General features: G+C 43.7%; 1 protein-coding gene across 1 annotated transcript; it reads left to right on the forward strand.

Annotated features, from left to right (window-relative positions):
- The first annotated feature begins 2,843 nt into the window (after positions 1-2,843).
- On the forward strand, positions 2,844-107,126 carry nsmfb (NMDA receptor synaptonuclear signaling and neuronal migration factor b). Its single transcript, XM_060841013.1, has 16 exons — positions 2,844-2,914; positions 4,246-4,313; positions 27,612-28,073; positions 44,507-44,582; positions 54,394-54,399; positions 54,519-54,587; positions 57,562-57,614; positions 69,916-70,005; positions 75,087-75,211; positions 76,437-76,520; positions 79,220-79,253; positions 81,428-81,498; positions 82,224-82,303; positions 86,096-86,198; positions 104,023-104,098; positions 106,665-107,126. Exons 1-16 carry the CDS (start codon positions 2,844-2,846, stop codon positions 106,760-106,762), a joined length of 1,566 nt encoding a protein of 521 aa, XP_060696996.1. The 3' UTR covers positions 106,763-107,126.
- The last annotated feature ends 37,053 nt before the right edge of the window (positions 107,127-144,179 follow it).

Below are 144,179 nucleotides of genomic sequence, written 5' to 3' on the forward strand. Positions count from 1 at the left end.
CCCTAATTTGTATTATTTTTCACTGTTCGTCGGCCCAAAGTGCATCATCTCACAGTTCTCTGCATTGAAACTTGTCTGCCATTGGTCCACTATTCCACCAACTTGTCATTGTTCTTTGGACAGCCACACTATTCTTTTACAGTTTATAATTCTTTTAAGCTTAGTGTCATCTTAAAACTTTGAAATTGTCCTCTGTGTACTAAGGTATAGATCATTAATATATGTCAGGAAAAACTGGGATCCCAATACCAATCTCTGGGAAACTCCGCTATAAACATTCTCCCCCACCCAAAAGACAACCATTGAGCATTTCTGCCTGTTTCTTGTCACTCAGTTTTGTATTGATGCCCCTTTTAAAGCATGATCTACACTTTCTTAACAAGTTTGTTGCATCAAGTGCCTTCTGAAAATCCAGTATTTCATATCAAAAGTGTTACTCTCATCAACCTATCCATTTACCTGAGAGATGTTCCCTTTTCCCGTGTATTTCTAACTGCCCTACCTCTGCATATGCCACCCTTCAGTCTACAACTCTCCATCTGCCTTTTCTTAATCTCCTTTGCTCTGTATTCTTTTATTTCACGATCTAACCCTTTTTAAACGCTCTGTGTCCCTATCTGCCCATCTTACATTCTATCTGCCTTTTTCCTCCCCACTCCTCCAATTGTCTTGTTCTCTCTTCAGCAACAAGGACCAGGAGTAGGCCATTCAGCCTCTTGAGTTGAGAGCGTGGTGCTGGAAACGCTCAGCAGATCAGGGAGCATCCGAGGAGCAGAAGAATCAACATTTCAGTCAAGAGCCTTTCATCAGGATTCCTGATGGACGGCTTTTGCCCGAAACATTGATTCTCCTGCTCCTCGGATGCTGCCTGACCTGCTGCGCTTTTCCAGCACCACGCTCTCGACTCTGAGTTCCAGTATCTGCAGCCCTCAATTTCACCAATCAGCCTCTTGAGCCCACAATAGAATTCAATAAGATCATGGTAATCTGAAATCTGCATTCTTGCCTACCCTGAGGTGGGGGAAGTCCAGAACTAGAGAGCATAGGTTTAGAGTGAGAAGGGAAAGATATAAAAGAGACCTAAGGGGTGGTGCGTGTGTGAAATGAGCTGCCAGAGGAAATGGTGGAGGCTGGTACAATTGCAACATTTAAAAGGCATCTTGATGGGTATGTGAATAGGAAGGGTTTGGAGGGATATGGGCCAGATGCTGGCAGGTGGGACTATCTGGTTGGCATGGACAAGTTGGACCGAGGGTCTGTTTCCATGCTGTACACCTCTATGACTCACAGCCATCTGTGAGAAGAGATTTTCATTTCATCTCTGTCTTTAATGGGTGATGTCTGATTTTCAAACATTGGCCCCTGGTTCTAAACTCTCTCATCTGAGGAAATATCATCTTGAGATCATCCCTCTCAAGACTCATCAACATTTCATATGTTTCAATCAAGTCACCTCTTGCTCACCTAAACTCCAGCTGATATAAGCCTAGCCTCATAAGGAAACCCACCTGTTCCAGGTATTCTTTTTGTAAATCTTCTCTGAACAATTTCCAGCATATTTACATCCTTCTTTCAATAAGGTGAACAATACTGTACAAAGTATTCCAGGTGTAATCTCACAAACACCTTGTATAACTGTAGCATAATCTCCTGACTCTGACATTTGATTGCCTATCTGATAAATTATTCTATTAGTTTCCCTAATTACTTGCTGTACCTGTAGACTACGTTTTTGTGATTCATGCATGAGGACACCCAGATCCCTCTGCATCACAGTCTCCAGTCTCTCACCATTTTGATAATGTCATTTATTTCTACTCTTCCTGCCAAAATGTGCTATTACACACTTTCCCACATTGTATTCCATTTGCCAAAACTTTGCTCACTTAGCCTATCATTATCTTGTTGATAACTTCCACATGTCTCTTCACAACTTGATTTCGTGCCGTTGTGTCATCAGCTAGTTTGGCAGCTGTACCTTCCATCCCTCAATATATTTATATAAATTATACACACGTATGGTCTCAGCACAAATATCTGAGGCACACTAGTTGCTTCATCTTGCCAACCTGAAAACCATTTGCCCTGCCTCTTTGTTTCCTGTTAGCCAACCAGCCCCCGATGTGTTTCAATGTGCTACCCAAACACCATGAGCGTTTTTCTGCAATAACTTTTGAGGTAGCCCCTTGTCAAAGGGGTTGTCCACTATCTAGAAAGACAGAGGCAGCAGATGCATGTGGAGATCACAACCTGAAAGTTGCCCTTCAAGCTACACACCATCCTGACTTGGAAATAGATCTGTTCCCTTGGTTCTAAGGGTCAAAATACCGAAATTCTCTTCCCAGCAACACTGTGGGTGGCTGTACACACTAAAGAATGCTGCATTCAAAAGGCAGTTCGCCACCACCCTCTCCAGGGCAGTAAATGCTGCCCTACCAGTGATGCCCACATCCTGTGAATGAATTTTAAAGCTATGTCTCTGACCCATTTTTCTCTTTCTCATTGCCCTCTATCTCCCCTCACACCGGCTGATCTATCTGCCCCTGTTCTGTAACCCTCTGTCCTTTCTCTGCTTGCCCTCCCTGTGGGGCTATCTGCACCCCGCGGGATGTGGCGGTGCCACTCACTCCCCTCGCTCTCGGGATTGGGTTTCGCCTGTCCCTGCCCACTGCGCCCGGGCTCCGCCTGCAGACCCAGCCCCCTCCGAGCCGAGCATGGGAGGCGGCTGCGAGCTGCAGGCGGCACACAGCTCCCGGAGACCGGCACTGCCTGGCATGGGCGAGGGGTTACCCCCGGCCGCTCTGTGATTGCCATGTCTCCCATTCCCCGGCTCTCCATCCAGGATGGGCAGCGCTGTTTCCAAACGGAAGAACCCGCGGAGCAATGCCATTTGCTCGGCTGAATCCAAGGTCAGGTAAGTGCCACCTGGGTCGGGAGCTGGGCATCACATTCCCGGACCAGGAGCACCCACCCAGTCCGCAACCCCGTCCCCCTCTCCCTTTAGAAACGCTGGCTGCTGCAGCCCATTCTGCTGCACTGCATTTGAGTTGCACCGAAGTTCCCTTTCAAGGGGCTGCCGGATTTACTGCCTGGCTCTGTTACATCTGTCCGTTGGTTCTCCCCCTGCACACGCGAAAGTTGATGCTCCCAAAGTTTTGCTCACTCCTGGTCAGCAGGGAGAAATTCCCGGTGCCATTGCCCAGGGTGACTGCCCAATCGCCCAGCCTCTTGCGCGCTTCATTGGAAAGCTGTAAACCCGGTTAGCACTCAGGAACTCTACCAGCTCCCGAGTGCTTCCAGTGGGATATTTCCAGCACCTTGTGCCTCTGTCTCTCCCCTGCCTGTTTGCATCTTTTTTTATTTGGCTTTGATCGTTTCCTCACTATCTGTTCAGTGGGATTTCTCTCATTCTGTTTTGTCTTATGTCTATTGTTTATTTATTTGCCTTCTGTTGTGTTTGCGCAGTCTCTCTGTTTTGTCTTCCCATGTCTCTTTTCCACCCTCAATCTCCTTTCACCCTGCTCACTGTCTCTCCCTGCCACGTTGCCATAGCTCCTCTCTACACTCTGCACAATTTGCACTTTTAACCTGCAACTTTAGAACGAGCTTGTGTGAACACTCCTGCGTGCATGGTTTTGCTGTACTGGAGTTGTTGGATCTGTTTTAAAACAAACTGGCTCAAAATTGCACATGCGTGCTTCACGAAGTGCTAGACCTTTGTCCCTAAATGTTGCAGTTATTTTAAGCTTGCTGCTTTCCATTACCTCCACAGCACTACTCATATTTTATTGTCTCCCTGTATTGATTCTCCTTGTGTCTCTCCTGTATCTCTCTTCCTCTGTCACATTTCACACACACTGAGGCTAACTCTACCCAGCTATTGAGAAGGCGATCTGTCACTTATTGGATTGCTACTGTCTATTTCCTTTTATGAAACATTTAAAAGGTGCAGCAGTTGGAAATGTAGAAATATTGAATATGCTTCATGTCCTTTACAGTAATGGGCTGTCAAATTTAATTGAATTACATTTATTATGCTGATTGTACGGGAACTGATTGATTTTTTTTATCCCCCAGTATGTTCATTCACTTTATCCCCTTGTCGCTGTAAAGTGGGATGAACCCGCTTGTATTTTTGTGTCAGTTTTTCATTTGTGCAGTTTTGGGAGGTGTCTGTCTCTCTGACATTTTTATTTTCTCCTTTTTTTCCCGCTGTGTTGCTACGTTGTGGCTTCAAATGTGAAGAGCAGCACAAGCTTTCAGAGAGTATCTGTCGCACACTGAGCCCAGCACCAGTAGCACCAAGGCATCAGGTAAGAAACTATACCTCTCATTCACTATGTGGTCAGAGTTCCATGCACCCATTTTCCACCCCCTCACAAACACTCTCCTGCCCCTCTGACCTCACAGTATTCCTGAGTTCCTGTCAGAGTAAGAGGGGTTTAGATAGCCTCTCCTTTATTTATTTTTTGCCTGCTGCTGTGCTCACATTCTGCACCTCTTGAGGCAGCCTCTTTGTGTTTTATGATCAGGTTGTTCTTAATCACAGCAGCTCCCTAACACTTTCTGAGGTGGAAGGTTCTGTATATGTATCTGAGAGGCAGGGCAAGGTTGGACTGGCATTGTCAATTCAGCCTCTCCAATCTGTTCTGCCAATCCATTCAGTGGGTATTCTGTGTCGCAGTTCTAATAATCTGCCTTAATTCCATCCACCTAAACACCCAGATCTAGCAGTGAATTGTGGATAAATTTGTTCTAAAATTTTAAATTATTTCCAGCTTGAGGGAGTGAGTTCAGATTTCTTCCAGCTCTTGTATAAAGTGCTTTTGGATATCTGTTCAAAACATAAAGATCGAATATAAACACTGTTCTGTTTTGTTCTTCAAATCTTGAAGAGGGAAAATAGCTTCTCTGTGATTTCCTTGTAATCGTTAATTTTTCTACCTGCACCTCTCTCAATCTGCTGCTGTTTCTCCTCTCTCTATCTGACCTCTCTGCCTCAGTCTCACACCCCAGTTATATTGCCAGTTAATCTTCTATATTCAAGGAAATACAAGTCTATTCTATACAACTTTACTTGGAACTTCACCATTTTAACATTGGCCTAATTCTGGTGAATCTGCAACACACCCCCTTTCAAGGTCAAAATATCTCCCCTGAACTGTGATACCCAGAACACAGTGCTCCAGATGGGTTGGAGCGGGCGCTTTACTGACTGTCACACAACTTCTACCCTTTTACATTCCAGACTAACATTCCATTGGCCTTTGGAATGTTTTTTTACTTGCCCACCAGCTTTCATTGCTGTCTGTATGTGGACTCCCAAATCTCACTGCTCCTAAAGACCGAACAGGTTTATTAACCTGAGGGGATTGTGAGAGAGACAGAGTGTGCGTGTGAGATGTTTTGTGTGTGTCTGTACGAGAGTATCTGTGAGAGAAGGAGATTATAAAAATCAAAGGAATTTGAGACATAGAAAGTGGCCATTTGGCTAATTGTTCCCCTGCTCCTTCCATGAACAAGCTCTCACTTCTTGTGTACAAGTTTTAATTCATCTCCAAACATCTGTCCAACTCACTTTAAAATTATTTCTGGAATGAGCATTTCCCCCAGGTTTTCAAATAGCATGTTCTTGATCCTAAAAAAATTCCCCAAGCCTTCCTTCATGCTAAATGTGATTGTATAGGCTCTGTCAGACTGTGTCCATTTGCGGCAGTGAGTGAAATTTATAAATCTCTGCGATTGTTTGTTTGTGTGCAAGAGGAAGAAATATGTGGATTTGTCTGTTTGTGAAAGATTGTGTGTAAGAGAGAGATCAAGCAGGAATTGTTTGCCTCAGAGATTGTGTGTGTGTCTGAGAGATGCTGAGTGGACATGTGTGCCTGGTAAATTTTCGGAGGATATGGCAAGAATGATTGTTTGAAGTCATCTGAATTCTGGTGTGCAAGGGTGAATTTCTTCAGGTACTTTATATGAATTGTATATCCATGGTTAAATTGTGCCTCTTCCCAAGTCAACTGCACTCCACAGACTACACACACCCGAAAGATCCCAATATTAGCAAAGCAGCTGGACACGCAGCTCCACTAATGTATTTGTCGTTTCCAGTTTACTGTGTCCATAGACACAAAGCCAGCCTGGACATGTCCACTGTGCCCAACAACTGGGCCACTTCAATATTCTACTGAGTGTCTGGCTGATATGTGGAAGGAGAGAATAATATGCAAAGATGTTAGTTCAAAGTTTGGGAGAAGATTTGTAGCTCAGGTGCTCGTTGTTGTGGTTCTGTTCGCCGAGCTGGGAGTTTTTGTTGCAAACGTTTCGTCCCCTGTTTAGGTGACATCCTCAGTGCTTGGGAGCCTCCTGTGAAGCGCTTCTGTCATGTATAAATGCTGAAGGAAACATGACGGAAGCGCTTCACAGGAGGCTTCCAAGCACTGAGGATGTCACCTAGACAGGGGACAAAACATTTGCAACAAAAACTCCCAGCTCGGCGAACAGAACCACAACAAAGATGTTAGTTAACAAAACCAGAGGAAGACAGACTGGCAGACCGAACTTTCATTTCTCACAGCACCAAATCATAGAATCCCTGTGGTGCAGATATAGGCGACTCAGCCCATCGAGTCTGCACTGATCCTCCAAAAAGCATCCCACCTTATCCTTGTAAACCCACATTTGCTAGTTAACCCACCTGTCTTGCACACTACAAGGCAATTTAGCATGGCTAGTCCACCTAGCCTGCTCATCTTTAGACTGTGAGAGGAAACTCATGCAGACACGGGCAGAATGTGCAAACTCCACAGTCACCTGAGGCTAGAAACAAACCAGGTCCCTGGCAATGTGAGGGAGCAGTGCTAACCACTGTGCAACTCCTTGTGTGAATGTACACAGTCATTTAAGAATGTAAGAATTAGGAGCAGGAGTAGGCCATTCAGCCCTTTGAGCTTGCTTTGCCATTTAACACGATCATGGCAGATCTAATCTCGGCCTCCACTCCATTTTCCTGCTCTTTCTCCAAAACCTTAATATTTTAAATTAAAAATCAGTCAATCTCCTCCTTAAATTGGTTCTGTATTTACCACAATCTAGGTAGTGAATTCTACAGATTCATGACTCTTTTAGAGAAGTAATTCCTCTTTCTCTCTGTTTTAAATCTTCCAACACTTAACCTAAAACTATAACCTCTTGTTCTAGATCGCTCCACGAGGGGAAACATCTGCTTTATGTCTACCTTATCAGTTCCTTTAGCGTCTCATATACACACTTAGATCTCCTCTCAACCTTCTAAACTATAACTGGCATACGCCTAAACTGTTCAAATACAAGGCTTTCATCTCTGAAATTAATTTAATGAACCTTCTCTAAACTGCCTCCAATGCAATTACATCCTGCCTCAAGTAAGGGGACCAAAACTATATGTAGTACTCCAGATGTGGCTTTGTACAACTGCAATGACGTTTCATTATTTTTATACTCCATTCCTTTCACAGTAAAGGCCAAAATTCAATATACTTTCCTTATTACCTATAGTCCCTGCGTACGAGCTTTCTGTAACTCATGCATGAGGACACCCAGATCCCTCTGCTTTGAAGCATTTGACATTTCTCTCCATTTAGATAACAAGTTGCCTTGTTAGTCTTTTGACTCACACTTAGAATCCTATAATGTGGAAGCAGGCCATTCAGCCCATTGAATCCACAGTATGAGATAAGGATTCACATTTTTGGATCATTGAAATCTCTCTTGGGGTAGAAGTGACCGGTACAAGAAGGACAGATTGCACCTAAATTGGAAGGGAACTAATATACTGACAGGGAAATTTGCTAGAATTGCTTGGGAGGATTTAAACTAGTAAGGGGGGGGGGCGTGGAAGGGAGAGGGGGAAAGGGAGAGGGAGAAAGGGGGGTGAGAGGGGGAAAGGGCGGGGGGGGGTGGGGGGAACCCAGGGACATAATGAGGAAAGAGATCAATCTGAGACTGGTACAGTTGAGAACAGAAGCAAGTCAAACAGTCAGGGCAGGCAGGGACAAGGTAGGGCTAATAAATTAAACTGCACTCATTTCAATGCAAAGGGCCTAACAGGGAAGGCAGATGAACTCAGGGCATGGTTAGGAACATTGGACTGGGATATCATAGCAGTTTCAGAAACATGGCTCACGATTGGGCAGGACTGGCAGCTTCATGTTCCAGGATACAAATGCTACAGGAAGGATAGAAAGGGAGGCAAGAGAGGAGGGGCATTTTTGATAAGGGATAGCATTACAGCTGTGCTGAGGGAGGATATTCCTGGAAATACATGCAGGGAAGTTGTTTGGGTGGAACTGAGAAAAAGGAAAGGGATGATCACCTTATTGGGATTGTAATATAGACCTCCCAATAGTCAGAGGAAAATTGAGAAACAAACTTGTAAGGAGATCTCAGTTGTCTATAAGAATAATAGGCTGGTTATGGTAGGGGATTTAACTTTCCAAACATACACTGGGACTGCCATAGTTTAGATGGCGAGGAATTTGTTAAGTGTGCACAAGACAATTTTCTGATTCAGTATGTGGATGTATCTACTGGAGAAGGTGCAAAACTTGACCTACTCTTGGGAAATAAGGCAGGGCAGGGAGTTGGGGAGCACTTTGGGGCCAGCGACCATAATTCTATTAGTTTTAAAATAGTGATGGAAAAGGATAGACCAGATCTAAAAGTTGGAAGTTCTAAATTGGAGAAAGGTCAATTTTGACGGTATTAGGCAAGAACTTCCAAAACCTGATTGGGGGCAGATGTTTGCAGATAAAGGAACAGCTGGAAAATGGGAAGCCTTCAGAAATGAGATAACAAGAATCCAGAGAAAGTATATTCCTGTTCGGGTGAAAGGAAAGACTGGTAGGTATAGGGAATGCTGGATGACTAAAGAAATTGAGGGTTTGGTTAAGAAAAAGAAGGAACCATATGTAAGGTATAGACAGGATAGATAGAGTGAATCCTTAGAAGAGTATAAAGGAAGTAGGAGTATATTTAAGAGGGAAATCAGGAGGGCAAAAAGGGGACATGAGGTAGCTTTGGCAAATAGAATTAAAGAGAATCCAAAGGGTTTTTACAAACACATTAAGGACAAAAGGGTAACTAGGGAGAGAATAGGGCCCCTCAAAGATCAGCAAGGCAGCCTTTGTGTGGAGCCACAGAAAATGGGGGAGATAGTAAATGAGTATTTTGCATCAGTATTTACTGTGGTAAAGGATATGGAAGATATAGACGATAGGGAAATAGATGGTGACATCTCACAAAATGTCCATATTACAGAGGAGGAAGTGCTGGATGTCTTGAAACGCATAAAGGTGGATAAGTCCCCAGAACCTGATCAGTTATACCCTTGAACTTTGTGGGAAGCTAGAGAAGTGATTGCTGGGCTTCATGCTGAGATATTTGTATCATCGATAGTCACAGGTGAGGTGCCTGAAGACTGAAGGTTGGCTAATGTGGTGCCACTGTTTAAGAAGGATGGTAAGGACAAGCCAGGGAACTATAGACTAGTGAGTCTGACCTCAGTGGTGGGCAAGTTGTTGGAGGGAATCCTGAGGGACAGGATGTACATATATTTGGAAAGGCAAGGACTTATTAGGGATAGTCAACATGGCTTTGTGCGTGGGAAATCATGTCTCACAAACTTGATTGAGTTTTTTGAAGAAGTAACAAAGAGGATTGATGAGGGCAGAGCAGTAGATGTGATCTATATGCACTAGCAGGAGAATCGATGTTTCGGGCATGAGCCCTTCATATCTAAGTAAGGCATTCACCAAGGTTCCCCATGGGAGACTGGTTAGCAAGGTTAGATCTCATGGAATACAGGGAGAACTAGCCATTTGGATACAGAACTGGCTGAAAGGTAGAAGACAGAGGGTGGTGGTGGAGGGTTGTTTTTCAGACTGGAGGCCTGTGACCAGTGGAGTGCCACAAGATTCGGTGCTGGGTCCTCTACTTTTTGTCATTTACATAAATGATTTGGATGTGAGCATAGGAGGTACAGTTAGTAGGTTTGCTGATGAAACCAAAAATGGAGGTGTAGTCGAGAGCAAAGAAGGTTACCTCAAATTACAACAGGATCTTGACCAGATGGGCCAATGGGCTGAGAAATGGCAGATGGAGTTTAATTCATATAAATGTGAGGTGCTGCACTTTGGGAAAGCAAATCTTAACAGGACGTATACACTTAATGGTAAGGTCCGAGGGAGTGTTGCTGAACAAAGAGACCTTAGAGTGCAGATTCATAATTCCTTGAAAGTGGAGTCACAGCTAGGTAGGATAGTGAAAATGATGTTTGGTATGTTTTCCTTTATTGGTCAGAGTATTGAGTACAGGAGTTGGGAGGTTATGTTGCAGCTGTACAGGACATTGGTTAGGTCACTGTTGGAATATTGCATGCATTTCTGATTTCCTTCCTATTGGAAAGATGTTGTGAAACTTGAAAGGGTTCAGAAAAGATTTGCAAGGATGTTGCCAGGGTTGGAGGATTTGAGCTATAGGGAGAGGCTGAACAGGCTGGGGCTGGTTTCCCTGGAATGTCGGAGGCTGAGGGGTGACCTTATAGAGGTTTACAAAGTTATGAGGGGCATGGATAGGATAAATAGGCAAAGTCTTTTCCCTGGGGTGGGTGAGTCCAGAACGGAGGGTATAGGTTTAGAGTGAGAGGGGAAAGATATAAAAGAAACCTAAGGGGCAACTTTTTCACACAGAGGGTTGTATGTGTATGGAATAAGCTGCCAAAATACAGGACAAAATACATGTCTGAAAGCCGTAGTATCATCACACTTTCTTAATAATTGATTTCAACAATTTTTGAATGATAGATATTAAACTGCTCAATAGTTTCCTATTTTCTGCCACCTTTCCTTTTTGAATAAAAACTTTGCATTAGCATGTTTCCGATCTGTGCTTTTGCTTTCCATTTCTTTTATTTTGCACTAGTTTTCTTTTCATAATTATTTTTTGCCCTTTTTATTACTTGTTTTGGTGTGCTTTGGTGGTCTTTAAAAGTTTCCCTATCCTCCAGTCTGACACTGACCTTTGCGATGTGGTATGCCCGAGATTGGGCCTTTCTGTTATCTTTCACTGACTTGCTTAGCCATGAATGCTTTATGTCCCTCTTACAATTGTCCTTAGTCTCTGGAATATATTTTATTCGGGAATATGTCCTTAAAAGTGTCTGCCATCTTATACTTTTGTAGTATTGACAATAGAAAGAAATAAGTACTTGCACTTAAATAGTGCGTCAGGATTTCCCGAAGTGTTTGTAGGGAACAAAATGCTTTTGAAAAGTGGTCACTCTTACCACGTAAACATTGTTGTAATGTGGACTGATTGCTGTAATGTCACAACTAATTTGTACACAGCTACTTCCCTCATACTGCATCATTACAATGACTGGATAATGTGCTTTTATTCAGGTTCACTGAAGGATAAATATTGGTTATTTGGAGAATTCACCAAGCTTCTTTGAAAAATTGTCATATATCCTATTACATTCGTCTTAGTTGGCCTCAGTTTGGATTTTCCAAAGAACAGTATCTCTGACAGTGCAGCAGTCTCTCAGTACCACTTTGAACTTCTGTTGAAAGGGGAAGGGAGGTGAGGGGATAGAGGCACTGTCAACCAACCGACAGCCATCTGGCTTAATGTTGAGAGTGCTACCTCTGAATACTTTCCATATTCAGGTGCTTTTGGGAATATCGAAACAGCTGGTCATACAATATTGAGGAAAATTACAGAACCTTTAGAGAAAAGGTTCCCAAATGTTTTGACTCAAGGTACACTAGAACAATGAGGACAAAACAGTCTGTATTATCTTCTCAACATTTGCCATTTTTAACGTTCATTTATTTATTTGATCCGAGAAAATGCTGACTCTTCTCTGTAAGCTTGTTTTGAGAAAAGCTCATGATTGTTCAGTCAAATTTAGTCTTTTTACCAGAAATGCAGCAAGGACAAGGACTTGGCTGGATGGAAACAGCTGCACAGTGAGGTTGGCTATCACAAACAATCTAAGCCTGTGTCCTCATGTTTAATCTGTTACCCTCCTGTCCAGCATCTAGCTCGATGAAGAGTAGTCTCAAAATCTGCTTTCGAGAAATCAAACAATCTGGAATTACTGTTAGATAAGGAGGGAGAGAAAGGCAGGCGAGAGGGCGAAAACAGAATGAGACAAAGAAAACCAGTGAGATTAAGATACAATAGCTTTGTGCAGGGCAGGTCATGTCTTACTAATTTGATTGAATTTTTCGAGGAGGTGAAAAAGGTAATTGTTATGGGTAGACTAGTGGATTTTGTCTACATGGATTTTAGTAAGGCTTTCAACAAGTTCCCTCATGTTAGCCTGTGCCAGAGGATTAAGCTGCATGGAATCGAGAGTGACATGACCACTTGGATTCAGAATTGGCTTGTCCATGAAGGCAGAGGGCAGTGGCTTCCAGGCTGGAGGTCCATGACCGGTGATGTTCCACAGGGATCCATACTGGAACCTCTGCTGTTTGTGATATATATAAATGACTTGAATGAAAATGTAGATGGTTGGGTTAGTAAGTTTGCGGATGATACGAAGATTGGTGGAAGTGTAGATAGGGTAGAAGGTTGTCAAAGGATACAGCCGAATATAGAGCAGTTGCAGATCTGGGCAGAGAAATGGCAGATGGAGTTTAATCTGAGTAAGTGTGAGGTGCTGAACTTTGGGAGATCAAATGTTTAGGAAGACTTAACAGTTAAAAGCAGGACCTTGAACAGCATTGTACAGAGGGATCTTGGGGTTCAAGTCTGTAACCTGCTGAAAGTGGCCACACAAGCAGCTTGTCGTGAAGAAGGCATTTGGCGCACTTGCCTTTATTGGTCGGGAAACTGAGTACAAGAGTCAGGATGTCATGTTGCAGCTTTATAAGATTTTAGCTCAGCCACACTTCAAGTAGTGCATTCAATTCCAGTTGCCACATTACAGGAAGGATGTGGATGCTTTGGAGAGGGTATAGAAGAGGTTTACCAGGAAGTTGCCTGGATTAGAGAGTATGAGCTATAAGAAGAGGCTAGAAAAGCTCAGGTTGTTTCTCTGGAGCAGTGGGGGCTGAGGGGAGACTTGATAGAAGTCTATAAAGTTAAGAGATGCATAGATAGGATTGACAGTCAGAATCTTTTTCCCAGAATTGAAATGTCTAATACTAGATGGCAAGCATTTCAGGTGAGAGGGGCAAAGTTCAAAGAAATGTGAGGGATAAGCTTTTTACTCAGAGAGTGGTGGGAGTCTGGAACATGCTGCCGGTCTGGTAGTAAAGGCAGACACGATAGGGGTGCTTAAGGGGCTTTTGAGTAACCCATGAGTATGCAAGGAATGGAGGGATACAGACTAAGAGCAGGCAGAAGGGATTAGTTTAATTTGTCGTCATGTTCAGCACAACATCATGGGCCAAAGGGTCAGTACCTGTGCAGTCCAGTTCTATATTTCTGAATTAGAGGTATAGAGTGTGTAAAAGTCAGAAAAACCAAGCAAAAAAAAGAATAAAAGAAAGATTGGAAGACAGAGAGATAAACAAATTAAACAAGGGTGTTTTATTGTTCACTGCATCGTGGCTGCCACCTGTTCCCTTGAGGAAAGTGCATGATTTCAAACAATGGGAGCAAAAAGGATCATGGCTTTCACCACATTATTTTCTTAGAATGTAAAACCAGAAGTGAACAGGATTTATCTTGCAAGCAGAGCCAGCAATGGGTATGTGCACACTCGTCCATCGTCCTACTTTTAATCAGCAACGTCCCCAACATTAACCGGCATCATTGGGGAAGAAAATACAATGTTTCCAAACTGACGGATCTGCTGATTTATGGGTTTTGCAGAACATTGCATCTCTCAAACACTACACAACCCTTGTCCAGCACAACTCAATCCCAGTGATACAGTACATTGTAGATTGAAAGGTGTTGGGATTGTGTGAGAAGTTTTTTTTTAGATCATTAATGGGATCCGAGTATTGCTGGCTAAACTAAAATTTGTTGCCCGTTGCTGACTGAAGTTCAACATGTGGTGGTTGAGTGTATTCTTGAACTGCTGCAGTGTATTTGGAGTAGGTAGGTCAACAGTGTGGTAGGGAGGGAGTTCTAGGATTTTGACCCAGTGACATTGATGGAAAGGCAATAGAGGAACCTAGATTATCTGACATTTGATTATCCGAATTTCAGATTATCCGGCAAGATCGCAAGTTCTCAATGGTTGGCTAAGCTATGCTATTCAGCATTTGATTATCTGACAAAGTACTCCCTGTCCATGTCATTCAGATCATTGAGGTCCCTCTGTGTACACTCAAGGGATCTTGCAGGTGGCAGAGTTCTCATGTATCTGCTGCCCATGTTCTTATTGGGAGTAATGTTTTCTAAGCTGCTGTCTAAGGAGCCTTTATGGGTGGTGCAGCGTATCTTTTATGTACTATACCCTGCTGCCCCAAGGGCTTTTGGTGGATAGAGTGAATATTTAACGTGACAACTGGTGAGAAAATTAGACAGGCTGTTTTGTCTTTGTTGTCGCCATGCACTTTGAATTGACTTGGAGTTTGTAATCATTTGGCAAATGGAGCATATTTAATCAATCTCTGAATTGGGCCTTGTAGATTGGGAATGAGTCTCTTGGGAGGCAGGAAGTGGGTTATCTGCTCCAGAATTCCCAGCAACTGACCTACTCCATATATGGCTGGTGTAATTCAATTTCTGATCAGTGGTAATTGGGAGGATGTTATGGTTAATGTTAGCATTTCAGGATAACGATGCTAATGGATGTCAAGGGGAGCTGGTTAGATTCTCTCGTGAAGTTAAATCCTGTACACATGATGGAAGAGTCAGTATGATCACTCGGTTATGCTTATTGTCATTTCGAGACTTGTCAGTTGGTGCTGTCTGATGTCACTGTTGATGAATCATTTCCTCACTTTGCTGATGATTAAGAGGAGACAAGTGATAATTGGCTGGGTTGGATTTATCCTGTTTTTTTTGTGGACAGGACATATCTGTACAATTGTTGGTTTGATGCTAGTATTGTAGTTATACTGCAACAGCGTCAAAAAATGTGCTGGAAAAGCAGAGCCAGTCAGGCAGCATCCAAGAAGGAGGAGAGTTGACGTTTTGAGCATAAGCTCTTCGTCAGGAATGGGGTCCTTTGCAGATCTGGGAGAGTGTGGCCCTGAGCTGGGGCAAGGCTGACTGCAGGGAGAGTAGGTAGTAGCACATGGCTGTGAGCGTGGAGCAGAGGATCTGGAGGGAGACCTGTTTCTGGAGGCTTTGGATTTGCTGTACATCATGGTTGTCCTGGTTAGGTCCAAATTGTGAATGTAGTTTTGAGTCCATGCGGGATCAGGCGGTTGCATAGGCAGGCGCTGAGATATGAGATGTGGTTGTCATAGCAGGAAGAGCTTATGCTCAAAATGTTGACTCTCCTCCTCGGATGTTGCCTGACCAGCTGTGCTTTTCCAGCACCACACGTTTTGACTCTGATCTCCAGCATCTGCAGTCCTCACTTTCTGCTTTTTATACTGGACCAACTTGGCTAGGGCTGCAGAAAAGGACAAATCTTCAGTACTATTGTCAGAATATCGCCAGCATCCATAGTCTTTGCATATCCAGTGCCTTCAGCAGTTTCTTGATATCACATTGAATGAATTGAATTGATTAAAGACTGTGATGCTGGGGACCTCCAGATGAAAATGAGATGGATCATCTACTCAGTAGTTCTGGCTGAAGCCATATCTTTTGCAAAAATACTGGGCACTTTTGTCATTGAGGATGGGGATGTTTGTAGATCCTTTTTTGGTTTGTGGTTAGTTTGCTTCCACTATTTATAATTAGCAATGGAAGGTCTGTCGAAACTTGATCTGATCTATTGGCTTTATAATAGTTTACCTTAATCGCTTGTTTGGCGCAAAAATTATCCTAGGAGAAAGTGAGAACTGCAGCTGCCGGAGATCAGGAATGATGAAGGACTTATGCTCGAAACCTCAATTCTCCTGCTCCTCGGATGCTGCCTGACCAGGTGTGTTTTTGTAGCACCACACTCTTCAACACAAGTTATCCTGTTTTTCAGCTTTAGAAATACATCATTTTTAGGTAATGCCTGGTTCTGCACCTGGCAGGTCCTCTCGCACTCTTCACTGAATTAGTGCTGATCCCTGGCTCAATGATAATAGTAGATTGGGGGCTATGCCAGGTCATCAAGTTGCAGATTACAGCTTTGCTGCTGATGGCCCATAGCGGTTCATATGTGCCCCATTCTGAGCTAATAGGTCTGTTCAAAATCAATGACATTTAGCACACTGGTTGAACCACCCATCATGACATAGGGTGACTTCAATGTGAACAAGTGATTTGACCTCCAGAAGGGACACGTGGGATTGATTCAACATATAGGAGTACTGATTCATCACCTGAAGAAGCAGGATAGGTTATAATCAGAAGCAGGTTTCCTTGCTCATGTTTGACCTGGTGCTGTAAGCCTTCTTGGAGTCTGGAGTTAATGTTGAGGTTATTTCCCTCCAGACTGCATACCACAGTGTGGCCATTTCTGGTGATGGAGGGAATATGTATGTGTGATTATATCAGATTGTTGTTTGTCTGGTTTATGGGATAGCTCTCCAAATTTTAGTACAAATCCCCAAATGTTGTTGAGGATAACTTTGAAGGATCAGCTAGGCCAGGTGTGCCTTTGCCCTGTTAATACCAAGGCGACAGCCAGTTTTATTTTTCTTATATCTTTTCATAACAATTTGATGCAACAGAATTATTTTCAGAGACATTTCAGAAGGCAGTTATGAAATGCATTGTGGGTCTGGAGTCACATGCAGGCCACACCAGGTAAGAACGGTAGCTTCCTTCCCAACAGTGTATTAGTGAACCAGTAATTCTATGGTCACCATTACTTCTATGCAGATTTATATCTTTAATCAGATTTAAATTCCCCAACTGCTGTGGTAGGGTTTGAATTCATGTTTCAGGTACATTAGTCTGGGCCTCTGGATTTCCAGTCTAGGGACACACCATCTTTTCTACTGTTCCCTGATAACTGGAAGATTGTGAGACAGTATGTACAGGTTTGTGTTTAAAACAGGCAAGTTGTTATCACATTAAATTTCAGAGTGCAAATGCTGGAAACTCTGAGGAGATTGAGTTTTTGAGGGAGAAAGTACTCCTCCCTCTCCTCCCTGACCTATCACCTTCATCTCCTCCCCCACTCACCCATTGTACTCCATGCTACTCTCTCCCCCCACCCCACCCTCCTCTAGCTTATCTCTCCACGCTTCAGGCTCACTGCCTTTATTCCTGATGAAGGGCTTTTGCCCGAAACGTCGATTTCGCTACACTTTGGATGTTGCCTGAACTGCTGTGCTCTTCCAGCACCACTGATCCAAATATTTTTCAGTCTAACCCTAGGAGCCAAACAAAATTAAGCCAATCTCTCTCAATTGGACATTCCTTATTATCCCCTGATTTCCAGCATTGGCAATTTTCTTACTCTTTTTTACCGATCAATCTATGTCTTCTTCCTGAATAGCTTCTTCCTTTTTTTTAATTCATTCATAATACGTGGGCACCACTAACGAGGAGATGATCTGTTGTCCATCCCAAATTGGCCAGGAGAATGTGAGATTGAGCCACTTTCCTGGAGTCCTTCAGGTCACCCTGTGATTAGGGAAGTGAGTTCTGGGAATTTGACCCAGCAATGGTGAAGATACAACAATGTAGTTCCCAATTCCTGACTGGTGCATTATGGACGGTGGACAGGCTTTGGGAAAACAGGACATGAGATACATGCTGCAGAATGTAGCCAACAATGTTATACAAAATGAATAAGTCTGATTTAGTTAAGTCTCTATTTACAGGATTTTCTCCAGTCCATAACCAGTTAAATGTGAAAAGAAATGGGAAAATTCTCTCTTTTTTGGAGATTGTCATTGCTTAGCACTTTTTTTTTAGATTACTTACAGTGTGGAAACCGGCCCTTTGGCCCAACAAGTCCACACCGACCCACCGAAGCACAACCCACCCATACCCCTACATTTACCCCTTACCTAACACTACGGGCAATTTAGCATGGCCAATTCACCTGGCCCGCACATCTTTGGACTGTAGGAGGAAACCAGAGCACCCGGAGGAAACCCACACAGACACAAGGAGAACGTGCAAACTCCACACAGTCAGTCACCTGAGGCGGGAATCGAACCCGGGTCTCTGGCGTTGTGAGGCAGCAGTGCTAACCACTGTGTCACTGTGCCGCCCACTGGTGTGACTTAAATGTTGCAGTCCCTTGATAGCTCAAGTCCAGATATTGTCCAGGTCTTCCTGAATGTGGGCATTAACTACTTTAGTATTAAGGAGTCAAGAGTAGTGCTCAACTTCTGACATTTTGATGGAAGGAAGCTCAGTGATGGAACAGTTGAAGATTGTTGGATCTAGGACATAATCTTGGGGGAATCCTGCAAAGATACCTGTGGGAAGGTGATTGGCTTTTTACAAGCCCAACCATTTTCCTTTGTGCTGTACGTGATGACAGTGAAGAGACTCCAACCCCAATCAATGAAGACAACTCAGTGTGTTTAACCTATCCTTTGGAAGGTTTGTGTGTTTTCCTCATCCTTGGGAACTCTGCATGCTACCCTCAGAAACCTGTGTTGGCCTGACACACGTCGACATCTGTGTTGGCCTGACACACGTCGACATATTTTATGTGTTCGAAGGGCGGCACGGTGGCACAGTGGTTAGCACTGCTGCCTCACAGCGCCTGTAGACCCGGGTTCAATTCCCGACTCAGGCGACTGACTGTGTGGAGTTTGCACGTTCTCCCCGTGTCTGCGTGGGTTTCCTCCGGGTGCTCCGGTTTCCTCCCACAGTCACAAAGATGAGCGGGTCAGGTGAATTGGCCATGCTAAATTGCCCATAGTGTTAGGTAAGGGGTAATGTAGGGGTATGGGTGGGTTACGCTTCGGCGGGTCGGTGTGGACTTGTTGGGCCGAAGGGCCTGTTTCCACACTGTAAATCTAATCTAATCTAATCTAATCTAATCCCTGGACTAACTTGAAGTGTTGTGGCCACTCATTCTTATCCATGCTGTATTGTTTCTCTGCTGCATGGAATGTGAATTAGAAAGGAAATGTTACAATGGATGGTGATGAATGTATGCTTGTGAATTATCCTGTGTCTCAGCCACTTGCTCAGTTTCAATATATCTGGGATGTATTGTGTAAGGATTGGAGAGAAGGGTTGGGGGTGCAGACAAATACACAATTTTATTGGTGGGGGAGGCCAAGTAGGATCTCAAGTATCCATTTCTGAATGCAACATAATCCCAACAGATATTTCTAGAGCCAGCGATTAGAAGTAATTACATCGAAGAGTCTAATTGGGGCTGTTCACCTGGAGTGAGTTGGCCCAGAGCCTGTTGGCTGCAGACACTCTGTATGATTCAATCAAGGTCAAAAACAAGCTTCAGCCACTTGACAGCTGTGGGGGTTTGTCTGTGTTTGTGTGGATTCCATCTGTAATTCTCACCATGTTTGCATCTGTGAGAGTGTGTACGTGCCCGCATCTGTCAGGAGTGGCTCTGTATTTGCATATGAATTTATGTCTGTGGACTTGTATACGTGCTTGGTTTGATATACATTTGCACAAGCTCTGATATACCGTCACCTATAAATGGAGAGTGTTTGCCTGTATTTTTGTACACAGGCAGGAATGTGACACAGGAAAGAATGTGTTTTGTTTTATTCACTCATGAGATGAGGGCTTCATTCACTGGACCAACATTTATTGCTCAACACAAACTGTCCTTGCAAAAGTGGTGGTGAGCTGCTTTCTTAAACTGCTCCAGTCCTATTGGTTTAGGGACACTCACATAACTGTTTGGAAAGGATTAGATTAGATTAGATTACTTACAGTGTGGAAACAGGCCCTTCGGCCCAAGCAGTCCACACTGACCCGCCGAAGCGCAACCCACCCATTCCCCTACACTTATCCCTTATCTAACACTACGGGCAATTTAGCATGGCCAATTCACCTGACCCGCACATCTTTGGACTGTGGGAGGAAATCAGAGCACCCGGAGGAAACCCACGCAGTACACAGGGAGAATGTGCACACTCCACACAGCCAGTCACCTGAGTCGGGAATTGAACCCGGGTCTCTTCCCGGAATTCCAAGATTTTGACCCAGCGACACAGAGAAGAGTGATATAGTACAAGGAGGTTGGTGAGTCGCTTGGAAGGAAACTTGCAGGTAGTGATGATCCCATTTTTCTGCTACCCTTGTCCTTCTAAGTGGTAGAGTTTGCGGGTTTGGTAGGTGCTGTTGAAGGAGCCTTTGTGAGTTTCCACAGTGCATTTTTCAGGTGATGCACACTGCTGCCACTGAGCGTCGGTGGTGGGGGGAGTAGATGTTTATTGATGTGGTACCAATCAAGTAGATTACTCTGTCCTGGATGGCATCAAGTTTCTTGAATGTTGTTGGAACTGCAGTCATCTAGGCAAGTGGAGAGTATCCCATCACACTCCTGATTTGTGCCTTGAGTGTGGTAGACAGATTTTGGGCATCAGAAGGTGAGATCCTGGCTGCAGAATTCCCAATCTCTAACCTGCTCGTGATTTATATGGCTACTCCAGCTCAGTTTATGCTCAGTGGTAACCTTCAGGATGTTTGTGGAAGATTCAACAATGGTAATGACATTAAACATCAAAGATTAATGATCAGATTCTCTCTTGCTGAAGTTGCTAATTGCCTGTCACTAATGTGGTGTGCGACTGTTACTTGCAGCTTGTTAATCTAAACCGGGTTACTGTCCAAGTCTTGCTGTATTGGACGTATTGATCAGTAGCTGAGGAGTCATGAATGGTGCTGAACATTGTGCAATCTTCAGCAAACATCCCAATTTCCGATCTTTTGATGGAGGACAGCACATTGATGAAGTATCTGAAGAGAGTTTGGCCTGGGACACAACTGAGGAAATCCTGTAGGGATGTCCTAGATCTGACTTGACTGATCTTCAACAACCACAACCACCTTCCTATGTGTTAGGAATGATTCTAATCAGCAGAGAGATTTCCTTGATTCTCATTGACTCCAGTTTTGCAAGGGGCCTTGATGCAAAAATCTTTGAACGATGCTGCATTGATGTCAAGGGCAGTCACTCTGACCTCACTTTTGGACTAAGGTTGCGAAAGGCCAAGAGCCAAGAGCTCCTCAGAACCCAAACACAGCGTCAATGAGTAGGTTATTCCTTGTAAGTGTCACCTGATAGCACTGTTCATGACACCATCCATCATTTAGGAGAAAGTGAGGACTGCAGATGCTGGAGATCAGAGCTGAAAATGTGTTGCTGGAAAAGTGCAGCAGGTCAGGCAGCATCCAAGGAGCAGGAGAGTCAACGTTTCGGGCATGAGCCCTTCTTCAGGAATGAGGAGAGTGTGTCCAGCAGGCTAAGATAAGAGGTAGGCTTGGCACACCCTCCTCACTCCTGAAGAAGGGCTCATGCCCGAAACATCGATCTCCTGCTCCTTGGATGCTGCCTGACCTGCTGCGCTTTTCCAGCAACGCATTTTCAGCACCATCCATCATTTGTTTACTAGTGCTTCTTTAGTGTATGTGTTTGAATGTTTGTGCACATATTTATGTGCACTCTTACATGTGCTTCTACATGAGCCTATGCCTAATCTCTACATGTGAAGATTTCTGTTCATTATTCCTGAAAGAATGCTGTCAGTTTCTTGACCTATTAATCAAACTTCACTGAAGATTACTCTCCCCAAAATTTACACAACTTACTCAGCTTCTATTTCAATCGCACTTCACTCTCACAAAGGTGAAATAATTTTTTGTTAATTAATGGACAAAATCAGCATCCAGTGAAAATCAGAACTGTGGACCACCAAGAGGGAGGAGGGCTTAGTAGAGGAAGGCGTGATGATGGGTTCTCACTGTGAAACATATGTTTTTATTTCCAGCCGCAGCACAACCTCAATTCAGTCCTTACCCTAAAAGGCTCCATACCATCACCGACTCACCAGAGTGTGTGAGCAATGAACAATGACAGCAAAATGTTTCTAGGGTTTAATGGTATTCACAATTACACAGATGATAGCACATGCTGGAAGCATTGAAGTGCATAGAGGTGCCATTCGAAAGCATAGATCTCTATGTTTTGAGCCATGACCAGTTTGGATACATATAACATTTTGAGATCATTTGTTTCTTCAATTGTTTCCCCTGTTTATTTCCTCATCCTGACATTGCTAATTCCTCCTGTGATTCAAATCCATAGTCACTTTGCACTAAACCTTGTTGAGAAGACTCAGATAGGGGCACTTGAACCTCTGAGTCACAACATCATGTGTTGAAGATACACTTCATAGATTTGAGCACAAAGTCTCAGTCAAAACATTAACGTGATACTTAGAGAGTGCTACATTGTTGGTGGGTCAATATAGAGGGAGTACTGCATTGTCAGAGGGTCGATACTGAGGGAGTGCTGCACTGTCAGAGGGTCGGTACTGAGGGAGTGCTGCACTGTCAGAGGGTCGGTACTGAGGGAGTGCTGCACTGTCAGAGGGTCGGTACTGAGGGAGTGCTGCGCTGCCAGAGGGTCGGTACTGAGGGAGTGCTGCGCTGTCAGAGGGTCGGTACTGAGGGAGTGCTGCAATGTCAGAGGGTCGGTACTGAGGGAGTGCTGTGCTGTCAGAGGGTCGGTACTGAGGGAGTGCTGCGCTGTCAGAGGGTCGGTACTGAGGGAGTGCTGCGCTGTCAGAAGGTGGATACTGAGGGAGTGCTGCGCTGTCAGAGGGTCGGTACTGAGGGAGTGCTGTGCTGTCAGAGGGTGGATACTGAGGGAATTCTGTGCTGTCAGAGGGTCGATACTGAGGGAGTGCTGCGCTGTCAGAGGGCCAGTACCGAGGGAATGCTGCACTGTCAGAGGGTCGGTACTGAGGGAGTGCTGTATTGTCAGAGGGTCGGTACTGAGGGAGTGCTGCACTGTCAGAGGGTGGATACTGAGGGAGTGCTGCGCTGTCAGAGGGTCGGTACTGAGGGAGTGCTGCATTGTCAGAGGGTCGGTACTGAGGGAGTGCTGCGCTGTCAGAGGGTCGGTACTGAGGGAGTGCTGTTCTGTCAGAGGGTCGATACTGAGGGAGTGCTGCACTCTCAAAGGGTCGGTACTGAGGGAGTGCTGTGCTGTCAGAGGGTCGGTACTGAGGGAGTGCTGCGCTGCCAGAGGATTGGTACTGAGGGAGTGCTGCGCTGTCAGAGGGTCGGTACTGAGGGAGTGCTGCGCTGCCAGAGGATCGGTACTGAGGGAGTGCTGCGCTGTCAGAGGGTCGGTACTGAGGGAGTGCTGCGCTGTCAGAGGGTCGGTACTGAGGGAGTGCTGCGCTGTCAGAGGGTCGGTACTGAGTGAGTGCTGCGCTGTCAGAGAGTTGGTACTGAGGGAGTGCTGCGCTGTCAGAGGGTCGGTACTGAGGGAGTGCTGCGCTGTCAGAGGGTCGGTACTGAGTGAGTGCTGCGCTGTCAGAGAGTCGGTACTGAGGGAGTGCTGCGCTGTCAGAGGGTCGGTACTGAGGGAGTGCTGTGCTCTCAAGAGTCATTATTGAGGGAGTGCTACACCATCACAGTTTCAGTACTGACAGAGGGTCAGTAGAGACAGAGAGCTGCACTGTCAAAGGGTCAATATTGAGGGAATGTTGCACCAGCACATGGTTAGTACAAAGGGAGTGCTGCGCTGTCAGACAGTCAGTAGAGAAGGGGTATTACACTGTCAAAGGGTCAACACAGAAGGAGTGTCACTTTGTCAGATGGTCAGAACCAAGAGCCTGCTGCACTGTTGGGGAGGTGAACATTGAGGAAGTCTCGCTCAGTCAGAATGGTTGCTGAGAGAGTCCTGCATCTTTGAGGTGTTGGATTGAGGATCAGTGTTGATGCAGCACTGTACCATCAGAGGTTCTGTCCTACAGATGAGCTGTTAACCCAAACCTCATAACTATAAGATGTTATGACACTATTTTGAAGAAGAATTCTCACTGGTATTCTAATCACCAGAGATTCACGGAGGTCAGACAGATTGTTAGCTGATACACTGCTTGCTCTGCTGTATTGAAGATGTGTATCTGTGCAAATCAGCAGGAACATTTGATGTGAGCAAATTGTTAAGAATGTCCAATGAACAGATTTGAATTTATTACAAATATACAATGAACAGAAAAAAAAAAATCTAATCAGTCAGAAGTGATTTACTTTATACTTTGAGGTGGTTAGTTGTTTCTGAGAGTCCAGGAAAGGAAAGTTATTTTCTAGCTGTGTGTTATGTAACGTGAAAATAACTAAAGATCTAATGCTGTTATTTGATAGGAGACATTGCTGGCCCTGGGTGAGTGAGTGTAACAGGATCATACATTGTGTTAGTGCTGCTGTTATATTATATTCTATGACGTAGGTTAACCACCTGTTGCTCTCTCACCAGCTGAGCAAGGAGAATGTACGAAATCTCGCAGCTTCATTATGTCCTCCTCGAATCAGAATTTGATATTGTGGTGAAAAAGGTTCCTGCAGGAAATTTAGATCAAACTGGAACAGTAATTATCAAGATTCATATCTAACTGTGAATCTATTTTATACTTCCATCCATTAAAATTGTTGATAAGCTGACCTGGTTGAATCAGCAGTTTTGTATAAATTCTGAACAGTAGCAGCAGTTTCTAAACAGAACCTAGATTACAAATCCCTGGACTCATTTGGAAATGTAGATGCCTCAAGCCATGTCCTGGACTGAAAAAGCGACTGCATTTCCAAACTCTGTTCAGCTGCACACTGCAAACAGTGACCAGTAGATGTTGCCAATACTGAGGGAATGCTGCACTGTTGCAGGGTCAGTACAGAGGGAGTACTGCATTGTCAGATGGTCAGTATAGAGTGAGTGTTGCAGAGGGTCGGTACAGGGGAAGTGCTGCACTCTCAGAGGATCAGTACTGAGTATATGCTGCACTATCACATGGTCAGTACAGAGGGAGTGCTGCAGTGTTGCAGGGTCACACAGGGGGAGTGCTGCACTGTTAGAGGGCCAGAAACAGTAGCCTGGTTCAATGTCTCCTCCTGCCATGTCAACATACCAGGCACCAGCTGGGAACCATGTGGTATAAGCTGAGTCTGTTCCTGGCCTCTGCCAAGAGCCCCACAGATGAGATCCACTGGGGAACCAGTTAATATTGATGGCTAGGGTGTCCCAAAGTACACAGCACCCAGGGTGAACTGTTTTAAATTCACTGCAGTAATGTAGATGGCGTAGTTAGTCATCTGTTTACAGCAAGTTCCCATAAACAGCAATGAGACAAGGGCGGCACGGTGGTTAGCACTGCTGCCTCATAGCGCCAGAGACTGGGGTTCAATTCCCGCCTCAGGCAACTGTCTGTGTAGAGTTTGCACATTCTCCCCGTGTCTGCGTGGGTTTCCTCCGTGTGCTCTGGTTTCCTCCCACAGTCCAAAGATGTGCAAGTTAGGTGAATTGGCCGTAGATTAGGTGAAGGGGTAAATGGAGCGGAATGGGTCTGGCTGGGTTGCTGTTTGGAGGGTCGGTGTGGACTTGTTGGACCGAAGGGCCTGTTTCCACACTGTAAGTAATCTAATCTAATCAAATGCCCACACCATTTACAAACATAGAAAATAGAAGGCGAAGGCTATTCAAGCCTATCCCACCATTCATTTTGATCATAGCTGATGATCCAACTCAGTCCTCTGTTCCCACTTTCTCCCCATATCTTTCAATTCCTTTAGCCCTAAGGACTATATGTAACTCCTTGAAAACGTTCAATGCAAAATTCCACAGACTCAGCACTGGGAGAGGAAATGTCTCTTAGTTTCAGTCCTAAACAGCCTACCCTATACCTTTAAACTGTGATCCTTAGTTCTGGACTCCCAGTCATTAGGAATACAGTTCCAGTATTTACCCTGTTCAGTCCTGTTAGAATTGTTTCCATGAGACCCTTCCTAATTTTTCTAAACTGAAGAGAATATAGTCCTAGCAGAGCCTCTCTTCACACATCAGTCCTGTCATCGCAGGAATCAGGCTGGTAAACTTCTGTTACGCTCCCTCCATCATCAGAACATTTTTCCTCAGATAAAGAGAACAAAACTGTACACAGTACTCAGGTGTGGTATCAGCTGTGCACTGCACAACTGCAGCAAGACAGCCCTGATCCTGAACTCAAGCTGTCATGTTGTTTGCCTACCACGCTGTCTGCTGCACCTGCCTGCTTACTATCAGCAACTGATTAGATTAGATTACTTACAGTGTGGAAACAGGCCCTTCGGCCAAACAAGTCCACACCGACCCGCCAAAGCGCAACCCACCCATACCCCTACATTTACCCCTTACCTAACACTACAGGCAATTTAGCATGGCCAATTCACCTGACCTGCACATCTTTGAATTGTGGGAGGAAACCGGAGCACCCGGAGGAAACCCACGCAGACACTGGGAGAACGTGCAATCTCCACACAGTCAGTCACCTGAGTCGGGAATTGAACTCGGGACTCTGGCGCTGTGAGGCAGCAGTGCTAACCACTGTGCCACCATGCCGCCCAATGGTGTTCAAGAAGCTAGCCTTTCATTGCATCTTCCCCTTTCCCAATTTGTTTGCCTGTTTTTGTGACCAAAGTGGATAATGTCACATTTATTCACATCATTCTGCATGTGTCATTCATTTGGACACTCACTCAACTTGTCGAAATCACACTGAAGCATCTCTGCACCCTCCTCACAGCTCACCCTTCCCCCCAGCTTTTGTGTCACCTACTTTTCTGGAGACATTACATTTAATTCTCATATCCAAATATTAATATATATTGTTATTAGCTGGCGTCCAAGCACTGGCCCCTGCAGTATCCCACTAGTCACTGCCTGCCACTTAAAAAAAGACCCATTTATTCCCACTCCTTTTCTGTGCTAACCAGTGCTCTATGCATGTCAGCACTTTACTCCCAGTCCCACGTGTTTAAATTTACAGGCTAATCTCTTAAGTGGGACTTTATCAAAAATCTTCTGAAATTCCAAGTAAACCACACTCATTAGCTCCCCTTATCTGCTCCACGAGTTACATCCTTGAGCTCAGTACATATGTCAAACACGATTTCCCTTTCGTAAAACCATACTGACTCTTTGTCCGATCCCATCCATGTGTTTTACTGATTGATGGATTAACTATTGATCAAGAGGAAAGAGCGTTCTTCTTTGTGCACAGTAATGGCCGGGGCCAGACCCCAGATAGACATCTCATCTGCAGCATTGGTGCTTCTGCTAGTGCAGCACACCCTCAGTCCTGCACCCGCAGGGTCGGCTTCTCTGAGGCTGGTGTACCCCAGGTCTTGAAATAAGGGTTGGCCCCACAACCTTCCCTCTCAGAGGTGGGTGCGCTATCAACTGAGCTGAGGTGCAGTTCTCCAGGGAGATTTGAGGTGAGAGGAGAACTTCGACAAAGCTCCTGCAGGGAAGAAGTGTGTGTCTACATACACACATTTTATATATATATATCTATCTATATATATATATGTACTTGTGTATGTCTTCCCTTACCTTTCAGATCACCTGGTGGCTGAGACCTTGATGGACCCAGAGGATTCCTCGGAGATCCAACAGCCCGCACAGAACAAGCGCCGCCTCTCCATGATCTCTCAGGGAAGGTTCGACCGCAGTTTTTCGGAGGAAGGGTCGGAGAAGCCGGCCGACGGCCAGAAGCCGCGGGTCTACACCATCTCGGGAGAGAGCCAGTTGCTGTCGGAGACCGAGGGGACGGCGGCAGCGGCGGCGAGCACCCCCGGCAAGGAGGCGCGGCCCCCGAAGGCGTCCGGAGGTGGAGGTGGAGGTGGAGTGCGCTGCAGGAGCTGGGCGGGCAGCAGGCAGAGCTCCAGGGAGTGCCCGGGCTGTGCGAAGGGCGCGGGCTCCTCGCAGCTGCTGACCGTTGAGGGCGAGCACGTGCAGGGGCGCGAGGCCGCCCGCCACCGCAAGAAGCTCGAGCGCATGTACAGTATGGACAGAGTGTCCGGTGAGTACTGGGGAAGTACAGAGACAGAGCTACGGTCAGCAAGCTAAGCATTGACAGCTGCTCTAGGATCTTCGCAGGAGGCAGGGAGCAGGCCAATCAAGCCTGAAGGTAGACCCAGAGTTGGAAATAGACCCCGAGTCGGAAATAGACCCACAACATGAAGGTAGATCCCAAGTCTAAGGTAGACCCACAGCATGAAGGTAGACCCAGAGTCGGAAATAGACCCACAACATGAAGGTAGACCCAGAGTCGGAAATAGACCCACAACATGAAGGTAGATCCCGAGTCTAAGGTAGACCCACAGCATGAAGGTAGACCCAGAGTCGGAAATAGACCCACAACATGAAGGTAGACCCAGAGTCTCAAATAGACCCACAACATGAAGGTAGACCCAGAGTCTCAAATAGACCCACAACATGAAGGAAGACCCCTGGCTTGAAGGTAGACCCAGAGTCTAAAGTAGACCTATAACCTGTAGGTGTACTCCAGACCCAAAGGTAGACCCAGGACATGAAGGTAGACTTATGACCTGAAGATGGATCCATATCTTTAAGAGGTAGATCCAGGACCTGATGAAGATCCACCACCTGAATAAAGCAAAGACTTGCAGATGATGGAGACCTGAAGAAAAAAACGGAACTTTTTGGCGAAACTCAGCCAGACTGACAGCATTCAATGGGAAGAAAGCAGAGTTAACACTTCAAATCCGGTAACTCTTCATCAGAATTGGTTCAGAACCTGCAGGTAAACCTACGAGATGGGGAACGGGGAAAAATTATGGCTGTAAGAGCTGCTCTTTTGTTTGAGACATTAACAGTGTCGGAGCTAGTTTCCTCACATTCTAGGATTGGTATTTACTGTTTTATAAGCGGTTACATTGGTTTGGAACTTTGGGAAATAAAATTAAAACAACAGCACTTCAAAAAGGAGGAAGACAGACAATGGTAGTGACCACATGGGCAGTGATTCAAAGGTAGAAAGAAGTCGACACTGCTGTCTGACCCAGCAGTAACCTGCACAGCTGCTGCCTTTGCTGCCTGGTTTCAAGTATCTCTGGACATTGTTCTAAGAAAATAAACAGTTGACCTTGGAGAAACCTGTGTGCGGGAGTGCACGACAGCGGAGTAGCTAAGTGACTTTTAAAGTGTAACCTTGCTGGTTTTCTTCTGTAAATCTACAATAGTGAATAGAGTGGGTTTTAAAATTATATGTTATTGAGATCTGTCTTTTAACCTCTAAAACTATAAAAACATAGGTACTCAGCCTGCCTGGAATAGTATTTTTAGAGCAGTAAGACTGTGCTATTTTGTGGGTCTGTAGCTTATTAAAATGCAAAGATTAGGGAGTGGGAGATTAGGGAGTGCTTCCTGGTTACTGATGATCATGTCAGCAGGAAGTGTGTTTGGTTGCGAATCCTATCTAATTGCATGGATCTGTTGGAGTGACAGAGGCAATGAGGAATCAGGTCCGGAGGGAGTGTGATGGATGGCGGTTGCAGGGAGGGAGATAAACTGAAGGTACAGTCAGATAGATGGGTTAACTCCAAGAAAGATAGGAGAGAGAGAGGCAGGTAGTGCAGGAGTCTCTTGTGGCTCTCCCCATCTCAAACAAGAATGCTGTTTTGGAAAATGTAGGGAGTGATGCACTCTCTGGGGAATGTAGCACTGACAGCCAGGTTTCTGGTACTAAGACTGGCTCTAATGTAACAAGGGATACACCAAGTTTGAAACAATCAAACAGTCGATAGGGGACTCGCTAGTCAAAGGCATAGTCAGGCGATTCAGCAGCCAACAGCGAGCTATCCGAATGATGTGTTGCCTCCCTGGCGCCAAGATCAAAGATATCTCAGGGAGAGTGCAGAATATTCTCAAAGGAGAAAAGGACCAGCAGGAGGTCGTTGTACACATTGGAACTAATGACATAGGAAGATAAAAATATGAGAGTCTGTGGAGATAATATAGGACGTTAGGCAGGAATTTAAAAAGTAGGTCCTCGAGGGTGGCAATTTCTGGATTAGTCAGTGTGCGACGGGCTAGTGAGGGTAGGATTAGGAGGATAGAGCAGATGAATGCGTGGCTGAGGTGCTGGTGCAAAGGAGAGCGATTCACATTTTTGAATGTCTTCCGGATTGAGGTGGCCTGTATAAGAAGGATGGATTGCATTTGAATTGGAAGGGGATTAATATCCTGGCTGGGAGATTTGTTAGATAAACAAGGTTTGGGGGGAGATAGTAAGGAAAGAGATAAGTCTGAGACCTGGTACAGTTGGGAAAAGAAGTAAGTTAAACAGAGCAGGCAGGAACAAAGTAGAGACTGAAAAATTAAACTGCATCTATTTCAAAGTCTAGCAAATAAGACAGATGAACTCTGAGCATGGTCAGGAACATGGGATTGAGATATCGTTACAAAAACAGAGATGTGGCTCACGGATGGACAGGACTGGCAGCTTAATGTTCCACTGTATAGATGCATTAGGAAGAACTGAAAGTGGAGCGAAAAGAGGGGGAGTGGCTTTTTTGATTAAGGATCACATTACGGCTGTGATTAGGGATAACATTACTGTTGTATTTAGGGAGGATATTCTTGGGAATATGTCCAGGAAAGTTACTTAGCTGGAACTAAGAAACAAAGGGATGATCACCTTATTGGGATTGTACTATAGACCTTGAGAAAGTGAGGCCTGCAGATACTGGAGATCAGTGTTGACACGTGTGGCACTGAAAAGCACAGCAGGTCAGGCAGCAGGAGAGCTGACATTTTGAGCATAAGTTCTTCAGGAATGTTAGGGGGGGTGGCTGAGAGATAAATAGAAGGTCGGGCTGGGAGAAAGATAGCTGGAAAGGTAGGTGCAGGTGGAGGTGTTGATGGTGATAGGTCGGAGCGAATAGGTAGGGAAGGAAATTGGACAGCTGGGGCAATTCAAGAAGGCAGTGCCGAGTTGGAGGGTCGGATCTGGGATGAAGTGGGGGGAGTGGAGATGAGGAAACTGGTGACATTGACGTCGATGCCGTATGGTTGGAGGGACTCAAGGCAGAAGATAAGATGCTATTCCTTCAGGCGTCGGGTGGCTAGGGTTCAGTGGTGGAGGAGGCCTAGGACTTGCACGTCCGTGGTGGAGTGGGAAGAGGAGTTGAAGTGGTCAGCCATAAAGCAGTGGGCTGCTTGGTCCCAGACATGTTCCCAGAAACGTTCTGCGAGTTGGTGTCCTGTTTCCCCAATGTAGAGGAGACCGCACCGAGAGCAATAGACACAGAAGATGAGGTGTTTAAATGTTCAGGAAAATATTTGCTTTCTGTGAAAGGATGCTTTGGGGCCTTGGACGGAGGTAAGGGGAGAGGTGCGGGTGCAGATTTCACATGTCTTGCGGTGGCAAGGGAAGGTGGAGGATGGGTTGGTGGGGGATGTGGACCTAACGAGGGAGTCGTGGAGGAACTGGTCTCTGTGGAATGCTGATAGGGATGGGGAGGGTTGGGAAGGGAAATGTATCTCTGGTGGTGGGATCTGACTGTAGGTGGCAAAATGGCAGAGGATGATGCGCTGTATTCGGAGGTTGGTGGGGTGGAAGGTGAGGGCCAGTGGCCTCTTTACTTATAGAAACCCTCTGGTCCTCACCTTCCACCCCACCAACCTCCGGATACAGTACATCATCCTCAGCCATTTCCATCACCTACAGTCAGACCCACTACAATTCCCTCCCCACCCCTATCAGCATTCCGCAGAGACCATTCCCTCTGCGACTCCCTCATTAGGTCCATATCCCCCACCAACCCATCCTTCACACCTGGCATCTTCCCTTGCCGCCGCAGGACGTATAAAATCTGCGCCTGCATCTCTCCCCACACCTCAGAGCAAGGCCCCAAAGGATCTCTACACATTTGGCAGAGATTTTCCTGCACATCCAAAGACCCTCATTAGAGTCAGAGACAGAGTGTTGTTTTTAGGATGAAGAGCAAGGCTGGTAGGTATAGGGAATTCTGGATAACTAGAGAAGTTGTGGTTCTAGAACATAGAACAATACAGCACAGACCCGGCCCTTCGGCCCTCGATGTTGCGCCCCTGTGAATTAATCTCCCCGACACTATCCCATCTTCATCCATGTGCTTATCCGAAGGTTGTTTAAATGCCCCTAATGTGGCTGGGTTAACTACATTGGCAGGCAGGGCTTTCCATGCCCTTACCACTCTCTGAGTAAAGAACCTGTCTCTGACATCTGTCTTAAATTTATCACCCCTCAATTTGTAGCTATACAAGCTGACATCGTCATCCTCAAGAAAAAGACTTTCACTGTTTACCCTATCTAATCCTCTGATCATCTTGTATGTCTCTATCACATCCCCTCTTAGCCTTCTACTCTCCAATGAGAACAGACCCAAGTCTCTCAGCCTTTCCTCGTAAGACCTTCCCTCCAGACCAGGCAACATCCTGGTAAATCTCCTCTGCACCTTTTCCAATGCTTCCACATCCTTCTTGTAATGGGGCAACCCAAGCTGTACACAATATTCCAAGTGCGGCCACACTAGTGTTTTGTATAGTTGCAGCATGACGTTGTGGCTCCAGAACTCAATCCCTCTCCCAATGAAACCTAACACACCGTATGCCTTCTTAACAGCACTGTCATCCTGGGTGGCAACTCTCAGGAATGTATGTTCATGGACTGCAAGGTCTCTCTGCACATCCACACTACCAAGAATCTTTCCATTTATCCAGTATTCTGCCTTCCTGTTATTCTTCCCAAAGTGAATCACCTCACATTTATCTCACTTTCCACCTTTCAGCCCAATTTTGCAGTTTATCCAAGTCCCACTGCAACCCGCAACATTCTTCCACACTGTCCACTACTCCACCGACTTTAGTCTCATCTGCAAACTCACTAACCCATCCACCTATACCTACATCCAAGTCATTTTTATAAAATGACAAACAGCAATGGTCCCAAAACAGATCCTTGTGGCACACCATAGTAACTGGACTCCAGGCTGAATATTTTCCATCAACCACCTCTCACTGCCACCTTACAGAAAGCCAGTTTCTAATGCAAACTGCTAAGTCACCTTCAATCCCATGCCTCTGCATTTTATCCAATAGCCTGCCCTGGGTCCCTCCAACCATACGGCATCGACGTCAATGTCACCAGTTTCCTCATCTCCCCTCCCCCCACTTCATCCCAGATCCGACCCTCCAACTCGGCACTGCCTCCTTGAACTGCCCTGCCTCATCCACATGCTTGGTCACCTTCTCATAAAACCCAGTGAGATGTGTGAGACATGACCAGCCCTTGATGAATTCATGTTGACTATTTCTAATTTGTTGCTTGCTAGATGATTATAAATCCTATCTCTGATAACCCTTTCCAAAACTTTTCCTGCAACAGATGTAAGGCTCACAGGTCTATAATTACCTAGGTCATCTCTACTCCCCTTCTTGAACAAGGGCATAACATTTGCACAAGCCTGTAGACAATGACAGCTCAAAGATCAAGGCCAAAAACTCCAACATCTCCTCCCTAGCTTCCCTGAGAATCCTTGGATAAATCCTATCCAGGGATTTATCTTTTTTCACGCCTTCTGGAATTGATAACACCTCCTCCCTACTAACCATGATCCTTTCTGGTCTAATATCCATATCTCATTCTTCTCCTCTGCAATATTCTCTTTTTCCTGAGTAAAAACAGATGAGAAATATTCATTTAGCACCTCTCCGATCTCTTCAGGGTACACATACAACTGCTCAAGTCCTCTCCTTGCTCTTTTTAATTCTCTCATTAAATCCTTCCTAGCTAATCTGTAACTCCATCGCCTCATCTGAACCATCTTGTCTCAACGTCACATAAGCCTTCTTCTTCCGCTTAACAAGAGGCACAATTTCTTTAGTAAACCATGGTTCCCTTACCTTATCACTGTCTACCTTATAGACAGCAGAAATGGAGGGATTCCCTAGAAGAGCATGAAGACAGTTGGAGTATACATAAGAGGGAAATCAGGAGGACAAAAAGGGGACATGAGATAGCTTTGGCAAATAGTGTTAAGAAGAATCTCAAGGGATTTTCTAAATACATTAAGGACAAAAGGGTAACTAGGGAGAGAATTGGACCCCTTAAAGATCAACAAGGCCACCTATCTGTGGAACCACAGGAAATTGGGAAGACAATAAGTGAGTATTTTCCATCACTATTTTCTGTGGAGAACGAGATGGAAGATAGAGAACATGGGAAAATAAATAACGACATCTTGAAAAATGTCCAAATTACAGAGGAGGAGATGCTGGAAGTCTTAAAATATGTAAAGGTGGATAAATTCCTGGGACTAATCAGGTATGCCCTAGAACTCCGTGGGAAGCGAAGGAAGTAATTGCTGGGTCCCTTGCTGAGATATTTGTATCATTACTAGCCACAGGTGAGGAGCTGGAAGACTGAAGATTGGTTAACGTGCCATTATTTAAGAAAGGTGATAAGGAAAAGCCAGCGAACTATAGACTGGTGAGCTTGACGTCGGTGGTGGGCCAGTTGTTGGAAGAAATATTGAGGGACAGGATTTACATGTATTTGGAAAGGCAGTGATTGATTAGGGATTGTCAGCATGACTTTGTACATGGGACAGCGTGTCTCACGAACTTGATTAAGTTTTTTGAAGAAGTAACAAAGAGGATTGATGAGGGCAGAGCGGTGGATGTGATCCATATAGACTTCAGTAAGGTTCCTCAAAGTAGACTGGTGATGAGGTTAGGTCACATGGAATACAGGGAGAGCTAGCCATTTGGATACAGAACTGGTTCGAAAGTAGAAGATAGAGGGTGGTGGTGTAGGTCTGCTTTTCAGACTGGAGGCCTGTGACCAGCAGTGTGCTACAGGGTTGGTGCTGGGCCCACTGCTTTTCATCATTTATATAAAATGATTTGGATAGGAACGGAGGACATATGCTTAGTAAGTTTGCAGGTGACACCAAAATTGGTGGTGAAGAAGGCATTTGGTATGCTTGCCTTTATTGGTCAGAGCATTGGGTACAGGAGTTGTGGCGGTACTATGAACCTGCACTCCAAGATCTCTTTGTTCAGCAACAATCCTCAGGACCTTACTATTGATTAAGCCACTATTAGAATACTGCGAGTAAGTCTGGTCTTCTGACTATAGGAAGGATGCTGTGAAACATGAAAGGGTTCAAAAAAGATGTTGCCACGGTCGCAGGGTTTGAGCTATAGGGAGAGGCTGAATAGGCTTTGGCTATTTTCTGTGGAGCTATGGAGGCTGAGGGGTGACCTTACAGAGGTTTATAAAATCATGAGGGACATCGATAAGATAAATAGACAAGGTCTTTTCCCTGGGGTGGGAGAGTCCAGAACTAGAGGGCATCGTTTTAGGGTGAGAGGGGAAAGATTTAAAAGGGACCTAAGGGGCACCTTTGCGTGTATGGAATGAGCTGCCAGAGGAAGTGGTGGAGGCTAGTACAATTACAACATTTAAAAGACATAAGGGTGGGTATTTGAATAAGAAGGGTTTAGAGGGATATGGCCAAATGCTGGCAAATGGGACTAGATTTATTTAGGATATCTAGTCGGCATGGACAAGTTGAACCGAAGCATCTGTTTCTGTATATCTCTATGGCCCTACGAGTCTAATTGAAGGTAGACTCACAGTGGCATGAGGGCTGGAGTTCCACACTTTTGACTCAATGGCATTGAAGGAACTGCAATATGTTGCCAAGTTAGGATGGTGAGTGACTTGGAGAGAAACTCGCAATCGCTGGAATCCCCGTGTATCTGCTACCGTGGTCCTTCCATAAGGAGGTGGTTGTCGGCTTGGAAGGCGCTGTTTGGAGGGGTTTTGTGACTTTCTGTAGTTTATAAATGGCACACATTGCTTCTGATGAGGGTTGTGGTCTCAGCTACCTGTTGCCCTCCTAAACCTGGGCTTCCTTGTCAATCAAAAATCTGTCGAGCTCTGCTGTCAATGCATTCAATGATTCAGTCCCCACTGGGAAAGAGAATCCAACAGAGCAGCAACCATCTCTGTTCCCTGGAGAATAGGGACAGTTGTTACTTCTTGACTACCCCTCCCCCCATATCAAGTTCCAAAACAATTGCATTACCGTTCTGACACTATGGCTGCAATCTTATTGAGAAATAATTTGCTGTTGGTTGCTAGGAAACTGCAGTCAGCATGTTCTGTGTAGTAACATATTCCAGGTAACTGGGTTACAATATGCTGTAGAACCACAACAAAACAGATGTACTTGCAATCCTAAGTGCTCTGGGCTGGAAGAGTGAAATGCAGATATGAACTGGGGTCTTCCAACTGGGGTAGTTATGATCAGAACCTGCTGTTTACCACAATAAACTCAATCGCCAACTTTTACAATTGCCTCCTCCTGAAACCTTCCCTCCATCGAAAGCTCAGAGTAGGGGATGTTCATTGATGATTTGCACAATGGTCAGCACCATTCAGAATTCCCGAGGCTGTCCATGTCCCTTGGCAGTATCAAGGCTTGGGCTGACAAGTGAAGAGTAAAATTCACATCACCCAAATACTAGGTAATGACCATCTCCTGCAAGACAGAATCTGACCATTGCCCCAAGGCATTCAGTGGCACCACTATCACTGAATTCCCAATTATCAACATTCTGGGGATTACCATTGATCAGAAACTCAATTGCACTCAAGAATAGGTGGCTTCAAGAGTAGGTCAGAGCCTAGGAATATTGCAGCAGGTAACTCGACTCTCCAAAGTCCAGGGCACAAATCAGGAATGTGATGGAATACTCCACAGTTGGCTGAGTGTGTGCAGCTCCAACAACACTCAAACATCCGCTCCCTGTACCACTGATGCTCAGTAGCAGCAGTGTGTACCATGTACAAAATGTACTGCAGAAACGGAGAAGGCTCCTCAGACAACACTTTCCAAACCTATGATTGCGACAAAGGCAGCAGATATATAGGAGAAAGTGAGGACTGCAGATGCTGGAGAGCAGAGTTGAAAAATGTGTTGCTGGAAAAACACAGCAGGTCAGGCAGCATCCGAGGAGCAGGAGAATTGACGTTTCGGGCGTAAACTCTTCTTCAGGAATGTTCAGATATGTAGGAACACTACCACCTGCAAGTTCCCCTCCAAGCCACTCCCCATCCTGACTTGGAAATATATTACTGTTCCTTCACTGTTGCTGAGTCAAAGTTCTGAAACTCCCTCCCTAAAAGCATTGGAGGGTCTACCTACAGCACATGGACTGCATTGGTTCAAAAGGCAGCTCATTATCACCTTCTCAAGGGCATTTGTTGATAGCGTACAAATGTTAATGACACCGCATCCCATGGGGGAATCCAATCAAAACACTAGGAAAATAGACTGTGGGACTCCTCTGAGGATGAAGGTGGCACTGCAGCAATATTTATTGCTCAATTGTAATTATCCTTGAACAGTTCAAAGATGTGTAGGTCAGGTGAATTGGCCACGCTAAATTGACTGTAGTGTTAGGTGAAGAGGTTAATGTAGAGGAATGGGTCTGGGTGGGTTGCTCTTTGGAGGGTCAGTGTGGACTTGTTAGGCCGAAGGGCCTGTTTCCACACTAAGTAATCTAATCTAAAAGTAGCTTGCAGCCATTTTCAGAGGGTAGGTAAGAGTCAGGAACATTGTTGCTGTTTTGTAGGACACCAGTAAATCAGATGGGTTTTACAACAGTTGATGAGTTGTTGTGGCCATCACTGAGGCCATCTTTCAATTCCAGATTTTATGAATTAAATTCAAATTCCATCAGCTGCGGTGGAGAGACTTGAACCTGTGTTCCAAAAACGTGATCTTAGGCGTCAAGATTTCTAGTTCAATCACATTACCAGCAAAACACATTTTCCCCCACCATTGCTATTCAATCTGTTGGTTAGTGATGATTAGTGGAATTTGCTCCTGAGCAGTAAACAGTCAAAATAATCTGCTGATAAAGTGTGATTGTCTGTATCCAGGTGAATTACAATCCAGAGAGGAGACATGGGAGATTCTGGAGACGAGACTGCTGAAATCTAAAGGCTGATCTCTTTGGAGTCAAAGCATATCAAATTTTAGGAATAGATCCTTAGGATCTGACCACAGGTTTCCAAGGGTCACAGTGTCTCAATTTTATTCATTTATGGGACATGGGCATCGCAGGCTACTCAGCATTTATTGTCCATCTCTAGCTGCCCTTGAGAAAGTGGTGCTGAGCTGATTTCTTGAACTGCTGCAGTCCATGTGCTGTGGGTTGACCCAAAAGCCATTAGGGAGGGAATTCCAGGATTTTGACCCAGCGACAGTGAAGGAATGGCGATACATTTCCGAGTCAGAATGGTGCATGGCTGGGAGGGGAACTTGCCGAGAGTGGTATTCCTTTGTATCTGCTGCCCTTGTCCTTCTAAATGGAAGTGGTCAAGAGTTTGAAAGGAGCTGTGTTCCTAGCGTCAGGCCTATTTTTGTCGCCATTGTGTTTATGTGGGGAGTCCATTGAGTTCCTAGTCAATGGTAACCCTCAGGATGTTGATAGTGAGAGATTCACTGATGGTAACACCATTGAATGTCAAGGGATGGTGGTTAGATTGTCGCTCATTAGAGATGGTCAGTGTCTGGCATCCGTGTGACGCAAATGTTACTTACCACTTGTGATCTTTTGAAGAAGGGAAGGTCTTTGATGAAACAGACAGAAGATGGTTGGGCTGAGAACATTACCCTGAGAAACTCCTGCAGAGATGTCCTTGAGCTGAGATCACTGACCTCCAACGACCATAACCATCTTCCTATATGCAATATATGACTCCAACCAGCAGAGATAGCTATTGATTCCAGTTTTGCAAGGGCTCCTTGATGCCACACTCTGAATATGGCTTTGACGTCAAGGGCTGTCACTCACACTTCACCTCTGGAATTTAGCTCATTTCTCCATGTTTGAATCAAGGTTGTAATGAGATCCAGAGCTGAGTGGCCCTGAACTCAGAACCAGAACTTGGCACCACTGAGCAGGTTACTATTGATAGTAACTGATATGCTGCTTGATAGCACTGTTAATGACGCCTTCCATCGTTGTACCAATACTCGAGAGTAGACTGACAGGGTGGTAAATGGCCGGATTGGATTTTTGCTGCTTTTTGTGTACAGGACTCATGCCAAGATAATTTTCCGCATTGGGTAGATGCCAGCGTTGTAACTGTACTGGTGGAGGTGACGCAAGTGGCAAGTTCTGTAATGCAAGTCTTCAGTACTGTTGCCTGGATGTTGTCAGAGCCTATAGCCTTTGTAGTATCCAGTGCTTCCGACCATTTATTGATATCATGTGAATAAATGGGATTGGCTGAAGTCTGGTCGCTATAATGCTGGGGACCACTGGTAGAGGCCAAGATGGATCATTCATTTGGTACTTTTGGCTGAAGAATGTTGCATGCTTCAGCCTTATCTTTTGCACTGATATGCTGGGTTCTTCTGTTGTTGAGGATGGGCAAGGAAATCTTCTGATGATCGTCATGTACCATCCTCCCTCAGATGATGAATCAGTATTCCCCCATGTGGACCCTCCTCCAGTGAGTTGTTTAACTGTCCACAACCATTCGCGCCTGGATGTGGCCGGGTGCTCCATTTGTTGTTGGATCGTTTAGCTTTGTCTGGCATATGCTGTCTGGCACACAAGTCGCCCTGTTTGGTAGTTTCGCCAAGTTGACACCACATTTTTAGGTATACTGCTAAATATAGTGGTGCTGCTCTTGGCATGTCCTCCTGCACTTTCCACTGAACTCGAGCTGATTCCCTGGCTTGATGGTAATGGTTGAGTGGGGCATCTGTCGGGCCATGAGCTTACAGATTGTGTTGGAGTACAGTTCTGCTACTACTGATGGCCCTCGATGCATCATTAATGTGCAGCGTTGAGTTGCTAGATCTGTTAGAAGTCTGTCCCATTTAGCACATTGATAGTGCCACACAACACACTGGAGCGTATTGTCAATGTGAAGGCCGGACTTCATCTCCACAAGTGCTATGTGGTGGTCGCCCTTACCAATGCAGTCATGGATAGATGCATCTGCAGCTGACAGATTGGTAAGGATGAGGTCAGGTATGTTTTTCCCTCTTGTTGGTCCCCTCACCACCTGCTGCAGACCCAGTCTAGCAGTTATGTCCTTTACGATCCAACCAGCTCGAACAGTAGTGTTGCGTTGAGGCACTCCTGGGGATAGTCGTTAAATTGCCCCACTCAGAGTCGATTTTGTGACTTTGCCATCCTTAGTGCTTCCTCTAAATGTTCAACACGGGCGAATACTGATTGATCATCTGAGGGAGGATTGTACATGATGATCATCAGAAGGTTTCCTGGCCCATGTTTAACCTGAAGTCACAAGACGTCATGGGGTCTGGAGTCAATGCTAATGACTTTGGGGCAACTCTCTCCTACCACTGTGATGGTCCCTCTGCTGTGTCTGTCCTAATGCTGCATTTGCCAATGATAGTATCAGTAAGAGTGACCACAGCACAGTCCTTGTGGAGATGAAGTCCTGCCTTCAATTCAGTTGTGTGGCAGTATCATTGCGTTAAATGAGACAGACTTCAAATAGATCTAGCAACTCAACACTGGGCATCCATATCCACAATTGTACACCAGCACAATCTGCAACCTCATGGCTTGGTACATCTCCCTCTCAATGATTACCGTCAAGCCAGGGGATCAACTCTGGTTCAATGGAGAGTGCAGGAGGTTATGCCAGGAGCAGCACCAGACATACTTAAAAATGAGGTGTCAATCTGGTGAAGCTACAAAACATGACTATTTGCATGTCAAACAGCATATGCAGCAAGTGAGAGGCATAGCTAAGTGATATATCCAGGGATGGTGATGGTGGCGTCTGGGACATTGTCAGTAAGATATGACTCTGTGAGTATGGCTATGTCAGGCTGTTGCTTCACTAGCCTGTGAGACAGCTCTCCCCAAGTTTTGCACTAGCTCCCAGATGTTAGTTTGGAGGACTTTGCAGGGTCGACGGGGCTGTTTCTGTCTTTTCTGGTTGCTTGGTCGATGCCAGATGGTCCTTGAAGCTCAAGCAGTTTGATGTTCCTGCCTCATTTAAAGGGTAATCATTATGCCATCTTACCTAGATCCGCTCCTTCTGCCCCAGGAATCTAAGGCTGTCGCCTCCTTCATCATCTCTCTGGCTATGCCTTCATCTGTTCTAATGTGCAATTTCCATACTCACTAGCAAGTAGCAGCAGGCAGAATGCAAATGACATGCAGACTGGAAATGTTGCTAACTACAACTAGGGTAGTGATGGAGTTTGAGAAGACACAGACAGATTGGTGCAATACACGGATATTTGCAAATGAAATTTAGTGCAGAGAAGTGTGAAGTGTTTCATTCTGGGAAAGAAAAATGAAAAGAGGCAGTATAAAAAATGAGTTCAATTCCCTGCATATAAGTCATTGAAAATGGTACGGCAATGGATGAATGGACATCGCACAACAATCAACAGACCAGAGTGTTCCCTCCTAGTCGGAGAACACTTCAGCATCTGGGACATTCGGCCTTGGACCTTCGGGTTATCATCCTCCAAGGTGGACTTCGGGACAGGCAACAACGCAGAGTGGCCGAGGAGGGGCTGATAGCCAATTTTGATAGCCATGGCCTCAACCAGGACCTTGGGTTCATGTCACACTACAAGTGACCCCACTGCACTGCACGTGCATGTATATACACACACTCCCAAGCACACAGACCCATACACTCATGCAGACCCTTTCTCATACGCTCACACATACACTTCCACACTCACATGCACCTTCTCACAGCCTTGTACTCTTTTACACTCTCACTCTCACACATACACACATCTCTCACACCCCACACCCTCACACACACATCCACATGCACACGCGCGCGCACACACACGAATTGAATTGAATTTATTGTCCCGTGTACTGAGGCACATTGAAAAGCTTTGTCTTGTGAACAATACGGGCAGATCACAGAGTTAAATAGCATAGATAAGTAAATAATAGGTAAACAGCAGCAAATCCAAAACACAGGTACAGGCGAATGCCAAGAGTTTGTGAGTCCATTCAGTATTCTAACAACACTAGGGTAGAAACTGAGTGTGCTCAGGCTCCTGTACCTTCTCCCCGATGGTAGAGGTTGTAGAAAAGCATTGCCAGGGTGGGATGGATCTTTAAGAATGCTGGCGGCCTTTCTTTGACAGTGGACCTGGTAAATGTATTCTATAGATAGGAGGTTGGCCTTTGTGATTGTCGGGGCCAAATTCCCCACTCTCTGTAACCATCTCCGATCTTGAATGGTACAGTTGCCATACCAGGTGGTGATATATCCAGACAGAATGCTCTCGATGGCGCCCCATAAAAGTTGGCAAGGGTATTCACCGTCATGGCAAATTTCCTCAGCTGCCTGAGGAAGAAGAGACATTGTTGGGCCTTTGTAACTAATGTGTCCACATGCAGAGTCCAGGAAAGCTTGTTGTTGATCACCTCTCCCAGGAGTTTGACACTCTCCACTTGTTCCACCTCTGTGCTGTTAATGTGTAGGGGGACATGAGTAACATCCCGCCGAAAGTCAATAACGAGTTCCTTGGTTTTGCTGGCATTGAGAGCTAGGTTGTTCTCGGTGCACCATTTTTCCAGGTCTTCCAACACCCGTCTGTAGTCTGTTTCATCGCCATCTGAGATTCGACCGATTATGATGGTGTCATCAGCAAACTTGTAAATGGCATTAGTCTGGTATTTGGCGATGCAGTCATGGATATACAGTGAGTATAGTACAGGGCTGAGTACGCACCCTGGGGGGCTCCAGTGTTGAGCGTTAGTGATGATGAAATATTGTTCCTAATCTTCACTGATTGTGGCCTGTGGGTCAGGAAACTGAGGATCCAGTTGCAGAGAGTGGGGCTTAGTCCAAGATCACTGAGTTTAGTAATCAGTCTTGAGGGGATATTAGATTTGTGGGATGAATTTGTACTTGCAGAATTACATTTTATTTTGCTCAAAAACTGCATGAATCCATGTAAGATTCTGTAGATTCCTTTTTTAGATTAGAATCAGTCTGAACATTGGGGCACAGGCAGCCTCACACACACACAGGGCACCTCACACCTTCTGGGCTGATAGGACACCAATTGTTAAAGTTCCCTTGAGAATGTAACTTTCTGGGATTTACATATAAAAAAACTGAAACCAATATGCCTATTATAAAAGATGAGAGACTTAACAAACAATCCAGGTCTTTTTCAATATATAATTTCAGTGACATCACACTATAAACTTTTTCTATAAATTCTGTGTCCTACAATCTTATACTCCACAGCCACCTGATGAAGGAGCAGTGCTCTGAAAGCTAGTGCTTCCAAATAAACCTGTTGGACTATAACCTGGTGTTGTGTGATTTTTAACTTGGTACATCCCAGTCCAACACCGACACCTCCTAATCATTGAAAATGGCAAGGAGGTTACAAAGACCTTCATATGCTTCTCTTTAGAAATAAAAGCTTAGAATATTAAAGCAAGGAAGCTGCAATGAACTTTATGAAAGACTGATTCAGCACCAACTAGATATTGCACCCAGTTCTGAGTGGCACTTTGAGAAGGATGTGAAGGCGTTGTAACAAAACAGAAAAACTTAAATATGGTTCTAGAAATGAGGAGCTTCAGCTCTGAGGACTGTTTGGCAAAACTGGGAGTATTGTTTATATAGGACATATTTGTGAGGAAATATGATCGAGGGTTTCAAATCCTGATGGCTCTGGAAAGAGTGGATAGAAATGAGCTGTCATGATTGGTAGAGGGGAACCAGAGGACAATGGCAAAAACTATTTGTATGTAGTGAGGTGATAGGATCGGGAAAGTACCGCCTGAGAGTGAGATGGGGGCAGATTCAGTTGCGAACTTCAGAAGGAAGTCGAATAGTATTCTAAAGCAAACCAATATTGGCAGGGTTATGATGGAAAGGCAGGGTGTGGGTGGGACTAGCTGAGTTGCTGTTACTGAAGGCTGACTCTGACATAATGGGCCCAATGGCTTCATTTTATGCTGAAATCATTCAACAATTTTGATTTCTAAGCTCTGTTAGATTCGATAGCTTGGGATGTTTGCAAATCAACAGGAACAGCAATATATACTTTGTATGTTTTTTTAATTTGTTCATTGGATGTAGGCATCACTGGCTATGCCAGCATTTATTGTACAGCCCTAATTATCCTGCCAAAGGTGGCGGTGAACTGCAGTAGGAAGAGGCCAGTGAGATTCTAGGCTTTAGTTTTGCAAAATCAGCCTGTATATTTGCAGCTTCCCTGGTTTATGGCAAAGGATTTGCACTCCTGTCGATGTTCAAGTCCAGGTAGCAGACGTGGCTGCAGCTCCCAGCTCTCCATTTGAAAGTGACCTTTACTGAAATACTTTCTAATTTGCCTACGGATAGTTTTGAGTGAAATAATTTTTCTGTTTCAGATGATGTCCCAATTCGGACTTGGTTCCCAAAGGAAAACCTCTTCAACTTTCAGACAGCAACCACCACAATGCAGGCGTGAGTATGGTACAGGGGATCATAGATTTCCAAAAAATGTTTGATAAAGTCCCACATCAAAGGTTATTGTAGAAAATAAAGATCTCATGGTGGATTGGGAGGCACACTGATATGAATAGAAGACTAGCTGGGAGTAGGCATAAATGGGTCTTTTTCAGATTGGCAAGATGTAATGAGTGATGTGCCACAGGGCTCTGTGCTGTGACTGCAATTGTGTACAATCTGCCTCAACTGTTTTCAAGTGACTCAGATGAAGGGATTTGGGATGTAAATTCCAAATTTGTTAATGGCACAAGATAGGTAGGAAAGTAAGTTGTGAAGATTAATTTAAGAGGTCACAAAAGATATATAGGTTACTTTAGTGAGCGAAAATGTGGAGTGATTCCAAATGATGGAAAATTGCAGAGCTCTGCGATCTAGGGAAACTGGTTGTCCTCCCAAATGGATAGCAAAAGGTTAGTATGCAGGTACAACAAATAATTAGGAAAGCAAATAGAATCTTATTTATTGTGAAGAGAATTCAATACCAAAGTAGGGAGGTTATGCTTCAGTTATATGGGTAAGACCACATTTGGAGTACTATGGTCTCCTTATTCAAAGAAGGATGTAAATATGATGGAGTAGTTGAGAGAAAGTTTATTGGACTAATCTCTGGAATGAGGAAGTTTTCTTATCAGGAAAGGTTGAACAGGCCAGGTTTATATCCACTACCTTTTAGTGAATTAAGATCCTGAAGGGTCTTGATATCTTGATAGGGAAGATATGGAGAGTATGTTTCCTCTTAATAGGACAATCTAGAACGACTGAGCCTCTGTTTAAAAATCAGATTTTACCCAATTAAAACACAGATGAGGAATTTTCTTTCTCAATAGTTGTGATTCTTTGATCTCTCTTCCTGAACAGGCAATTGAAATAGAGCCCCAAATATTTAAGACAAAAGTAAATGGATGATTCTTAAGCAAAGGACTAAGAGGTTACTGGGGTAGGAGAGAGTGAAGATTTGAGGTTAAAATCGGATCAGCTAAGATCTAAATGGACGAACAGGTTTGAGGGGCTGAATGGCCTACTGCTCTGAATTTATAAAGAGACAAAAAAAAACTGCAGATGCTGGAAATCAAGGTAGACAAACAGGAAGCTGGAGGAATAGAGCAAGCCAGGCAGCATCAAAAGGTGGTGAAGTCAACATTTTGGGTGTAACCCTTCTTCAGGATGGGGATAGGTATAAGGGGAGCTTCAGATAAAGGGGCTGGCGGCCTAGGGTGGCGAACCGGGGATAGGTGAACACTGATAGAGGCTACGACCTAGTTGGTTGATGGGAGGAATGAATCTGGTTGGTGGCTGGAAGGGAGGGTCAATCAGAGGAATGGAAGGGAATGGGAGGGGCTGGGAAGGGAGTCAGGGATGGGAATGGAGGTTATTTGAAATTGCAGAACACAGTGTGGAGTCCTCCAGGCTGTAGACTGCCCGGGTGGAAGATGAGGTTTTAATCTTCCCATTTTGGGGTTTGGTTTGTTGTGGCAATGAAGGAGGCCAAGGATAGCCACGTCAGAAAGGGAGTGGGAAGGTGAATTAAAATGGGTGGTGACTGGGAGGTCAGGTTGGCCCCCGAAGGCCCGGCTGAAATGCTTGGCGAAATGTTCCCTTAGTTTACATTTATTCTCCCCGATGTAGAGAAGACCACATTGGGAGCACTGTATACAGTAAACTAGGTTGGGGGAGAGGCAGATGAGCCTCTGCTTCACCTGGGAGGACAGTTTGAGGCCCTGGATGGAAGTGAGGGGTGGTGGTGTACCAGCAGGTCTTACATCTTTTCCGGCTGCAGGGGAAAGTACCTCGGGGTTTGGTGGGGACTGGTGCGAACCAAGGATTGTCGAAGGGAACGATCCTTGCAGAATGCAGAGCGGGGTGGGGAGGAGAAGATGTTTTTGTTGGGTGGCGTCTAGTTGGATTGCGGAAGTGTTTAAGAATGATGTGTTGGATGTGGAGACTGGTGGGGTGGTAGGTGAGGACAAGGGGGACTCTGTCTTTATCGTATTGGGAGGGGGCATGGTTTCGAGCAGTGGAACAAGGAATGGAGGCGGTGCGGTGGAAGGCTGTCTGGATGACGGGGGAGAAAACACATTGTTCAAAATAGGTGGACAGCTGGGATGCTTGGGAGTCTCCTCATCTGGGCAGACACGGTGGATGAATTGGGAGAACGGGATGGAGTTTTTGCAGGATACTTGTGGGAGGAGGTGTAGTCCAGGTAGTTGAGTCTGTGGGTTTATAGTAAATGTCGGTCTGGAGATTGTCACTGGGAATGGAAATGGAGAGGTCAAGAGAGGGGAGGGGGGTGTCCGAGATGGACCAAGTGAATTTGAGGGCGGGGTGGAAGTTATGAGCGAAGTCGAAGAACTGCTCCAGTTCATCCTGGGTGCAGGACACTGCACTGATACAGTCATCGATGTAACGGCGGAAGAGTTGGAGCACAGTGCCTGTGCTTACCATCCCCAGTGACAATCTCCAGACAGACATTTACTATAAACCCACAGACTCAACTACCTGGACAACACTTCCTCTCACCAAGTATCCTGCAAAAACCCCATCCCGTTCTCCCAGTTCCTCCACCGTATCTGCCCAGGTGAGGAAACATTCCACTCCCAAGCATCCCAGCTGTCCACCTATTTTGAACAATATGCTTAACACCCCTCTGTCATCCAGACAGCCTTCCACTCAACCACCTTCATTCCCTGTTCCACTACTCTAAACCATGCCCCCTCTAAAAGTAATAAAGAAAGGGTACCCCTTGTCCTCACCTATGACTCCACCAGCCTCTGCATCCAACACATTATCCTTAAACACTTCCGCCAACTTCCACCAGACCCCACCGTCAAGAATATCTTTTCCTCCCCATCCCTCTCTGCCTTCCGCAAGGATCATTCCCATTGGCAATCCTTGCTTCGAGCCACTCTCCCATGAACCTCCCCAAATCTCAGGTACCTTCCCCTGCTGGTACACCACACCCCTCACCTCCATCCGGAGCCCCAGACAGTCCTTCCAGGTGAAACAGAAGTTACCTGCCTCTCCTCCAACCTAGCTCACTGTATCCAGTGCTCACGACGTGGTCTTCTTTACATCAGGGAGACCAATTGTAAACTGAGGGCATGTTTTGCTGAGCATCTCAGCTGGGCCTGCAGGGGCTGACCTGACCTCCCAGTCACCGCCCATTTTAATTCCACTCCCCATTCCCCTTTCTGACATGACCATCCTTGGCTTCCTCCATTGCCACAACGAACCAGACCGCAAACTGGAGGAACACCACCTCACCGTCTGCCTGGGCAGTCGATAACCTGGAGGACTCCATGATGAGTTTTGCAGTTTAAAGTCACTTCCCCTCCCATCCTTGACTGCCTTTCCGGCCCCTCCCCCTCCCTTCCATTCCTCTCATCGACCCTTCCTTCCAGCCACCAACTGGATTCATCCCTCCCATCAATCAACCAGGTTATATCCTCAGCCTGTTTTCACCTATCCCCAGAACTCTGTCCTGCCTCCCCCCCACTCCCTTTATCTGCAGCTTCCTTTACCCCCAACCTCAGTCCTGAAGAAGGGTGACACCAGAAATGTTGATCTCTCCACCTTCTGATGCTGCCTGGTTCTTCCAGCCTCCTGAATTCGTCTGTTTAGATGATCATTTCTGAACCGTTGTGCAATAAGCGTATATCTAGTGGTATTCCTGTGAAGCCTTTGGTACAATTTACGTCAAAGGTGGGATGTAGGTATAAGTTGATACACAGTGCTGAATGGGACTGGGGTTTCCCCTTTTCAAACAGTGCCCTGCACAGGAGCTCGTTCCAAGACACAAACATGATGCACAGAATCACAATAGGGATGAATCATTGCTTTTAAAGCAACAGTATGTTCAATGGAAAAGTGGAATACGGGGGAAATCTGAGGTCAGAATGCAAAGAAGGTGGAAGCACTCAGCAGGTCAGAGTTAATGCCTCATCTCAATGTTGCAATGAAAGGCTGTCAACCGCTGTGTTCACACTGTGTTATCTGACCTTTCTGCATTCTTCCAGCATCTATGTGTTCCTATTTTACACATTCAACAGAGCTGACACAAAGACTACTATGTCTGATGAAATGGACTGATTACTCCCCACATGGCTGCTATGTAAATGAAGGTGACACAAGATACTGTACAGAATCAACAACAACTTGCATTTACATTGCGCATGGTTAAATATTCCTATGCATCGCACTGTGATTTAGTTAGAAATTGACATTTAACCAAAAATGAGTAGTTGTATCAAAGCTTTGACAAGTGATTGGCTCTAGGGATTATCTTCAAAGAGGCAGAGTTTCAGAATCCCAGAGTTTAGGTGATAGATGGCTAACAGTGCATCCTTAATGCTGAGCTAAGGGAAGTGGAGGATGTACAAGATGTTAGAATAGAAGAATACTCACATCACAGAGCGCTGAGGGACTGGGAAACGTTTCAGAGTTGGAAAAGGTTGAGGCCGTCAGAGAGTTTGAAGCCAAGGAACTGGATTTGAAAATCGAGGCATTCGGAATCCAGGAACAGTATAGGTCAGTGAGCACCGAGTTGAGGGTGAATGAGACTTCACACAAGTTAGAATATAGGCAATAGAAAATGAACCATTCTCTATATACAATTAGAGAAGCTGTGATTGAGACATATGTGAGCTTGTAAGTACCAGATGGAATGGATCATTCCTGTTTTCTTTGACGCTAATAATGAGGAGCTGGTCCTGCATGAGCTGTGCAGTCACTCCTGTGAGAGTTCCTCTTTATCCAGTGTGTACAGTATATGAGAACAAGCTGCATCTGAATGCAGTAATGACAGAAACAACAAGTACTTGGGCTTGAGCACTGGTCCACTTGCTTCCTAGACCCGAAATAGTGTTCCATTAATCTGGAACTAATTGGTGACACCCAATATTCAAGCCTTTGCTGAAGCACTTCTGACCTATTATTGCTATCAGTGTTTTTTGTTAAATGTGTGAGATTTGCCAGCACTTCAGAGCTCAGTTTGGCGTTTAATGAGCTCACACTGAATATTGAATAGCAGTAGGCTCAGACAGCTAGCATGTACAGCGAGCACTCCATTTGTGAATTTACAACTGAATGTAAATGTAATGTACCAGCTGTGTCCCATGCATTAATGTAATAACTGCAGGCTTTCAGCCAATAACTTTCTTGATGATAATCCATTGTGGCAGCGAACAGATCAAGTAGTGAAGGGATCTGTGATTATTCTGATCTTAAATCCACAGTGTCTTCAAAGCCCTGATATTATTAGTTGTAGTTCGTACTCTCCGGAATTTCTCATTCCCCTGTGGTCCCTTGGCAGTGAGGTAAATTCAAAAAAGCATTCCCATCTTTTTACCACTTTTGTCACTGATTCAGAGGCCCTGTAGACACTGCCTCAGCTTTAGCAAAGACAGTTGCTGTTTTGAGGTGTTTGATGTCTTGGTTATACAGGAGTTTAACTGTCACAGTTCTTTAGGTACTTGTGCGATGATTTCAGACAGGATTTAAAGGGTAGCACTGCCACATGATGTGAATCAGATTCATGCAGATCTGTATGTGTAAGCTGGATGTATATTTTCTCAAAGTCTCCAAAAGCAAACAGGGTCCGTGCATAGTGACAAGAGGCTTGGCTCAAATTGCTGACTTGTTTTACTTCATTCTTAGCATGAATATGTGGATCAATATATTTATAATAATAGTTCAATTTAACAGACACAATTTTCCACAATGAGTCATTAACCTGCAGGAAGGATGCTCCCTTGGCTGTAGGAGTCTAGGATTAAGGGACAGGCCATTTAAGATCAAGATGAGGAGAAATTTCTTCTTTGAGTGTAATAAATCTCTGGAGTTCTCTACCCTAAAGGGCTGTGGTGATTCAGTTGTTGAGAATGTTCAGGACAGAGATCAACAGATTTCTTGATACTGAAGACAGCAAGGGGGAAGTGACTCGAGTGGAAAAATGGCATCCATGTGGAAGATCAGCCATAGTCTCTGTCGTTGGAAGGACAAGCTTGAAGGACTGAATGGTCTACTTGTGTTATTTCCTATGATCCATATTGGGATTGCCAGTTTTATAAGAATGAATGAGCTGAAAATGTGTTGCTGGAAGAGCGCAGCAGGTCAGGCAGCATCCAAGGAACAGGAGATTCGACGTTTCAGGCATAAGCCCTTCTTCAGGAATTGAAGAAGGGCTTATACCCGAAACGTCGATTCTCCTGCTCCTTGGATGCTGCCTGACCTGCTGTGCTTTTCCAGCAACACATTTTCGGCTCTGATCTCCAGCATCTGCAGACTTCATTTTCTCCTTATAAGAATGAATGCCAGCTTGTTGCTCCAGTCAGTTTTGGGTTTAAACAGTGCAGCTGGGCAGTCCCTTGGGCATGAGCTTCGGCTCCTGTGGTACATAGGCATCTTGCAAACCCAGGAGAAAATTCACAGCTGAGTCAGGAGCTGATCCCGAAAAGTGACTTAAATTCCATAACCTCGGATTGCCCAAAACTCTCTGCCACCAGTGAAGTACTTTTAAATTATATTCACTGTCAGAATGTAGGAAGTTCCCACAAATTGTGAATGAGGTACAGAAATTCATCTGTTTGCAGTATTAGCTGACTTAGGGATGGAATGAGAGAGATAACGATCTGTGTGGGCAACTAAAGTCCTGCTATGTAATAGTCACAGGCTATATGTTAAAACAAATATCTGTTTGAGGTGTTGTGCAATAGGTCAATATTGTCAAAATACGAGGAGAACATCCTCAAGTTAACTTCTTATCGGAATACCTGTATTCATGCTGCACTCAAACATTAGTGCTGAACCTATGTCCAAGTCCTGAACACACAAACTCCTGATACAAAGAAAAAAGGAGAAATACCTTGCATCATTTGAGGTACAGTTGGCTGAGCTAAAAAAGTCAGAGTGATAGGATCGATCAGTTGGTGGAAATGGTAAAGGGATCATTTATCCTGTGAGACGCTATCTCACTTAAGGACTGTATGAATCTCCACCCTGTCCAATCACTGGTACAGCCTTATCATGGCTCTTCAGTTCCTGTCAGTCTCCCAGGGTATTCACACAGCCAGACTAATGTTGGTCATTCCAAAATGCCCCTTGCACATGTGGACTTTAACCAAAACAAGGAGTTAGTTTAGTGAACCGTTTATAGTTATAAAGGACAAGGATGTGAAATGGTGCTGTGTGATAGGAATACACCCAAATGGCAATACAAGGACAGGGGAATTTCATGTGGAGTCATAGAGATTTCCTTAGTGGGTTTTCACATACTCATGCCATGCTCCATCGGCTGACTAATCATAAATGATTTTAAAGCACTGTTCAAGGAAAAAAGACAGTATCCTAGTTAATACTTATCCTTCAACAGCACCAGAAATTATCCAGTCATCTGACAGGACCTTACTGTGCACAGTTGACTGTTGAAAATCCTTCTAACTACAGTGACTACACTTCAGATGTTGTGCTTTGGCTGTCAAGTACTTTGAGATGCTTCACATTCACGAATGATGCTAAATAAGTCCAAGTGCTTCCTTCTTTAATAACTACCAGGCAATCTCCCAGCAGTGGTGTGGTGTCTGGGGAGTCAGGACCAAGTGAAGCTATCAGATCAGGGAGAGAAGATGTGGAAAGGGAAGGAATGAAATGTGGGAGATAAGGCAAGGAGATTAAAAAGATTGGCTTTGGGATTGCCGTTTTACTTTAGGGTGTTGGCAGTCTATTTTACTGCAGAAGCAAGTTGCTGGGATTTTTACTGAAAATTGAAAATGCTGGAAATCGCAGCTGGTCAGGCAGCATTATGGAGAGAGAGCATGCCAATGTTTCAAGTCTAGATGACTTCTTCAGAGCTGACATGAAGTGTGAAGGGGACAGCATTTATGCAGTGGTGGCAGGGTGAAGTGTAGGGGAGAAAGTACTTCATCCCCTTACTGTTGCATAAATATTGCCCACTCCACACTTCACGTCAGCTCTGATGAAGAGTCATCTAGACTCGAAGTGTTAGCTTGCTCTCTCTGTGTGGATACTGCCTGACCCACCGTGATTTCCAGCATTTTCTGTTTTCACTTTGTTGCAGAATTGCTTTCAATGACTCTGATATGGATGGAGCTGGAGGAGTCAATATCATCCTATAACTGATAGGCAGGTGACATGATTTTTGTCAACACTGATCATCTGCTTGTACCAATACTCTTCCTCTGGCTAAATATGATGGGAATGTATAAATTCTCAAAGACCTTTTCATTGATCACCATCACACATAGGACCAGGGACTCACCACCCGCACAGTGCAAATACAGACACAATGGATGTCAATCTGCCACCTTTGAATTACCTCATTGATGTACTGGACCCTACCTGATATGAAGCCTCATCATTCCAAGTTCAGCAATGGCTCACATCCTCTGAACTTCAAAAACAGTCACTCTAATTAAAATCACTATATAATTCAGCTTTATTTCCATTTTGCACTGTTTATAACCTCTTCTGTTAGGAGATTGAAGAGCTGTTAGAACTGCTTAACATATTGGTGACAAATGTGCTTATTAATGTTCATCCCAGGAACTTGGGCCACATGGTCTCAATATGAATCAGTTAAGTGGGAGAGCCGAAATAATGAGCAGCATTCTTAACCCTCTTTCTAATAACAAACAGAAAGGTTTAATGCAATGACTGCTAGTTTCAAGCTGGGCTCCATAAGGCGAGATTTTAATTTATAATCCAACTGAGCTACAGTGGAATTACGGGCAATTTTGATGACAAGCATTCAATGAAGACTATTTTCAACCAGTTTTATATCCTCAGAGTAGTAAGCTTTTGCGCCTATTAATTAACAAACAAGTGAATCTTTTTTAACCTGATTGAAGTATCCCCTAACTGTATACATAAATGAACGGTATCTCATTTGATTGTGCACATTTAATTCCCTTATGTCTTATTGTCCTTTAGAGTCAGAAATCAAACTGCCCATTTGTTATCTACATAGCCCCAGTTCTACTTTAATGTTGCTGAAGTTTGTCTGCTCTTTGAAATGGCTATTCACTCCATTCTATCCAACTGCTACCGATGGTTTAAGATAGGGGTCCACTACCACATTCAGTGCTCAACTTGGTATGTGCAGTCAATACCAGTCTTTGTATTCCAATACCAGTCTGTATATTCCAATACCAGTCTTTGTATTCCAATACCAGTCTTTGTATTCCAATACCAGTCTTTATATTCCAATAATATTCCATTCCTGATGAAGGGCTCTGGCCCGAAATGTCAAATTTCCTGTTCCTTGGATGCTGCCTAACCTGCTGTGCTTTAACCAGCAACACATTTTCAGCTCTTTATATTCCAATACCAGTCCTTGTATTCCAATACCAGTCTTTGTATTCCAATACCAGTCTTTATATTCCACTACCAGTCCTTGTATCCCAATACCAGTCTTTATATTCCAATACCAGCCTTTGTATTCCAATACCAGTCTTTCCCAGGATGAATGTTAATAAATTATGCTAGCAGTTCTAATATCTCTTCAATCTCCTAATAGAAGAATGGATTATAAAACATTGCAAATTGGGAATATATTCTCAAATATCATTACCTGGGAAACAGGGATTTTGCGTCAGGATTGTGTAAGGGGCTTAGGGGAAAAGGATATAATGGACTTGTTGGTTTTTGGATTGTGTTATTTAACAACTTCACTATGATGGCTGAATGTCTAACTCAGAATTATTAATAAGATCTTTTTTCTCTTTTACTGCCAATCAACCATCCTGTCATAAAGAATATCGTGAGTACTTCTATTTTTCTATTTCCATAGCAACCCTTTCCTTTTTGTCTAGAGAGCCAGTGCTTGATTTTCAATGTACAGCTCAGTTTGTGGTGAACTTTGATCACATTTTCCCTCAGGGCTTTCCGGGGCTGCATGGAAAGGAAGAGGAGGAAGCGGGAGAACGAATGTGCCACTGTGATCCAGAGGTATGTGGCTCTTAGCCAATTCCTCTGGCTCCACTTATCGGAGACACAACTGGCTGCCACATAACCAGAAAACGTCATGCCTTGTAACTGGTGATATTGGAGTTTAAACACTGTTTTCACACTTTAGTTCAGGCAACTGTCTCCTTCCTCCACTGTGAACTCAGACCCTGTGAGCATGTATGTGGGGCTTTCTCTGTCCAGTTTTCTGTGTCTGTAGTACAATGTCATCTTGGGCTCAGTATGAATTAATTCTGAGAGTAAAAAATCCACCCCCCATATTGGTGGTTATCGCTAGGAACACGAGCTGTCAATTTGCAGACATCTGGCCATGGGGAGGTGATAGCCTAGTGGTATTATCGCCAGACTATTAATCCAGATACTGGATTAGTGGTGCTGGACGAACACAGTAGTTCAGGCAGCATCCAAAGTGCAGCGAAATTGACGTTTCGGGCAAAAGCCCTTCATCAGGAATAAAGTTAAATATTAATCCAGATACCCAGGTAATGTTCTGGCGACCTGAGTATGAATCCTGCCATGGCAGATGTTGCAATTTGAATTCATTAACAAAAAGTTCTGGAATTAAGAATCTTAATGATTGAATGTCAGAAAATCATTTTAGGGAAGGTGTCCTTACCTGGTCTGGCTTTCATGTGACGAACAGCAATGGATCCTAATTGCCCTTTGTATAATTATGGATGGGTAGTAAATGCTGGCCAAGCCAGTGATGCCCACATCCTGAGATTGAATAAATAAAAACATACTCCAGGACGATGTAGATCGGATCTTAACAGTTTCAGCAACCGTATCAAATTGGTGTAGTGTTGGATGGTATTGCTGAGACGCACTGATATTGCAGTAGAGCAGAGCACTCGGAGTCCAGCTGCACTTGAAGTTAGACTAAATGGCAATGTGCTCCATTCCCAACTTCTGACAGTGTGGGAAAGTATGATGTCCCCATTGTTAAGCACTGTCAATGGGCCAAAGGGTGGTCGGTTGCATTCCCAGGCCCCCAGTGGTAGCCTGGAAGCAAACCCTTCATGGGACAACAAAAACAGAACAGCAGAGTAACAGGCCCTTTGGTCCACCAGGGCTGAGCTAATACATGATACCTTTCTAAATTAAAATTATTCTGCCTCCATTTGGTCCATATGCCTTTATTCCCTGCCTGTTCATTTATCAATTAAGACGCCTCTTAAACTTTGCTATTGTATCCATTTCCACCACTTGCCCCGGCTGTCATTCCAGAATCTTACCACTCCCTGTGTAAAAAACAACTTGCCTCTCGCATCTCCCTTAAACTTCCTCCTTTTGCCATAAATCTATGTGTTCAAGTAATTCATGTTTCTACCCTCAAAAAAAGACTCCGACTGTCCTTTCTATCATGTCACACTTGTTTAACTCCTCCTGAGTGGCATTAGCAAACCTCCCTGCCAGGATATTGGTGCCCCTCTAGTTTAGGTGCAAGCCGTCCTTGTACAGGTATCACCTGCCCCAGAAGACATCCCAATGATCCGCATACTTGAAGGCCTCCCTCCTGTAGCAGCTCTTTAGCAATGTATTTATCTGTACTATCTTTCTATTCCTAGCCTCACTGGCACTTTGCACAGGAAGTGATTCTGAGATTACAACTCTTGAAGTCCTGTTTTTAATATCCTACCTAACTCCTTTCGCAGGACCTCATCTCTCTTTCTGCCTATGTCATTGGCACAAATTTAGACCACAACCTCTGGCTGCTCACCCTTCCCCTTGAGAGTATCCTGTGCTTGCTCAGAGACATCCTTGACCCTGACACGAGGGTGGTAACACACCATCTCGCTTGCAGCCAATGCCTCAGATTATAGAGTACTCTATCACTAATGCTTGCCCACACTTCGACACTCCCTGCTGTAGAACAGCGCCAGTCGTGATCTGGTTGCTACTGCTGCTTTCCCCTGACAGGCCATTCTACAGTATCCATCTACCAGGCCCGCTGTCAATGAAAGGCCGCCAGCATTCTTAAAGATCCATTCCACCCTGGCAATGCTTTTCTACAACCTCTACCATCAGGGAGAAGGTACAGAAGCCTGAACACACGCACCAGCTGGTTTTGTAACAGTTTCTACCCTACTGTTGTTAGAATACTGAATGGACTCACAAACTCTTAGCATTCGCCCTGTACCCATGTTTTTGTTTTTGTCACTGCTTACATATTATTTAGCGTCTGTGCTACTTAACTCTGTGATCTGCCTGTATTGCTTGCAAGACAAAGCTTTTCACTCTGCCTCGGAACATGTGACAATAAATTCAATTCATTCCCTCCAACAGTATCCAAAATGGTATACCTGTTTGAGAGGGGAATGGCCACAGGGATTCCCGTACTGCCTGTCCACACTTACTCACCTTCCTGGTCATCACCAAACTCTTGTGAATAGCCATTACTAGTGGTGTGACCAGCTCATTAAATATGCCCTTCACGACATTCCCGGCCTCATGAATACTCCATTGTGAGTCCATCTGCAGTTCTGAGGGGGCAAACCAGGAGCTGCAGCTGAACAGACGTTCTGCATATGTCATCAGCGTGGAGACTGGAGGTGTCCCTAATTTCCCACGCTTTGCAGGAGGAACATTCCACGGGCCTGGGTTCTCCTGCCATTGTGAACCTTATCAACTCCGGAAAATAAAACAGGAACAGATTACACAACCTAACCCAGAAGTCACCAAAGTCGTCTCATTTCCACCCACCAGCAGTTAATTAGGTCACTGGGCCAATGCAACTGACAAAGGAAACTCCTTTGTACCTGCCTCCACTAGGTGACCCCTTCGTAGCACAGTTTGTTGCTCCAGTCAATTGTGCCTGTGCTGTTATTTTCTCCGTACTAAACAGGCATAAAACCACGTATAACTGGAGCCATAGTGATATAATTGCGCAGTTTTGCCCTTGAAGAGGCTTAGATTAGTTCCTGGTGATTTCAAATATCATTTTATTTACCTGCAGAAATTTCCGCAAACATCTTCGAATGGTTGGGAGTCGAAGAATCAGAGTGCAAAGTAAGTCAGAGTGGTCTGTGTGTTAGTCCCTCTGTCTGTTTCTCCACCTGTTTCCGTTACAGTTTATCTCTTAATTTATTCGGATGTTGATCGATCTGTTTGCTGTCAATCATTATGTTTGTTAGCCTGTCACTTTGAATGTTTGTTTGTCAATGTGCCTGTTGTTTTGCCTGCTTGTGTGTCATTCTACGTTAATTCTGCCTGTTAATGTATCAGTATGCCTGTCATTCTGCCTGTTGTGTGTCAATGGGCCTGCCAATCTGTCTGTTTATAGGCCTGTTGTTCTGCCAGTTTGTGTGTCATTCTACGTTAAATCTACCTGTTAGTGTATCAGTATGCCTGTCATTCTGCCTGTTGTGTGTCAATGGGCCTGCCAATCTGCCTGTTTGTAGGCCTGTCATTCTGCCTGTTTGTGTGTCATTGTGCCTGTCATTCTGGCTTCTTGAGTGTCATTGTGCCTGTCATTCTGGCTGTTTGTGAGTTGTTGGAGAAAGTGAGGACTGTAGATGCTGGAGATCAGAGCTGAAAAATGTGTTGCTGGAAAAGCGCAGCAGGTCAGGCAGCATCCAAGGAACAGGAGAATCGACGTTTCGGGCATGAGCCCTTCTTCAAATGGCCACAGGGATTCCCGTACTGCCTGTCCACACTTGCTCATCTTCCTGGTCGTCACCAAACTCTTGTGTATAGCCGTTACTCGTGGTGTGACCAGCTCACACCAGTGGTGTGAGTTGTTGTCAGTATCTCTTGGATTAGGTGAAATTAACAGTCAAATGCTGAGCTACACAGTCACGTAATGGTACTCACTACTTCAAAGTGACAGGAAATAAGCCTGAGGATAATTCTGAGGAACAGGGCAATGGGACTCAGACCTACACCTACTGCTCCTTCTCAAAGACCTTCAGAGTTGCAAATTGGGTACCTCATGCAAACTGCCAAGTGAGGAATGGAGGATCTTTCATTAAGTTCTAAGTATGGCCACGACCTTGGACTAATCCAGAGTCTTGGATTAATATTCCGAGGCAAACACCCCAAATTCAAATTCCAGTCTGACGGTCTGAAAATGAAAAAATAATTAGATATCATGTTTCATTTCAGAAAACTCTAAATAATGAACTAATGTCCTTGAGGAAAATAGCCCTAATGTCCCTGCTCCAATCTTACCCATGTATACCTTTCTTTGTGACTCCAGTCCCACAACAATAAAGGATCTTAATGGTCATGCATAAGGGTTGAGATGCTGTTTGAGATGCAAGGGGAGTAAGGTCCACCAGCGAGTTCTGAAGATTTGCAGTTCCCAGAGTACCTCTTACTTAGAGCATAGAACAGTATTGCACAGAACAGACCCTTCAGCCCACGATGTTGTGCCGAGTATTTATCTTCATCTAAGGTCAACCTAACCTACACATTCCTCAATTTACTGCCAATCCATGTGCTTGTCCAGCAGTCGCTTAAATGTTCCTAATGTCTGTGACTCTACTACCATTGCTGGCAGTGCATTCCACGCACCCACCACCTTCTGTCGAAAGAACCTAACACTGACATGTCTCCAAACCTCCCTCCAGTCACCTTAAAATTATGATCCCTCATGACAGTCATTTCTGCCCTGGGGAAAAGTTACTCTGTACAACTCTATCAAGTCACCTCTCTTCCTTCTTTTCTCCAGTGTGAAAGCCCGACGTCACTCAACCTCTCTTCATAAGACAAGCCCTCCAATCTAGGCAGCATCCTGGTAAATCTCCTCTGCACCCTCTCTAAAGCTTCTACATCCTTCCTATAAAGAGGCAACCAGAACTGGACACAATATTCCAAGTGTGGTCTAATCAGGGTTTTATAGAGCTGCAGAAAAACCTAGCAACTCTTAAACTCAATCCCCTTGCTTATGAAAGCCAAAGCATCATACGCCTTCTTGACAACCCTATCAACTTGGGTGGCAACTTTGAGGGATCTATCTACATGGACCCCAAGATCCTGCTGTTCCTCCACACTGCCAAGAATCCTGTCTTTAACCTTGTATTCAGCATTCAAATTTGACCTTCCAAAATGAATCACTTTGCATTTATCGATGTTGAACTCCATCTGCCACTTCTCAGCCCAGCTCTACATCCTGTCTGTTTCATGTTGTAGTCTGCAACAGCCCTCCATACTATCTATAACCCCACCTACCCCATCAACAAACCCTTCCACTTCTTCAACCAAGTCATTTACAAAGAACAGAGGCTCAGGAACAGATTCCTGCGTGACACCACTGGTCACCAACCTCCAGGTGGAATACTTTACATCCAGTACTACTCGCTGTCTTCTTTCGGCCAACCAATTCTGTATCCAGACAGCCAAATTATCCATACCTCCTAACTTTCTGAATGGGCCTAGAATGGGAAACCTTATCAAATGCCTTACTGAAATCCATATACGCCACACCCACTGCTCAACCTTCGACAACTTTCCTCGTCACATCCTCAAAGAACTCAATAAGGCTTGTGAGGCATGACCTGCCCCTCACAAAGCCATGCTGACTATCATTACTCAAACTATGTTTTTCAAAATAGTCACAAATTCTATCTCTCAGAATCCTTTCCAGCACTTTGCTTACCACAGACATAAGACTGACTGGTCAGTAATTCCCGGGGCTTTCCCTATTCCCTTTCTTGAACAGAGGAAGAACATTCACTTCCCTCCAATCATCCGGTAACACTCCCGTGGAGAGTGAAGATGCAAAGATCATTGCCAGAGATGCAGCAATCTCATTCCTCACGTCCCGTATATATCTGGTCCATTCCTGGGGACTTACCTATCTTAATGCTTCCCAGAATTTCCAGTTCATCACTTTCTTGATATCAGTCTCTTCAAGCCTATTAACCTGGTCAACAGTGTTCTCACTATCAACAAGGTCCTTCTCACTCGTGAATGCTGAAGCAAAAATCTCATTTAGGGTCTCCCCTACCTCTTCAGACTCTGTGCATAAGTTCCCTCTGCTATCTCTGATCAGCCTTACCCTCTCTCTTATCATTCTCTTATTCATCACAAACCCAATCCTTCCCGCCAAGGCTATTTTTGTACCCCCTCATAGCTCTCCTTAATCCATTTTTGAGTTCTTTCTTAGCTACCCTGTAATCCTCTAAAGCTAGGCCAGATCCTTACTTCCTCAACCTTAAATAAGCTTCCTTCCTCTTGATGAGAAGCTCCTCTGGTGATCCAAGGCTCCTTTGCTTTACCACTCCTTGCCTGTCTCAGTGGGACAAAATTATCCAATACTCACAAGTGCTCCTTAAAAGGCTTCCACATTTCTGTTGTGCATTTCCCGTCGAGCAATTGTTCCCAATTTATACTCCACAGCGCCGGTCTAATAACAGTATAGGTTCCCCTCTCCCAATTCAATATCTTCCTATCTGTCTGTTCCTATCCCTCTCCATGGCTATGGTAAAGGTGAGCAGTTGTGGTCACTGTCACCGAAGTAGTCTGCCACTGAGAGACCTGAAACCTGGCCTGGCTTGTTACTTAGCACCAAATCCAATACCCCTCCCCCCCAGTCGGCCTATCTATATATTGAGTCAGGAAGGGAATCCTTCCTGGACACACCTGAGAAAGTCAGCTCTATCCAGACCATCTGCACTGAGGAGGTTCTAATCAACATTGGGGATATTGAAGCTACCCATAACAACAACTCTGTTACATCTGCACCTTTGCAAGATCTGCTGTCCAATCTAGTCTCTATCTCTCTGCTGCTAATGGCGTGTCTATAGAAAACACCCAACAAAGTCTCTACTCCTTCCTGTTACCGACTTCCATCCATGCTGACTCTGTAGGGTGTAGGTTTGCTCGCTGAGCTGTAGGTTTGATATCCAGATGTTTCATTACCTGGCTCGGTAACATCATCAGTGGCGACCCCCAAGTGAAGCGAAGCTAGATTAGATTAGATTAGATTACTTACAGTGTAGAAATAGGCCCTTCGGCCCAACAAGTCCACACCGACCCGCCGAAGCGCAACCCACCCATACCCCTACATTATCCCTTTACCTAACACTATGGGCAATTTGGAATGGCCAATTCACCTGACCTGCACATCTTTGGACTGTGGAAGGAAACCGGAGCACCCGGAGGAAACCGGCGCAGACACAGGGAGAATGTGCAAACTCCACACAGTCAGTCGCCTGAGTCGGGAATTGAACCCGGGTCGCCGGCGCTGTGAGGCAGCAGTGCTAACCACTGTGCCACCGTGCCGCCCAAAAGCTGTTGTCTAGCCACCAGCTAGCCACAAAAAGACACGACCCTCTCTCCCTCATAGCCTTACACATGGATGAAAAAAAACCCACCATTTTGACTGGGACAACACATCTATCCTACAGGCTAAGCAAAGACATGCCAGAAAATTCCTAGAGGCCTGGCACTCCAACCACAACGCCATAAACAAAAACATAGATTTAGATTCCATCTATCAACCCCTCAGAAAACAAACAGGAAATGACATCACCACAAACCCCTGGAACCCCATCCAGGAGAAAGATATAAATAGAAAGTAGGAGACAACAGCTTCGCTTCACTTGGAGGTCACCACTAATGATGCTACCTAGCCAGGGAATGAAATGTCTGGATATCAAACCTACAGCTCAGTGAGCAAACCTACACCCTAAACCTCAACCTGAGCTACAAACCCAAACAAACCTTGCGAATACTGACTCTGTAGACAAACCCTCCTCAGCAACCTCCTTTTCTGCAGCTGTGATGCACTCTCTAATTAACAATGCTGCTCCCTTGCTTCTCCAATGTTACTTCCTTGAGGTTGCTGGTCAATTTGCACATTAACAGTGTAGGCATCATTAACATGCCATCATTTCTTAAGCAAGTTGCTGCTAAATGTTAATAATGTTATAGCTGATCCACATAATGAGTGTGCAGTATGACTCATTGCAGAAATGCTTTTGAGAGACAAGATGCCACATAAGTGCAAGTTCTTGTGTTAGTTTGGAAGGTATCCTGAGCTAGAGGAAGAGCTGAAAAATGTATTGCTGGAAAAGCGCAGCAGGTCAGGCAGCATCCAAGGAGCAGGAGAATCAATGTTTCGGGCATGAGCCCTTCTTCAGGAATGAGGAGAGTGTGCCAAGCGGGCTAAGATAAAAGGTAGGGAGGAGGGACTTGGGAGAGAGGCGTTGGAAATGCGATAGGTGGAAGGAGGTCAAGGTGAGGGTGATAGGCCGGAGTGGGGGTGGGGGCGGAGAGGTCAGGAAGAAGATTGCAGGTTAGGAGGGTGGTGCTGAGTTCGAGGGAAGAGGGCATTGCCTACTATTTCCGCCCTTGATTTTTGGCTAGGGTCTCTACACTAAACCTGTAGGTGTTCGGTACAAACAAGCTCTGACTGTGACACCAACCTGACATGTCATGGAATAACACACCAGCCACTGACAAATAGCTAGTTGACCATAGGGCAGCTGGCAACCAATAATTTCAAAAGGTGATGCAATTCAGAAAAAGCTATATCTCCAATCGACAGGGACTACAAAAATACACTTTGGGCTGTGATTGAGGACAGGGCAACAATTCTGTGTGTAATTATTGATTAAATCCTTCAGTGGATTCATCACCCATTCCCAGCCCAGTTCTTTTATGCATTATTTAATGGTAATCTGCACTTTAACTACCTTATTGCCTCGCTTATGTTAAAGCCTAATTAAATACACCCCCCTCGGGCTCTGGTGTCAGACTTGATTATGAATACTGAGTAGCTCACTCATGACAAGACTCGGCGCTAATGACAGCCACACGCAGGGGAAATTAATGAAATGGACCTGAGTGAAGAGCGGTCAGCTGTGCAATTGCATGATATTCACAGAATATTGTGTGGATCTGCAGCAGAGGGAGTGCCTCAGCACATTGACCCCTTAACAAGCTGACCCCTCTGCACTCTGACCTCTCCCTTTGGTTCTCTAAACCCTGAAAATGTTGACTCTTCGGCACGCTTACTTCTCCTCTCCATGTGCTGTGTTCTATATGAGTCACAGAGTTGTACAGCATGGAAACAGACCCTTCAGCCCAACTTGTCGATGCCAACCAGCTATCCTAAATTAACCTAGTCCCATTTGGCCCATGTCCCTCTGTATCCTTCCTATTCATATACCCATCCAGATGCATTTTAAATGTTATAATTGTACCAGTCTCCTCCACTTCTGCTGGTCACTCATTCCATACACACACCACCTTCTATGTGACCTGTCTCAGGGTTTGGGTACCTGCAGGTACTCTTTCTGTGAGACTGTTTCCTCCTGAGGCCCTTCAGCTCCTTCTGTGCTATAACATTCCTTTATTTATATTTATAAGTAATAGATTATCGAGTACAGTCCATTAGTGCAGTATCTAAGAGCTCCCTCATCACATTCTTATTCTAGATTGATGTCATCTTAGGCCCTTTGGGTCCCTTTAACTCTTACCTCTCTCACATTAAACCTATGCTCTCTAGTTTTTGGGAAGAGATCTTGGCTATTCAGCCTCCCATGCTCCAGGGAAAACAGCCCCAGCCTATTCAGCCTCTCCCTATAGCTCAAATCCTCCAACCCTGGCAACATCCTTGTAAATCTTATCTGACCCATTTCAAGTTACACAACATCCTTTCTGTAGCATGGAGATCAGAATTACATGCAGTATTGCAACAGTGGCTTAACCAAAGTCCTGTACAGCCGCAACATGACCTCCTAACTCCTGTACTCAGTGCACTGACCTATAAAAGCAAGCGTACTAAAAGCCTTCTTCACTATTCCGTCTACCTGAGATTCTACTTTCAAGGAAATTTGAACATGGACTCCAAGGTCTCTATTCAGCAACACTCCCCAGGTCCTTACCATCAAGCGTATAAGTCCTGCCCTAATATTCCTTTCCACAATACAGCTCCTCACATTTATCTAAATTAAACACGTCAGCCCATTTGTCCATCTGATCAAGGTCCCTTTGTATTCTGAGGTAACCTTCTTCACTGTCGACTTTGTCAAAATGTAAGGCACCTTAGAGCTTGGAGTTGGCAAGAATGGAGAATTTACTTTATCTTGTGGTTTAAAGTACTGCTGCTTGCACATTGACATACCGGTCAGAACTGTCTCGGGTTTAGTACCTGTGAGACTATTTCTTCCTGATCAGTAATAAGGCCCTTCAACTCCTTCTGTGCTGCAAGATTCCTTTACTTACATTTGTAAATAATAGATTATCCAATACAACCCATTAGTGCAGTATCTAAGACCGCCCTCATCACATGCTTGTTCTGGATTGGTGTCATCTTTGTTAATGATGTCAGAGTCATGTGGTCAGTTACATCATCCTGATTTACATTAATTCCATTATCCCACATCTCTCCACCCAAGTTACTCCCTTGTTGGTCTACATGATCCCAGTAGTTTACAAAAACTGTGTAAGTGAGTAAAATTAATCAGGAAGACCATTATCAACACTATTATTATGATTATCACAGTTGCCCCCATTATTAGCATCTTGTCACCAGCCCGACCGTTCCCTACTCCAAAGTTCAAATCTCACAGGCTGAGGCAATGTGGAACTCTGACTGAAGATCCAGTTCTGGTTTGTGTGAGTCTGTCATTAGGCTGATGATGTTGTAACATGTCTGGAATAATTGTGCCACTCTGTACACTGTCTGTAGTAATATAGATGTGGCTGCCCCATGTCTTATGAAAATCATACTCGGTTTCACTCCTTAGCTCTAGTGAGATCTATTCTCTCCTGTTCCTATTCAGGTGTTCTGACATTCTAAGACTTTAGTACATCTGTTTCTCTGATGACCATGGTTTCTGACTTCCTTTCTCTTAACCAGACATTGTATCTAGCTTTAAGATTTGCACTTTTTACCCTATGACCAGAGTTGTACTGTCTGTGCTACTTTTTCCCGTGGCTTTTCTCTAGTTGATTTATCATGTGGTCTTGAAAGATTATGTTTGGCCTGAGGTTATAGTCTAAACCTGGTACATCCATTTTAAATCTCTCCCCATTAACCATTCGATGGGTGAGTCCCATTATTCAATGCTGTTGCTCTGTAACTAAATCGAGCTAATTCCCAATCTGGACTCTGAGGCATCACTTGATTGGTCTTTCTGCCTCTCCGTTCGACTGAGAATGGATGAAAAACATGTCACCTACTTGACTCCTAAATTGACTCAGTAAATTCCCTGAAATCCTGACATATGAGTTAAGATCCGACCCTGTTTCTTCCAACAAACTACGTATCACAAAAATCCTTTTACAGTTTTCTGAACATGAGTCTACCATGGATGAATGACTAAAGGTGAAGTCTTGCCACTTCAATCCACCTTGAATAATAGTTGACTTGGACTAAATGCGTATTCCCCTCAAATCAGACAAATCTGTTGATTGTCTTTCTTATAGTCTTTCTGGAAATCTTGATGTATTCATTGGCTCTGTAGGCACTTGGTTGTGTCTGGCACACAGTTGGCATAGCAAAATGCCGTGCTTGAAAACAAAAAACGCTGGAGCTCACAGTGCGCCAGGCAGCAGCCGTGGTGAGAAAGCAAGCCAGTGTTTCAACACTTCATCAGAGCTAACGTGAAGTTTGGAAGGGGCAGAATTTATGCAATAGTAGGGGAGGAGGGAGCTGTTTGGAGTGCTGAGGCAGAAAGGAGGTTCAGATTAAGTGATTGGAATGTGAGAAGGGCAGAACAGTGGTGTCAGGCTTGAAAGAGCTAATATCCCAATGGGGTGGGAGAGGGGAGAGAAGACACGGTGACAGAGAATGTAACAAGCAAAGCTAAAAGGAAGGAAGGAATGGGTTCAAAAGTTGAAGGTGCTGAACTCAATATTGAGCCTAGAAGGTTGGAAACTACCTAGTTTCTGCTTTCTATCAGTTGACTCTTGAATAAGGACTACTCCTATTGTGACTAAATCTGGATTGTAATGAATTACATCATTAAAAAGTAACTTCTCTTTGATCTTTTTAAAGGTTGTAGTCTGTTCCTGACTCCAGTACTACTGTTAGACATTTATCAAAAGAATAACTGAATATTCCCACTTGATTCTCTATGTATTTGATTCACTGGAAGTCATTTACACACTTTGCTGGAAACACACCAATGGCTATTCTTTTCCTTGGATCTGCCATGATGTCTTGTCTCCTTGGATAATGTGTCCTAAGAATGTAATTGTCACTGCACAGAATTTATATTTCTCATTCGGTGTAAGACCAATATTCTGTAGTTAATGCTTCCTTGACCCTCGAAACATGCTCCTTCTTCATTTTAGGATGCAGTGGATGTCATCCATATCGTAATGGTTCCCTGTTTCTTTCCAGGATTCTAGACTTTGCTGTTTAGAACAGCTCTGGCACAGTGGAGGTTCCAAATGGTAAATGGTTGAAGCAAAATTTCTGATTAGTGTAATTAATGTAGTCAGCAATGAACACTCTTGGTCTAAGTGTACTTAACAAAACCTGATGTTAGCACCCAATTTTGTGAAAAACCTGTTGTTGCCATTTTTGTCAAACTATCACCAACAGATGGAATAGAAAGGATTTGCCTTCTTACATCTTTGATTGTGTGAGAGATATCCACACACAGTCTTATTTGTCCATTTGTCTTGGGAACAATTAACTAGCCCTGAGCGCCATTGTGTCAGTTCTGTCACTGTGACCCGGATATGACCCATTTTCAATAATGTTATCTAACTGAGATTTTACTTTTCCCATGAGAAGTTGAGGAATCTTTCCTGGGCAGATGCAAAAAAATGGGCTGAGCATCTTCTTGCAGAGTCGTGTGATACTTTTGCTCAATTTCCCAAACACTTGAATAGCTGTGAAAATTCTTGCTGATATTCTATTTTTTGAAACATTGTATTGACTCTGAGGCCTAGATGCATACATACATTTATGCTGAACAATGGGGTGTCCTCATTTCTCAATACATATTTTGTCATCTCTGACTAAACTTTGTAGTGATTTGCCTACCTGAAAATCTGTACCTCCTGGACCTTGGAATTTAATGTTTGCTGGTCTGAGTGTCATCTTCTTCAACTATAGTAAGCTATCTCCAAATTTTAAAACTGCTGATCCAGTGTGGAGTTTACATTCTGTTCCAGATCCTTTTTCCTGCAACTTGATGATCCAGAGTCGTTTGACTCTTTCTGACTTCACCAAGAAATGTTGTCTTTATCCTTTGTTTCTGCTCTTTAACTTGGTGAACATTTTCTTTATTGTGTTGTTTTTACTTCTCTGAAAAAAAATCCTTTTGCAGAACCTTTTCTTTATTTTGAAGTGATGAAGTTACTGGATGTAGGTTTGCTCGCTGAGCTGGAACGTTCATTTTCAGACGTTTCGTCATCATACTAGGTAACATCATCGTCAGTAAGCCTCCGGATGAAGCACTGGTGGTGTAGCGCACTTTCTGTTTATATGTTTGGGTTTCCTTGGGTTCATGATGTAATTTCCTGTTCTTTTTTTTAGGAGTGCTAAATGGGATCCAAGTCAATGTACTTGTTGGTAGAGTTTCGGTTGGGATGCCATGCTTTTAAGAATTCTCGTGTGTGTCTTTGATGAAGTTAATGGTAACTCAGTGTTTTCTAAAACGTCCATCCCAACTGACCAAACTTGTGACACCCTGTCCCATTGCTGGATAACTGTTGTACTTGTCATTTTGATTTGAGCTACACCTAGTAAATAATTCATTGATGATATCAATTTTCTTTCACGTTTTGTCAGTATTTCAAGAGGATGACAAAGCTACTTTGTATGTCGTGGTTCTGTTCGCCGAGCTGGGAATTTGTGTTGCAGACGTTTTGTCCCCTGTCTAGGTGACATCCTCAGTGTTTGGGAGCCTCCTGTGAAGCGCTTCTGTGATCTTTCCTCCGGTATTTGTAGTGGTTTGAATCTGCCACTTCCGGTTGTCAGGTCCAGCTGTCCGCTGCAGTGGTTGGTATATTGGGTCCAGATCGATGTGTTATTGATTGAATCTGTGGATGAGTGCCATGCCTCTAGGAATTCCCTGGCTGTTCTCTGTTTGGCTTGTCCTATTATAGTAGTGTTGTCCCAGTCGAATTCATGTCGCTTGTCATCTGCGTGTGTGGCTACTAAGGATAGTGGTCATGTTGTTTCATGGCTAGTTGGTGTTCATGGATGCGGATCGTTAGCTGTTTTCCTGTTTGTCCTATGTAGTGTTTTGTGCAGTCCTTGCATGGGATTTTGTACACTACATTGGTTTTGCTCATGCTGGGTATCGGGTCCTTCGTTCTGGTGAGTTGTTGTCTGAGAGTGGCTGTTGGTCTGTGTACTGTTATGAGTCCTAGTGGTCGCAGTAGTCTGGCTGTCAGTTCGTAAATGCTCTTGATATATGGTAGTGTGGCCAGTCCTTTGGGTTGTGGCATGTCCTCGTTCCGTTATCTTTCCCTTAGGCATCTGTTGATGAAATTGCGCGGGTATCCGTTTTTGGCGAACACATTGTATAGGTGTTCTTCTACCTCTTTTTGCAGTTCTGGTGTACTGCAGTATGTTGTGGCCCTTTTGAATAGTGTCTTGATGCAACTTCTTTTGTGTGTGTTGGGGTGGTTGCTTTTGTAGTTCAGGACATTCTGTGTGTGTGGCTCTCCTGTATACCTTTGTGCTGAATTCTCCGTTAGGTGTTCTCTGTACCATCACGTCTAGGAATGGGAGCTGGTTGTCCTTTTCTTCCTCTCTAGTGAATCGGATTCCTGTGAGTGTGACATTGATGATCCGGTGTGTGTTCTCTATTTCTGTGTTTTTAATGATTACAAAGGTGTCATCTACATATCTGACCCAGAGCTTGGGTTGGATTTGCGGTAAGACTGTTTGACACTTTATATGCCACCCATCCAACTATGATGGTTCCTCACAGGACTGAAAGATCCTGGACCCTGATTTCTGCTGCATAGTGTGTAGGATTCAACTGTTGATACCTCCTTGGATTGAACAAAGTCTGACAACTTCTCAATCTTCGTACTGACATTTTTTTTAACAATCTTTACTTTTTTTTTCACTGCTATACATTTTCTACTTAATTCATCCTTCAAAACTGCATACCTACAACATTCTCCAAACATCGTAAATCCATTAATTATCACCGGTTCCATTACTGAATTGCTGTGGGATTTAAAGTATGTGTCAAAAGCTTTTCTCAATGCATCATGTAGAACTTCTATGTTTTCTCTTACCAGAACATCATCAACAATTAGACCCAAAGCTTATAATATCATGCTGACTTCATTGAGCTGCTCCTTTGCATATAATCCTGAAATCATTCTATATTGCTTAAACTGAATAGGTGCAAGTATTTTCTTTCTGTTTTGTTTCTAGGTCTTTCTGAGCGACAAGAAAAGAGTTTTGGTCGCTCCTGGAGTGATCCCACGCCAGTGAAATCTGATGTGATTGGTGAACCTCGAGAAAGTAAGTTCATTTGTTACTTTATTTGTCTCAGTTATCACTTTGAAGATTCTAGATCAAACCTCACTTCATACTCTTTGCTGCAAAGCATTGTCAGGACTGGGCCGTGTGCCGTGTTCAAGCCTGAGATAAACAGGTTTGTTTTTTATCAGTAAGAGAATCGATGAAAATGGGTGGCAAGCCAGGAAAGTGGAGTTGAAGATTGTCAGGAGAAAGTGAGGACTGCAAATGCTGGAGATCAGAGCTGAAAATGTATTGCTGGAAAAGCACAGCAGGTCAGGCAGCATCCAAGGAGCAGGAGATTCGATGTTTCGGGCATAAGCCCTTCTTCAGGAAAGAGGAAAGTGTGTCCAGCAGACTAAGATAAAAGGTAGGGAGGAGGGACTTGGGGAAGGGGCGTTGGAGATGGTCAAGGTGAGGGTGATAGGCCGGAGTGGGGTGGGGGCGGAGAGGTCAGGAAGAAGATTGCAGGTTAGGAAGGTGGTGCTGAGGTCAAGGGATTTGACTGAGACAAGGTGGGGGGAGGGGAAATGAGGAAACTAGAGAAATCTGAGTTCATCCCTTGTGGTTGGAGGGTTCCTAGGTGGAAGATGAGGCGCTCTTCCTCCAACCGTCGTGTTGTTATGATCTGGCGATGGAGGAGTCCAAGGACCTGCATGTCCTTGGTGGAGTGAGAGGGGGAGTTGAAGTGTTGAGCCACGGGGTGGTTTGAAGATTGTCAGGCCAATCATTAAATAATAGAGCAGGCTGAATGGGCAGATTTGCCTACTTCTCCTCCTAAGTCTCATAATCTTAAGAGTTGAACACACATTTCAGTCTGCCAGCATTGTGGGCTTGCTGCTTTGTTGCCTGATACTGTCTTTCAGATGAGACTTAAGTTGAGGACCCAGCTGATTGCCTGTGTGTGTGGGTGTAAAACTTGTGGACCGCTTTTTAAAACCACCTGTGGTTTGGTCAAAATTACTCCATCGAACAGTTTCACCAGAACTTTGATTGTTCATTTAATTAGCTGGTTGTGGGACCTGACTGTGTAAAAATCTGTCATTTTTTTTCAATTAAAAATCACATAACACCAGGTTATAGTCCAACAGGTTTAATTGGAAGCACTAGCTTTCGGAGCACCACTCCTTCATCGGTCCAACACTGACATCTCCAAATAAAGTATATTTAGTGGTGGTGTGCCAATGACTATATTTCAGAAAGGGATTGTTTTAATGCAGAATTTTGGCACATTCTGGAAACCCAACACACTTTCCCACTGAACACCAATCTTGCTCTCCTTCTATCTTCCACGTCCTCACATCACCAGCATTTCGTGTCTAACATCCCATCTGACTGTTTGCAACCCAACACTTCAACCTGCAGGTTAAGTATCTTTCAGTGTTGCATTTACTTCAACAGGAACAATGTTAAGGAGAAGTGCATGGGGTGTTGCCTGGTTTATAATTGCGTGCTGGGTTACAATGAGTTCTGCTTCTGTTGCCAGAGTCCTTGGGTGAACGGTGAAGCTGCAGGGTTCAGCTGGGGCAGGGAAAATGTCATACAAGCCAAAACAAAATTGATCACAAGTCCTTCACCCTGTCCAGCACATTCTCCCCGTGTCTGCTTGGGTTTCCTCCGGGTACTCCGGTTTCCTCCCACAGTCCAAAGATGTGCAGGTCAGGTGAATTGGCCATGCTAAATTGCCCATAGTGTTAGATAAAGGGGAAATGTAGGGGTATGGGTGGGTTGCACTTCAGCGGGTCGGTGTGGACTTGTTGGGCCGAAGGGCCTGTTTCCACGCTCTAAGTAATCTAATCTAATCTAATCTAAAAGAACCATAGCTCAGGCAGAGTTTCTGTAACTGCAATCAAAGTGCAGCGCAGGGGAATCACTAAAGGAGGTGATGGCCTGGTGGCATTATGACTAGATTATTAATTCAGAAACTGAGCCAATGTTCTGATGACCTGGATCTGAATCCTGCCACGGCAGATGGTGGAATTTAAATTCAATAAACAAAGTCTGGAATTAAGAATCTGCTGATAACTGTGAAATCAATGCAGATTGTAGGAAAAACTCGTTTGCCTCACTAATGTCCTTCAGGGAAGGAAATCTGCCATCCTCTCCTAGTCTGGCCTACACGTGACTCTCAACTGCCTCTGAAATGACCTAGCAAGCCACTCAGTTCAAGGGCAGCCTCGGACAGGCAATAAATGCCCACCAGCCAGCAACGCCCACGTCCCATGAGTGAATTAAAAAACACAGGAAGTGCATTCAGGATAATTTGGGCTCAGACCTCCTGGAACACATCATAGGCATAAAAAGAAACTCAATCCAAGTTGTGTCTGGCTGTTTGTGCTTGTTGGGGACAGTGTAAACAAAATCTACGTATGTCAAGCTTATGCCGGGGCTGTTACTTACATGACCAACGTCCAATCACTGTTGGAATTGACTTTGGAGTGAGTGATGTGATACTGTACAACAAACTTGCACTGTATCTAGCCCAAGTTGTTTATAACCTGAAAATGTGATGAGACAACGCAAATGAAACCTATCCTGTTGTTAATGTGATCTGTGAGTGTTTGATGATGTCTCAACCAAAAACTGTTCGATATTTTCTATAAATGGACTTCAGCAGATAAATAGAAGAAAAATATTAAAGTAAGATCCGTGGAGGTGGCCAGGAGGGTGTTGTGTTTATTGTGTATTAGTATCTAATGTGGAAAATGGATAATAAGACTTTATTAGACCAGGTCCAATATAAAATAACTGAGTTAAGCCATCAAATTGGGCCAAAATTGAGTCCAACCCCAATTTATATAATCATGTTCATGTTCCAAATTTGGGCTTTTAAGTTTATTCCTACTTTATAGTAGGATGTGAAATAATCACTTGTTTTCAGTAACGTAATGGAGAGGCTGTTTAGTTGTACATTTTATAGGCTCAGATGTTTACAGCTCAGAAGGAAGCCAATCAGCCCATCGCGTTTGTGCTAATGAACAGATCTGACGACACTAATCCTTATTTCCAGCTCTTGGTTCATATTCCCGGAGGCTTTGGCAACACAAATGAATATTGGAATACTGGTTAAATATTACAAGAGATTCTGACTCATCCTCCCTTTCAGACAGTGAGTTCCAGATTCCTACTCCAAGTGAAAATAATCCTCCCTAACTCCACTCTTAGCCATCTACTTTTATCATAATCTATACGCCTTGTTTATAGACTTCCTTACGTGAGGAAAAATGGCTGTCCTATCCAACTTGTCAGTGCGCCTCATAATCTAACATAGCTCCAACAGGCGCCCTCTTGACATTTGCTATTGGAAAGCAAACAGCATCACCCTCTCCAATCTTTTCTCGTAGCTCAGACTCTCCAATCCTAGCAGCATCCTGGCAAATTTCCTCTCTACCCTGTCTAGGGTAATCGAATCCTTCCCATAAATGTGATCAGAACTGTACACGGTATACAATTTGTGGCCTAACTAGCATTTTATGAAGTTCCAGCATAACCTTCCTTCTCTATATCTCGGCCAATAAAGGTAAATTTTCCAAATGCCTTCTTTAACTATTCTCTACTTGTCTTGCTGCTTTCAGGAATCTGTGGATATACACACCAAGGTTCCTCTGATCTTCAGTACTTTGCAGAATCTTCCCTTCATCGTTTAATCCCTTGCCTTGTTAGACTTCTCCAAGTGCATTACCTCAGATTTCGAAGGAATTAATTGCAATTGCCATTGCCCTTCCCACATGACCAGCCCATTGATATGGCTATCCTCTTTGCTATTTACCAACCCCCCCAACTAATTTTTATGTCCTCCAAGAACATAAAAATTGATGATATGGTTTTGATCATATCCCCTACATGTGAGTCCAGATCATTAACATAGATCACAAATGGCAAGGGCCCCAGCACTGACTCTTGCAGAACCTTCCTGAACTAGACTTCCAGTCACAGAAACACTCCCCTACAATCAATCTCTGCTTCCTGATGAAGAGCTTTTGCCCAAAATATTGATTTTCCTGCTCCTCGGATGCTGCCTAAACTGCTGTGTTTTTCCAGCACCACTCTAATCTAAACCCTTCCTGCCTCTCAGCCAATTTTGGATCCAATGTGCCACTTTGCATTGGATCCCATGGACTCTGACATTCTTGACCAGTCCAGCATGAGAGACTTTTAGACCTTAACCTCTAGAGCTACCTTTTGGCTCTCTTTTTATTTTTGTTTTCTCAATTCTGTTTTTGTAGTCAGAAAGGCACTGGAGAATAGCGATTTTTGTATGCCTTTTCATTGTGTTCATGTATTCCTATACTTAAGTACACGTGACAATAAAAATCAAATTCAAGTTATGAAAAGCCTTGCTAAAGTTTATGTAGACCACAAAATGCATTACCCTCATCAACACTCCTATCCTGAATAAATTTGAAAGCCAAATTTGTCAAACTCAACCTTCCCTATAGGCGTCCATAATGACTATCCCTGATTAACCCATGTCTTTCTAAGTGCAGGTGTATTCTGTCCCACCACTGAGGTTAGACAGACTGGCATTTCATTTCCTCTCTATCCCTTCTTCCCTTTTTTAATAGTGGAAATACTCTATAATTAGGAATGTCGAGTCAACATAGAACATAGAAAAATACAGCGCAGTACAGGCCCTTTGGCCCTCGATGTTGCGCCGATCCAAGCCCACCTAATCTACACTAGCCCACGATCCTCCACATGCCTATCCAATGCCCGTTTAAATGCCCATAAAGAGGGAGAGTCCTCAGCCATGGTATGAAAGACTATTTCTTTGTGTGTGTTTCTGATAGTTCACCTCTGTAGTGATCCAGTATTTCTTGTCGCTGGTTGTTAGTCTCTGCATTTATTTCTCTGGTCCTGCTCTGCCTATTCTCAGGAGTGACTGTAACCCCCTCCTCTTTGAGGGATGCTCACAGCCCTGCACAATGAAGACATATAACATCCAAGTGACAGATGGGGCACCTTTTGAGCCCAGATCCGACTGCATTGCTTCATGAACATTTATTCAAAAAGGCTACACAGCCATAATCAAGGCCCTGTCTCCATGGTAACCCCTGTTGGATCTCCTTTTTGCATCACATCAGGTCAGGAGTTGCAGAGTTCGTGCTGCGCTTTAGATGATGATTTTGATGATCTCAACTGGGAAGCGGAGAAGGAGCTTGAGCTGCTGTCATGTGATGGTGAAGACTTTGTTCCGCCCAAGATCATGGTAAGATATTATCATTGTAAATCTCTGTATTCAAAGTCCAAATCTTTCAACCTGAAGGTTTTGATGTCATCAAGCCAGCCAAGTTAATTACTTTGCATTTGTGCAACTATTCTCTAGTAGCAGGCCAGTAAGAGGCCTAGAGGAATAAGTGTCCTATACATTGAATAACTACTTCAGATTTTCTTCACCCATTACATCTACGGTTGCTAACCTATATTGGCTCTCAGTCAAGCAATGGTTTAAATTTAAAATTCTCCTTTTTATCCAGACTGCTCAATGGCCTCATCTCGATTGGCCAATTCCACCAAACCCCTCAACCTTCTATAATATCTGCTTCCCTCCATTTCTGGCTTCTTGCCTTTTTTTTTGATATTAGCTGCCTGGGTCAAAGACTGTAACATTCACTTCCTGAATCATGGGCCTGATCCTTGGTTTTCCTTTTAAAACGTTCCTCAGAATCTACTTCATTGATAGAGATCCCAATCACCTAACAGCTTGTCACGTGACTTGATACTAAATTGTGTCCAACAGCACATCAATGGAATGCCTTAGGATGTGTTACTATGCTAAGATGCTATACAAATTCAAGTTATTGTTGCACCTATGCAATTTAGAGTTGCACTGGCATAAGCTGGCTGGCTGGGGAGCTAGGGACAGTGCTAGGAGTAGGGCTGACAGTGGCTGTAACAGAATTGGGCTACCATTAGTACATATGGAACCCCTTCCTTCCACTTCACCAACCTTTCCAGACATTGCTTCGGAGCTTGCCCTATCAGACCAGCAGTATGGCTCATCGGAAGCAACCAGTGAGATTACTGGAAATCCATGCACAGTCACATGACACTATTGGTCAACAAAATTGTTTAAAATTGTGACTAAAGATTGTAAAATCAAGTAAAATAGAATTGATCCCTGAAAAGCAGCATAAAGTCATATATTGGTGCTGTTGCTTTAGTTGATATTTTTCCAGAATAGTCCAATTTTTAAAAAAATGCTAATTTGTGGTAATGTTAACTATGGGATTACATCTACATGATGAAACTTGTGTTTCTTTTATTCCATGTTAATAAGCATCCTGTTTCATGATGTAAAGTGTGCATCAGAGCAAGTTTGCATGTTTAAACAAGCTTGTCATTTTCTCACACAGTAAGTGGTAAAATTACTCCGAAAAGGCTCACTCACGTCATAGCCATGGATTCAAATAACTGTGTTGCTTCATTCGCAGCTTATTTCATCCAAAGTCCCCAAGGCAGAGTACATCCCAACCATCATTCGCAGAAATGACCCTTCCGTCATCCCCATCCTCTACGTGAGTATCAACAGTTGAATCTTGGATTTTTTTTTTAGCCAGCTTAAAGTTGGGAGGATCACACATTACAGTCAGTTAAAAATCACACAATACCAGGTTATCGTCCAACAGGTTTAATTGGAAGCACACTAGCTTTCGAAGTGACGCTCCTTCATCAGGTGATTGTGGAGGGCTCGATCGTAACACAGACTTTATAGCAAAAATTTGCAGTGAGATGTAACTGAAATTATACATTGAAAAATTGACATTATGCATTTAACAGACAATCAATGTTTCAATGTATAATTTCAGTTACATCACACTGCAAATTTTTGCTATAAATTCTGTGTTACGATCGAGCCCTCCACTACCACCTGATGAAGGAGCGTCGCTCCGAAAGCTAGTGTGTTTCCAATTAAAGCTGTTGGACTATAACCTGGTGTTATGTGATTTTTAACTGTGTACACCCCAGTCCAACACTGGCATCTCCAAATCTTGACATTACAATCAAGAAAGGTTGTCAGCCTTCTGGGATTTTGGGTTATCTTGTAGCATCAGGGAATTAATGACAAATCTCTAAAATCCAACTGCAAGCATCATCCAGGAGTAACATCTTTGAAGCATTAAAAACAAATTCTGCATATTTTCATTTTAAGATATCAAAGTCCTAGAGAAGGGTGAGAGAAAATGTTGTTTGAAAGAGCCTTGCAAATTTTGCCTTCATGTTTTCTCGTTTGAAAATTATGAATGACTCTGTTTTAACTATCCCTTCCAGCTGTACATTCTGCTGTTTAAAAAGAATTGAATATTTCTACCCAGAGTGCTGAGCTGTCTCTATCACATCGATTGACATGTTACTGCATTCCCTGCACTTTCTATTTTTATTGCAATGGTTATGATACTGACCTTCTGATCAATCCTTACCTTGAAGAGAAACTAGACTTCACTCCAGAGACCATGGTGTAGGAATTCAGAGGGAAGTGTTTCTATTACCACAATGATCATCCTGACACTGTTAAAAATCACACAACACCAGGTTATAGTCCAACAGGTTTATTTGGAAGCACTAGCTTTTGGAGTGCCGCTCCTCCATCTCCACAACCACCTCCAAAAGCTAGTGCTTCCGAATAACCTGTTGGACTATAACCTGGTGTTGTGTGATTTTTAACTTTGTACATCCCAGTCCAACACTGGCACCTCCACCTTGCAATTGCTTTTCCAAACCTGTATTCATAAAATGGCAGGTCTATGGGGAAAATGAAGGACAGAGTAGAAGGAATAGCATTGTTCCTTCAAAGAGTTGGCATGGGTACCATGGAGAAAGTGAGGATTGCGGATGATTGGAGATCAGAGTCGAAAAGTGTGGTGCTGGAAACACAAAGCAGGTCAGACAGCATCTGAGCAGCAGGAGAGTCAACGTTTCGGGCATAAGCCCTTCATCAGGAATGTTGTAGAGGGGAAGGGGGATGAGAGATAAATAGGAGAGTGGGGGCGAGGTAGCTGGGAAAGTGATAGGTAGATGCAGATGGGGGGTGATCGTAATGGATTGGAGGGTAGGGTGGAGCAGATGGGTGGGAAGGAAGATGAACAGGTAGGACAGGTCAAGAAGGTGGTGCCAAGTTGAAGGGTTGGATCTGGAATGAGGTGGAGGGAGGGGAGATGAGGAAACTGGTGAAGTTGATATTAATGCTGTCTGGTTGGAGGGTCCCAAGGCAGAAGTTGAGGCATTCTTCCTCCAGGTGTTGGGTGGCTTGGATTTGGTGATGGAGGAGGCTCAGGGCTTGAGTGTTCTTGGCAGAGTGGAAAGGGGAGTTGAACTGGACTTTCTGCATTGGCCTATCCTCTGATATTTCTCTGAACTTTATGTAGTTGTCATTAATAAGAGCACTGGGGGCGAGTGCACCTTAATTCAAGTTCAGCATTGACTTCCAGGTTTTCCCAGGTGAGGTGGAGGCAGTTTTACTCAGAACCAGATGCCTTAGTGCCAGTACTTGTTTGTGTGATTTTATATTTACCCTGCTACCTTTGTGGTCTCTAGGTAGAGTTGCCTGGTTTAGCTTACATGTTGCTTTCATCCCACACTGCATTGTTGACTATTAATGCCCACAATATGAGAGGAAATGGGCCATTAAATACTGCCCATATCCCAAATACAAGCTGATGTTGTTGCCCAGCACTAAGAAGCTGAACTGAGATTGTCCAATGCACTTCAATGAGGCTCTTGCAGAATTGTCCTGAAGGGACTGTGTTTCAGCCACAGTTACCAGGTGAAAGGATAATCTTCAACTAGCCACACATTCTTCCTCCAGGGCCCATTATTGTTTGCTTTTCATGGTCGTAGGGTTCAGAAGCAAGAGAGTTTGGAACGTTAAATTGGTGGAGAAAGTGAGGTCTGCAGATGCTGGAGATCAGAGCTGAAAATGTGTTGCTGGAAAAGCGCAGCAGGTCAGGCAGCATCCAAGGAGCAGGAGATTCGACGTTTCGGGCATAAGCCCTTCTCCTGAAGAAGGGCTTATGCCCGAAACGTCGAATCTCCTGTTCCTTGGATGCTGCCTGACCTACTGCGCTTTTCCAGCAACACATTTTCAACTTTAAATTGGCACCTATACCGTTTGACCATATCTGCAGAAAAGTAAAATAAATCCAAATGAAGAAATGAAGTGAGCAGGGGGTCACTGCAAGGTACTAAACATTAACTAGAACCCCCATTTCTTCAACAGGACCATGAGCATGCTGTTTTTGATGACATCTTAGGTGAGTAGATTTCATTGGCTTTGATTGTTGCTCTCACGTGGTGGTGATAAAAGCATCGAAAAAAAAGCAGTGTTTTGAAATCTCAACTTGCCTTAAATTGTCAATCCAGGTCTAACCCGATAGAAAATGCTGCCCTCTGAGGACTGATCAGACTGAATATCCAGTATGGCTCAGGGATAGTACTCTCCCCTCAGAGCTCACAGGGTTCAATTCCCCAAAGTGAATTAAATGGAACATTTAAGCTGACAGTCTCCTGCAGGACTGAGGGAATCCTGCACTGTCTGAGGTGATGTCTGTCAGATGAGGCATCAAATCAAACCAAGCCTGTATCCATCCTCTCAGGTTCATGTAAAAGATCCCAAGGTATCTATTTTGAAGAGGTGCTTAGGAGATCTCACCAGTGCCCTGGTCAGTATATATTGCTCAACTACCATTACAAAAATAGATGACCTCGTCTTCCATCTCATGTAGGGCGCCAATTTGTATTGAAGTTGTTTTTTTGTTGTGCATCCTCAAGAGGAGCCCTCAATGTTGAGGGATGTGCTAGGAACTCTCCTGGAGTGGAATGGCATCTGAAATGAGAGAATGAATTGACTAGGCTCCATTCTCGGGAGCTGATCTCATTAAAATGTATAAAATTCTGAGTGAGCTGAGTGATGTGTTCCCTGGGCTGTAGAGTTTGTGATTAGAGGTTGCTGTTTCAGGATAAAGAATCAGCTATTTAGGACTGAAATGAAGAGAAATGCCCTCACTCAGAATGATTAGATTACCTACAGTATGGAAACAGGCCCTTCGGCCCAACAAGTCCACACCGACCCTCTGAAGAGTAACCCACCCAGACCCATTTCCTCCGACTAATGCACCATAACACTATGGGCAACGTAGCATGACCAATTCACCTGAGCTGCACATCTTTGGGCTGTGGGAGGACACCAGAGCACCTGGAGGGAACCCACGCAGACACGGGAAGAATGTGCAAACTCCACACAGACAGTCGCCCGAGGCTGGAATCGAACCTGGGACCTGGTGCAGTGAGGCAGCAGTGCTAACCACTGAGCCACCGTGCCGCCCCGATCCTAAAAATCCTTAGAATTCTTGTGGATACTCAGTTGTTGAGTACATTTAAGACTGAAATCAACAGTATGGATGTGTGGATCGTTGGAGTTGATGTACAACTTCAGTCCCAAACATATTGAATGGAACAGCAGGCTTGAGGGGCCAAACGATCAGATTCTGTTACCATTACCTATGTACTAAGGGTAGGGTTTGCAACCTACAACAATTAGCTCCTTGAAGAAAAAGCAGAAGACTGGCTATTGTGGAGCACCTCAGTGAGGAATATATGGTCAGATAGGCCACTCAGTCCCTCAAGGAGAAAGTGAGAACTGCAGATGCTGGAGAGTCCGGGTGTGCTGGAAAAGCACAGCAGGTCAGGCAGCACCCGAGAAGCAGGAGAATCGACACTTCGGGCATAACCTTCACCAGGAGACCATTCGGTCCCTCAAGTCTGATCTTCTTTCATTTAGTCTTGACTCATCTGCATCCTAATGCCATCTAACATAATCAATTCTGCCATCCAAACAGCTACGCTGAGCAAATATATTTATCAATCTCAGTTTTAAAACAGGGCAATTGATTCCAAACCCCGACAGCCTTATAGGGGTAAGAGTTTCAGATCTTCTCAAACCCCTCGTGTGAAGAAGTGCTTCCTCAGGTGATCTCAGTGCTCCAGCTGTAATTTCAACATTAGGTCGCCTTGCTTTGATTTTGCACATAAAAAGTAGTTCCTCTTTGTATACCCTATCAAACCTTTTAATTATCTTGAACACTTCAGACAGACCGCCTTCTTACCTGTACCCAAAATAGAAGGTATGATGCTGGTCCATATAATTTGACCTCTAGACTTTAGGCTTTTTGCTGCAGTTGTTAAGGTTGCTGTAGTGATGTGCATTTTCTGCTAATAATGCATTACTGGGTTAGACTGAGCTCTTGGCCAAATTTCAGATCGAATATTGGCTGTAAGATGTGTCCCTGGGCTCTTTGGTACCACAGTGATACAGTCTCAGCTGTAATGCTGAGGTATTGAAAATGGACTGTTCAGTCATGTGGAGATGTTATTGCCCTTTTGAGAACATGTATGGAAGTGAGAACTAACCGGTCTGTGTCCCCTGCAGAGGAGATTGAGAAAAAGCTGAATGCCTATCGGAAGGGCTGCAAGGTCTGGAAGCTGCTGATCTTCTGCCAGGCAAGTCTGACTAATAACTCACCAGCATTTACTGACTCTGCCCATTGTCAGTTGGACCACCACTTGGCCTCTCATCTTCCAACAAGTGCATCAAGTGTGAGGGGTGCACTGGGCATAGTGCCAATCAAGACCATCCAGTCGTTGATGAGATGAGAATGAGCTCAGTGCTGTTCCTGCTTTCTTTGTTGTCTCAATTTAATGATGACCTCTTAACACTATTTTGCTCTGTCGTGTGAATGCGCTGGACTGGGGGCAGATGTATGTATTAATCTATATTTGATGTTATCATAGCACTTTTGGCAGTTGTAATGCCACAAGGTTGTTTGTTGAATGCTAAAAAGCATCTGCCCAAAATGTCCAGGGAGTGTTCTTACCTTTCTTACGTGTGGTCTGAGGCCAGGACTTCCGATCCATTGTCCTGACACCTGACTCTTGTTATCTCACCCGCCCTCGACCTTAACCAAGGGTCTGTAAGCCCTAGATGTTTGATAGAAGTGATGTGTTGAATCTCCGTATTTTGGCACAGTGTACATCCTTCCCCCATGAAAGCAATCCCTGACTGAAAACCAGGAGATCCCACAACTGGGCACGCTCAGATCTCCAGTTAAATGCATCCTGGCAAATTGCCTTTTTGACATAATTTGTTGAATCAATGTTGATGGGGAAAATGTTCACATTATGACCATGTCTCTGTTTTCTTTCTGGATCCTGTGTTTTGTCTGCAGGGGGGACCTGGCCACTTGTACTTGCTGAAGAACAAGGTCGCCACTTTTGCCAAAGTAGAGAAAGAGGAAGACATGATCTTGTAAGCCAATTATATTGTAAATGCAACTGGTATATTCAAGGCATGGTGGGTCAAGGGTCCGTTCCTGTGCTCTCCTGGATTGCTCAACTGCAAGTCTTGAGTTCACTGCAGTGTTGTTTATAGAATCATTCACTTTGCAGAGGAAGGCCATTTGCCTGTTGATTACATTGACTTCCCTCAGTGCAATCCTGTCTGTCCCATCCACTTCCTTTTGGAAATCTTTGTTTCTGCTACCCCACCCTTGTGGGCAGTGAGTTCACTGTGTAACCTTCACTGGATTGAAAAGTTCTTTCTCTTATTCCCAATGCAGCTCTCTTACAAGACCTTAAATCTGTGTCTCCTAATCTAGCAACACTTCTTATGTATCTGGTTTATCTCAATCTGACGTAATCTTATAAACTCTTGCCAGAAATCCTCTGAACTTCTGAAAATTCCTCATCCCTGGAACAGATCTGTTAAGTCTCCTCTGTCCTACCCCTCCCCCACATCACTCAAGGACCTTCAGATCCTTTCTAAATTGTAGTGATCACACTCTCTCAGTATATCCTGGCACCTTTACACTTCAATGCACTTGCATTCCCAGATCCCTCTTTAGAATGGTGTTTGTATTGGCTCTCCCTTTCCTTCCTGCCAAAATGCATCACCCTAGTGAATAAATTAATAAGTGTACTGGTGTCAGCCCTCCGATAAATGTCACCCTTACATCAATCCCCCTCTGTTCCTCTGCTCTCAATTTACTTGCAGCACCAATGCCCACTCACTGACCACCAGGATTAGTTATGGTGATCCTTGGACACAGCCCAAATTCGGAACAGCTTGAACCTCTCCTAATTTATGGTGTATTGTACAACCCAGGTGGATAGAGTTAAGTACAAGTACACAATCCTTTATCCGAAATGATCCGGACCAGCTGGTTTTCGGAATTCAGAATTTTTTGAATTTCAGAGTAAGTGACAGTTTGATGGTGAAATTTTAAACAATCTTACCAACAGCAGACGCAATGTGAGTAAAACAGGCCCTGAAACAGAATGGAGGCCTGCCAGTGCTAGCCCCCCAGCCCCCCCCACGTTGCAGCTGAGTGGGTGTGGAGTTGGGTTGACTGTTTGCACGCCAAACAACCTTGTTAATGAGAAAAAAAAACGTCCACAAAAATACCTTTGGATTCCTGAGCTTTGCGGATTTTGGGATTTCAGATAAAGGGCTGTCTGTCTATACTGCATTGATCAAATGTGGATCTGCAAAAAACACAGCAGGTCAAGCAGCATTGAAAGAGCAGGAGAGTCGATGTTTCGGGCAGTTCCCTTCAGGGTGAAGGGTCCTGCCTGAAACATTGACTTTCCTACGCTCCTGATGCTGCTTGACCTGCTGTGTTTTTTTCCAGCTCCACATTTTATTGACTCTGACTTTGCAGCATCTCCAGTCCTCACTATCTCCAAGTTGTATAAATACTCTGTTAGAAGATGTGACAATTCACAGCACTGAGACTTATTGCTCTTTAAAAGGGGAGACTCACAACACATACCTGTCTACTAAAGTACTCTGCATTGATGTTTGTACTGCATTGGATTCCAGGCAGATATTAAGAAAATCCTGCACAGTCAGAGCATCAGTCATTGTCAATGAACCTCCCTTCTGTGTTTCTGGTACTCAAACAACCCTTGAAGTAAATTTATAACTGAAATAACTCCACAGCAGCTGCTATCCCATCACCAAGTCACCCTTTATTTACATATGGGGAGTCTTTGACACTAGTTCAGCTCCCTCAGAGCCAGCTGTCAGAGTGAACAGAGCCTCTAATACTCCTGTTCATTTCTTTAGTCTGCTTTTCTATTTGTGTGAGACACAGTGAAAGACACAAAGTGCATAAATCTTTATTCAGTTTCCACCACCAGGAAGAAAGGAAACACCCGGGTGGCCAGTGACAAGCAGTGCCCTTCACGTCAAAGGGCAATGCTGTGTGATCAAACAGTGAAGGGGAGGGCAGGGACTAAAACAAAATGGAGTTGGAGGGGGAAATGATGCACTCCACTCCCTGCGACGCCCACCTCTCCCTGAACGTGTCGGTGTCGGTGGACACTATGTTCTCCTTTTCCAGAGACACCCAAGCTCTAACGTAAGCGCAGAAGAGGGGCAGGCAGTCGGCCCTAACAACCCCCTCCACGGCCAATACGACTGCTCATATCTGTCAGCCAAGGCTTCCTGATTGGACCAGATTAACAGTCCAATCAGGGAGCTCCTATTCCATGAGGTCTACTTGGTTGACCTTGTTAGAGCAACCATGATAAACCAGCCTTGCAGAACAGCAAGTCAAACCGCTGATTTGCGTGGAGTCAGCTGATTGTGTATGGCAGGCCAGTAAGGTTGCCCCAGTTAGTAACAATGCTGTGAAACCAGTGAAGAGAACAATCCGAGCCAGTGATCCTGGCTGGCAGCGTGCTCCTGATTGGCATGGCCTACCAGCACTCGCCATCTTTACTGTGAATAGAAGCATAGGCAGGATGCTGCAGAGAGTGATCTCTACCTGGATCAATAGCACAGACACCATGGAACACAACAGCACAAAAGAAAGCCCTTTTGCCCCGTTATGTCTACGTCAGCATTTTGGAAGAACTATCCATGTATTCCTGCCTGCTTCCTATTCCCTCACTACCCCACAAATGTTTCTTTACCCTGCCTTTTTTTGAAGGTTTCTTTACTCTCAGAAGGTGGTAAATCTTTATAGTCCTCTCCCAGAGGGCTGTGCAGACTTGAATATATGCAAGACAGCAAGTAATAGGTTTTTAAATATTAATGATATCAAAGGAAAGTGCAGAAAAATGGCTTTCAGTTCAGCAATCAGCCAGTGCCTAATGAATTGGCAAAGCAAGCCAGTAGCAGTGAATGGCCTAATTCTAGTCCTGTTTCCTATATCCCTCGCGTAGGAGTAAATTACTGCAAGTGCTGGAATCTGTTCTGAAAACCACAGTAGGTCAGGCAGCATGCGTTGAGAGAGAGCCAGCTAATGTTTTAGTGACTCTTAATGACCAGCTCTGACGGAGTCATCCACATCCAAAATGTTGGCTTGCTTTCTCTCCAGGATGCTGCCTGAATTGCTGTGATTTCCAGCATTTTTTTATTTTCAGTCCTATAGTCCTAAGTTCAGATGAAAGTTATTTCCATCACCTACTCTGACTTAACATTTCAATTTAAAGAAAAAACTTTCTCTTATCACCTTTTCACTTTGCTGATTATCTTAAATCTGTGCCCTCAACTGACTAATCTTACCAATAGAGAGCTGTTAGCTGCAGACTGAGATACAGTATCATGACGTGAAGCTAAGAACTCTGTTGTGCTGCTTTTATATCGTTGCTGTACCTGTGACTAACGTTAAGCACCCATTGAACTTTGGACGTGAAAGACCTATAAAAATGCCAGATTGTTCCTCTTTTCATTTTTGGAGAAATTTGACACCTATTACCCAAGGAGCATAGTTAGAGGCTAGTTTTTTAAAAGCAAGTCCAGTGGTTGTAAATTCGCCTGCGGTGAACAGGATTTGGAAATAGCTGTCAAGCTGCTATAAATACAGTTTTCCATAATTGAGGAAAGCATTTCTCCAGAGGTGATATGAAGCTGCTGAGATTTGGCAGGTTTCAATTCAAAAGCTTCCTTTCCTCCCCAGCTCAGCGGAGAAGGGGAACCACCTGAGGATCTCCTCCTCCTATTCACCTGCCACTCTCAGAAACTTGTGATTCCAATTTCACCGTCAGTGACTGAAATGGCATCTAATAGTCTTGCCTTTGCATTTTCTCGCAGGTTTTGGAAGAGGCTGAGCAGATTGATGAGCAAGATCAACCCAGAGCCAAATGTGATCCATATAATGGGCTGCTATATCCTGGGAAATCCCAATGGGGAAAAGGTAATGCCTAACCAATGACTGGACAGCATTTTGGTAGCAGTGGCAGGGAGAGAATCCTGCTCCCGTCGGGAATGCTGATTTTTATTTTGTAGTCATTCATGGGAGGTAAATGTTTATCGGCTGAACCAGCATTTATTGCCTCTCCCTACTTTAGCTGAGAAGGTGTTGATGAGCTACCTTCTTGAACTGCTGTAGTCCCTGTGCTGTATGTACACCCACAATGCTATAAGGGAGGGAATTCCAAGATTTTGATGCAGTGATACTGAAGGAACAGCGTATATTTCTAGGTCAGGCCATTTTTGGAGTGAAACTTGCTGGTGTTCCCATGTACTTGCTGCCCTTGTCTTTCTAGATAGTAGTTTGGGATTTGGAAGGTGCTATCTGAGGAGTCCTGATGAGTTACTGCAGTGCATTTTGTAGGTGGTAAGCACAGCTACTAGAGTGTCAGTGGGTGGAGGGAGCAGATGTTGGAAGTGGCAAATGGAATGCCAGTCATTTGGGCTGCTTTGCCCTGTATGGCTTCTTGAGTTGTTGGAGCTCTGTCCCTCCAGGCAAATGGAAATGTCCCCAGCATAGTTCTGAAGGGATACCCAGGAATGCACCTGATCCAACATTGGGCGATTCTGTTGCTTATGGACATTGAGTAAAGGAGATTATTTGATGACAATTTGTAAAGCAGGTAATTTGTATGGAATGCTGGAAGCATTACTTATCACACATTCAGTGAAGGTTGCATCAATGGAACTAACATTTTTCATTCTGATAAATCTAAACAAACACAGAAGAATGAATGAATGAACATCTCACTCAAAAGAATGGATCTTGAGCTTCTTAATGGGACAGTGGATGAAGGCTACACCAGCTCCTTATTGATTGGCAATCCTTGACATGTTTGGCTGGGAGAGGGGAGGCCAAGGGACACTGCTGTTGATCTCAGCACCTCTGTTTGTAGAGGTGAGACCATTAGACAGTCTACTTGATGCTGTGACACTAGGGTTCAGTCCCCTATTACTGTAGCCTCATTTGTCTTCAACTCTTGAGATGTCTACACTCCTGCAATTCTGCCCACTTGTGTGATTTTCATCTTTGATCTATCAGCTGCCTAAAACTAAGCTCTGGGATTCTATCCCTAAACCCCCAATCACAACAACACTTTTGATTTTTGTAGTGCTTTTGGCATTCTGAAATGCCTAAAGAGCTTCCTGGGAGTCTTACAAGAATGTTATGACACCAGACCACATGAGGAGGTACTAGGTGAGCTAATAAAAAGCTTGACCAACAAGGTATGTTATAATGAATGTCTTCTTGGAGGGAAGTGAGGTAGAGAGGTGGAGGGATTTAGAAAGGATTTCCAAAGTTTGGACCTAGGCAACTAGAGGCACGACCACCAGAATGATTAAGTTCAGGGATGGCCAAGAGATCAGAATGAGAGAAGTGCAGAGACCTTGGAAGGTTGTGATACTGGAGGTAAGTTGGAAGGAGTGAGACCATAGAGGGATTTGAATACAAGGGTGAGAATTTTTAAAATCAAGATGTCACATGATCCAGAGCTAGGATGGATCAACAATTGAAAGTGGAACAAGAGGTTGGTGTGGGTTAAGGCCACGTGGCCGAGTTTTAAATGAAGGGTAGAATGTTGGAGACCCACTTGCAAGTCGAGTGGATCACCCTCTACCTTTCTGCCTTCCTTTGTGATGGTTCTTAAAGTCTACCTCTTTGACCAAGTTTTACTTCTCTTGACCAAATCAATCTCAGTTTGGTGTCAAATTTTAACACTCTAGTAAAGCAACTGAGGTGTTTCAGTGCATTGAAGTTGCAATGTAAATAAACGTTGTAGTTCTTATTGATATTTTTATCAGGTCCTTGATAAATATGGTCTGGGCCTTGTCTTTGATTTCAGATCCATCTACAATCTCTCCGTTTTACCTGGCAAATCTCCAGGCAGTGTCCACCCCCTGTCGTTTGACTCCTTGTGCACCTCTGCACCATCAAATTCCAAAATGTGCTTCACTGCAGGCTTCCTCTAGATATATTCCCACTCAACCTGTTGCATTTTTGACTGGTGCAGTCTCAATGGGCAGAATGGTCTTTTCTGTACTGTAGACCTCTGTGATTTTTATGACCCCAGGAACAGGTTGGATTTGAACCCAGCCCTCCTGGCTCAGAGATAGGGACTAGCCACCGATCTACAAGAGCCTTTGCAGCTTTCCTCGATCAATTTCCAGAAAACACTTGACCTGACAGGTTAAAATTCATTGGATGGACGTCATTGGCCAGGCCAGCATTTATTGTCTTTCTCTAGTTGCCCTTGAGCAAATGATGGTGAGCTGTCTGCTTGAACCACTGCCATTTGGGAAGGAATTCCAGGATTTTGACCCAAGAAAACTGAAGGATCAGAATTATATTTCCAAGTCAGAATGGAGAGAGGCTTAAAGGGGAACTAGCGGGTGGTAGTATTCCTATGTCACTGCTGCCTTTGTCTGTCTAGATGGTAGTGGTTGTGGATTTGTAAGGTACTGTCTAAGGAGTCTTGGTGAATTGCTGCAGTGTATCAGTGCACACAGCTATTAATGAGCATAAGTGGTGGAGGGAGTGAAATCTGAAGATGGTGGATTGTGTGCTGAACAAGTTGGCTTCTTTAGAAACAAATTACTACAGATGCTGGAATCTGTACTGAAAACAACAAATGCTGGCGATCACGGTGGGTCAGACAGCATCCATGGTGGGAGAGCAGGCTAATGTTTCGAATCTAGATGATTCTTCATCAGCTCTGATGTAGCCATCTCGACTCAAAAGGTCGACTACTTTTGTATGGGATGGTGTTAAACTTCGTGAGCGTTGTTGGAGCTATACTCAGCTGAAAATGTGTTGCTGGAAAAGCGCAGCAGGTCAGGCAGCATCCAAGGAGCAGGAGAGTCGACGTTTCGGGCATGAGCCCTTCTTCTGGAATTAGGCTCATGCCCGAAACGTCGACTCTCCTGCTCCTTGGATGCTGCCTGACCTGCTGCGCTTTTCCAGCAACACATTTTCAGCTCTGGTCTCCAGCATCTGCAGTCCTCACTTTCTCCTGGAGCTATACTCACCCACGCAAGTGGCAAATATTCCATCACACTCCTGACTTGTGCTTGTAGTTCATTGACAAGTGGGGAATTGGGGTATGAGTTAATCACATCAGAGTTCCTAGCCTGGTCTTCTAGCTACAGTTTTTAAATGGCACATACAGTTCTATATCTGATCAATGGTAATCCCCTGGACATTGATAGGAGGGGATTCAGTGATAGTAATGCCATTGAACGTTCCTTTAAAAAGCCCTTATAAAATCACCTCTTTGACTATAAATTAGATTTTCATCTTTAATATTTTGATCTCTTGCTCAGTGTCTCACTCTCCCCTCAACTTGGTGAAACATGTTTGGATTTTTCCCTAAGTGAAGTAAATGCCTATGTTTAAGCCATCCGTTCAAATAAGGAGGTGCAGTTGGATACAATTTGATTTGGATTGGAAGATTCTGAATGTTGAGCCTGTTACATTCAGTGATTGCAGAAAGGGAAAAAAAATTACATTTAGAAAGCATTGTGTCATACTTGTCCTTATCCAGCATCTTTGAGGAAATACATCCCAAGGCAATTCTCTGGAGGATGTTATCAGTCAATATTTGGCACCAGATCGCATCATAGGTTAGTCAAAGGCTCGATCAAAGAAGTAGGTTTTAAGAAACCAAGTAAAGGTGTCGAGTGGAGTGCCAAGTCTTATGGAAGGGATCCCAGAGATTAGTGAGTGGGCTGCAGAAGAGAAGACCCTTAGGGAAATGATTTGTGCAGAATGTCTGAATTACAGGAACTCAGAAATCCTGAAGGATTGTACAGATAACAAGGTAGGAGGAAGCTAAGGGTCTGGATGAATTCACCACAAAATCTCATGATGCTTAAGGAGCTTCACAAGGACAGAATTTCTCCTATTCACTGTTGTGTGTCAGCAAATGTAACAACCAACGTGGTGCAGAACTGCACAACTAACGAACAGCTCAATGTTGTTAGTTAAGGGGTGAATGTTAAGCAGGACATTAGCATCTCCTCATGATTCTTCAATTCAATGCAACAGAAAAAGATAGCTTATGACGAATGTCATAATGTAGTGGGGAATCACACTGAATATATCGAGTGGATTCTGGATCAGTGGTGCTAGAAGAGCACAGCAGTTCAGGCAGCATCCAAAATGGTCGGGACTGTTAAAAACTGAACTGCAAATCATTTTGTGTTAGGTAAGTGGTAAATATAGGGGGTCTGGGTGGGTTGCGCTTCGACGGGTCGGTGTGGACTTGTTGGGCCGAAGGGCCTGTTTCCACATTGTAAGTAATCTAATCTAAACGAGCAGCGAAATCGACGTTTCGGGCAAAAGCCCTTCATCAGGAATAAAAGTAGTGGCTTTCAGACTCACTGCCTTTATTCCTGATGAAGGGCTTTTGCCCGAAACGTCGATTTCGCTGCTCGTTGGATGCTGCCTGAACTGCTGTGCTCTTCCATCACCACTGATCCAGAATCTGGTTTCCAGCACCTCCTGTCATTGTTTTTACCTCTCTGAATATATCGAGTGTTGAGAATAGAAGGAAATAAAGACGGCAATGGACATTTGACGGGAACGAATAAGTGGGCAGGACCATTGAGTCTTTTATAGCTACATAAAACAGATAGTTGAATAAAGGTCGGGACTGTTAAAAACTGAACTGCAAATCATTTTGTGTTGACAAAAGGCATTGTAATGTACAAATGAGGTTTTTGCATCTGCCTTCATTCAAAGAGGAAACTGCAGATACAGGAGCAACTTGAAGTGCTGGTAAATGTAGAAAGGTCAGGAAGGGACGCGTCCTTGGTTGCTGAGGAAAGCAAGGATGAAAAAGGCAGAGATGCTAGACACAAGGGTGGTGCCTGAAGACTGATGAGTGTTATATTTAGAAAAAGGGAGAGATTAAAGCAGTTGAGTACAGTCAGTCAGCTTAACATCAGTAGTGAGGATATTTCTAGACATCCTTATCCAAGAAAACATGCATTTTTAACTGTAGTCATGCATTAATTAATAACAGGGAGCCTGCAACCACATGGGATTAAGGTGGATTTCACCAGTTTCATCATTCCCCTCTCCCATCCCCAACCAACATTATTGCAGTCCCAAGCCTCCAAGTTGGCACTGCCCTCCTGACCTGACCATCACCTTTCTCATCTATCTGCTCCACCCTCCTCTCTGACCTATCACCTTCTACCCCTCTTTCATCTACCTATCGCATTCTCAGCTACCCCCCACCCCACCAACCCACATTCCTCCCATTTATCTCTCAGCCCCCCAGCTCACAAACATCATTCCTGATGAAGGGCTTACGTCAGATGCTGCCTGACCTGTTGTGCTTTTTCAGCGCCACCCTCTTGGCATTAATTAATAACAGCCAATGTAGATTAGATCATGGCAAATCATGTTTGACAAACATGATTGTGCACTTGAAAGAAATATAAGGTCAGTTTATGGAGGCTTTGCAGTTGTTGTTTTGTCTATGGATTTTCAGACAATGTTGGAAAAGTGCCACATATTAAATTTAGCATTTAAGGCCACAGCCTTTTTTAATTCATTCATGGGATCAAGGGGTTGGGGAGGTGGGGGGGAGGGGGGTGGGGTGAGTTCATTGGCTCAGCCAGCATTTATTGTCCATTCTTAGCCACCTTTGGGAAGATGATGAGTTACCTTTCTGAACTGCAGTCCATGTGTTGTAAGCAAAACCAGAATGTTGTTCGGGAGGAGCTCTGATATTTTGACCCAGTGACACTGAACGATGGTGAGGATTTGGAGGGGAATTTGCAGATGGTGGTGTTCCCATGTATCTGCTGCCTTGATCTTCTAGATCGTAACGGTCGTGGGTCTGGAAGATCCTGGAGCCTCGGTGAATTTCTGCAGTGTGTCTTGTGAATGGTACACACTGCTGCTATTGAGTGTCAGTTGTGAAGGGAGTGGATGTTTGTACATATAGTGCCAGTCAAGTGGACCACTTTGTTCTGGATGGTATTAAGCATCTTGAGTGCTGCTGGAGCTGCACTCAGATTGTTATGATGGAGGAAGGGCCCATTCAGCTCATTGTGCCTGAAAAGGTTCTATTGGGTTGTGCCAATCTCCTGTCTTTTCCCAATCTCACTATCCAGACCCCCATCCAATGTCCTCTCGAATGATTCAATTGAGCCTGCCTCCATCACATTTCCAGGCATGGATTCTTGCTGTGTGCAAAAGATTTTACTTCTATCATCCTTGCTCCATTTTCAACTCACTTTGATTCTGCCCTGTCCTTATTTTTACTTTTTCACACTTCCAGGTAAGTGGGGAGTATTCCATCACACGTTTGACTTGAGCATTGTAAATGGTGGACAGGCTTTGGGGAATCAGGAAAAGTCCCGTGCTGCAGGATTTCTAACTTCTGACCTGCTCTTGTAGCCACTGTATTGATATGACTTGTCCACTTCAGTTTTTGGTCAGTGGTGATCCCCAGGATGTTGATTGGGGATTCAGTGATGTTCATGCTATTCACTGTCAAAGGTAATCATTAGACTGTCTCGTGTTGGAGATGGTCATTACCCGGCATTTGTATGGCACTAAACATTCCTTGTCACTTCTCAGTCCAAACCTAGATATTGTTCAATTCTTGTTGCCTTTGTACATGGACTGCTTCAGTATCTGAGGAGTTGTGAATGGTGCTGAACATTGTGCAGTCATTGGCAAACTTTCCTACTTCTGATGGGAGGAGGGTCATGGATGAAGCACTGAAGATGGTTGGCCCTCGGGCACTACCTTGAGGATGTCCTGAGCTGAGATGACTGACTTCCAACAACCACAACCATCTTCATATGTGCCAGGTATGACTCCAATTTGCGGATAATTTTTCCTGATTTCCATTGACTTCATTGATGCCACTCTTGGTCAAATGCGACCTTAATGTCAAGGGTAGTCACTCTCACCTCTCCTCTTTTAACCATATTTGAACCAAGACTATGATGAGATCAGGAGTTAATTGGCTCTGGTGGATCCCAAGTTGGGCATCATTGACCAGGCTATTCTAAGCACTGTTGGTGACAGCTTCTGTCACTTTACTGATGATGGAGAATAGACTGATGGGGTGGGAATTGGCCGGGTTGGATTTGTCCTGTATTTTGTGTACAGGCATATCTGGCAATTTTTCACATTGCCAAATAGATGCCAGTGTAGCAACTGCACTGGAGGAATTTGGCTGGGAGGGGGCCGGGGGGGCAGCAAGTTCCGGGGCAGAAGTCTACACAACTATTGCTGAAATGTGGTCAGGGCCTACAGTAGCAAATGCCATCAGTTGCTTCTTCATAACACATGGAGTGAATTGATTGAAAATCGGTTTCTGTAATGCAGGGGACCACTAGGGGAGGCCAAGATGGATCATCACTTTGGCACATCTGACTAAAGATTCCTGCAAATGCTTCTGCCTTAGCTTTTGCATCAATCTGCTGGGCTTCATTGAGGTCGGGGATATTTGTGGAGACGACTCCTCCACTGAGTTGTTTTATTGTCCACCACCATTCACGACTTGAGCTGGCAGGACTGTAGAGCATTGGTCTGATCTGTTGGTTGTGAAATCATTTAGCCCTGTCTGTCACTTGCTGTTTATGCTGGTTGGCATGCAAGTAATCCTGTTTGGTAGCTTCACCAGGTGAACACCTAATTTTTAGGTCTGCCTAATGCTGACCCTTGCATTCCATCCTGCACTCTATGTGGAAATTCGAGTGGCTTGGTGGTAATGCTTGAGTGGGGGACATGGCAGACCATGAAGTTACAGATTGTGTTAGAGTACTTTTCTGCTGCTGCTGATGGACCACTGCGCCTTATGGATGCCCAGTCTTAAGTTGCTAGATCTGTTTGAAATCTTGGAGGGCATTGTTTCATCAGGTAAGGGTCAGAGGTGGAGGAATGTTGAGTATGTGATATTCAACAGGAGGTTACCTTCTCTATGCTTGACCCAGTGCCATAAGATGTCATAGGGTCCAGAAACAACATTGAGCATGCCCACGGCAACTAATTCACTCTGAACATAAGGCCAAGAGAGGATCTAACTAGTTTGCAATGAGTGTGATGGGCAGGATGAGGCTTTGTTCCAAACATACTAGCAATAGAGGAATCAGCAAGTTTATAATAAGCATAGGAAGTGACTTCATTCTGAACACAGCATCAAGAGAGAGGCTGAGTATGGAAAAAAAAAATTGGTTGGTGAGAAGCTGCTTTTAGTCAGAGCGTCTTAACAGTTTAGAACTTGAAGTGTCATTTATAAAGGAGCAGTTCATGACATTTCAAGAAGTAATATTAACCAAAGGGAGGTAAAGTTAAATTTAGTCAAGATAAAATAAATAACAAAGAAAATAGAAGGAAAATAAAGTTAATGTAAGTTACTAAAGTTAAACTTATACTTATTCTAAAGGTCACATAACATTTCTAAGTTACAGAACTTCTAAGTAGAGTGTACTTTGTGTGGTATGTATGGAATCGTGGACACGCCATGCTCTCCATTCTGCCAAGCCCATTCTCAGGGTTTGGAAACTTGAGGAGCAGCTGTGGTCATTGCTGTATATCTGTGAGACAGAAGCTTACATGGATGGTAGGTGTAGGAAGTGGAGAGGAGAAAGGGAATGGGTGACTAGCAGGCAGTCTAAGAAAACAAGGCAGGTGGTGGAGCAGTCCCTTGAGTTTATCACGTTTGGCAATCAGTATTCACGTTTGGAAACCAGTGAAGGCAATGGTTCCTCAGGAGGTACAGCCAGAGGCTGTAACCAAGGGCATCTCAGTGTAGAGGATAGGAGAAAGAAGAATGGAAGCGCTATAGTGAGGAAATCAGACAGGTGTTTCTGTGACAATGAATACAATTCCAGGATAGTGTATTAGCATTATGATGCCAGGGTCAAGGATGTAGTGAAGCAACTGCAAAACATTGTACTGTGTAAGGGGAATCAACTAGAAGTGTCACACCAGCATTAGGTACATGGGTAAGAAAAAGATGAGGATGAGGTTCTGAAAGAAAATTTCAGTGAGTTAGGAAATTAAAAAGCAGTACCTCATGAGCAGTAATCACAGGATTATTCTCAGTGCCATAAACAAGTGGGCATAAGGTTAGGAGGACAATGTGGAGAACCAGTGCAGGAGGGAGGGCATTGGATTACTGAGGCAGTGAAACCAGTTCCGTGGCAGATGAATAGGTTGCATCTTAATAGGAGTAGGACTGATGCTCTTCCAGTGAAATGATCAAGTGCTGTTAGAGTGGATTTAAATTAGCTTGTCAATGCAATGGGAATTTGAAGGGTGTCCCAACTTTGAAGAAAGTTAATCTGGTAACCGGGAGTGGAAAAGTTGCAAAGGAGATATAAAGCAGAGTATCGATTAGGCCTCAAATATGAAATGATGTGGAAAAGACAAAGTCAACAGCCTGAATGTGTGCAGCATTTACAACAAGGTAAGGTGATCTAAACAAGGTACGTGGTTATAATCTAATTGCTATGGCTGCATGGTGGCCAAGACTAAGAGCTGAATATTTAGGAATATCTGACATTTAGGAAGACAGACAAGAAGAGAAAGGAGATGGAGTTATGTTTATAAGAAAGGGTAGGATCAGTACAGTAGTAAGAGAGGATATTAGATCAGAAGAACAATGTATGGAATCTGTTTGGGTCGAGCTGAGAAATAGCTAGGGCCAGCTGACATTTGGCTGGAATTATTTAAAGGCCACCAAATAGTAGGGGCATGGTATCAATCAGGAGTTGAGAAGCTTGTCGTAATTACAATGCAATTATCATAGGTGACTTAATCTGCACATCGACCAGATATAGCAATTGAGTTGTAAAGTGTGGTGGATGAGGTGATGGAATGTCTTAGGATAGTTTTCTAGAGTACCAGGTTGAAGACCCAACTAAAAGACAGACAATTTTAGAACTAGTAATGTATAATAAAAAAGGCTACTTAAAATAGTTAAATGACCGCAATCTAATAGAGTCATAAAGATGTACAGAATCCTTTGGTCCAATTCATCTATGCTGACCAGATATCCTATTCTAGTCCCATTTAGCATCATTTGGCCTATATCTCTCTAAACCCTTCCCCTTTGTATACCCATCTAGATGCCTTTTAAATGTTGTAATTATACCAGCCTCCGCCATTTCCTCTGGCAGCTCATTCCCTACGTGCATCACCCTCTGTATGAAAAGGTCACCCTTTGGGTCCCTTTTAAATTTTTCTTCCCTCATCTTAAACCTATGCCTTCTAGTTTTGAACTCCCCTACCCTGGGAAAAAGACATTGACTATTTAATCTATCCATGCCCCTCATGATTTTATAAACTTCTATAAGGTCACCCCTCAGCCTCTGATGCTCCAGGGAGATTAGCCCCAACCTATTCAACCTCTCCTTATAGCTCAAACCCTCCAACCCAGCCAACATCCTTGTAAATTCTTTCTGAACTTGATAGAATTTTACATTATATTTGAAAGTGAGATAGTTCAATTTGAAGCAGAGGGTGTTAAATTTGAATAAGGAAATTATGAAAGCATGAGATACAAGTTGGCTGAGATGGATAAGGAAGATACATTAAATGATATGATTGTAAATGGGCAATAGATGATCTTTAAGGAACTATTACATGATTTACATCAACTATACATAACTTTAAAGTGCAAAAACTCATCATAGGTCAGTCAACTGAGGCTAACACAAGAAGTTAAGAATTGTATGTGATTAAAGGAAAAGTGGCCTGAAATAGTTATAAATTTGAGAACTGGAAAGTTTTTAGAATACAGCAAAGGAGGACCAAGAGATTTACAAAGAAAGTGAGAGCAGAATATGAATACAATCTAGCCACAAATGTAAAACAAGCTGTCAAGCCTTTGTTAGATACATAAAAGGGAAGTGTTTGACTGAAACAAATATGGCTGAAAATGTGTTGCTGGTTAAAGCACAGCAGGTTAGGCAGCATCCAAGGAACAGGAAATTCGACGTTTCGGGCATAAGCCCTTCATCAGAAATCCTGATGAAAGGCTTATGCCCGAAACGTCGAATTTCCTGTTCCTTGGATGCTGCCTAACCTGCTGTGCTTTAACCAGCAACACATTTTCAGCTGTGATCTCCAGCATCTGCAGACCTCATTTTTTACCTGAAACAAATATGGATCCATTACAGACACATTCAGATGAATTTATATTGGGTAATAGAGAAATAGCAGAGAAGCTAACTGATTACTTTGCATCTATTTCTACTGAGGAAGATTCATGAAATTTCTCGGAAATAGAGATCCAAAAGTCTAGGAATAATCAAAGGGAATTAATGTTAGTAAGAAATTAATGATACTGATAGTTAATAATTCGCTGGGACTATATCCCAGAGTGTTGAAGAAAGTGGCTGTAGAGATAGTCAATGCATTTGTGATTGTCTTCCAAAGTTCCTTTGATTCTGGAATGATTCCTACTGTTAGGAACGTAGCAAATGTCACCCATTCTACTTAAGGAAAGAATAAGGGGAAAAATTTTAAAAAGGATAAAAACAGACAGGTAGACTAACAAAAATACTATAATCTATTATAAAAGAAGTGATAAATAGTTACCTTGACGATATGATCTGATTAAGCATAGTCAATATGGATTGGTGAATGGGAAATTCTGTTTGATAAATTTGTAAGGATTTTTTCAGAATGTAACGGCAAAATTGATAAAGGGAAGATATTTGAATTTTCAGAAGGCTTTTGATCGGTTTCCCACAGGAGATTGTTTAGCAAATTTAAAGCACATGGTACAAGAGGTAATGGACTGTCATGGGTTAAGGATTGACTAGCAGGCAGAATAAAAGAGAGTAGGAATAAATGGGTCTTTCTCACATTGGCAGGCTCTGACTAAGGGTGTACTGCAAGGATCAGTGCTTGTGTCGTAGCTGTTCACTGATCAATGGTTTGGAGCTGGAACCAAATTAGATGGATTAAAATTTACTGCTGATGCAAAGCTAAGCAAGAAAGTATGTTGGAAGGAAAATGTAAAATGTTTTCAGGAGGATTTGGACAGGTTTAGTGAGTAGGCAAAAACACAGCAGACAAAAAATATTGTGGAAAAGAGTGAGTTGTCCACTTCGGTAGAAAGAACAAATGTACAGCGTATTTCCTAAATGGTAAGAAGTTGTAAAGGTTTGACATAAAAAGGGATTTGGGTGTTTTAATCAATCACTGAAGGCTAATATGCAAATGCAGCAAACTATGAGGATGGTTAATGGAATGTTAGCCTTTGTTGCAAGAGGATTTGAGTACAGAAGTAGTGAGGTCTTGCTTCAATTGCGTAGGAGCTTGGTCTGACCACATCTAAAGTACTTTGTGCAGTTTTGGTCTCCTTACCCTCAGGAAAGTTATTGTCATTGATAGAATTCACCTGTATCTAGGATGATAGGATTATTCTATGAAGAGACAATGAATAAATTGGACCAATATTCTCTGGAGGTTCAAATAGTGCAAAGTGATCTCATTGAAACCTACAAATACTTAGAGATAAACAGTGTAGATGCAGGTAAGATGTTTTCCCTAGTAGGAGAGTTTAGAACAGAGGGCACAGTTTAAAAATAAGGGAGGTATAATTTAGGACCGAAATGAGAACAAGTTTTTTTTAATTTAGAAAATGGTATATCTTTGGAATTCTCTTCCTCAGTGGGCTGGGGAAGCGCAGTCTTTTATTGTGTATAAAGGAGAGGTTAATACATTTTTGATTGTCAGTAGTGTAAAAGTATGGAAATAGTATGGGTAAAAGGCAACAAAATGTTTGATCAGCTATGTTCATGTTGAATGGCAGAGAGTCCTGACCAGCTGAATGATCTACTCCTGTTCCTATATTCCTAAGAGAGTTTCCACTGACAACTAGACCAGAACTAGAGAGGGTGTGAGGAGAATTTAATTTATGCATGAGTTGTTCTGAACTGGAATGCACAGTCTGAAGGGATGCTAGAAACACATTCAGCAGTGGCTTCCAAAAGGAGTTAGATTCGTGAACATCAAAACAAATTGCAGCGACTATGGCCTTGAGCAAGGGAGTGGAACTGATTGGATAGTTCTTCTATAGCTGGTATAGCCATGACGTGTCAGATGGCCTCCATATATGTTCATGTGGAGACTTGCAGCATTGGTGGTGATCTCGAAGCAAGCAAGCCCCAGTCCTTGTTTATTTGATCTACCCGTCCGCTGCTGAGTGCCTGCAGGTTTTCCCATTTCTGCTGCTGTGTGATGTATTATCCATCATTGATCAGAAACACTTGATAAACCTGACTGACAAAGCAGCCTACTTCTGAGAAAATCATAAATGTGATCAGTAAGTCTGAGTTGTTAAGGTTAAAGACGTGACTCCTTTTCTAAATCTACATTTTATATTTGTTTTCTTTGAATTACCCAAAGGAAAGGCAATTGTAATAGTCAATTTAGCCTTGTCCAGATCACCCTGAAGATAAAATGATTTTCTTTGCTGCAAGCAACAGGCACATGACCTTTGTCCAATTGTGAAGATAATTGGGAAGAAGAGATAAACACATTTTACGAGTGATGTACTTTTAACTTTTAACACCTCGGGTTATGGTATTATTACAGGATATAAAAGTATCTCATCAGCCACTTAATCTACAAGCAGATTTTCAACTACCTGAATGACACGCTCTCCCTTGTCCACCACCTTCTATTCCTCTTCCTTTGTTTGACTGCCTTTTGTGTTTGTTCACTAAGAATTCAGCAATTCTATTATGTTTCAGTCTGTCTCTTTATTTCTGCTGTCTTTGATCTTTCTGACTCTCTCGCAAACTCTCTCTGCTGCCTCCTTAGGGTGCTCCCTCTCTGTTGATTTCCTTAGCTGCTGCATTTCTTTCTACCTCTACCTTTGTATGATATTCTGTCTGTGTCTATTTCATATCACCATGTCTGTGTCGTTCTGATTTTTACCTGACTCTCCATGACTGAAGAAGGGCTCATGCCTCATGCGTCAACTCTCCTGCTCCTTGGATGCTGCCTGACCTGCTGTGCTTTTCCAGCAACAGATTTACAGCTCTGATCTCCAGCATCTGCAGTCCTCACTTTCTCCTCTACATGACTTTATTTCTCTCTGTCTTTTGATTCTTTCTTTCTTTCTCTTTTTCTTTCTCTAAGATATCTATATATATATATCTGTATATATGTATTATCTATATTATAATATATAGTATATGTATCTATTATGTAGAGATATATATAAAACATCTCTTTCTCTCTCTCTCTCTTTATATATATATATATCTCACTTATCCTGTGTCTGCCTGTCTATTTCAGTCTTGTTTTAAAATTTCGTTATGGGGTGTCACAGAGTCACTTGACCAGTATTGATTTTTCATCCCCGTTGTCCTGGAAAAAGTGGTGATGAGATGTCTTCTCGAACTGCTGTCATCCACTTGCTGTCGGTAGACCACCCACTGAAATTTGGGAGGGAGATCCCAAACATGCGAAAGGAATGCTGATATATTTCTGAGTCATAATAGTAAGTGGCTTAGAGAGCAAATTGCAGGTGGTGGTGTTCCCATGAATAAGTCACTCTCGTTCAACTAGGTGGTAAGTGACATGGGTTTGAAAGATGCTGTCAAAGGAACCTTGATGAATGTATGCAGTGCATCTTGTAGCTAGTACACATTGGTGCTACTGAGTGTTGGTGGACTGAGCATCAGTGGTGGAGGGAGTGGATATTTATGGAGATAGTACCATTCAAGCAGGCTGCTTTGTCCTGGATGGTGTCAAGCTTCTTGAGTTGGAATTGCACTTCTCCAGGCCATACTGGGAGTATTCCATCACGCTGTTGATTTGTGCCTTGTTGGACAGGCTCTGGGAAGTCAGAAAGTGAATCGGTTACTGCAGAATTCCGAGCCTTTGAGTTGCTCTTGAATTTATGTTGTTAATCTAGATCTGTTTATGGTCAGTGATAATTCCCAGGATGTTGTTAGCAGAGGATTCAAAGATATAATGCCATTAAATGTCAAGAGGCAATGTTTACATTCTCTCTTGTTGGGGATGGTCATTATCTGGTATTTATGTCATTTCAATATCACTCACCATTTGTCAGCCTACAACTTCACAGACTATTATTTCTATGTCTGGCTTTGGCTATCTTTCTCTCCCCACTGTGTTTTTTTTGCATATTTCTGACTTGACATCTATCTCTCTGCATGACCCTGCAACCTGCTTGTCTTTCTGCCTGTCTCTCGATTGAGCCCTGTGATTGTTCTGCTATCTCCTACGTGTCTTCCTACATGTCTTTAAATGCCTTTGTCTCAGTCTGTTTCTTCCTCACTGTCTCTTCCCTCTCTGCCTACGCTGCTATGTCTCCTTTCATCTCTGTTTATTCCTTTCTCACTGCATCTTTCTTTCTGTCTGGAACAGGAATAGATCATTCAACCCACAAGCCTCTTCTGATATTCTGTTATCTGTATCTTAACTGCACTTCGATTCTGTAACCTTTGTTACCCATCTCCTGTAAAAATTTATTCCTCTTCATTTTGAATTCATTGAATTCAGTTTTTGCGGGATAGGATGCCCACTGGCCCTTTGCAAAGAACTGCATCCTGAGATAAAGTCATACCGCATGGCAAATGACCCATGGTCCAACCAATCCATGCCAACCATAATACCAGAATAAACTAATCCCACCTGCTGATGTATTCATGTCCTTATCTAAATGTCTTTTAAATATTGTAAGTGTACCCACGTCCACCACACTGATGGAAGCATCTGGATGTAGAGGACACAGGTTAAAATAATTATCAAAAGAGGCTACAGCACCAGGAGGGGAATCTGTTCTTAATCTGCAAGGGTTTAGGATGTAGAATGGCCTGCCTGAGGCTGATTCACTTGGAATAATGTTGAATGATTATCTGAAGAGGCAATATTTGGAAGGATTATAGAGAAAATACAAGGAAGTGAGACGAGGTGATTAAGTTTTGCAAAGGGGCGAGTTTAAGACCAAATTTGCATTTTCTGATTTAAAAATGTCATTTGAATACAGTGCTGGTAGATTAGGAATTCTGTCCACCTCTCTCTTTCATTAAGAAAGTTGCCTCTCGCCCTGTCCTTCTCTGCGTATCTCTCTCTGACAGTTCGGTCCATACCTTTCTTCAAGCATGTTTTCACTGCCTCCTTGGGCTCTGTCTTCCCCTCTCTTTTAAGAGTTTGGTCATCTCCCTTCCCTTTCTCCCTGTGTCTGTCCTCTTTTCTGCCCTCCTGTGTTTTCGAGATTATCTCTTTTTTTTTTCTGGAGCTGCAACTCCCACAAATGCCACCCATCGTCCTCATTTATATAGTTACTGAACAAAGTCACTGCAAAGATTGCATCTGATCAGTAGGTCCAGTGTACAAAATAATGCTGAGAGGAGTCAGTATTAGCAACCAGCTATCTCTTTAATTGAGGTGACTAGCTTGCATTGTAACATACTTCCAATTATGGAAGCACATCTAATAATAGACAGACACAGCATAAAGTCAACTGGGTGAAAGTGAGGACTGCAGATGCTGGAGACCAGTGACGAGAGTGTGGTGCTGGAAAAGCACAGCAGATCAGGCAGCATCTGAGGAGCAGGAGTATAAACATTTCAGGCTAGAGCCCGGCATCAATTTCCTGATGAAGGGTTCTTGCCCAAAACGTTGACTCTCCTACTCCTCTGATGCTGCCTGACCTGCTGTGCTTTTCCAGCACCACACTCGAGACACAGTATGGAGCCTATTCAACTGATCCACACCTACAGAATCCAAAATATAATGACTACCGTTAGATGTTCTTGCACCAGTCAGCAGCACCTTGATGAATAATCCTGACTACATTCAGTTGGAGCTATGCTAACGCCTGATTTAAAGTAACGAGTACAGCTTATAATGTGATTCATTTAAACTCACTCGAGGTGAAGTGCATTCACACACTGACACATTCTCCGCATATACAAGCGAAGTGTGTTCAAACCTTGTATCTTTTTTGGAATACCTGGAAGCTTGGGGAGCCCTGTTGCTTTCTCCAAGGCAATGCCTCGGCCAATCAGAGTCAACTGACTAAGCATTCAACACCTTTTTTCTTCTGGAGGGTAAATTGTTATGATCATTTGAAATGTAGCATTCTTGCATCTGTTCTGATGAGTACACAACAAACAGCTGAATTTCCCTTTTCATCAAGATTTCGGGCTTGTGCTGCAATTCAGGGCAGTAATCGATAGGATAAATAGATAGTCTTTTCCCTGGGGTGGGGAGCCCAGAACTAGAGGGCATAAGTTTAAGGTGAGAGGGGAAAGATCTAAAAGGGACCGAAGGAACAACTTTTTCATGCAGAGGGTGGTGCGGGTATGGAATGAGCTGACAGAGGAAGTGACAGAGGCTGGTACAATTCCAGCATTTGAAAGGCATCTGGATGGGTGTTTGAATAGAAAGGATTTAGAGGGGTATGGGCCAAATACTGGCAAATGGGACTAGATTAGGTTAGGATAGCTCATCGGCATGGAACAAGTTGAACTGAAGGGTCTGTTTCTGTGCTGTACTTCTCTATGACCTCCCACCGAGAGGTGAACACTCTATGTCATTAATGGGGATCTTGACTGTGAAGGGAACACTTCTGTGGGCCTGTAAACAATAATTATTTTAACTGTTTAACATCTGTAGATCTAAACGGACCGCGGATTTAGATAATTTGTGAGCTGGTGGTGACACGTTCTCAGGAACTGTATCATTGGGTTTGTGTACTCCATGTCCTTCACACATTGAAGCTATTGCTTGTTGCTTTCAGCTTTTTCGGAGCTTAGCTACCTTGATGACTCCTCACCGAATATCCTTTGAATCTCCGTTGGAGCTTTCAGCACAAGGTATGAATGAAGTGATCCTGTTCTCTGAAAAGCATCGTAAATCCTTCAGTGTTCACCAGAGAAAATATTCAGAGGATTGAGGCTTTTGTCTCTGGTAGAGATGTTCACTCTCACGAGCTAATAAATGGAAGCTTTGTTCTTTTTATAGAATTATGGCCGGTTGGTTGGATAGCTGAAAGACTTTTGCTTAGATTAATGATTTTTTCTTCTTTTACAAAACCTGATCTGAGCATGAGGGAGAGAAATAAAAGACCTCAACCACAGTGATGCCAAACAAACACACAGCTAGATTTTGGCCACACAGATCTTTAAGATAGGAAATGGGACATAATATAGATGCCACCCACCCCCATTCCTTTGTGAGAGATGCAATGATTGCTGCAGAGAGAAGAGATTGAGTATGAATCACCCAGGAAAACAGAACTCACCCAGGCCATTTGGACAAACAGACCCTCAGGGTCACAGTCTAAGGGTACAGAGGAGGCCATTTAGGACTGAGATGAAGTGAAATTACTTCAAGCAGAGAATGGTGAGCCTGTGGAATTCTCTGCTGCAGAAAGTAGGTTAGGCCAAAGCGTTGAATGTTTTCAATATAGAGTTGGATATAGCAGTTAGGGATCAACGCATATGCAGAGAAAGTGGAAACGGGGTACTGAGTTAGATCTGGGTATCCTAACAGGGTACTGAGTTAGATCTGGGTATCCTAACAGAGTACTGAGTTAGATCTGGGTACCCTAACAGGGTACTGAGTTAGATCTGGGTATCCTAACAGGGTACTGAGTTAGATCTGGGTACTCTAACAGGGTACTGAGTTAGATCTGGGTACCCTAACAGGGTACTGAGTTAGATCTGGGTATCCTAACAGGGTACTGAGTTAGATCTGGGTACTCTAACAGGGTACTGAGTTAGATCTGGGTACCCTAACAGGGTACTGAGTTAGATCTGGGTATCCTAACAGGGTACTGAGTTAGATCTGGGTACTCTAACAGGGTACTGAGTTAGATCTGGGTATCCTAACAGGGTACTGAGTTAGATCTGGGTACCCTAACAGGGTACTGAGTTAGATCTGGGTATCCTAACAGGGTACTGAGTTAGATCTGGGTACTCTAACAGGGTACTGAGTTAGATCTGGGTATCCTAACAGGGTACTGAGTTAGATCTGGAGACTCTAACAGGGTACTGCGTTAGTTGGGCTTAAGGACAAAGTGGCCTGTTCCTGCTCCTATTTTCTATGTTTCAATATCCAAGGGCTTTACTCTCCAGTTCGGGAGCCATACATTGATGGGTTAAGTGTAAACATTGTTAAAGAGCAGGTAAGGTTTACATCAATCTGAAGTTTTATTTTTAAATCCCATGGTCTTTATACTTCGTATATCACAGAATTATAGAAGTCCCTACAGTGCAGAAGCAGGCCATTCAGTCCACGTGTCCACACCAGGCCTCCAAAGAGCATCCCACCTAGACCCACCGCCGACACTATTCCTGTAACCCTGCATTTCCCATGGCATCCCTGCACAGTATGGGCAATTTAGCATGGCCAGTCTACCTAACCTGCACATCTTTGGACTATGGGAAGAACCCCAAGTAGACATTGAATGGCTCAGTGGCTCACACTGCTGCCTTACAGCACCAGGGCCTGGGTTTGATTCCACCCTTGGGCGGTTGTCTGTCTGGAGTTTGAGCATTCTCCCAGTGTCTGTGTGGTTTCCTCTAGGCACTCCACTTTCCTTCCACAGTCCAAAGATGTGCAGGTCAGGTGGAGTGGCCTTGTTAAATTGCCCAGGGATGTGCAGACTAGGTGGGTTTATGATGGGAAATGCAGGATTTCAGGAATAGGGTAGCGGTTGGAGGTCGGTGTGGACCTGATGAGCAGAATGGCCTCCTTCCACCCTATAAGGATCCTATGATCTGTTCTAATGTGCACATTGCACACAGATAGTCACCCGAAGCTGGAATGGAACCCAGGTCCCTGGTGCTGTGAGGTAGCAATGTTAACCACTAAGTCACAATACTGCCCAAACTTGAATGTGATTGGCAATATCTTGTTAGGAAAGCACTGATTACTGGACAACTTTAATTAGCAGGTCATCTGGTGTAGGTAAGAATGTGGGTAAGAACCATCTATTCAGGCAGTTGCTTGGAGGTCTTTGTTAACATTTCCGGAAGGCTATCATTATCCCATTATGAGTGATTGATCGGAGATTCAAAGCTACAGATTCCTTGGATGTTCTGACATCACAGTTTGAAAATTGAATTAGCATGGAGGGGCCATAGGGGTTGTAAGGGGGAGGACCAGATCGGCTTAATAGCTTCATTGGAGATTTCAACACAAGGGATGTTGTGATGTTCTTGTTCTCTCAAAACAGGCATTAGAAAGTTTTTAAAGCGACAGTTTCCAAAGGTTTAGTGGAGCCCTGAATGAAGAAAATCATAAAGTGCAGACTTCCTGATTGCTAAGTAATAAGAATGACAAGATCTAAAATAATTTGGTTGTGTTTTACCCTTAATGTTTTGAGCACTATCTTTGTTGAACCCATTTACTGTAGGTTGTTATTTTGAATTACAGGGAAGCGGATGATCGAGACATACTTTGACTTCCGTCTGTATAGACTGTGGAAATCCAGGCAGCATTCAAAGCTACTGGACTATGATGACATCTTGTGAGGCATGAGAAAGCTCAGAATTGGAATAATCACTTGTAAACGCTCTTATCGAGAACGACGTCTCCTCAGTTCTGGAGGCAAATAGAGGGTCTCGGAAGGGATTGAGAAGAGGCAGAAAACATCTCTGTTATGTCTTGTTCCGACAAAGAAAGGCTTAATGGAAGTCGAGAGAAGAATGGCTTGGAGATGTTAGGGCCCTTTTCTCTTTGAATAGAGGGATCAGGAATCAGAATTTTTACTTCTGCGGAATGTTGCCAATTCAGGTCAAAACAAGTGAGTTCAGGGTTTTTTTAAATTTCATCCTGAACTCCTTACGCAAAAGACAGGACTGAATAGTTAGTTGTTGGAATCCTGGGAAAACCAGAGAGTGCTAAATAGATTCTTTGAAGGTTCTAGTGATGGAAAATTCTAAATTACCCACAGGCCTGATCTGAAATCTGTGCGCAGACTGGGGTGTCTGCGAGATGTCCTTGAGGACCTCCATGTGAAGGCAGACTTCATGAAAGATAAAAGTTAAAGTTTTTTTTAATTATTGAATATAGGAACATTGGATTTTTAATTGAGTAGTGCTAATTATAAGAGTTAGTGGCTAAGAGTGTCTCAGTAGTTAGGAGGATATTTCATCAATTTGGCAGTACGATGTAATGGATTCCGTTAACATTGCCTTCAGTTTGTGCTCAAGCAGTAATAACAAGCACGAAAGGAAACAATTGCTTTGTCCACAACATTCTACGTCTGACCCTCCAGTTGGAAGCATCAAAAGGTGATGAAGTAACCTCATGGTACTTACTGTGTGGAATACCGTTCTAATATTTGTGTGTTTAACAAGTATTCCAGAGGAACGGTGACACCTACTCCAGGATTTATTGCGTTTTTAGCAGCACTGATTGAAAGTGGACCGTAATGAGCATGAGGAATCAAAAATTATTTTAGTGGGTAAAATGATTAATAAAAGGATTACCAGTGGGAGGAGCTGGGTGCAATCAACATCTGTTCTGAACACCAGCACCATGCTTTCATCTGCTTTGGAGATGGGTCTTTTTTTGTCCAGTTAGGGATTCATTTCAACTTGAGGCTAGCTGGGTTGCATTGTTGAAGGTCTGACTGAGCTGTTGCCATTTATTGATTGACACACTGGCCTTGATTTCATTTGAAGGTCATTTATACTCCATAATATAGTCATGGAAAAAAGGATTCTTAAAATGACTGCTTATCATTATTGTGGAAATCTTTTATTATTCTGATCTAGGTTAGGTTGTCAAGTTTAGAAACTGCCCCTTTATTAAGATATTGCTCTAGCCTGAGGTCTTTTAGTGAAGAATATTCTAGTGTGTGTTCCATTGTAGTTGTATTTGAAGGGGAAATTCTCAAACTTATTTCCAATAGCTGTCTTTCAGGTAACTCCTTCTGCTCTTCTGATGAGATTTGAGCAGTAAGGTCCTGATTTTTCTTTCAGCAAAATGATCCAACACTTAAACTCATCTCCATACCAAACTGTAACTGTTGTGTTCACAGGTTCAGTGAAAGCTAATTATATTAACCTCCTGAGGCCCAATGAGTTCAACATACATGCTATGAGCATCAAACTGGTTTCTTAATCACAGTTTTCTTCAATACATCCTTTGTCAAACACTATGATATTGCTGTGAGGTTATGGCAGATGATCTTTTTCACTATTTTAATGGGAGTTAGTCCTTTTGAAGAAAATATCAGATAGGCATGTTAAGTGTTTATATACTAATAAAATTCAACATAGTTGCTCACCAGTAATCAATGAAACTAAATATATAAAACTGAAAGCATTGGAAACAATGTACAAAGACAAGGATCATAAACGAATTGGAGATGTGGAAGACCATTCACTCCATCATAATTAATCCCTCCAAAGGCATCCCAGACATGCTTCATGTTCGTGTCAAGTCGATTCTTTAACCAATTTCAGGGTTTCCTGCTGTTCCATTCCATGAGGAAGGCCCATTACAAGCATTGAAAACATTTCATCACAATAATCAGTCTCAGGAATTAAATTTCCTCCAGAAATATTAATGTGAAATTTGTAGAAAGCTGGAGAGGTGGCATGAACGCTGCTAATGCTGTTTGTCCAGGGATTAGAATGGATCTTCTATTAGAATGAAAGGAGACAATCTGGAGACATGAACTCCCTCTGGATATTCATGCTTTTAAATTTACCTTTTACTCATCTAACCCTAAGGCTAAATGCCCTACTTCTACAATTTAAGTGAATGTACCATTGCAGATTTAACTGATGCACTCTGTTGTCGTTCCCCTCTCTAATCTCTTACAGTACTCAGTGACAACTGGGTCACTGCCACCAATATAGGGACTTGTCCATTTATGGGAAGTGCTGGATGAACTTGGTGTTTAAAATGAGTACTTTTCTCCCCCCCCCCCCCCGGCTAATTCCATGAATTATTGATGATGTTCATCATTATTGAAAGAGACCTCAGAAGTTGAGCCTGATGTCCCTCCCACCCATCTTTAATCTTGGCAAAATGGTACCCTTAGCTTGGACAAAGGAGTTTAAATCATTTTGTAAGTGATTTAACATGACGATCCTGGAGTTCCCTCATTTCATTACTGCCTGCATTGAATGTAAATTAACTCATGGCTGACTGCTGCTCAGCACTGAGGCCTGCGCAGTTGCTAAATTCATACCTTAATGGTTTCATCCTTAAATTTGATACTGAGCCAATGGTCTGAAAGTTGATTCATTCCTACAACAAACCTTTCAAGATTGAATTAGACTGTTTTTTGCAAAATTGTACTTTTATTGATTTATCTTAATTGTCAATATTAAGCTAATTCTTACGCAGGTTCGGTGCAGAGTAGTTGATGAGTGCAATCTTACAAATTGACTTAGCCGATGACAAGCCAAATGAACCCATCTGACCCCAGGAAAGATACGCTCATACAATGATAATTACAGCCAATGTTTGGTTAGAAGAAGGAGATGTAACTTTTGTAGAAACCTTCACAACATCCATACTGAATAATCAAATTGTGAGATGAGTGCAGCAAGATTGTGGGGATTTATTGTGCCTAGATCAGTAGGAGATCATGCATTTTGTATGTCTGCATTATATCGATTATATCATGAAAAACACATGCAGATACATCAATGGTAGATGTGTATCCTCGTGGGCAGAATGTAAAGTTTTAAGCCTGTTTGACTGATTGTTGAGGCTGTTTTTTTTAATTATTAAACTAGATTGATAAGGATAGAAACACGTTAAATTCACTTTATGAAGCCATACTTAGTTAAATTGCCAGCGTAAGGGTTATTGCATTGAGTGACTCTGTTGGTCTTGATAGCCTGATATATAATGCTGATGATTCTTGAATTCTTGTCAGTTATGTAGTACGACAATCTTTATACATTGAATAAATCGGACTAGCACTTGAGGAGCCAAACATTAACTGTATAGTTCCAGAAGAAGGAAAATGAATTTATATTTAATGAATTTTTTGGGGGTGGGTGAATAGACTGGAGATGGCCGTCCGTCCTCGTCTCCCTCACAAGTGGAACTTCTAAACCAATTCTAAGGGTGCTGTGCACAGTACAAACATTAATATTGACAGCTGCTGGCTGTGAGCCCTTATAATGCGCTGAAATTTATTGATGTGCATTGGTGACAGTACACCTCAGCAAAATATCATTTAATTGCACTTAATTGGATATCTGTAACTGCTTTACCACTGACATTATCACTGACTACAATTTCAGATATTCTGTTAAGAGTTGACCTAGTTTTGAAAGAACAAACCTCCCCAATATGGAGCTTGGTGCTGTTTTGTGTTCTAGTGAAAGTGGCTCAGCACTCTCCTTCAAACTCCCTCTATCCAACCACCCATCCAACACCTTCTCACTTAACCATTCACATCTCTCTACCCATTGTTCCTACTACTCCAACAGCCCCCCCCCCCCCAAAACTGTGAGATTTTACTTGATTTGACGAACCATGCCTAAATTCTAAGTCATTGACACACCCAACGTTACGTACCTTATGGAAGTTGTGAGGGCTATCTATATTGGGTTGGGTTTGAGTTGGATTTTATTGTTTTATGCTACAACATGGGAAAGGGAGAGTTTAACAGTTTCATATTCTGATCGCACACCACCTCAATGTTTGAGTTTAACATTGCAAAGGGACTTTTCTGTCATTTTTTCTCAGATGCAATCCCTTAATCAGTTCTACTTACTGTACTTATATTATGCAGTGGTCAAACCACCTGCAAGTTACTGAAAATGTTGACAGAGTCATTCACAGGTAATAAGAATGGTACTTTATAGAGAAAGAGGAAATTGTTGTGATGTGGTAAAGTGCTAGAGTCCCCACTCAATGTGCATGCAGCAGGTTTTATATTCTGACTGGACTGAAACTTCAAAATTAATCATTCAGTAAAAAAAAAGCCTAACCTTTACCTCGTCCTGGTAGAGAAGCTGATGTGGGATTAATGTTGTCAAGATGAGATTTTATTTTGAGGTACCTGAGCCAGTAGAATACAGGAGCTCCGATCATTGAAAAGTAAATTATAAATACAAAAGGAAGACACTAAATGGCGCACTTCATTACCTCAAAGAACCTTCCAATCAATGAAGTTGGTTTTGAAGCTAGTCACTGTTGTAATGTAGGAAATGCAGAAGCAAATTTGGACAAAGTAAGCTCCCACAAACCGTGCCACGCCCTCTGTTTTAGGTATTGGTTAATGGGCAAATACTGGTCAGGTCTCAGATGCTCTTTGAATAGAGGGAAGACAGGCCCATCTCATCCGACAGATATCTAGAGCTCGATGTGACTCAGTTGCTGGAGTAGGACTTGAATCCACAAGTGTCAGACTCAGAGGTGGGAGTGCTACCCACTGAATCACAGCAGACAGTGACTGCCACCAACATGTGCCACATTGAAGCAGTGACTCATCTTGAGATTGGCTGTTGGAATTCACCTGCTCTCAGCACCAACGTGCTCCGAGTTCCTGCATTTCTATACACTGTTCATTTATTCTCAATTTGAATCTCAGAAGTTAAGCTCCATTTAATGCCAGTAGGCGTGTGCAATTGTGGAGGAGACTGTGATTTTCTCACTGAAACACATTGACAAGTAAAAGTAATTATTTGCCTGTGATAAAACAATACAAAAACCCTTGAACACATTCCTTTAGTGTGATCAATTCAAATCCTTTTCATCTTCATATTTGGGCAGTGATCATCTCCCATTTACTGCGTCCTAAATGGTCACCCTGCCCCATTCATGTTTCATTCTCTGATACTGTCAGGTTCTGGTTTTGTCAAGTTGCAGTCCAAGTGTACAGTATATGTGAAGTATTTATCGTGTGATTAGTGTGAGATGGTGATAATTGAGCTTAGGCTATTGTTTAGCAGGCGTTTAGATCTCAGTACATTTAAAATCCACTGCCAAGTACTGCTGCCCCTGACTGTGTGCAGTGTGAAGTTCAGCATTTCACAGGCTGCTTCAGGTAAACAGACCTCAGCTGGGCTGCATTTACCAGTGTTAAGAGGTCACATCTTGTGTCGGAGGCCAGTTTATGTTTTAAATCGCAGTTAATTAGCAATCATTTCAAGATCTTGGTGAACAAAATCCTTCTTTTGTTAACTTGTCCTTCCCCTGCTCCTGAATATTTTTTCTCACCTCCCATTCCCCAACCCAGCGTGACCTCCTGTGGTAAATCTCACCGGTTACTTCACTCATCGTTTGGGGTGTAATTTACCAGAATATTGTGACTCCAGCTGAAGAGGTCACAGTGGTAGGAAGAATGCTGGTTCTGCGTTCAAAGAAATCACTAGATGTGGTACCTGTTCAAAGAGTAAGTTCAGACACCAAAGCACAAACACTGCAGCATATCATGTACCTCCCTCAGAAAATGTGCAACTCTTTGCAATCACACTATGTGCCTTGGAATAGTGTGTGAAGAATTAATTGACAGTGTGAGGAATCTTGGTTCTGACCTGTTGGGACAGCACTCATGGGAAAGGTATGAAATTGAAGCAGCATGTAAACTGGCTCTGTTTCACAACGTAGACATTCAGCCCATCAGGGGTCAGGGGAAGCGTTTGTACAGGTCAGTCAGTAAGGAGCTGTGTAGTGATGTTGATATCAGCAATCAAGAGGTTCCTAGGCACAGTCAAAGGAAAAAGCAGCTTTGTGTGCAAATGCAGAGCACCGGCCTCGTGGGCAGCACGGTGGCACAGTGGTTAGCGCTGCAGCCGCACAGCGCCTGAGACCCAGGTTCAATTCCCAACTCAGGCGACTGACTGTGTGGAGTTTGCACGTTCTCCCCGTGTCTGCGTGGGTTTCCTCTGGGTGCTCCGGTTTCCTCCCACAGTCACAAAGATGTGTGGGTCAGGTGAATTGGCCATGCTAAATTGCCTGTAGTGTTAGGTAAGGGGTAAATGTAGGGGTATGGGTGGGTTGCGCTTCGGCGGGTCGGTGTGGACTTGTTGGGCCGAAGGGCCTGTTTCCACACTGTAAGTAATCTAATCTAATCTTAATCCCTGCTGTTTGTGCAAACATCAGCACAGCTCCAGGTGCTGCTGCCTCAGTGTGCAGCGACTGAGCCTTCAACCTAGTGCTGTTAGCATCCAGGAGGTATACACATTGGCCTATGAACACAACCCATTGATGTCCTCTGTATTTACGTTCTGCAAAGTAATTAAATCTGGCTGTTTTGTGCAAACGTATTCAGCAGGGCATCAATTCTGTGATTTTGATATTTCATATGTTGTTACCCAAGAGAATTTGATATGCAGTCTCCAATACAGCTGGCCTGGATTATGAGGAACCGTAATGACCAGAAATTAATTTGGTTCAGAATTGGGTGGGAAAATTCAAAAAATGTCACAACACTTTTAAGAAATGTTTATTAGTTGGCACGGTCTTGGTCAAGTTTGAGATTTGGAAAAATGCGCCTGGGATGATGATTAGCTTTGGGCAGGTTACTGGTGATTTGATATTGCTGCCATCATAACCAAGTATAGCTGTTGATATTTGGGACTGGTAGGAATTTGGTATTTGATTCAGTGTCAGTTGAGACACTTTGATTATGATGCTGGTTAGGAATTTGCCACAGTGCTGGTGGTTCATAAAAACTAATTATTTGGTGTGTTGCAGATTAGGATAGTTTGATTAGCATAGAGTTGGTTAAGATAGTTTGATACTTCCCATGGAATTGGTTCAGGTAGTTTGATGGCATAGTATTGGTTGGGACTGTTTCAGATCAGTCTTTGATTGGTTTTCTGGCACATGTCATATCTGAGTTTGTTTCAATTTGCCTTTTAATGGTTTATATTATTTCTTTAAAACCTGGATTTTTCTATTTTATCTCTGAAATAACTGTGTTTAACACTTTGAGCAATAAAGTCACAGAGCAGTGTTGGTATTATGAGATGGCTCCCTCACTCCCTCCTGAACGGACACTACTCACATCAGACCAAACACCACTTCTCACTTATTCTGCAATTGCAAAGGAAATGAAGGGAAAGTGGGCAACTTGTCTAATCAAAAAGAAGAGCCTGTGAGACTTGTGATACAGAAGCCCAGCAATGTAGCTATAGGTTGATTAATCCCTCATTCAAATGCTGATGCTAGGTTGTGTAGGGATTTTCAGCTCTGTCAGGGTGAAAGGTGCCTAGGTTTGAGGGATGGAGTGGGCATTGTCTCATGGGGAGGCAGATAGTCAACAAAGCAAATTGTCCCTTTGAGTTGGTGCAAAGTTGTTGGGCAAACTTTACAGAGGAGTTGGGTTCATTTTGTAATTGTAGTAAATATCATTTTCAGCATCTTTCTCATTAACACTAACTGTTTCGATCACCTCAGAATCGTGTAGGTGATCATTTTCAGCCATCCATTCCCAAAATGTCCTGTCTTGCCCTGTTCATTGATCCTTCCAGTTTGCTCGCTGTTATCAGCCTGCTCTCTAGCCCGTTTCATTAACAACACCCCCCCCCCCCCCGCACCCAACCTAATTCATTCTTTAGCTTGAAGAACACAACTGGCTTCACTCAGTTCTTCCCCAACTCTCTGTTTCTCCCCTTGCTCCGCACATCTGTTCCCTGCCTTGTCCCCATTCATGTACCCCTCTCAGCCGCTCTGTTGGTCAGTTTGATGCTCCCCCCAGTCGCTGTTGCTTCTTTAGTCAATCTCTAATGGAAACAACACCGCTTTCTGAAGTAGAGACTAAACGTGTGAAAATGACCAATGTGCCTCCCTGTTTGGAACGCTGATGCCAAACAGGTTGTCCCACTGTCCAACCCTCATCCTGGCTTCTCACCAATATATGGCAGACTCGAGAAAAACCCAGTGCAATGTGGGGAGAGATCAGCCCTGCCTCCATTGATCTGCCACCTCATATAGCTTAGTCTTCCAAAATAAAACGTCTGCCATTTTTTGCAAGATTGGCCTTAAGAAGTAAGGTGTGCGGCTAAATTGAGAAGCCTTTCGGTAAAGGCCCGAATACGGCAGATGCTGGAAATCAGAAATAAATATAAGCTGGGATCGCTCAGCAGCATCTGTCAAGAGAGCAATGGAATTAGCATTTCGGGCCTGTGACCTTACAGCAGTCCTTTTGCAAAGTCTGAATGTGTTGTAGAACAATGAGTTATGAAGCAGTCTGGCCAGATCCAGGCCGAGGGATGCCATCTCTTTCACTTGTGTGTTTTAGCCACCACTCTGATTAATGTATCAATGTACAGTTTCCTTCTCGAGCTGTCAAGCTCTGCACTTTCTGTATCCTGTACTGATTTGAATAATCTTTATCGTTTTACAGTTTCGAGATGTTATTTAATAAATGGTTTTGGGAGAAAAAAAAAGACGCAAATAGTTCTGCTGTGTTTTATTTATCTCAGACAGCTGTGAGATGATGCACCTTGGAGCAATTCAGTGAGTCACAGGCGAGACTTCCTCCGATTGCCTACATGACAGCAACACCACAGAAGGAACTTAACTGGTTGTGAAGTGTTTCTGAGACACCCTGAAGACATCTTAAAGCCTTACATTAAAATATTCACTTTCTTTTACTCCATTTATCTCAGCTTATTGTAACATGCGATTTGAACACATGACAGGCCCAAAGATCATGAAGCAGGGCTTCTTTATTTCATGGATGTTAGATTATTAAATATAGAAATTTTGCTGTTTAGCCCTTTGAGCCTGCTCTGCTATCCCGATGTGACCATTCACTACCTTTCAACAGAAGAAACCTTTCAACGGAGTCCTGAAGGTCTAACCAAATCCTGAGACTGTGACTCGTGGTACTAGATCCCCAACCAATACTCCCTGCATCTGTTTTGTTGAGCCCTGTTAGAATTTCAACCAAATCCTTCCTCAGCCTTCTAAGTTCTAGTGAATACAGGCCCAATCAAAACAATCCCTCCTCATAGGACAGTCCAACTATCCCCAATATCGGCCAAATCAATCTCCAACGAACAGCAAGGGGAATCACAGATATACATGACTGTGTGAGTCATGTTGGGCTAAGAAATGACTTTGTCTTTGTACTCTTCCTTCTCCTCAGGCCTCTCCACCAACAACATTCTTTCTTTTCCAGCAAGAGTGTATTTGCCTGCTCCAGCTGTTCTCCCTCACCATTGCCCCCTGTTGCTGGAGGTTCTACTGCATTATCTACATAAAAACAAAACAACAGCAGATGCTGATGATCTGAAGCAAAACCAAATTGCTGGAGAAATTCAACAGGGCTAACCGTATCTATGAAGAGAAAAAATATTAACTCAGCTTTCTCTGCAAACATGCTGTAGACCTGCTGAGTTTCTCCAGCTTTTGCTGTTAGAGTGTTTGTTGCCTATCCATAGATGCTCTGGGGAAACAGATAGTGAATATATTGAACTGGGATGATCCCTTGCATCCGGTACCCTTGTCCTTCAAGATGGGAGAGATCTAAGGTTTGGAAGATGCTGTTGGAGATTGGTGAGTTACTGCAGTGTATCTTATAAGTAGTACACTGCTGCCACTGTGCACAAGTGATAGAGGGAGACGATGTTGAAGGCAATGAATAGGGTGACATGCAGGATGTTTTGTACTGGGTAATATTGAACTTTGAACGTTGGAACAGTTACCAATCAGGAAAACGAACAATATTCCATCGCACTCCTGACTTGTGCCTAGTAGATGCTGGACAGGGTTTTGGGAGGCAGGAGATGAGTTACTTACTGCAGAATTCCCTGCCAATCACCTGCTGTTAGGTAGATGAATGCCATGCAGCACACAGGCAAGGATGCTTCATTATTAACTGAATGCTACAATCATTATCAAACACCTATCTCTGATCTCTTGGTAGCAGAAGCAGCTGAAGATGGTTGACACTGAGGATACCATCCAAGAACTCCTGTAGTGTAGCCCTGTACACCGCATGTATCTTGAGGGGGGATTGTGGTAATAAAGAGATAAGCCATCTTATTGACATTTGCAAGCAGTGAGGTGAATATTAACCCAGTGAACTCCTTTGCCACTCTTTGTGGGAGTGTCATAGAATCTTTTATGTCCACTTTGTCAAGGCATGGATACAGAAAAATAGGATGTAGGAAGGTGGGATTGGGAAAATGAAGTACAGGAGGGTGAGTTAAAGGAAGGTGAGGTACAGAAATATAGAACGCAGGAAGGTAGAATACAATCGAATGCAGGATATAGGATACAGAAGGTGAGGTATACAGAAGGATAGCTGGTCATGTCGTGTCGTGGCTAGTTGGTGTTCATGGATGTGGATCATTAGCTGTCTTCCTGTTTGTCCTATGTAGTGTTTTGTGCAGTCCTTGCATGGGATTTTGTACACTACATTGGTTTTGCTCATGCTGGATATCGGGTCCTTCGACCAGCTATCCTTAGTAGCCACACACGCAGATGACAAGCAACATGAATTCGACTGGGACAACACTACTATTATAGGACAAGCCAAACAGAGAACAGCCAGGGAATTCCTAGAGGCATGGCACTCATCTACAGATTCAATCAATAATCACATCAACCTGGACCTGATATACCGACCACTGCAGCGGACAGCTGGAACTGACAACCGGAAGCGGCAGATTCAAACCACTATATAAGCCGGAGGAAACTTCACAGAAGCGCTTCACAGGAGGCTCCCAAGTACTGAGGATGTTACCTAAGGGGACGAAACGTCTGCAACACAAATTCCCAGCTCGGAAAACAGAACCACAACAAATTCTGGAGATAGTTTACATGAGTGATTTTGAGGCAGAGGTAATAATTGAAAAGACCATCTGTTAAAAAAAAGGGAAATACAATGTGCAGTAGATGAGGGGTGCATTGAGGCAGTGGATGGGAGAAGTAAATGAGCATGGTGGATACGGTGGGTGATTTAGTAATGTCACTCTGCTAGCACGCAGGCACAGCCACTGTGCTGCCATTTTCCTGGCCACAGTGAGAGCCTAAGCTCTGATATCTCTGAGCCTACAAGACAGCTCCTCCTTAAGCTTGGAAATTGAGGCAAGGGGACCATTTGCTTCAGTGCACCACTCAACCAACCCTGAATTTAATGTCATCAACACAGGGAGAATGAGAAGTTCCTTGCAGGAGGGAATTGGATTGGACATATTTTAAGCAAACAAGTAAGACTTTAACCCAGGCCTCCTGTTCTGGAAGTAGGGACACTAATACGGTAGTACAAGAGCCCTGATTAAGTTGCAGCAGCTACATGGTGAGGTTTGAATCAGTGTCATTAGATCATGAACCTGGTCCTCAGGAATAATAATCCAGTAACATTACCCCCAATTCACCAGCTATCTCCTCTTACCCTGAGCTTCAGATATCATAAGGACAGTCTGCAAACTATTGACATCTTCCCAATTCTCATCTGCCAACCCCCACCAACTACAGCAATCAATAAAGTAGCGATTCCTAAAGGGTCCTAATTCAATCATGATGTAAGTTTGCTTCAAAGGTCTTTGATTACAAAGCAAAAACAGGTCAGCCCGGAACCATGTTTAAAAGCTGCAATTTGACCTTCAGAACAATGTTGGTAAATTAGCGAGAGATTTGAAAATGGAAAAAGAATCATTGTAGGATTTTGAAGCAGTATTTTCATGGGAAAGAAGTAAACAGAAAGTGAAACTTACACAGTTCTTCGAAGTGCTCAATGTGTGGGATCCCAGAACTCGAGAGTAGGAAAATGGGAAATGATTTCCACCCAACTATTCAAAATGCAGCTTTCGGGAAATGTCATGAACAAACTTATATGCGTATCCTTACTCAGAGCTAGTATGTGACATTCAAATACCTCACACAGAGTCAGCATATCAGTGCACTAACATTGTCAGTATGTCTGTGCACACACACAGAGGGTCAGTGTGCCTGTATATACACACACACGCACACAGAGGGTCACTTTGCCTGTACACTTACAGGGAGTTGGTGTGCCTGTATATATACACACAAATGCTTTTTGAGTGTGTTGTTACCACATCCTTTTGAACATTATTTTCATGACAAGTTAAAATTCCAAAAACACTAGGTTAAGGGCCAACTGGTTTATTTGGAAGCACTAGCTTTCGGAGTGCTGCCCCTTCATCAGGTACCTACTTGATGAAGGAACAGTGCTCTGAAAGGTAGTGCTTCCAAATAAACCAGTTGGCGCATAACTTGATGTTGTGTGTGTTTTTTAACATTTTTATTTTTAAAAAAATTTTCTTTACAAAATTATAAAATTGCAAAAACACAAAAAATATAACATTATGACAACAAAAGGCTATTAATAACTATTGGATTACAGCAATGTTCCGTAACTGACTTCACTTTGTCCAGAAACAACAGGACACTGTTCCTGGGAGGCCAGCCATGTCCCCACAGGCCCCAATCACTCGCAACAGACAGAAGGAAAATCAATTAATATCTCCTGATGTCCGGGAGATCCACTCCTCCCCACCCCTGGGGCATTTGCAATTTTGTAAGCTTGGTAAGGGGCCACTCACGGTGCCAAATAAAATAACTAAACCAACCATGTCATTTCCAAAACATTTGTCTAGGAAAAAGCAAGGGAAGCCTTCACAGGAGGTGTAATAAGTGAGGAAGAACATTAATTTTAATAAGAGCAACTTGACCTAGCCATGATATCGGAAGGGCTCCCCATCTTTGAAGGTCTTGTTTAATCTTGTCAAACAAATGAACAAAATTAGCCTTGAATAACTGATCAGAACCAGGGGTAACAAAGACACCCAAATAAGGGGAACCCACCTTCAACGTCCAATATACCCCGAAGACCCCACATAGCTTTTGAATTTGAAAAATTGATCTTGTAACCTGAGAAAAAGCCAAATGAATTAATACATTGTATCAAATAAGACACCGAAACTGCCAGGTTCAAGAAGAAAATAAGAACATCATCCGCATATAGAGTGTGATCTTATGCACCTTCGCCCCCACCTTTGGGGCAGCTATATTAGAGTCCCCATGAACGGTCTCCGCCATCAGCTCAATCACCAATGTGAACAGCAAAGTTGAAAGGGGACAGCCTTGCCGACTGCCCCTACTAATGTTAGAATGATCAGACCTTATACTATTGGTGAGAACTACCACCAGAGGATCATAGTAAAGAACCCTTACCCATCTAATAAATACTTCACTCAGGCCCAACCGCTCCAGGGTATATAAAAAGAAAATGGCCATTCCACCCAATCAAATGCCTTCTCTGTGTCCAAAGAGACCTCCAACCCTTGAACCAATCGTTGCTGGCACACTTGAATTATGTTAAGCAAACTCCTAACATTAGTAGAGGATCTGCAACCCTATATAAAGCCCATCTGATCCTCCTTACCAATAGAGGGCAAAACCCTTTCCAACCTCAATCTCAGAGTCTTAGACAAAATCTTAAAATCAGAATTTAAGAGCGAGGTAGGTGTATAAGAAGCACAGTCCTTCCCTTTCTTGAGGATAAGAGGGATATTTGCCTCTCGTAAGGATGGTAGGAGGTAATCATGACAATATGAATAATTGTACGTGTCTAGCATCGGACACCCCTGTTGAGTACATCTCCCGATGTTAAAGTTATCTGACTTAGTACCATTTGTGATGACTGCCATCTTATGATCATTATCCAACACCACCACCCATTTAGCTAAGGCTCACCCCAGAACAAAGCGGTCTAGGACTCCAAACACGTATGGCCATTCTATCTGGTCACACGCCTTTTTCGCGTCTAGGGAGACCATCAAACCCAGGATCAATCTTTGCTGGCATACCTGCACTATATTCAGTACCCTCCTGACATTGTTGAAGGAGTTACGACTCTTGATAAATCCCGTCTGATCCTCTTATATAATATAGGCAACACATTTGCCAGCCTCAGGGCCAGCACCTTTGACAGAATTTTAAAGTCTCCATTCAACAATGAAATTGGTCTGTATGAGGCACATTCTTCGGGGCCCTTCCCCTTCTTTAAAATGAGGAAGATATTAGCCTCCTTAAGAGAGGGCAGAAGACAATCCTGTGAGTATGAATAGCTATACTTCCCCAAAAGTGGCTCCACCAACACATTTATGAATTCCTTATAAAACTCACTCAGGAATCATAGAACATAGAACATAGAACAATACAATGTAGAACATAGAACAATACAGTGCAGAACAGGCCTTTCAGCTCTGGATGTTGCCCCGATCTGTGAACTAATCTAAGCCCACCGCCCAACATTATCCCATCATTATCCTTGTGCTTATCCAAGGGTCGTTTAAATGCCCCTAATGTGGCTGAGTTAACTACATTGGCAGGCAGGGCATTCCATGCCCTTACCATTCTCTGAGTAAAGAATCTGCCTCTAACATCTGTCTTAAATCTATCACTCTTCAAATTGCAGCTATGCCCCCTTGGACAAGCAGATGTCATCATCCGAGGAAAAAGACTCTCACTGTCCAACCTGTCTCATCCTCTGATCATCTTGTAGGTCTCTATTAAATCTCCTCTAAACCTTCTTCTCTCCAATGAGAACAGACCCCAGTCCCTCAGCCTTTCCTCACAAGACCTTCACTTCAGACCAGGCAATATCCTGGTAAATCTCCTCAGCACCTTTTCTAATGCTTCCACATTGTTCCTGTAATGGGGTGACCAGAACTGTACACAATATTCCAAGTGAGGCCGCACTAGCATTTTGTACAGTTGCAGCATGACATCACAGCTCTGTAACTCAATCCCTCTACCAATAAAACCTAATACACTCTATGTTTTCTTAACAGCGCTATCAACCTGGGTGGCAACTTTCAGGGATCTATAAACATGGACACCAAGATCCCTTTGCACAGTGTCTATTACTCCACCGACTTTAGTGTCATCTGCAAACTCACTAACCCATCCACTGATGTCTACATCCAAATCGTTTATAAAAATGACAAACAGCAATGGTCCCAAAACAGATCCGTATGGCACATCACTAGTAACAAGACTCCAGGCTGAATATTTTCCAATAACCAGCAGTTGCTGCAATCTTACAGAAAGCCAGTTTCTAATGCAAACTGCTAAATCACTTTCAATCTCATGCCTCTGCATTTTCTCCAATAGCCTAAATGTCGAACCTTACCAAAGGCTTTACTGAAGTTCATGTACACCATACCAACTGCCCTACCGTCATCCACATGCTTGAGCACCTTCTCAAAAAACTCAATGAGGTTTGTGAGCCACGACCTGCCCTTGATGAATCCATGTTGACTATTTCCAATCAAATTGTTGCTTGCCAAACGATTGTAAATCCGATCTCTGATAATCCTTTCCAAAACTTTACCTACAACAGACGGAAGGCTCACAGAGGACAGGAAAAATTTCTGACAGCAACAGCTGCCCTTTCTCAGGCATTTTCGGTGTTGGAGGTGATTTCCTTGAATTCCAGGAGCAGCAGTTACTGTTTTAGATGCTGTTGCATTGTTTTGGAACTTTGGGAAAAAAAGTCAAAACAACAGCAGTTTTAAAGGGAGAAGAGCAGACAAAGGAAGCACATGGTGAGGACAGTGCAGGAGAGAGAGAGAGAAATAAACTGACACCGCAATGAACCTACACCGTTACTGCCTTTGCTGTTTGAATTCATGTATTGCTGGACATCAGAGTGCGTCTGGGAAAATTAACAAACAGTATAGTGAAGTTCACAACTGATCTTGGAGGAACTGTTTGGGCGAAGTTCACAGCACAGAACAGATAAGCGTATTATTTTTAAGTGTGACCTACAGAAAGTCTGCAGTAGTGAATAGAGTGGGTTCTTTCTTGATTATATATTTTTTGAGATATGTCTCTTGATTAAACTTAAAATATAAGCCCTAACTATTCATTTAACTTGGGTCAGTGTTTTGTAGAGGAATAAGATGGTGTTATTTTCTGGGTCTGTAGATTGTGAAGGAGCAAAAATGACCTTTAGTAGAGTGATATGTGTTTCTTGTCTGATGTGGGAGCTTAAAGTGAGCTTAAGGGTTACAGCGGATTATAACTGCAACAATGCTGTTGGTTGCGAATCTTATTAGATTGAATGGATCGGTTGGAGAGGCAGTTAGAAGCAATGAGGCATTTGCAACAGCAAATGTGATGGCAGTTATAGGAAGGGGGAAGAGTCTCAGATACAGTCATGTAGATGGGTTAACTCCAGGAAAGATAACAGAATTAGACAGCTAGTGCAGGTGTCTTTTGTGGCTATACCCATTTCAAACAAGTATGTTGTTTTGGAAAATGTAGGGGGTGATGGATTCTCAAGGGAATATAGCACGATCAGCCAAGTTTCTGGTAATGAGACTGGCTCTAATGCAATGAGGGGTACATTGAGGTCAAGAGATCAATTGTGTTAGGGGATTCTCTAGTCCGAGGTACAGACAGACATTTCTGTGGCCAGCAGAGAAAAAGCAGAATGGTGTGTTGCTTTCCTGGTGCCAGGATCAAGGATGTCTCAGAGAGGGTGCAGAATGTTCTCACGGGGGAGAGGGGCCAGCAGGAGGTCATTGTCCACATTGGAACCAATGACATTGGAAGGGAAAAGGTTGAGACTTTGAAGGGAGACTATAGAGAGTTAGGCAGAAATTTAAAAAGGGGATCCTCGAGAGTAGTAATATCTCGATAACTCCCAGTGCTACGATCTAGTGAGGGCAGGAATAGGAGGATAGAGCAGATGAATGCATGGCTGAGGAGCTGGTGTATGGGAGAAGGATTCACATTTTTGGATCATTGGAATCTCTTTTGGTGTAGAAGTAACCTCTACAAGAAGGACGGATTGCACCTAAATTGGAAGGGGACTAATATACTAGCAGGGAAATTTGCTAGAGCTGCTCGGGAGGATTTAGTAAGGTGGGTGGGGTGGGGGGGGCGCGGTGGGACCCAGGGAGATAGTGAGGAAAGAGATCGATCTGAGACTGGTACAGCTGAGAACAGAAGTGAGTCAAACAGTCAGGGCAGGCAGGGACAAGGTAAGACTAATAAATTAAACTACATTTATTTCAATGCAAGGGGCCTAACAGGGAAGGCAGATGAACTCAGGGCATGGTTAGGAACATGGGACTGGGATATCATACCAATTACAGAAACATGGCTCAGGGATGGGCAGGATTGGCAGCTGAATGTTCCAGGATACAAATGCTACAAGAAAGGTAGAAAGGGAGGCAAGAGAGGAGGGGTGAGTGGCATTTTTGATAAGGGATAGCATTACAGTTGTGCTGAGGGAGGATATTCCTGGAAATTCATCCAGGGAAGTTATTTGGGTGGAACTGAGAAATAAGAAAGGGATGATCACCTTATTGGGATTGTATTATAGACCCCCCAATAGTCAGAGGGAGATTGAGAAACAAACTTGTAAGGAGATCTCAGCTATCTGTAAGAATAATAGGGTGGTTATGGTAAGGGATTTTAACTTTCCAAACATAGACTGGGACTGCTATAGTGTTAAGGGTTTAGATGGAGAGGAATTTGTTAAGTGTGTACAAGAAAATTTTCTGTTTCAGTATGTGGATGTACCTACTAGAGAAGGTGCAAAACTTGACCTACTCTTGGGAAATAAGGCAGGGCAGATGACTGAGGTGTCAGTGAGAGAGCACTTTGGGGCCAGTGACCATAATTCTATTAGATTTAAAATAACGATGGAAAAGGATAGACCAGATCTAAAAGTTGAAGTTCTAAATTCGAGAAAGGCCAATTTTGACGGTATTAGGCAAGAACATTCAAAAGTTGATTGGGAGCAGATATTCATGGTAAAGGGATGGCTGGAAAATGGGAAGCCTTCAGAAATGAGATAACAAGAATCCAGAGAAAGTATATTCCTGTCAGGGTGAAAGGGAAGGCTGGTAGGTATAGGGAATGCTGGATGACTAAAGAAATTGAGGGTTTGGTTAAGAAAAAGAAGGAAGCTTATGTCAGGTATAGATCGAGTGAATCCTTACAAGAGTATAAAGGCAGTAGGAGTGTACTGAAGAGGGAAATCAGGAGGGAGATAAGGGGACATGAGATAGTGTTGGCAAATAGAGTTAAGGAGAATCCAAAGGGTTGTTACAAATATATTAAAGACAAAAGGGTAACTAGGGAGAGAATAGGGTCCCTCAAAGATCAACCAGGTGGCCTTTGTGTGGAGCCACAGAAAATGGGGGAGATACTAAATGAGCATTTTGCATCAATATTTACTGAGGAAAAGGACATGGAAGATATAGACTGTAAGGAAATAGATGGTGACATCTTGCAAAATGTCCAGATTACAGAGGAGGAAGTGCTGGATGTCTTGAAACACATAAAGATGGATAAATCCCCAGGACCTGATCAGGTGTACCCGAGAACTCTGCGGGAAGCTAGAGAAGTGATTGCTGGGCCTCTTGTTGAGTTATTTGTATCATCAATAGTCACAGGTGAGGTGCCGGAAGACTGGAGGTTGGCAAACGTGGTGCCACTGTTTAAGAAGGGTGGTAAAAACAAGCCAGGGAACTGTAGACCGGTGAGCCTGACCTCGGTGGTAGGCAAGGTGTTGGAGGAAATCCTGAGGGACAGGATGGACATGTATTTAGAAAGGCAAGGACTGATTCGGGATAGTCAACATGGCTTTGTGCGTGGGAAATCATGTCTCACAAACTTGATTGAGTCTTTTGAAGAAATAACAAAGAGGATTGATGAGGGTAGAGCAGTAGATGTGATCTATATGGCACTCGACAAGGTTCCCCATGGGAGACTGATTAGCAAGGTTAGATCTCATGGAATACAGGGAGAACTAGCCATTTGGATACAGAACTGGCTCAAAGGTAGAAGACAGAGGGTGGTGGTGGAGGGTTGTTTTTCAGACTGGAGGCCTGTGACCTGTGGAGTGCCACAAGGATCGGTGCTGGGTCCTCTACTTTTGGTCATTTACATAAATGATTTGGATGCGAGCATTAGAGGTACAGTTAGTAAGTTTACAGACGACACCAAAATTGGAGGTGTAGTGGACAGCGAAGAAGGTTACCTTAGATTACAACAGGATCTGGACCAAGTGGGCCAATGGGCTGAGAAGTGGCAGATGGAGTTTAATTCAGTTAAATGCGAGGTGCTGCGTTTTGGGAAAGCAAATCTTAGCAGGACTTATACACTTAATGGTAACGTCTTAGGGAATGTTGCTGAACAAAGAGACCTTGCAGTGCAGGTTCATAGCTCCTTGAAAGTGGAGTCGCAGGTAGATAGGATAGCGAAGAACACATTTGGTATGCTTTCCTTTATTGATCAGAGTATTGAGCACAGGAATTGGGAGGTCATGTTGTGGCTGTACAGGACATTGATCAGGCCACTGTTGGAGTATTGCATGCAATTCTGGTTTCCTTCCTATCAGAAAGATGTTGTGAAACTTGAAAGGGTTCAGAAAAGATTTACTAGGATGTTGCCAGGGTTGGAGGGTGTGAGCTACAGGGAGAGACTGAACAGGCTGGGGCTGTTTTCCCTGGAGCGTCGGAGGCTGAGGGGTGACTTTATAGAGGTTTACAAAATTATAAGGGGCATGGATAGGATAAATGGACAGTCTTTTCCCTGGGGTGGGAGAGTCCAGAACTAGAGGGCATAGGTTTAGGGTGAGAGGGGAAAGTTATAAAAGAGACCTAAGGGGCAACTTTTTCACGCAGAGGGTAGTGTGTGTATGGAATGAGCTGCCAGAGGAAGTGGTGGAGGCTGGTACAATTGCAATATTTGGATGGATATATGAATAGGAAGGATTTGGAGAGATATGGGCCAGGTGCTGGCAGGTGAGATTGGGTTGGGATATCTGGTCGGTATGGATGGATTGGACCGAAGCGTCTATTTCCATGCTGAACATCTCTATGACTCTATGGCTCCATGCTCTATAATTACCTGGGTCATCTCTATTGCCCTTCTTGAACAAGGGCACAACATTTGCAAACCTCCAGTCCTCTGGTACTAAACCTATAGACAATGATGACTCAAAAATTAAGGCCAAAGGCTCTAACATCTCCTCCCTAGCTTCACAGAGAATTCTCGGAAAAATCCCATCTGGCCCAAGGAACTTATCTTCTTTCAAACCTTTTAGAATTGATAACACCTCTTCCTTACTAACCTCAATCCATTCAAGTCTAACAGCCCATATCTCAATCTTCTCATCTACAATATTCACCTTTTCCTGAGTGAAAACAGTTGAGAAATATTTGTTTAGCACCTCTCCAATCTCCACAGGGTCCACACACAACTCCCCATTTTTGTCTTTGACAGGCCCTACTCCTAGGGTCTAGATTTGAGTGGTGCTGGAAAAGCACAGCAGGTCAGGCAGCATCTGAGGAGTAGGAAAACTGACGTTTCGGGCAAAAGCCCTTGATCAAGCTCTATTCCTACCCTAGTCATCCTTTTATTCCTCACAAAACTATTGAAAGCTTTCTGAACCTCTTTGCTCTTCTTATCTCTCTTTAAATCCTTCCTAGCTAATCTGTAGCTCTCCATCACCTCATCTGAACCATCTTGCCTCAACATCACATAAGCCTAACTCTTCTGCTTATCAAGAAATAGAATTTCTTTAGTAAACCATGGTTCCCTTACCTTATCACTTCCTCCCTGCCTGACAGTGACATACCTACCAAAGACATGCAATATCTGTTCCTTGAACCTGCTCTACATTTCGATTGCCCCCATCCCCTGCATTTTGCTGCCCCGTTCTACGCCTCCTAAGTCCTGCCTCATCGCATTATAATTGCCCTTCCCCATCTTTAACTCCTGACCTGTGTCATGCATCTATCCCTTTCCATCGCTAAACTAAACGTAACTGAATTATGGTCACTCTCTCCAAAGTGTTCACCTACCACTAAATCAAACATCTGACCTGGTTTATTACCAAGCACCAGATGTAATGTGGCCTCCCCTCTTGTCTGCCCTTCAATATACTGTGTCAGGAAACTCTCCTGCAGGCATTGGACAAAAACCGATCCATCTGATGGACTAGAGTTATAGTATTTCCACTCAATGTTGGGGAAGTTAAAGTCCCCCATAATGACCACCCTGTCCCTTTCACTTCTGCCCAGAATCGATTTGCCAATCCTCTCCTCCACATCCCTGGAACTCTGTGGAGGTCTAGAAAAAACTCCAAGCAGTGTGACCTCTCCTCTCCTGTTTCTAACCTTAGCCCATACCACCTCAGTAGACTCGTCAAATGTTTTTTCAGCTACTGTTATACGATCCTTGCCTAACAAAGCCACACCTCCCCCTCTTTTACAGCTTTCATAATCTTAATGAAAGATCTAAACCCGGGAACCTACACCATCCATTCCTGACCCTGCTCTATGTCTCAGAAATGGCCACAACATTGAAGTCCCAGGTACCTATCCATGCTGCAAGCTCACCTACCTTATTTCAGATATCTCTGACGTTGAAGTAGACACACTTCAAACCAGCTTGCTGTCTGCCAGCACATTCCTGTGACCCTGAAACTCTGTCCCTGTCCTCCCTACTCTCATCCTCCTGTGCACTGGAACAACACCTGCGGTTCCCATTCCTCTGCTGAGCTAGTTTAAACCCACCCGAATAGCACCAGCAAATTTCCCACCCAGGATATTAGTACCCCTCTGGTTCAAGTGAAGACTGTCCTGTTTGTAGAGGTCCCACCTTCCCCAGAATGAGCCCTAATTATCCAAGTGACTGAATCCCTCCCTCCTGTACCATCCTTGCAGCCATGTGTTTAGCTGATATCTCTCCCTATTCCTTGCCTCGTTATCATGTGGCACAGGTAACAAACCAAAGAAAACAATTCTGTTTGTATTAGCTCTCAGCTTCCACCCTAGCTCCCTGAAATCCTGCCTTACATCCCTATCCCTCTTTCTATCTATGTCGTTGGTACCCACGTGGACCGCGACGAGGGGTTGGTCACCCTCTCCCTTCAGGACCCCAAAGATATGATCCGAGACCTAACGGACCCTGGCACCTGGGAGGCAACACACCAACCATGAGCCTTGCTCGTTCCCAAAAAACCTTCTATCTGAGCCTCTAATTATTGAGTCCCCAATGTCTAACACTCTCCTCCTTACCCCCCTTCCCATCTGTGCAACAGGGACAGACTCTGTGCCAGAGACTTGCATCCCAGTGCATGTTCCTGGTAAGTCATCCTCCTCCCCAACAGAATCCGAGACGGTATACTTGTTTTTCAGGGGAACGGCCACAGGGGATCCTTGCACTGACTGTTTTTTCCCCCTTCTAAAGATTACCCAGCTTTCTTCGTGCCTAGGAGTAACTGCTTCCCTGTAACTCTTATCTATCACAGCCTCTGCCTCCGGAATGATCCGATGTTTATCCAGCTCCTGCTCCAGTTCCCTAAAACAATCTTGGAGGAGCAAGAGTTGGGTGCACTTCATGCAGATGGACGGGACACTAATGGCGTCCCTCACCTCAAACATCATGCAGGAGGAACATTGCTCTCCCTGCACTGGCGTCCCTGCTAGGCCCCTTATCAGAAAGTTTAAGAAATGAAGAGAAGCTGACCTGATGTGTCCCTGGTGTTTAAAGTTAGAGGAGGAGGTGGGTGGGAGGGACTAAGGGTAGGGACTTGGGTTTAGAAAACACTCACTTACATAGCTGAGGGGAGAAAAATGTCTCTCCTTTCCCTGCTCTCTGAGGTACTGTCGCTACTTAAAGATTTAAATCAGTGACTCACCTTTCCCAACAGGCCTCTGGTCCAAGCTCCCACCCTTCCTGCTGCTGAAAGCAGAAATAGAGGGCTCCAACACTCGAGGTAAGCTTTTAAAGTTTTAAATCAATCCATCTGGTCCCGGTGCTTTGCCAACTGGAGATGCTTTATTGCTTCCTCCACCTCTTGTATCGTCTTAAGCACATTCAACAGGGAGACCTGCTTCGCGTTTATACTGGGGAGGTCCAGGTTCTCAAAAAGGGACTGCATTCTCACTGCATCGTCTTCGCCACCCTCCGATCGATATAACTCTGCAAAATACTCTCTAAATCTAACACTGATCTTCTTCAACTCATGGGTAACTGGCATAACGGACATAATGGATTGGGAAGCATTTTGCTTTCTAGCCAGATAGCTCCCTGGCTTATCTCCAAATTCAAACAATCTTTGTTCCGCAAAGGAGATTTCTTTTGCCACCAGTATGTGCAATGAGTCGAGAGCAGCCCGAAGGGCCCTGACCCGCTGCAGCTTGACCAATGAAGGCCTAATATAATATGCTTCCTCAGCTCCCTTCAGCCGGGCCTCCAGCATCTGCTGCTGCTCCCCCCTCTGCCTCCTTCTAGTTGTTGAATACAAAATGATCCGACCTTGTAAATATGCCTTAGTGGCCTCCCAAAGTAACAACGGATTACTGGCCGTACCTGAGTTGATATCCCAGAAGCCCCTGAACTCCCTTCAGATGTACTCAACAAATTTGTTATCCCTTAAAAGGGTCCATGTGCCAGTGCTGTGCATCTTCATTTTAACATCTAAATACAGGACCGCATGGTCCAAGATATTTTGTAAACCAATATTCTATCCAAACAAACCGATGGTGTACGGAACATTTCAATTCGTGTGTGGCACTTGTGTGGGTTGGAACAAAAAGTAAAGTCTCTTCCATTGGGGTGGAAATGCCTCCAGACATCCACGAATCCCAACGTCCTCACACATGTCCAGATTGTGTGGGTGTATCTGCTGGGCCCCTTGGTACCCTGTCTACCCTGGGATCCAGTCGGCGATTAAATCCCATCCTACGATTGTGTGGTGCACCCCAAGATTCATCAAGTTAGCAACTGCAACAATTAGAAATGTAAGAGGGTGCGCCGGGGGGACAATAAACATTCAGGATGCCATACTCTTCTCCATGTATTAGAGCTTTAATAATGATGAATCCTCCATGTTTGTCCCTAGTTTGCTCAGTTACCTGGAATGGGAGGTTCCTTCTTACCAATGCAGCCACTCCTCTACTCTTGGAGCTAAAGGAGGAGAAGAATACCCTTTCATAACCCTCCTGCTCCAGCTTCATGTGTTCCTTTTCAGTTAAATGCGTTCTCTTGCAGCAGGCTGATGTCCACCCTTTCCTTCCTAAGGCCTGCCAGCACCTTCTGTCTTTCACATTCTCACATACACACACACAAGCATATACTCTGTCTCTCTCACACAACACACACTCTCTCACACACACTCCTCTCTCTGTCAAACACTCTCACACGCACTCTCTCTCTCTCGCACATATGCAGATACTGAATCTCTCATGCACATACTCTCTCTCTCTCTCTTTCTCTCTCTCTCACACACATACATACACACACACATACACACACATAAACACACACAGAGAATGGGCTGAATGGTCTCCTTCATTCCAGTTATATAAGCCCGGCTCCTGAGCCCTGTGTGCTGTAGTGATGTCTCGCTCTGGTTGGTGAGGGCTGTGAGATATGTGTGTGTGGACAGGGTCTGCTGGAAGCTGACAGTATCCAGGCTGTATTCAGGGCTAGGCTAGGGTGGGCTGGGGTGGGCTGGGAGGGGGGATGCAGGTGGATGTGATGAGGTTGGGATTATGGGAGTTATGGGATGTTGGGAACAACCTGAGATGGAAGGGGAATGAATCAGGCAAGAAGCTAGCAATAGAGAATTGCAGCCCCAGATTGCATTGGAACAGCTAGGCATTGTACATTGTACACCTCTCTGACGTTTGGCAGGCTTTTCAAGTTCATATTTAAACAGAGCAGTGCTGGCACCAGCCTGAATGGTTACTTTGGGAAATCAAGAGAAGGTAAATGATCGCTGATTGGGAAGCAGAACCAATTGGTTTTAAATTGGACCAATTTGAAGCAAAGTGATTTTAAATCTGCTTGCTATTCATTATTGAAGGCCTTTGCCATAGCAACATAGGTTCAGCTGAGGATGATGGTTAACTCGGAGGTCAGCATTGAGGCCATGTATACAACAGACCCAGAGACTGCAGCTTTCGCTCACTCAGCGTTCAGCTCATCACCTCCATCTAGAACTGAACAGCACTTCAGTATTTCTAACTTCACTTCCTGCACTGACTAGCAGCGGTTGCTGGCAACTGGGACAAAAAGAGAAAGCTGCAGGTTTAGGGACACATCAAAGTTGATACCCACACACAAAAAAAATAAATATTTGAAACAGAAAGATTTGAACAGTTATGGGGATAAGGAGCGGGTTTAGATACAGCAGGGAATATATGAACCCACCCTCCCTATCCTCTAGACTTCACTGTCTTGTGACCTAGATGAATAAACTCACATTGATCAAAATTACCTTGCTGTCCACTCGGTTATCCTCTTTGCAGCTTCCCTGTGTCCTCCTTACTATTTCCACTTCCACCTAACTTTATATCAACTATAAAAGTTAATGTTTTATTTTCTATCACTTTTTCTAAGTTATTCACGTAGATTGGAACTAGCCAAGGTCCCAGCATTAATCCTTCCAGCTCTGTATGAGCCAAAACCTGTTAACTTCAAAATGCTCCATTTACCCTCTCCCATCCTACTATTCACGAATCCTTTATCCGCATGATTTTCAATTGCATGTGCCTTTTATCTTGAATATTAACTTCTTCAATAATGCCTTTTGAAAGTCCAGTTGCACAAGAGAGAAGCTAAATAAGGTGGGACTGTTTCCCCATAGCATCAGGGGATGAGGAGTTACCTTAAAGAGGTTTACAAAATCATGAGGGACATGGATAGGGTGAAAAGCCAAGCTCTTTTTCTCAGGGTAGGGGAGTCCAAAACTAGAGGGCAAAGGTTGAAGGTGAGAGGAGAAAAATTTAAAAAGGACCTAAGGTGCAACTTGTTCACGCAGAGGGTGGTGTGTGTATGGAATGAGCTGCCAGAGGAAGTGGTGGAGGCTGAGTAGTGAGAGCTTGTTAGGCAGTTTGACTCTCATATTGGGACATTGTAACCATGGATACTTCAAAAGTGCTTCATTAGATGTGACGCGCTTTTGGATGACCTGACATCATAAAAAGTGCTATATAAATGCAAGTTTCCTTTTCTGTCAGATTTTCGATTGAATTTGCTATCTTTTTTTGCTCTGACCTGGAGGCAGGCAGATTTTCCCACACTTTGTTAACTGCTCTGTCATGTCGAATTGACAGAAACTTTGAAACACTTCTTTCAGCAGAAATTCAAACAAACTCTCCCAAGAGGGAAGCAATGTTAAAGCTAAACTCATGAACTGCCACAAGATCTTATCATTCCTGTTCTTTCAATGAGAGTCATACACACATGGAAACTAAACTAATCACTTCCTCAGTTAAAATTGTGAGTCTGACTTAGATGGGGTGGCATGGTGGTTCAGTGGTTAGCACTGCTGCCTCACAGCACCAGGGACACGGGTTCAATTCCAGCCTCGGGCTGTGTGGAGTTTGCAGGTTCGCTCTGGGTGCCCTGGTTTCCTCCCACAGTCCAAAGATGTGCAGGTTAGATGGATTGACCATGGGAAATGCAAGGTCACAGGGAAAGGAGGGGGGGTTTGGGTCTGGGTATGATGCTCTTTGGAGGGACAGTGTGGACTAGATGAGCTGAATGGCCTACTTTCATGCTCTAAAGATTCTATGATGAAACACGGAAAGTAGCTTTCACAACCTCAGGATTCCCCAAGTCTGCTCCATAGCCAATGAGCTGCTCTGAAATATTTACTGTGCTTTAATGAAGGAGATTTCATATTCAGAAATTTACCTTTCACCTTCGGATTACACCAATTAACATGTTGATTTATGTCTAGCCTGGGTTAGATGATGGTTGTGTGTGCTGCAGCAACTTTGGAGTGTAGGATGCTCCCAGGTCAGGTGCAGTTTAGATTAAATACAAAGCCAAGCTCACATTACACAGTCTCTTCCTGATCCAGAGTACCTTGTGTTAGGAGACAATCAAATCCTTACTGTGGGACTACATGAAACAGGAAGAGGCTGCTTCTCTCTCATGCCTACCCCACTCTTCAACCAGGCGAAGCTACCATAGTCTGACCAACCATAGGGCGGCTCTCTCATTAGAGAAAGATGACTGGTAGTGGTTGAACCTAAGGGTCAACATGCTTCAGGTGAGAGGAGAGGTCAAATGTTCATGTAACCTCAGCTGGTGGGGAAATGAACCTGTGCTGTTGGCATCACGCTGCATTGTAAACCAATCGTTCCAACAGAGCTAAACCCAACCCCTGCACCATTCAATTATATCCCAGCAGAGCAGGTGCAGTACCAAAGTCCAATTCTCTGCAACAATTAGTGGAGTATAGTCACTTCATTTTATTGACCTTGAAACTAGAAATATAATTAATAAGGGAAGAAAGCTTTCTGTTCATTACTCTGCTGGGGTTAAAGATTAACCACATGTGTACCCAATGGAGATTACACACTAAAAGGACCAATGAATAATAACAGCTATTCTGAGAGCACCCTAGCTGTAAGTAACGCTGATAGGAAGGATATACTTAAATAAGAAAAATGTCTGTTCTATCATTAATTTACAGAGTCATTACTCACCCTCTGTTATTCACTGGTATATTGCTACTAAACTGGCTTACTGGCCATAAGTTTTGTATCTAGTTCAGTCATTATAATTGCAAATACAATTGCCTGATTTACCTGATTTTCAGACATAGGTTGATAGAAAGCATCAGCAAGGTTTGATGAACTTAACAATAATAGTAATTACTATATTCAGTTAGATTCTAGCTACAGACAAAATATTATAAACCATTAGCTTCTAATAGTATGAATTAAAACTCTAATCCCCTTATAAACCCTTTCTTAAATAGACAAACAAAAGAGAAAATAGCTTACGGGACAAGGAACCTGGGAAAAAAATCCTCAAGATTCTTATGCTGATCAGAACATTGTTTTTCCGTCATCTTTATCTGGATGCTTCTACTCATTTGCAAAAGACACAGGGTGGCTGTTTCATTTATAGAAGGCCTCTGACTTATTGGTTACAGCGCCTGTTGAGGGAGCGATGACCTGGTTTTCTTCAGGCTTAAAAAAGGTTTTGACTGCAGAGAATAGACAGACTGTTCTTGTGCTGGTTGAGATCAAATCACTTCTCTTTTCCTTGTTCCCAGCTCCAAGCTGCTCAGTTACTTGAGAAACAATCATATAGCTGTTAGTAACTACAAGGCTCCTGTAATCAATAAATGGTCACCAGACCATAGACCAATGAACCTCTTATTGTTATCCAGCTTGAGCTCCAATTCATCTGTTTCCTGAACTTCAATCACTGCTTAATTGAAGAGATGTGCAGACACAATGTTATGAGTTTTCAGTTACTTGCCTTCAATCCATGCAGAAATCCTTTAAAACACCGGTTTAAAATTGTTCTTTATCTTTTCAGTCCACAAAGTTAAAAAGCACAGAAGTAAAAGACACAGTGTAATATTTAAAAATGATCAATTATCTCATGCATGAATTTATGCCATTCACAAATGACATTTTGTTTTTCAAAGAGGCAATGTCATCAGACTTTCTTCAATTAACAAAGGATAAACTTATTAATTAATTAATGTGAGAAAAATTAGTAACACACGGCATAGATACACAGTCAGAAAAGTGAGGTGAATTGAGAAAGATAATCATAAATAAAAAAGCAGATTTACAGAACCGTCTCTGAATTGTTTGTGAAGATTGCGTTGATCAAAGTTATGGCCGTTGCTCTGAAGGTTACTGGTAGTGTTAATATTAATAGTTGAGCAGTTAGCTTCAAGATCATTAGCTTTACGGATTGGTTGAGATTTGTGATTTTGTAGACTGATTGATGCTCCATATCCTGATTGCTTTTTAAAAAATTATTTGCAGTACAGCGAGTGAGGAGCTATTTTTACCTGCAGTGCAGAGGTAACTAGAGGATAGTTCCTTGACTATGACTTTCACAGTACACTAGAACTTAGGCTGCTGGTACACTTGAAAATATTCAGTCCCACCAGTCCACACCAATAGAATTCAAGTCAGCTTTACTTTTAGCCTCTGTCCATTTGTATTCTTCAAAGGGAAAAGCACATAATTTGTCTGCAGTTTGGGACACAATCCATAGAAAATGGCTTGCAATTGACTTCTGGGATTATCAAGCCTTGTTACCTTGGTACTGAAAGGGGATCACATTCCAGTCTGTTTGAAGTTTCTTTGACACCAATAGCTGTTCTATCCCATTGCTCTCACACAGGAAGTGTTACATCTGTCGTAACCCTGTATTTATAGCTGCACTCATTTTTAAAAAACACATTTTGGAATGAAAAGTAAACAAGGTCTGGGAATGATTTGATGTTCTGATCCATCATCACAACGTTAACAATGAGAATCTGAGAGTAATAGCATTGACTAACATTGCAATTTGTCAACTGCCACAATCAGACCAATTCAAATCTTCATCCTGTCACTGTGACTAATTACAATGTAATCTTTCTGGATCTCAGCTTTCTGAAGATTGATATGAACTGTTCTTTGTCTGGTTGGCTAAGGAGATGAGTATATAGACCTGGACCGGCTAAGTCACACTGTTATGAAATGTGGTTGTTTTGTATTGGCAAAAGTTTGAGTAGCTTCTAGAGAAAACATATCGTTTCTAAATTGATGATGCAGATCTGACATTTTCATGCATACAGTGGACCTGAAACATTAACTCTGCTATCTCTCCTCTGTTACTGCTAGATGAGCTTTTCCAGCTAGTTCTGTTTTTGTTTCTGAATTACAGCATCCACAGTTCTTTCAGTTTTTTACAGTAGACCATGCTAAGACTCACTCTGGGATCTGACATGTCTGATGTCACCATCTGTCGGGATTGTAACGTTGATGTACTGGCCAATATTAATCTTAAGTCACATGGTTTATCTGTGAATACAACCGTTGCTCCAGACAGTAACCAGATAAACATCTCCTTTGGTTCTTAAATAACGGAAAGCCAAACATTGATATCTTCCTGACAGCTGCAAATGTTTCATCTTAAAAATCAGCAGTATTCCTTGTTTTACCAAATTGTTAAACTAAGGATAGCACATCATCCAACGCCCTTAGAGATTTTAAACACTCTCTTCACCCCATTAAATTATTTATGATTAGAATAAATATCTGGACTGGGTTCACTTAACTTTTCTTGATACGTTCCAACGGCTCCCCAGAGGACAACTATACATAATCACCAGGCCCAGATGTGGTTCTGTGCTTATTATGGTAAAGCTATTGAAGCTGATGATCTCTTTGCTGTCCTTCTCATCCTGCAGCAGAGGAAGTCATGGGACAATCTACTGGCTCAGGCTTTAATGTTTTTGTACGGGCATGAGCACTTGTTTCACGACGCAAAGTCTTTCATGAAGATGATCGTCAAGGTAACTGTATCAGCTCAACGTCCGACAACACAGAGAACAATTCAGCAAAGGGGGCAGGGGTAAGCAACGCTAGTTCGTAATTCAGGTCACCTGAGCCAGCCAGACTAGACGGTGCTGTTTGGAAGTAACAATTTCACCCCTGTAGGGAACGGCACTTTTTAAGAGATGGCCCCACTATCAGGAGTAGATCCCCAGAGCTAGTATAAAGGGTGAAATGAACACAATTGCTGACCAGGTGTATTTCCCAATTGGACTAGGCCCATACATTATTCTGATTGCAAATCACAGACTGAAAGAAACCATTTGCCAGTCTCTAACCTCAAATAATTCTGATCATGTCTGGTATACACCCTGTGCAATGTAACCTGTAGGCTTTAGATTAAATTCCCTGCAGTATGGAAACAGATCCTTCGGTCCAACAAGTCCACACTATCCCTCCGAACAGTAACCCACCCAGACCCATTCCTCATGTTCACCCCGGACTATGTGGGCGGCACAGTGGTCAGCACTACTGCCTCACAGCGCCAGAGACCCGGGTTCAGTTCCCGATTCAGGCGACTGTCTGTGTGGAGTTTGCACATTCTCCCCGTGTCTGCGTGGGTTTCCTCTGGGTGCTCCGGTTTCCTCCCACAATCCAACGATCTGCAGTTCAGGTGAATTGGCCATGCTAAATTGCCCGCAGTGTTAGGTGAAGGGGTAAAGGTAGGGGTATGGGTGGGTTGCGCTTCGGCGGGTCAGTGTGGACTTATTGGGCCAAAGGGCCTGTTTCCACACTGTAAGTAATCTAATCTATGGACAATTTACCATGACCATATCACCTGACCTGCAGAAACCGGAGTACCCGGAGGAAACCCACGCAGACACAGGGAGAATGTGCAAACTCCACACAGTCAGTCACCCGAGGCTGGAATCAAACCGGGGACCCTGGTGCTATGAGACAGCAGTGCTAACCACTGAGCTACTGTGCTGCCCTATATGACTAAGTTTTTTTTCACACTATGATCTTCACATTCATGCCTACTATGATCTACAGGTACTGGTTGTAAACAAAGCTTTTCACTGTGCTAAGGTATAAATGACAATAAATCATATCAAATCAAATCAAACAAACTTGCTGATTATGTGAAGATATGTAGAAAGTGAGTTGTGAAGAGGCCATAAAGAGTCTATAAAGGGATATAGATAGGTCAGGTGAGTAGGCAAGGAGCTGGCAACTGGAGTACTGTATGGGAAAATGTGAAATTTTAATCTCTATTTAGGCAGTTTGATAAAATAAAGTTAGCAAGTAGGACCTCAAATTAGTAACCTCTGGATTTCTGTCAGTGCCACGTCCAAGTGAGCACAGACATGGGAGGCTGAAGCAGATGAACACATGGTTGGAAAGATGGCGCAGGAAGGAGGGTTTTAGATTCAGGTAGCACAGTGGCTCAGTGGTTAGCACTGCTACCTCACAGCACCAGGGACCCGGGATCGATTCCAGCCTCAGGCAACTCTCTGCGTGGAGTTTGCACGTTCTCCCCGTGTCTGCGTGGGTGTTCCAGTTTCCTCCTACAGTCCAAAAGGTGAAGAATGCATTGCATCTGAACTGGAGGGGCACAAATGTCCTGGGTGGGAGATTTGCTCGTGTGGTTCGGGAGGGATTAAACTAGTTTGGCAGGGGGGGTGGGAATCAGAGCCACACATCTGAGAGGGGGACAGTTGCAGTTGGGGCAGTGACAGGATGGAGTGAATCTATCGGGAAGGTTTATCATGTGATGAAACAAAGGGATTGGTTAAAGTGTGTCTGCTTTAACGCAAGGAGTGTCAGAAATAAGAGTGACGAACTTAGAGTATGGATCAGTATTTGGGGGTACGATGTTGTGGCCATAACGGAGACGTGGGTTCCACAGGGGCAGGAATGGTTGCTTGATTTTCCAGGGTTTAGAAAGTTTAAAAAGAACAGGGAGGGTGGAAAAAGAGGAGGGGGTGTAGCATTGCTAATCAGAGAGTGCATCACAGCTACAGAAACGAAGGTTGTTGAGGAAGGTTTGTCTACTGAGTCAGTATGGGTGGAAGTTAGGAACAGCAAGGGAACAGCCACTGCATTGGGGTTTTCTACAGACCCCCAATAGCAATAGAGAGATTGAAGATCTCATAGGCGGGCAGATTTTGGAAAAATGCAGAAGTAGCAGGGTTATTGTTATGGGTGACTTCAACTTTCTCAATATCGACTGGAACCTCCTTAGTGCAGATGGGTTGGATGGAGCCGTATTTGTCAGGTGTGTTCTGGAAGGTTTCCTTACTCAGTATGTAGACAGACCGACGAGGGGAGGGGCATTTTGGATTTGGTGCTCGGCCACGAGCCAGGGCAGGTGTCAGATCCCGCGGTGGGAGAGCACTTTGGTGACAGCGATCACAGCTGCCTCACATTTACCATAGCATTGGAGAGGGAAAGGAACACTTACTGAGAGAAGATATTTAATTGGGGAAAAGGAAATTATGACTCTATCAGACCGGAGTTGGGAAGTACAGACTGGGATCAATTGTTCCACAGAAAGGGCACAGCAGACATGTGGAGACTATTTAAGGAGCAGTTGTTGCGAGTGATGCACAAATTTGTTCCTCTGAGACAGGTAAGAAGGAGTAAGATTATGGAACCTTGGATGAGGAGAACAGAGGAGCTTCTCGTCAAAAGGAAGAAGGCAGCTTATGTAAGGTGGAGGGAGCAAGGATCTAACACAGCTTTAGCGGATTACAGGCTTGCTAGAAAGGAGCTCAGAAATGGACTGAGGAGAGCCAGGAGGGGGCATGATAAAGGCTTGGCAAGAAGGGTTAGGGAGAACCCAAAGGCATTTTACTCATATGTGAGGAATAAGAGAATAATCAGGGAGAAGGTAGGGTCGATCAGGGATAGTGGAGGGAACTTGTGTGTGGAGTTTGAGCAGATAGGGGAAGCCCTAAGTGAGTTTTTTGCTTCGGTTTTCACCAAGGAAAGGGATCTTGTTGTAAATGAATCTTAGAGGAGCTGGGATACATCTTGACCAGATAAAGATTGATGGAGTTGATGTGTTGGAAATTTTGGAAAACATTAAGATCGACAAGTCTTCAGGGCCAGACCAGATTTATCCTAGGCTGCTCTGGGAAGCGAGAAAGGAGGTTGCTAAGCCACTGGTGAGGATACTTGCCTCCTCACTCTCCACGGGAGTCGTACCGGAGGATTGGACGGAGGCGAATGGTGTTCCTCTTTTCAAGGAGGGTAATAGGGAAATCCCTGGCAATTACAGAACAGTCAGTCTTGCGTCTGTGGTCAGCAAAGTTTTGGAAAGAATTCTGAGGGATAGGATTTCTGACTATTTGGAAAAGCATAGTGTGATTAAAGGCAGTCAGCATGGCTTTGTGAGGGGCAGGTCATGCCTCACAAATCTTATTGAGTTCTTTGGGGAGGTCACGAGACAGGTCGATGAAGGTCGAGCAGTGGATGTGATGTATATGGACTTCAGCAAGGCATTTGATAAAGTTCCCCAAGGTAGCCTCATACATAAAGTCAGGAAATATGGGATACAGAGAGATTTGACTCTCTGGATTCAGAATTGGTTGGCTGACAGAAGACAGAGAGTGGTTGTAGATGAAAAGTATTCTGCCTGGAGACCAATGTTGAGTGGGGTCCTGCAGGGCTCTGTTCTTGGGCCTCTGCTCTTTGTAGTTTTTATAAATGACTTGAATGAGAAGGTTGAGGGGTGGGTTAGTAAATTTGCAGATGACACAAAGGTTGGAGGTGCTGTTGATAGTATCGAGGGCTGCAGCGTGACGTAGACAGGATGCAGAGCTGGGCTGAGAAATGGCAGATGGAAGATCAAACTCAAATGTTGAATATAGGATTAAAGACAGGAATCTTGGCAGTGTGGAGGAACAGAGGGATCTGGCTGTGCAAGGACATGGATCGCTCAAAGTTGCCACCCAAGTGGATAGGGTTGTTAAGAAAGCATATGGTGTTTTGGCTTTCATGAACGGGGGATTGAGTTTAAGAGCCACAAGGTTTTACTACAGCTCTACAAGTCCCTGGTGAGACCACACTTGGAATATTGTGACCAGTTCTGGTCGCCCTACTACAGGAAAGATACAGAGGCTTTGGAGAGGATGCAAAGAAGGTTTACCAGGATGCTGCCTGGACTGGAGGGCTTACCTTATGAAGGCAGGTTGAACAAGCTCGGACTTTTCTCTCTGGAGAGGAGGAGGAAGAGAGGTGACCTGATCGAGGTATACAAAATAATGAGAGGAATAGATAAGAGTCAATAGCCAGAGACTTTTCCCCAGGGCAGGATTGACTGGCATGAGGTGTCATAGTTTTAAGGTGTTAGGAGAAAGGTATAGAGGGGACATCAGAGGCAGGTTCTTTACACAGAGAGTTGTGAATGCATGGAATGTGTTGCCAGTGGTGGTGGTGGAAGCAGAGTCATTAGGGACATTTAAGCGACTGCTGGACATGCACATGGATAGCAGTGATTTGAGGGGTGAGTAGGTTAGGTTACTTTATTTTAGATTAGGATTAATCTTCGGCACAACATTGTGGGCCAAAGGGCCTGTTCTATGTGCAGGTTAGGTGAATTGGTCATGCTGAATTGTTCATGGTGTTCAGGGATATGTAGGTTAGGTTCCTTAGTCAGGGGTAAATGTAGAGTAATAGAGTAGGGGGAATGGGTCTGGGTGGGTTATTCTTTGGAGGGTCGGTATGGACGTTTTTGGGCTGAATGGCCTGTTTCTACACTGTGGGGATTCTATGATTGCTGGGACACTTGGAGGAGGTGCATGAACTGAATGGTTGTATCTGAACAGAGCTGGGAGTGAGGTCCTTGCTGGGTGTTTAACTCAAATCATTAGAAGGGCTTTGAATTAAGTTAGCAGGGATTTGGGAATATTAGATAAGAGCACCAACATTCACAAACTACCTTAGAGAGGGGACTAGCATAGTGAGCGAATAGGTGAACTCAGAGTAAGTGAGAAAATCAGAGTTACTGGGCATGTGTATAATTCATGAAGGATCATAAATATGATTGGAGAGTTACAAGTGAAGATCGCTACGTGGACATGTAATGTTATTTGACAATAACAGAGACCTGGCTCAAAGACAAACAGGACTGAGTGTCAAATATTCCTGACCATTAAAGTGTTCAGAAAAGATATAGATGGAGGAAAAGAGGAGATGGAGCAGTATTGGTTAAGAAGAGCATTATAGCTTTGTCGTAATGTCTACTTTTTTTATCTATACCTTCTGTTATTAATATTGGTGTCATGCTATGGCATCTTAAACACGTTTTACTTTAATGTCTTTGTAAAAATACAAATACACTTACAGTGTGGAAACAGACCCTTCGGCCCAACAAGTCCACACCGACCCGCAGCCCACCCATACCCCTACATTTACCCCTTATCTAACACTACGGGCAATTTAGCATGGCCAATTCACCTGACCTGCACATCTTTGGACTGTGGGAGGAAACCCACACAGACATGGGGAGAACGTGCAAACTCCACACAGTCGCCTGAGGCGGGAATTAAACCCGGATCTCTGGCGCTGTGAGGCAGTAGTGCTAACCACTGTGTCACTATGCCACCCACAAATAACAATAAATAATTGTTGTATTCTATTCTATAGGCTGGAGAAAGAGAATATTTCAAAAGACTAAAGGACAAAATCCATTTGACTCCCGCTAAGGATCAAAACGGGTGTAAATACATTGCTAGGTATAGTCTATAGTCGACACCAACTGGCAATGGTGTAGATGAAGAAATCTGTAGGGAGATTACAGAGTGACACTAACATTACAGAATAGTTAAAACATGAGGCTTCAATTACTCACACATAGACTGGTGCACTGGTCTGGGAGTAGTACTATGGGTGTACTGGTATACTGGTATTGTGTTCAAAGGAATTTCTCATAGCTGTTTGTCCAGTCCAATCAGAAAGGCTACATGTCGTCCCCAGATCTTGAAAATAATGTGGACCTAGTGGATCAAATGTCAATGGGGGATTGAGGAGACAGTGACCGTTCTATTGTGAGGTTCAGCATGATGGTGGAGAATGGCATGCGACCACCCAGGGTGAGAAACATCAATTGGTGGTGGGCAGACTTCAGTGGGGTAAGAACAGAGCTGGGTCATGGTGGGCTGGCAGAGAAATTGTAACTGAGCAATGGGAAACCTTCACGGGGAATGTGGTTCAAGTACAGCCAAAGGAGAGCCCCTTGAAAGGGAAAGGTGGCACAAACAAACCCAGATCTCCTTGGCTGACAATGAAGATAGAAAGTAAAGTTCAGAGGAATAAGTGTGTGTATGACAGGTGCCAGGTCAGAAATAAAACTGAGAACCAAGCGGAAGCAGTAGGTTCAGAGGGGACAAGGAAAGCAAATAAGGGAAGCAAAGAGGAGTTATGAGTAAAGACTGGCAGCCAACATAAAGGGAATCCCAAAGTCTTTGATCGGTGGTAAAAATGTGGTAAAAGGAGGAGGAGGACCGAACAGAGACCATAAAGGAGGTTTACACCTGGGGTCAGGGGCTGAGGTATTAAACAAATACATTACTTATATTGTTACCAAGGTAGTAGATATTACCCAGACCTTGGTGACGGATGAGAAAATAGGTGGTTTCAAAGTTAAAAAGGAAAAAGAGTGAGATAGACTGTTGGCACTTAAAGTTAACAA

The sequence above is a fragment of the Hemiscyllium ocellatum genome, chromosome 21 (genome assembly GCF_020745735.1).
Source record: "Hemiscyllium ocellatum isolate sHemOce1 chromosome 21, sHemOce1.pat.X.cur, whole genome shotgun sequence".
NCBI lineage: Eukaryota > Metazoa > Chordata > Chondrichthyes > Orectolobiformes > Hemiscylliidae > Hemiscyllium > Hemiscyllium ocellatum.

Excerpts from the sequence above, each read along its gene's own strand:
- nsmfb (XM_060841013.1), top strand. The coding sequence starts at position 2,844 with ATGGGCAGCGCTGTTTCCAAACGGAAGAACCCGCGGAGCAATGCCATT. Across the intron at positions 54,588-57,561 it reads TGTGCCACTGTGATCCAGAG|AAATTTCCGCAAACATCTTC; the intron begins GTATGTGGCTCT and ends ATTTACCTGCAG. Across the intron at positions 57,615-69,915 it reads TCGAAGAATCAGAGTGCAAA|GTCTTTCTGAGCGACAAGAA; the intron begins GTAAGTCAGAGT and ends TTTTGTTTCTAG.